At 38.5% G+C, this 122051-nt stretch overlaps 2 protein-coding genes and 1 pseudogene across 7 annotated transcripts; 1 reads left to right on the top strand and 2 right to left on the bottom strand.

Annotated features, from left to right (window-relative positions):
* Positions 1 to 56486: 56486 nt before the first annotated feature.
* Positions 56487 to 77834, top strand: RNF146 (ring finger protein 146). 3 transcript variants are annotated; one of them, XM_020878919.2, is made up of 3 exons: positions 56487 to 56575; positions 67059 to 67166; positions 76757 to 77834. In XM_020878919.2, coding segments are annotated over exons 2-3 (1059 nt in total). In that variant the 5' UTR covers positions 56487 to 56575; positions 67059 to 67164; the 3' UTR covers positions 77814 to 77834. The 3 variants fall into 3 exon arrangements, with proteins under 3 accessions (XP_020734578.2, XP_020734580.2, XP_070305948.1); XM_020878921.2 differs by having other exon boundaries at positions 56560 to 56575; positions 67064 to 67166; XM_070449847.1 differs by lacking the exon at positions 56487 to 56575 and adding an exon at positions 56661 to 56677.
* LOC110128234 (spindlin-1-like) lies at positions 63913 to 65183 on the bottom strand (annotated as a pseudogene).
* A 136-nt stretch (positions 77835 to 77970) lies between the features above and the next one.
* Positions 77971 to 121033, bottom strand: ECHDC1 (ethylmalonyl-CoA decarboxylase 1). 4 transcript variants are annotated; one of them, XM_020878918.2, is made up of 7 exons: positions 120688 to 120765; positions 113102 to 113139; positions 112453 to 112674; positions 105437 to 105579; positions 97852 to 97904; positions 93016 to 93096; positions 77971 to 80559 (listed from the first exon to the last, which is right to left on the bottom strand). In XM_020878918.2, the coding sequence occupies exons 3-7, from the start codon at positions 112670 to 112672 to the stop codon at positions 80151 to 80153; spliced, it is 906 nt and encodes a 301-aa protein (XP_020734577.1). In that variant the 5' UTR covers positions 112673 to 112674; positions 113102 to 113139; positions 120688 to 120765; the 3' UTR covers positions 77971 to 80150. The 4 variants fall into 4 exon arrangements, with proteins under 4 accessions (XP_020734577.1, XP_020734574.2, XP_020734576.1 ...); XM_020878915.2 differs by lacking the exon at positions 113102 to 113139 and having other exon boundaries at positions 120688 to 121029; XM_020878917.2 differs by lacking the exons at positions 113102 to 113139; positions 120688 to 120765 and adding an exon at positions 115919 to 115928.
* Positions 121034 to 122051: the final 1018 nt, after the last annotated feature.

Genomic DNA, 122051 nt, shown 5'->3' with positions numbered 1-122051 from the left:
GCTTCCCTGGTAGCTCAGCTGGTAAAGAATCTGCCCGCAATGCAGGAAACCCCAATTCGATTCCTGGGTCAGAAAGATCCACTGGAAAAGCCATTGGCTCCCCACTCCAGTATTCTTGGGCTCCCCTGGTGGCTCAGCTGGTAAAGAATCTGCCACAGTGCAGAAGACCTGTGTTCGATCCCTGGATTGGGAAGATCCCTTGGAGAAGGGAACGGCTACTCATTCCAGTATTCTGGCCTGGAGAATTCCAGAGACTGTATGTATAGTCCATGGGGTTGCAAAGAGTCAAGCATGACTGAGCGACTTTCACCTCACCTTTGAGGGCCCACTTTCTGGTTAATAGATGGCACCTTCTTGTTGGGTCCTCTTGTGGTAGAACAGGCTAAGGATCTCTCTGGAGCCTCTTTTACAAGGGCACCAATTCCAATCATGAGGGCTACACCCACATGACATAATAACCCTATCTCCTAATACCATTACAACAGGCATTAGAATTTCAAGATACGAATTTGTAAGGGGACACATTCAGACCATAGCACCATCCACTTATGAGTCATCATTTAAATGAATAAATAATCAAAAGATAGATTCTGCCATCCTTATTATAAAGCTAATAGCAACAGTACTTTGAGGGACCAATAGGGCTAGCCAATTAGATTTAGCATTTCCATGTGTATAAGTTACATATTCTCTTAAAATTTTTTATCATCTCTAGATACAAGTTAAAGCTTTATATTATTTTGCAATAATTGCTCTACCATCTCTGGCATCTGTTGTAAATATTAATGTTTTCCAGCCTGTAAAAATGAAAAGAAAACATTATTGCCTTTGTAGTTATATAACTTTATAAGTTTTGATACCAAAAAAACAAGAAAATTTGAAAATACAGAAGTCTAACTTTGCAAAGAATCAGAGTTATTTAAGTTCTGAAGGAAAATTCTTTATCTATAAAAATCACAACTGAACTACTGAACTAACTAACGTAACTAAGTACTATTTAAGCAGTGCTTCAAAGGGTTGAAAAAAATAAAATATACCTTTGAGTACCATTTGAAATGGGGAGGTAACCTTGTGTAAGATTATTTTAGACCCTCGAAGAAAAGTAGCATATTGTCTTGCTTTTCCCTGTGTCACTGGAAACACTGTACAACACTCACATATTAAGTTAAAAGTGAATTGAGATAACAAATTCATTGCTAAGTTGCTTCTTAAAGCTTGGAAAGAAACAAAAGGCTAGAGGAAAATAATTAAAAGTGAAATTCCCTATACAGTCTAATTTGCAAGACAAAGCTTCAGTCTTACTACAAAGCGCTGCATTGTGGTTCTAAAGACACCACACCAGCCCTAATCCATAACTGTCCTCAGCGCATCCCCAGACTTCATTGGGTACCAAGCTCCCAGCTTGGGACTTGGCACTGCCCTCAGCTTGCACTCCCACAAACTCAGTCAGTAGATGTATTTCCTATCTAGACTTTCCAAAGGAAAGTCTAAGGAACTCAGGAAAGAAGTGGTATGGAGAGGCAATCTTTGGGGAAAACATTGCTGTTTTGTATCCAAAAAAATTATTTTAATGTCATTCAATATTGTCAAAGTGTCAGTGAAGTAATCACAATGAGAAAAATGAGAACTTTGTTGAACTTTCTCACCCCAGTTTTGCAATTTAATATAGTTTTATTTTGCAACACATAAAGGGAAAGGATTATAGCATAGTTGAGCACAGGAAGCTTCCCAACCTTGATCCAGCCCTACTGCACGCTCATAACCAGCTACTGAGGCCCCAGTCCTGAGCCTGCTTCAAGAAGCACCAGTGATGCTATCCAAACATGATGAACTGCCCTCCACCCGGGTGCCTTGGGAAAATCTCCAGCTCTTCCAGTTTCACCCTGGACTGGAGCCAGATTGTAAGCAAATGTGTGAAGGCCCAGTCACCCCTTCTGCCTTGTGTTTCTTTCATTTCCTGTGCAGGATAACAGCTCCAGGAACTCAGCTTTTCCTCCCAGGGTAAATCACGTAAAACCTACAGGACCGGAAAAAAAAATAAGAAGAAGAAAAAGAAAAGAAAACTCCAGAACCCTCATAATGAAAGAAATGACAGAGAACATACTGGAGGAAACAGCCGTCTCCATTCTTTCTAGCACTGGGTAGCTTTAACCCACACCCACATGGATTGTCTTGACTTCAAGAAGCTGTCTCTCTATAAATAAACTGACCAATGTATCCTTAAAACATAAACGGCTTGGACTGTCATAATAAACACTGCAAAATAAATACCAAATAACATCTGGAGGCAAAGCTTTGGAGGGAACGGGGTGAGAGAGAGTGCTAACTTTCCTTAGTTCTGTTACTAAAGTATGGACTTCATTTTTAAAATTTAGGGCACGTTTTCCATTATTAACCAAACACAAACCCAAGATGTACTGATTTTACTTTAAAATTTAGATAAGGCAATACTGTCTGTAATTGTGTCTTTGAGCTAATCTTAGTGACATTTTAGCTCTCTTGTTTTCTACTATTTGAAACAGTGTTCAGTAATTAAGCCACTTCATTTAGATATGAAGATGGCTGGTATTTAGCTCTAATTATTATTGGTACTGTTAGACAAGGAAAGTATCCCCTTTTGCCTTAGGAAACTAAAATCTGCACATACTATACTAGGAAAATGCAACATTTTCATCCTAAAGTGTTATTACATTAAATTATTTCTCCTTGCAATGACAAGCAAAAAGACCATGTTCCATCTGCTTCTCATCTGCATCCAACTTGTGGGTAGTGATTCAATTCGGTTATTATTTATAGAGACAGCAACTGGTCAGACACTCTTCCTATGCAAAATCATTACAAAGAATGCTTGAGTCTCTCCTAGTGAATTTAAGGATTACTATGTGCACACTTGCCCCAGAGTCACCTTGCTTATTTAGTGTAATGTTTGCATAAAATTTCTGTAGGTGACATAGAAAGCATGGTACATCCAATGCCAAAGAAAGAAAAGCACTAGAAATATGTAATTTGTAAGTAAAATTTTATACCTCAAAAAAATCATCATGCCTATTTTATAGTAAATAATAATAATCAGTTCAATTATTCCAAGCTTAATACTCTCAATTATTTTTTCTTCCTAGTTCATAAATCTTGATTTTTCAAGGTTTTTCATTATTAATAGGATGATAAATATTTCTCAAATAAATATGTAAGGATGTTTAATCTCATGTAAGTGTTTTTCAAAAGTACATTTGCTTCTCCTTTCATAGGGAGTAATGTTTGGCAAAGGATGTTGCTGAGATACAGTCTAAGGTATCATCTCATCTGCTAACAGTCTGCTCCTGGTGACACATATTTATTCCATTTTTCACATGTGGCTGAAACTACACCAGCAAAATGGGGAACTTAGTTTTCCTATTTAAAAAAAATATATACCATTTGGCTGCATCATGAAACAATCCAAATGTACTTCAGAAGAAACGGCCAAGATGGATTGTTACATGGAATCGCTGGAGAACACTGAGAAATAAGTCATCAGACATTTCATTGCTTTTTTTCTTTCTTTCTTTTTCTGATTAACCAAAATGCCAGTTTTAGCCAGGCTGCATGAAGGATATTTTATATTCCAGTTTCTTCTATCAGAAACTGTTAAATGTGGGCAGTAGGTCAAACTTACCGAGGCTACAAGTTGTAATATATTTAAGAGACTCTTCCTCAATTTTGATGATTAACCATTCCCTCTCTTTCAACAAACAAAAATACAGCAAACAAAATAAAGATGCATTCATATTGCAAGTTTCAAAAAGAGCATTTGTTTCCATTCTACAAGATTTTGAGTGTCACAAAGTCAAGCATATTTAAGCAAAAAAAAAAAAAAAAAAATATCCCGTAGCTCAACAGAAAGGAAGAGGACATCCAAACATGGCTGCAGGGGTGGGGCGGTGCGGGCACAGTGTTCGCCATTTTCCCATCTCCCTTCCTCCAGTTCCCTTGACTGACCTGCTCCGTAACTCCTCAGTCCTGTTTCTCTCCCAGTCAGTAGACCCCCATTTGGCAGCATCATGAAGCACAAAATCCAAATGTGCTACAGAAGAAAAAGCCAAGATGAACAGTTAGATGGAATCACTGGAGGACACTGGGAAATAAGTCTGAGGTTGCCTTATGGAGTGAAATTTCGTGGAAAGGGCACAGTCTTTGGAGACTCAAAGAGCTGCAACTAAATCCCTTTCTGGCAGACTGTGCAATCTTGGAAAAATAATTGAAGTTCTTTGATTCTCAGTATCCTCTTGTATAAAATGAGTATATTATTCCAGACTATGCAGAATTGTTGTCAGGATTAAAAGAAACATAGTATATGGATTGCAGAATAAATTAATTAAAATTTTTAAGAAGTATATGACTTGCCGGGCACATGGTGGGTACTCTGTAAGTTGTTGCTGTCATCATCAGATTTTTTATGTGTTTTGTTTAAAACACTTAGAATCTCCAAATCACTCTGAAATGTAAGTTCTTATATACAAGCATATTTTCTTGCACTTTACTTCATGGCACTTCACAGATAAAGTGAAGTGACAAGCAAGGTTTGGGACCACCTTGCTTTGTCAGGTGATGATTAGCATTTTTTAGTAATAACGTTTTTTGTTTTGCTTTGTAGAGATCAGCAATGTGTTTCTAAATATTCTTTTTTAATTTTTTTTTATTGAAGGATAGTTGATTTACAATGTTGTAGTTTCAGATGTACAGTAAAGTTATATGATTCAGTTATATGTGTATATATATATATATGTATATATATATTCTTTTTTAGATATTTTTCCCTTATGGATTATTACAAAATACTGAGTATGTTTCGCTCTACTATACAGTAGGTACTTGCTGGTCATCTATTTCATATATATTATTATGTATACGTTCATCCCAAACAATTAATCCCTCCTTCACTTTCCTCTTTGGCAAACATGTTTGTTTTCTGTGTCTGAGGTCCATTTCTGTTTTGTATGTAAGCTTATTTATATAATTTTTTTCAGATTCCACACGTAAGTGATACCATATGATATTTGTGCTTGTATTCAAGTCACTCTCATTTTATTAATAACAGCCACACAACACAAGAGGAGTGATGCTGGCCATTCAGATACACCAAAGAGAAGCTGAAAGATGCTTCCTTTAAGTGAAAAGGTGAAAGTTCTAGATAAGGAAAGAAAAAACAAATGTATGCTGAGGTTGCTAAATTCTATGGTAAGAACAAGTTTTCTATCTGTGAAATTGTGAAGAAGGAAAAAGAAATTCATGCTACTTTTGCTGTCACACCTCAAACTGCAAAAGTTACAGGCACAGTGAGTGATAAGTACTTAGATAAGATTGAAAAAGGCATTAAGTTTGTACAATATGACATTCAGAAAGAAAGAAAGAGAAAGATCATATTCATTTAATTTTTATTACAGTATATTATAATTATTTGATTTTATTATGTTATCAAAGTTAAGCTCTTACTGTGCCTAATGTATAAACTAAACTTTATCATAGGTATGTATATGTAGGAAAAAATATATAGTATATATGGGATTTGATACTATCTGCGGTTTCAGGCATCCACTGGAGGTCTTGAGATGCACCCTCTATGAATAAGGGGAGACTACTGTAGTTCTTTGACAGTGAAACAAGATAGGAAGGAAGTGATAGAGTCATAGGCCATGAGAAGACTCTGGCATAAAAGAGCATACATATGCTGTTTGCGGAACTCCAAGTTGCTGTTATGTTCTCTGGCAAGAGATTGGTGGGTGTGTGGGCAGGGAACAGATGACAAATGGCCTTATTATATGTTATGTGAAAGACTTGGAACTGTATCTTGACAAGTGATGAGTCTGGGAAGGGCAATGGAATGATTCTATTTGGCTTACAAAGATGCCTTTGGTGACAAAGGATAGAATTTTTAAAAAGAACAAAAGAAACCTCAGATGAGCAGTTCAATCTCTGAGTCAGGAAGCTCCCCTGGAGTAGAAATGGCAGACCACTCCAGTATTCTTGCCTAGAAAATTCCATGGACAGAGGAGCCTGGTGGACTACAGTCCATAAAGTCACAGAGTCACATATTACTGAGTGGCTGATTACGTGCAATAAAGTTGTATTACTGAACTCAAAAATACACAGAGCCTGAATTAATGCAGAAAGAAGGTGAAGGAGAGGAGAGAACAGACATCAGACATCATTTGAAAGGAAGAGCCACAAGAGAAAGCTGGCAAGGGAAGTGAATTCATGTGTCTCTTGGTGTGTCTGAGGTTATTGGTATCACTACACAGAGAACTGACCACAGGCACAAGTGGATTGCCTGCTTGCCTTGTTGATGTTGAAATGTGTGAGGCGTTCAATGGGGATGAACTCAAGGGAGTCTGAAATACAAGTCAGTCCCTTTTAGAGTGTGTAAAATGAAACATCAGATTAGAAGTAATCATCTAATAAATAAATCAGAGGGCATAGGTGAGTGGATCTGAGCAGAATACACTAAAAGAAAAGGAAAAAGACTGAACACACTTAGCAATATTTGAAGCGATCCCCTAGAGGAGGAAATGGCAACCCACTCCAGTATTCTTGTCTAGAGAATCCCATGGACAGAGGAGCCTGACAGGCTGTGGTCCATAGGGTTGCAAAGAGTTGGACATGACTGAAGGGACTTAGCACACATGCACAGAGAAAAAGAAAGTCAGACTGAGAGGTAAATAAAGAACAAAGAAAGTGACAGCACAGAGAACTTCCAGGTGGGAATCAAAAGAAGGTGTGATGATATCAAATACTACAACAAAATCAATTAATCTAAAGACCCTGTGTTGCCAGGATTTGCCAGAACTTGTTTCCTCAAAATTATACAAACAGAATTCAAACCTCAGTGTGTTTTTAAAATTTTTATTTTATTTATTTATTTATTTTGCCACAGGGCATGGCATAGGGGAGCTTAGCTCCCCAACCAAGGATAGAACCCATGCACCTGTAGTGGGAGCCAGGAGTCTTAACCACAGGACCACCAGGGAAGCCCCAGACCTCAGTGTGTTGAGAGCAGAATGGGAGTTAGGGAACTGCAGATGGAAAAGGGACAGAGGCAAAGCAGTGGAAAAGCTCGCCTCTAGCAGATGAGAAAGGGAACTCGGACCAGGACCCACACACAGGCAAGTTATCCTTTCCTTGGATCTGCTTTCCAAGAAAGAAATCAGGCTAGAGCATGTTCACCTGCTAAAGCAAAGGAGAAAAAGGCCTTTCCTGACAACAGACAAAAAGTAGAATTATTAACTAACCTGTAATAAAAGTAAAAGTGCAACTTTAAATATTGTAATAAAGCATGGTAGACAAATGGGAATGTAAACAGTGTTTCCAATTTAACATTCTTCTCCCAACACATCTTCCAACTCTCTCTCAAATCCCCATATCACTTCATAATTCTAAGCAAGATTTCTTTTTTTGGTCTTCTCCTTTGTCTCTTTCCCCGTAAAAGAATGTATTTGGTAATGCTATTTCACCTTAACTGCTTTTGCTATCCAAAAATCAATCTGTATTACTGCCCTCCTTAACACTTGGGTCAAGCTTCTCAACTTTTAGGCAATATTGCCTACTCAACATTTTGCCCAAAACTTGCATATACTATATTAACTTCTACGTTTTTGTATGCTACTTTATAAATGAATTACAAGTAAAATCAAAACCGGATGTGAGTCTTTTTAAAGATATTAAAGACTGCAAAATATGAAGTTTAATAGTAAAGTGTGAAAATATAAAGTATAATGTATTATTAACATCACTTTAAGGTTGACTTATCTCCTCTTTAACCATAAGTCAGTGTTTGAATCATGAAGACAAGTGGTTGGCAAGAAAACAAACTGTTCAAATCAACTTATCACTACTTAGGAGAAAATTTTTACAAGGAAATATTTAGTAGGTATACTTTCTATGAAGCATAAATTTTTGGTTACATAACTGTTTTCCTATTTTCAGATATAGTCAATAGCAGTAGGATGCATACAGTCCTGTTTAATGAAACCAGTTTTATTTTGTTGCAGTTTGTAACTCTTCCACATATTGGCACAGTTTCATCTATTCAATTAAAAATTAGATGTTTTATTCATGTGTTTATTTGCCGATAGGAAGCATCTTGTGCTCAGTATATTCAGCAAAAAATCAGGCTAAATTGTATCCATTAACTTATTTGATGTCTAAAAACAGAAACATAATGTAATGTTTACTGTATAGATCCAGTGATAAATATAGAATTCTAGTTTTCTGCCTGATAGAAACTCAGCTAGCCAGTAAAAATCACATATCTTCACAGTTCCTCCTAAATCAAAAAAGAGAAAAACTTGCTTTCAAGTCTGATTTAAAATTTTTTCTTAAATGTTGTATATGCTTTTGAAAAACAACATCAATTATGTTTTATCACATCTTCAAAACCACTCACTTTTAAAAATGTTATTTTCAAAACATATTTTCTGCCATGAGGAAAAAAATGAAGAATCTGAAGACTACCCTAAAGTCATGCATTTATATCCAAGTGAATTCTAAAACTAATGTTAAGCTACTGACACAGAAGCAAGAAGACCAGACGTCACACTCAGGGGAGACTGTGCAGGACACCATGGAGTCACCACTGCTCTCAGACCTCAGGCTCGCCTTCCAAAACACACTTTCCCTTTCCTGTGCTGTTTCATGCTTTAGGAGATTTTTTGCTTTCTGTCTGTTTGCTGTTTGCTTTGCCTTTTAGAGTTTTAAAAATCATAGATTGGGGAAATTTCATACACTGTATCTTGAATTTCAAGAGTTTCTCTGGATATTTTCCTGAATAAACTTACAGCTGTCCTGTGAGCTCTGCTCAGTCATGTCCAACCTTCTGTGACCCCTTGGACTCTGGCCCCTCTGTCCATGGAATTTTCCAAGCAAGAATACTGGGGTGGGTAGCCATTTGCTACTTCGGGGGATCTTCCCAACCCAGGGATCGAACCTGGGTCTCTTGGGTCTCTGGCATTGGTAGGTGAATTCTTTACCACTGTGCCACCTGGGAAGCCCATACATTTACACAAGTGGCTACAATGAGATGGATCCCTATCTAGCTGAGCAGCTTCGTGGAAGGAATGTTGATAAAATTTTCTGTGTCAGCCTGCAGGTTCTATGATAGAGCATTGTCCTTCATCCTTTACTGTTACTTCATCTCAATAGCTTGGATGAAGCTAAAGAAAGCATGCTTCTCTAAATCTAAAAGAGAGAGAGAGAACGCTGAGAGATATAAATGATGATTCAGATGAGAAAATAAACACTGTAAAACAGTCAAACTGAAATGACAGGCTGGGACCAAAAAGATAAAATCGAGAAGAAAAGAAAGCCTAGGCCTACATTAAAGTAAACCACAAAGGAACAAGGGAATTAATAGCCACTGGCATGGAAAAAAGTCAACCCATAGAGGTTTTAGTTGACCACAAGCTTCAAAGGGATTGAGAGTCTGATATGGTACAGAAGGGAGCTAATGAAGGACGGTGCTGTGGACCAACCACCCTCGGGGCTGCTGCTATTTTTACCTAAAGGGCAGGTCCTGGGAATTAGCTAACCTGAGTGTCTGCATACCTGGGCTGGAATGTCTTCAGAGACCTGCAGTTAAATTCCATTATCAGTTAGCTAGGAATCTTGAAAAGTGACAGATCACTTGTGCTCTCAAGTCACTGCCTGCTCAAGTTCACCCCTAACCTCAATGGGGAAACAGGAAGCCAGTGAACCCCAGAACACAGGTGGGATTTTTCTCAGAAGGGATCGAATCTGTACACTCTCCATTGGGAGGCAAAGTCTTAACCCCTGGACTGCCTGGTGCGTCCCTCCTGTTCCTGTTTTTAAGCTTTAGTTGTTACCAGTCCAAGCTCACCCTGCTCACTGCATGACAGGCCAGTGAATCTGAGAGACAGCGTGTTGAGGCAAGGAAAAGGACTTTATTCGGAAAGCAGCTGACTGAGAGGATGGCAGGCTAGCACCTCAAAAGAGCCATCTTATTGGGGTCTGAATGCCAGGTTCTTTTGTAGAGTCAGAGAAAAGCAAGGAGGAACTAAAGTCAAAAGGCAAAAAAGAGAGGGAGAGGCAGTGGGGGGTAAAGTGCTAAAAGATCTTCAGTCTTGCAAAACATCTCCAAGGGAATGGCCAGCCTTTGAAAGGGGTATATTAATCTCTTCTATTCACAGGTGGGTAGGGACAAATTATGCCTCTGTGAGCTGAACAAAGACACTTTACAGTCAAGCAGATGGCCAGGGTCCTCTGAGGCAGGCTATTAAGTATGATTATACAAAAGCATAATCATAGTAAGTATGACTATACAAAAGTCAGTGATAGTATCACCAACTTGATGGACATGAGTTTGAGCAAGCTCCAGGAGTTGGTGATGAACAGGGAACCCTGGAGTTCTGCAGTCCATGGGGTCCCAAAGAAACAGACACGACTGAGTGACTGAACTGAACTGAACTGATACAAAAGCAAGGAAAAGTAAGTCAAATAAACAAGTTCCCAACATGGAGTCAGTACTGGCTTCCTCCCTGCAACATAACTTCTCCTTAAAACTCAGGAACTTGAGCATAATCATGCTTCCCACAAGCAATTACCATTTTCTGATTCCAACTTCTCTCCACATGCTTAACAAAGGCTTGAGCTTGCAATTATAAGGTCAGATTTTTGCCCCCATTTCTACTGCATCTTGGATGACTGCCAATTCTGTGTAGACAGTATACCTAACACTCCAAACCCACTGTCTATATAGCTCTGTATGGACATCCTGGACCATATACCATCTAGAATTCTTTACACTCTATGGTGATCTATAGTTTCTGCTCCCTCAGCTTGTTGGTCCACAGAAAGTATTATTCTCAATAAGAACTCTAATCCTTGGTCCATCAAGTTATCTTAATCTTTAATCCTCCTGGCTTCATTAAATTATTCAACTGAGCTTTATTTTCCTCATTTGTAAATGAGAGTAGTAATACCTATATCATGTATTTGATGGGAAGATTAGCAATAAATTATGTGAAACACAGAACATTACTCCATGCTAAGTGTAGGCATTAAATAATCATTATCAACTTCAATCTATCTGTCGGGGTGAGTTTGTAATTTCCTTGGTTCTGTCTCACTACAGGAAAAATTTGAAGCAATGGATGAATTGATGTTACAGCTCAGTTTTATTAGGAAAAACAAAGGATAGTACACCCTTGAGGAGTGAGGGTGGGCCGACCCAAAAAAACAGAGAAAAGAGAGGCCCCTGGCTCAGTTTTGTCTCCTCTTTTTATATGTTTTTCCCCCCTCCCTGAGCCTGCCCTGTGTAAACTGGGCTGGCCAGGAGGGCTGTTGGTTTTACCTGAGGTCCTCACTCCAGTCCTCGGACCTTCCTTTGTTCTGTTTTCACAGGCTTTTCCCTTCTTTGTCTTTTAACCACCATCACTCTGTACTCCTTGTTCCTATTTTAAGTACCTAACATATCTAAACTTCATAATTTATTACTTAAAAACTTTCCTGCCAAAACTATCAGTGCCCTTGCCCTTTATCCTTCTTCTGCACCTAATTAGCAAAATTCTAGCCCAGGATTAACCAGTCACTCCTTTTCTAGTCTCTGGCTGCTGAATACTGCTAATAACAAATGCCACAACCACATGGATCGATGCCATTACAAATTCATGGTCTCCCACATCAGTCTAGCTATTAACACTACACAGTAAAGTCTCCACCTCTAGACCACTTCCTCTCTCATTCCCACAACAGTATTTTCAAACCTTCACCACTCTGATCTTTCCCATCACTCTAAGTAAATGAACTCTCCTTTAAAGAGAAAAATAGAGACCACTACATAAGACCATTCTCCACTCCCTGTGTCTCCCCACAACACAACCAAATATAAATATATGTAAATATAGTTAACACAACCCTTACCCTTTTCTTTACATTTTAGCTAAGTGGTTGCCTTTCTGCCTTTCAAATCCTTCCATCTGTTCTTTGAATCACATCTTTCCATTTTTGGGGGAACCTTACTTAAATAAGTGTACTTCATTTTTTCTGTACTTTTGACTTCTTTTTTTCTTCCAACATGTCCTATCTCTTTATCTCCTTCTAGTGATCACTTTACTTTTTGTGGCTCAACTGGTAAAGAATCCACCTGCCATGCAGGAGACCTGGGTTCAATCCCTGGGTTGGGAAGATCCCCTGGAGAAAATAAAGGCTACCCACTCCAGTATTCTGGCCTGGAGAATTCCACAGACTGTATAGTCCATGGGGTCACAAAGAGTCTGACACGACTGAGTGACTTTCACTTTTCCTCTTAGAGCCAAGTTTTGCCAAAGAGCGATATATATTTACCACCACTTTCCCACTTCCTAGGACTGTCTAAATCACTGTATAGATGCTTATTCATCTTCACTAAGTACAGTCTTACAAATAGCTTGCTAAAAACAAAAGACATTCCAATCCTTAATTTACAGGACTTCTATACTACTCTTGATGCTATTTATCATCTTTCTCCTCCAAATTCTTTCCTCATCTGATTGTTATGACATCATTGTCTCTTGATTTTCCTCCTTTATCTCCTGCCTGACTAAAAAAATGCACAACTTGAGAGTTGTGAATTAAGTTTTATTTGAGGCAAAATGAGGAATGCAGCCCAGGAAGCAACACCTCAAATAGCTCTGAGAGATTGCTCCAAAGCTTCAACGGGAATGATACTGTTAAGTCGCTTCAGTCGTGTCCGACTCTGTGCGATCCCACAGACAGCAGCCCACCAGGCTCTGCCGTCCCTGGGATTCTCCAGGCAAGAACACTGGAGTGGGTTGCCATTTCCTTCCCCAATGGTAATACGTAAACATATAAGGTTTTGGTGAAGGAGGAATTCAGTACCATTAACCACTCATTTTACAGAAGGTTTTTTGCTGGTCTTGAGGAGCTGATGTCACCATGAAGGGATTTACTGCTTCTCTAGATAGGAGATGCAAGGATTGAGATCATAAAATCTGTTCCTAAAAACATCCAACTAACTAAAGACCTGTCCCACCAGATTCCCTGGAGCACAGAGTGGCTCATTCCACCCTGAACTCCCTCATCGGGTGTTGAAGGTCAGCAGCTATAGCAGCTTCTGGGTTCAATCTCCCAAGAGGCAGATGGCAAATGCCTTTGTTGTTCAGTACTTGGCAATGCTCTTGGCAAGTGCCAGTTTGTAATTGACACTCCCTTAGAGAAAATCTCCTTTATTTACAGGGTTTTAACTACCATTTAACACCGATACTCCAACATCTAAATCTCCAACCCTGATTCCCTCCAGATCCATGTAGCTAATGAATAATTCAAGAAAAACAAACAAGCAAGCAAACCAAATGTCTTGACTTGGATGTCCTATAGCACCTCAAACTTATTATGTCCCAAATGAACTCACTTTCTTCCTCTCTCCTTTAAATTTCTTCACATTTCTTTTTTTCCTATTTTAGCAAACTGTCAACCCATTTTCTCAAGTCAGAAAGTGCATTCAACCTTCACATTTATCTGAGGATTAAATCCTCTCAAGGTTTTTCCTTAATATTCCTTAAATCCATAACTTTGTTATTATTTTATTCCATGATCACTATCAAACATTCAGGCTTCTATGTGGTTTTCTGCAAGATGTTCCTCATTGTGTCTGCCAAAAGTCACTGGGGCCACATTCAAATAAATATGCTGTCATCTAAAAAAAGATGCACAATGTGAGTGCAAGTTAAGGTTTATTTGGGGCACAATGAGGACTGCAACCTGGGAGATAGCACCTCAGATAGCTTGGAGAAACTGCACCAAAAAGACAGTGGGGGGAGGTCAATATATATGATTTTTGGTGAAGAGGGAGTTCAATGCAATCAAGCACTTATCTTACAAAAGATTTTCTGCTAGTCATGAGGAGTTGATGTCACCGTGAAGGGATTAGCATTTTTCTAGATATGAGGAGATGCAAGGATTGGGATCATAAATCAGTTCCTGAGACTATCCAACCGTCTAAAGACCTGTTCCACCAGTTTTTTTGGAGCACAAAGTCCCCCACTCTCCACCCTGAACTCCCTTCAGAGCATGTCAAAGGTCAGCACAGGATTCAATCTTCACAGAGGCAGATGGCAAATGCCCTTGGCAAGAGCCCATTTGTAGTTGATGCTGCTATTCATTCTTTCTTACTTTCATATGTAAGTACATATGGGTCCCTTTGCCTCTGAACAGTCTAGAGAGACTTCCCTGTTATGCAACTCTACCCAGGCATGGCCCAGAGAAGCTTGCTCTGTGTTACTGTCTCTCCTGGGCATATTTTTTCCTTGATGAGCCCCAGATCATCTAACCTGGACAGTGACCATACTATACTTTTTCTAGGATAAAACCCAATCTTTTTATCAGAGCATGTCACAGAATTCATCATCTGGTTTGTTTCTCCAGCCTCACTTCTTGGCAGATTCTTTTCTTAGTACCTGCTACAATCCAACAGTAACTTACTAATTGCATTTCTTCAAATGGCCATATTCTGTCTCATGTTGGTCCTATGATAGCTTCTTTATTGGGGTAATAAAATAATACCCAAATATGAGTAGAAAAACTTAAATCAACTGAGGTTAATAACAGATTAGTTAACTGTTAATACACTTGATCTTAGCCAAAAGGCAGGAAATGGCAACCCACTGCAGTATTCTTGCCTGGAGAATCCCATGGACAGAGAAGCCTGGTGAACTACAGTCCATGGGGTTGCCAGGGGTCGGATCTGACAGAGCAACTGACAGTACCTGTTTATGCTGTATTCCTCAGAGGTTCAAGTCAACAAGTTATTTCTTCCACAAATGGTTAGCACATATATACTGTGCTTTTGGCATTATTCTAGATACTCTGGGTAGATCAGTGAATAAAGTGGACATGCATACCGGTACCTGTGAAGCTTCATTCCAGAGGGGTTATGATGGCAGTTGGTGCTTTTAAATAGATTTCAGAGAAGATTTGAGGGAAGTGATCCTTGAGTGAGTTTGAGATTTTACTCTGGGATGAATGGGGAGCCACTGGAGGGTTTGAGCAGAGAAGTGCCTTGATCTGACCAATATTTCAATGGAATCACTCTAACTTCTAGGTTGAGAATAGATTTGGACAAAAAGCAAGGGAAGCAGCTGATAAACAGTGGTGTCTTAGAACAGGGTGATAGCTGTGGAGCTGGTGATAGTGTTTTGAAAACAGAGCTAGGAGATTTGGCCATAGGGTTATAAGCGGGATATGAAAGAAACCGAGCAATTCAAATGACTCCAATATGTTTTGGTCTCAGTATGTAAAAAGATGGAGTGGTTGCTAACTGTTATAGGAAATACTGCAGGTAGAGTCTTAGCATTTATCCTTTCTTTTCAAGTTTAACCTTTCTCCTCAATGAAGTAATTGTTACTGTATACAAAAGCTTTGAAAACATACTTTGTTCCCTGAACAAAAAAGTAATCCTAACAAAGCAATCCCATCTCAAATTGTACAGTGAGATAATGACAAGTTGTGTGGATCATTGTGTTCTAGATACTCTGATATTCCATATGGTCTCAAGTACACTACAATCCAAACTGCATCCATAATAAATGAGTCACAAACAGGAACTATTTAAGACTTGGAAAAAATACAATATAAATACCAGAGTGGATTTTAAGATTTATTATGAAAAACTGATTTTTCTTTAGCTCTGTTTTATAACATTTTTCCTCTTCATCCTCTCTTCCTCTCTTCTATTACCTTCTATTTTCTTTGCTATTCTTTTCTCCTTTCTAAAATTGCATTTTTTTTTTCTTGGTTTCTCTTTGATCTGTTAAATTTTCAAGACATCAGTTTTACCCTTAAGTTAAAATGTGATTTTGAAGCATGTGTGGATGAAACTCATCCAAATTCATCATGTCTTATTTTCATCAGCCTGTTTCTATTAGCAATACAAAAGACCCAAATCTACTACAAAACCTAACTGGTAACAGAGAGGCTCTGATAATTCTTTTCATTGAGAGTAGGTGAAATAGGTATTTGCCTCATTTGCTCAAGCAAAGTACACACACTCTTTTAAAAATAGAAAGTCCCAGGACAAGGATAATCAAATATTTATGTCAGCCTGAAAAAAAAAAAGAAAGCATATATTTTAAAGCCAGAAGACTTGGGAACTACACATTACAGCTTGTAAACTGAATTCGGGCAAGTCATTTAATCTGAGTCCTATGAGTTGTAAGGCATCATTCTGTAGTTTTTGTCTTTCTTTTCTTCCTGTTTATCTTATTTTTCTCCTCCCTTTCATCTTTACTTTCTTCCACTTCCTCTTTCTACCTCTTCTTCTCTCTCTTTCCCTTCCTTCCTACCTTCTTTCTTCCTTTCCTTCTTCTTCCTATTATACTTCATGCCTTGTAGAATTTAAGGCAGATTTCAAAACAAATATACTGAATAGAAAAGTGAAAATAGGAGTAAGAAGCCAGGAGTACAAATAAGTAACCTTAAAAGCACTGACAGAGCTGTAAGAGTTTGCGACCCCACGGACTGCAGCACGCCAGGCTTCCCTGTCCTTCATTATCTCCTGGAGATTGCTCAAACTCATATCCATTGAATCAGTGATGCCATCCAACCATCTCATCCTCTGTCATCCCTTTCTCCTCCCACCCTCAATCTTTACCAGTATCAGGGTCTTTTTCAATGAGTTGGCTCTTTGCATCAGGTAACCAAAGTATTAGAGTTTCAGCATCAGTTTTCCCAATAAAAGTTGAAAAGATTTGGCTTAGTTTACTATGCTATAATTAGAATAAAGATATAAAATATATCTTTTTATAAAGATATAAATCAACACTGTCATCTGCATAGAAGCAATTATACCACTTTATGGAGGTGTTTGCAACCTTAGTTCTCAGTCTACTCCATCACTTGCATACATGCATACATGATGTGGGTATTCCCACCTCTAATATGATCTTTCTATTAAACTCTCCTCAGCCTTCCATACACTTACTAGGTTGGCAAACACTGACCAGTTGTTTAACCTCTCTGAGGTCAGTTTCACTATCTGTAAACACTAAAGTAAAAACATAAATCTGTTCATCTCCCAGAGAATGAAGTAATATATGTAAAAGTGTTTGTCATAGTTCTCTATTACTATATAACAGTATTGTCGTATACCTAGAGGCTTAAAATAACACAAATGTATTATTTCAAATTCCCCAGGATGAATTGTCTGGGCATAGCTTAACTGGAGCCACTGCTCAGGGTGTCATAAAACTGCAATCAAGGTGCCGGTCATGATGCTATTCTCCTTTGGAGCTCAGGTTTCTCTTCCAAACTTCGTCATTTATGGGAGATCTCAGTTCCTTGCAGCTGTAGGACTGAGGTGCCCATTTTCTTTCTAGCTATTGACTGTGATCAAAAGCCATTCAAAGTTCCTTGTCACGTGTCTCCCATAATAAGTCCACAATACCAAAGTTTGCTTTCTTCTAGTATATCTTCTGATGTTCCTTACATCTTTTAAGAGCTCACTCAATTAGGTCAAGCTCACTGAGGATGTCAACTAAAAAATACAGTCACAACCTGAAAGTAGAGAGTTATTTTATTTGGTGGGAATGTTAAGGACCCTGAGGCAAGCAGATAGCATCTCAGTAGCCCTGAGAAAACTACTCCAAGGAGACAGGAGGGGGAATCAGGCTATATCCAAGTTTGCAACAAAGGGAGCAGAGTCTGAACATCAAAAATTATTGTGAGGTAAGAAAACTCAGATATCAAGTTAAGCAATTTAGCATTCTACGTATGAGAAGTTGCAAGCTTCTGGGTTCATTGAATTCATTCCTTCCCTGTGTATCTCAGCTGTGTGCTGTGCCATGCTAAGTTGCTTCAGTCGTGTCCGACTCTGTTGGACCTTATGGTTTGTAGACTTCCAGGCTCCTCTATACACGGGTTCTCCAGGCAAGAATACTGAAAGGGTTGCCATTTCTTCCTCAAGAGGATCTTCTGGACCCCGAAAAGGAACCCGCTTCTCTTATGTCTCCTGCATTGTCAGGCAGGTTCTTTACCACTAGCACCACCTGGGAAGCCCCATGCACCTCAGTTGTCTGGGGCCAAATCCTGTTTCCTTTTTCACCTTGAGGAGTGGCAGATGTCTGCTTCTTGGATTCCCCCAGCTCCTCAGCAATCACCGTGGGGGTGGCAGCATCTGCTGGATCACAATTTGGGGAGCCCTCATTTACATTTGGAGGCCAGAAATCACTGAAAGTAATTTCTGAAAGTGGCTGTGATAATTCTTATTTATTGATATGGCAGGAGCTATTTTCATTTCACAAAGATAATCTCCATCTTGAGATTGGTCAGTCAACTAGTTAGTAACCTAGTCATAAGAGTGATACCCCACCATATTCACAGTTTTACCCACACTCAAATGGTGGGGGCCATACAAGGTCATGGATCCTTGGGTATTAGTCTGGAATCCTGCCTATTTATGCAGCATATCATTACACCCACTCCTCACATATAAACAATTAGAGCAGAGTTTTATAAAAAGTACAACTTGGTTTAATCTTTTGGCACACCAGATCTTGACTGGTTCACTCTGCATAATGATAGAATAATGTTACCTAAAGGATTTCTCATATTCATGAATTTTTGCTTTCTTCATTCATCTGTCATTCATTTAGCAAATATTTATTGACTATTTACTATATACTAGGCACAATGCTAGGCATTGGTGACATATGCTAGGCATTGGTGACATAATAACATAGGCATAGCTCAGCCTTCACTGAGCTTATAGTTAGTTCTGAGATAATAAAACAAACAAAAACCCCAAACAAATAAGGAAACAAATAGATACAATCTTTGCTAATTAAGTTAAGAGCTTTCAGTCATTAAAGGGCTTTTAGTAGAATGGTGATATTACTCAGATGACATTTTTGAAAGTAACACTGAACATTATGAAGAGATTAATGTTTGTTGAGATTGATTCGACTTTTTCATGAAAAGTGAATTTGGGACTTTTTACCACACATAAACATAAATGCATTGCCTTTGGGAGGACTCAGGTGTCTCTCATAAGCCTACCTTAAATTCTACTCACAATGCAGAACAACTGTAGTCTAATTTAATTCAAGCCTCAGAGCACCGAGCTTGTGCCACAGTCCTAGGTGTCTGCTCCAGTCTAGTCACTCAAGTCTCTTCTTTAATTTCTGGATATTTTTGCATGTGACCTTAATTAGAATTTTCTCCAACTGGAATGACTCATCATTTAGGACTAGCTTGGCTGCATATAACAAAGTAATATTGACTTAAACAAAAAATAAGTTTATTTCTCTCTCATGTTTAAAAAAATGCCTGAAGATATGTATGCCAGCACTGATACGGAGCTCCATGATATCATAGACTCAGGTTTCATCAATGAAAGCTCATGCCTTCCACCTCATGGTGCAAGGGAACCAGTCAAGTTCCCTGGAAACTGGTAAGAGGGAAAAGCCAGTCGAAAAAAAGGAGGCTTGAAGAACGGGGGCAAAGGACACATACCACCTGATCAGTGAAGAAGGGATTTGAGAAACTGTAAAAACAAAAACAAAACAAAAAAAACCTTCTCCTTACATATCATTCACTTCTATCGCATGCCATACCTAGCTGCAGGGAAGATTACAAAGTAGAGCTTTTTTCTTCCCCAGGCAATCATGTTTCCATCTAAAAGCCACAGTTTTCATCACAAGGAAGAAAGGGGGAATGAAAAGTTGAGTAGGCAACTAGCAGTCTCTGCCACGAGGTCTAAGCCAAGGCATGAGTTTGGTTGGAATAGGCAAAGTCCTCCCCTTTGGGCCAGTTTTGTTTTGGGTCACTCAGGCTAACTTGGTCTAGACAATAGGGGTGCTCTACCTGGGCCAGCACCATCAACTTGCGTTCTCAGCGCAGAATCTAAAGGTTGAAGCCAATGAGGACTCATAGAGCAATTTGGGGGGTAACTGGGTCAGTTACCGCATGCAGGCTTTCTCTAGTTGCAGTGCATGGGCTTCTCATTGCAGGGCCTTCACAGACTTTAGGGCATGTCAGCTTCTTTAATTATGGTGCAGGGGCTTAGCAGCCCTGAAGCATGTGGAATTTTCCTGGACCAAGAATCAAACCCATGTCTTCTGCATTGGCAGGTGGATTCTTAACCACTGAGCCACCAGGGCAATTCAGCCACTTTTATGTTAGAAAAAATAGAACAACTGAAAGTCTTGATGTATTAGTCAGGATTCTATCACATATAAGTGACAGAAACCCACCTTGAACTAGCTGAAGCAAAAGGGGAAGTTTTAATGGAAGGATATTTGTTGAATGTTCAGAACTTAGAAAACAATCAAGACTTTGGAACAATGGGTGTCGAGCTAGCCTCAAGAATAAACCAATACTGAAGGACTCCTCTGTAGATGGTAATATTCTCAAGACATTCTCCCTACTTCTCCCCTCTGTATTGAGGGGAAGGAATTAGCTTTGTTTTCCTGGATTTCTCATTCTGCTCAATATGTAGAATGCTTTCTGACTATTTACTTACATTCTATAGTTTCTGACCAGAGAGAAGATAGAAAGAGATTAATTTGCCTAGAAAGAGACTGATTTGCCCATTCTGGGAAATATTACCATCCATGGACTAATCACTGTCAGCCCCCAAGTGAACCAAACAGACAAAAACAGGAGTAAATGGGAGCTGTATACGAAGAAGCAGGAAAACAACCAAGCAAATAAACTCAGCCAAAGTTGCTAGACTTGGAGCTGATATACTTCAGCTTTGAAAGTCCTGTACATTGGTTTTGACAGCAGAGTGAGAGGCTGAAAGAGTATAGATGGTTCTGTATATGTTTTAGAGTTTTAATATTTCTTCAGGAATAATTTGAGAGTAAGACCCCTTTGGGCTTCCCTTGTGTCTCAGCTGGTAAAGAATCTGCCTGCAATGTGGGAGACCTGGGTTCGATTCCTAGGTTGGGAAGATCCCCTGGAGAAGGGAAAGCCTACACACTTCAGTATTCTGGCCTGGAGAATTACTTGGGCTGTATAGTCCATAGAGTCACAAAGAGTCATTCTCCTGTGATAACAAAGAGTATTCTTGATTAAGAGAACAGGTTCATTTAGCTTAGTTTTATAGAAAGCAAACTATTTTCAGACACTTCATATTTCTGGCCTCATATAACTGAACGAGGCTTTCATCTGGTATATGTTGCATAACGCTGAATAGTTCTTCCACCCAGCTGCATAAGAAAAGCCAAGGGATCTTCACTGAGTTCCTCTCCCAGACAACCCAAAAAAATGGAGAAGGAGGGAATCCAACCAGCTTTGCCCTATGCCTTGAGCCAAATACTTTCTTGATTTTTGTGCTTTCTTCCTGTTTGTTGCTAGATGATATGCTTTCCTTGAGTGCTGATATTCAGAATTCAGATTTAGACCTTGGACCTAGAAGTAAAGAAAGTCTTCCTCTGGACTTGGTCCTAGGCCACTTAGGACCAATCAGCCAAGTCAAAAGTATCAGTGTATGGTCTAGGCTAGCCCAGCCACTGAAATCCCCATGGGACTTTGGAACCAACACCTGATAACAAGAGTGTTCCTCTGCTTATTTTTTCTGTCTGTGGCTTGGGAGTTTTTGTTTTTTTTTTATGGGTAAGTTGCTCAGCTAGTAAAGAATCTGCCTGCAATGCAGGAGACTCTGGTTCGATTCCTGGGTAGGGAAGATCCACTGGAGAAGGGAACGGCTACCTATGCCAGTATTCTGGCTGGAGAATTCCACGGACAGAGGAGCCTGGCAGGCTACACAGTCCATGGGGTCACAAAGAATCGTACACGACTGAGTCACTTTCACTTTCACCTGTTAAGAGTAGAATTAAAGTGCTCTGTCTCGGCCAACCATGTCTCTTTCCATGAAAGTCAGTTGCAGTTCACACATATGTATATATGCACATTCACACACTCATATACTTTTATACAGCTGTGCCTGGTGGCTCAGTGGTAAAGCATCTGCCTGCAATGTAGGAGATCATTTACAACATAAGAGACAGAGGAGATGCAGGTTCCATCCACAGGTCAGGATGATCCCCTGGAGAAGGAAACATCTACCCCCTGTAGTATCCTTGCCTGGGAAATTCCAAGGACAGTAGAGCCTGGTGGGCTATAGCACATGGGGTCACAAGAGTCAGACATGACTGATATACTCCTAAACTAGATGTTTAGTTCCTTTTTACTGAGGAGCTTATGAGAGCATTTTAGTCAGTGTAGATGAGAATATTTAGTACATATACTGCTTCAATCTGGAATTCCCTTATATTCTCCTCTATGGCTGTGATAGTTTTATCAGGCCACCTACATTGGGATTTGTGTATTTCTTATTTGAAAGCCCTCGTTACTATTTTCAGAGTATCTTCATTTTTTCTATCTACATGCTCAGATTTCACTACCAGTTGATTTCTATGGAGAGTTGATTCCTCTAATTTGTTCCATAAAATGCTTTCAGCCTGCTTTACTTCTTAACCTTGAAATGCACCTTCTCTCTCTCCCTACCCCTCTCCCTCTCCCTCCCTCCCTCCCTCTCTCTCTCTCTCTCCCCTATCTGTTCCTTCCCTGGGTGAACGGATGGATGGATGGATGGATGGATGGATGGATAGTGGATGGATAGGAAAGGAGGGAGGGAAGAAAACAGAAAGAAAGGAAGGAACAAAAAAAAGAAAGTTCTCAGAGAGAAATGTTCTGTAGACATTGGCAAGACAGGTTATCTCCAGATGGGATGATAACAACTTAGGTATTAATTAAAACATGAGTATTATATATGACATGTCCTATGTCAACACAGGCTATAGCAGTTGAAGATGTGTCTATTTAACAGCTTCACACACAGTACCAAAGAGGTTAAACATGGTTAAAATTCAGTTTACTTCTCTATTGGTTCAGGATAAATCCACAGGAGCCTCAGCTGAGGCAAAAAAAAAAAAAAAAGGCTCATAAAAAAGAGACTGAGGCTGCCAAGTATAAACTTTACTACCTCATTGCTTGGCCTTTTCTGGGCCTTTGGAATGAGGTGGGGAAAGATTTTGCAGGGCCTAGGAGTGAATTGAATGATCCATTTGGTACATTTGAAATCAAAGAATCAGTAAGAGATGGCATCTCCCTTAACTTCCATTATTTCATGGTGGCCTGGCTCCTGTCAGAGAGCCCAGCACAGTCATTAGAAGTTACCTCTTGCCCCCTCATTTGGGTTTCCCTTGTAGCTCAGTGGGTAAACAATCTGCCTGCAATGCGGGAGACCTGGGTTTGGTCCCTAGGTTGGGAAGATTCCCCCGGGGAAGGAAATGACAACCCACTCCAGTATTCTTGCCTGGAGAATTTCAAGGACAGAGGAGCCTGGCAGGCTACAATCCATGGGGTCACAAGAGTCGGACACAACTTAGTGACTAAACTACCACCATACCCTTATTTAGAAGACTTCTTAACCTGAAAATGTTAATGAGCCTATGATATGTACTAACCTTGGAAAACCTCTTCTCTTTCCTACATCATTATCACTTGTGCCAACTTGTAAGTATAATTATAAGAAAAGTGAGTCTGAATTAAGTTTCAGACAGACTATAGTTACTATTCTGAAAAAAACAGAGCTAGTGTCTAATCTAACTAGGTGTGTGTTGTCACGGCTCAAGAAGTAGAACAACCAGGTGTGGAAAATGCCACCTGTGTTAAAGCACCAACACTTGTGAAGGACTAAAATTTTGAAGTAAATTTGAACCTATTCAAATTTTATTCCTAAAATGTTGTCAATTCATCCTGCATTTTGACATGTGTAGGCCTGGGGACATTCTCAGTGTTCTGCCTAGAGCTCCTTGGGTCCCCATTACCTTCCCTGAGTGGCCCTCTGCCCATTTCTAGCCTGTGCCTGAGTCTCCTCAGAAAACTGCCTACGGCCACCTGAAGCTGTTAGCCTGTAGACTTGGAGCAAAGAAGCGAAGGCTCCTGAGAGCTTATGTACCTCCCACGGTCCCAGCCCTTGTAACTACTGACATAGAAATACGAAAACCCAGTTCTTTCCCCCTCCAGTCAGGACAGGTGTTGAGGCGAAATATGCATTCTGGGAAACCGGAAATTCCCTCAAATCCGGCTGAGGCTCCTCCCTGGTTTCTTTCGCTTCCCTGTCCTGCTAACATGGCTCCCTTCCTGTGGTCGCTGAGCACTTCCTTTTCAAATCATGAACCTGGGGGCTCCTGTGCTTCTCAGAAACTTGGCCTAAGACAACATGTTATCTTGAATAGAAGAGAAGCCGATAAACTTTTTTCCTCTTCCAAGGTACAAAGACTGAATATGTTAAAAAGATTCTCCATCCAAGTTTAATTGTGGAGGGATTGTAAGCTTTCTTTTGGAGTGACACCTCTGACAGATGGCATTCCAGGAGGGACGATTTTGTGGGTGAACTTGGAGTCCTGAACAGTTTTTGACAGACCATCTCGAAGTTTGTCTACGACTATGATTGGGCTCTGTTATCATCAGCATACTTCAAATGGGAAAACTGCAACTCTGAGATGTGAAGATATTTGTCCAAGGTCATCTCACAGCATGTGGCAGAGCTGAGGTCTGGTCTGGCAATCTGACTTCAGTGTATGTCTTCTAACCCACTCTGCTGTACTACCTGCCCTGGGAGAGGGTGAGAGAAGTAAGTAGAAAGTGGCAGAGACAGAAAAGGAAAAAAAGAGAAAGTGAATTCAACATGTAAACACGGACCCATACATAAAGATAAAGGATTGGGCAGGAAGGTATGAACAGAGAGAAGCACAAACACATCCCAGAGAGGCAAAGGGAAATTGATATTAAAAAATTCATATGGTAACATAATCACAAAGAGAGATCCACACATATGAGAGAGGCATGTACTTTATAAAATACATTTTATAGACAGATCAATATACAAACCAAGACAGGAAGGGGCATACATACAAATAAACAAGCAGAACTCAGCAAAATGTGATGATGGGCCACTAAAGGAGACTGGGAACTGGAATTCAGGCAGAGACCTTTATCTAGTGCAGGGCTGGCTTTGTTGGTGTGATTTGAAGGGAACCATTGGGGCTTCCCTGTTGGCTTAGACAGTAAAGAATTTGCCTGCAATGCAGGAGACCCAGTTTCGATCCCCGAGTCAGGAAGATCCCCTGGAGAAGGGCATGGCTACCCACCCCAGTATTCTTGCTTGGAGAACCCCATGGACAGAGGAGCCTGGCTGGCTACAGTCCATAGCGTTGCAAAGAGTCAGACACAACTGAAGAGACTTAGCATGCATGCACACACACACATATAGCACCATCAAGATAACTCTTCTGCTTGATTTGGTCCTGAGGTATCTGAGGAGAGACACATACTCCATGTCCACCGATTCCTCCATCATCTTATTCCCCCTGTCCATGCTTGATTTGTTAATCAGAAGACACAAACAAGGACTTCCTTGGTGGTTGGTCCAGTGGTTGGGGGCTGAGACTCCTTGCCCCCAATGCGGGGGCTGGAGTTCGGTCCCTGCTTGGGAACTAGATCCTGCATGCCTCAGCTAAGACCTGGTGCAGCCAAACAAATAAAGACTTTTTTTTCTAAGTCACACACAAAGTGGATACATGCCTGATAACAGTACTGTTGCTCAGTCATGTCCAACTCTTTGCAACACCATGAACTGTAGTTGTAAACTGCCAGGTTCCTCTGTCGATGGAATTTTCCAGGCAATAATTCTGGAGTGGGCTGCCATTTCCTACTCAGGGGATCTTCATGACTCAGGGATCAAACCTGCATCTCTCTTGTGTCCTGCATTGGCAGGTGGAGTCGTTACCACTGAGCCACCAGGGAAGCTGATAGGACCAATTAGTAATTAAATCAGCAAGATTTTCTTCTTCCAAGGTGAAAATAGAATAATTCGAAACAAACTAAATGGTGTGGGCAAAGTACTCACTCTGGAGTCAAGTATAAATCTACCATGCCATTTGAAAGGTAACTTTTTAATTTTATACTTAATATAAAGTTAGTAATATTTATTTTCTAAGATTGTTGGAATTATTCAAGAAAATGCACGTTATGTGGATAGCACATAATAGTCATTCAACATATTGTACTGATCATTATGAATATTGTAACAACTCAATATCACAATGCAAGTAGGGAACTAAAATAAAAGAATAAAACCTACAGGTGTAGCCCTTGGATCCAGTTAAACCTCTTTGCCTCTGGAAATTTAATTTCTAATATTTTACTTATTTTATAGTTCAATTCATATAATTACATGAATATTATGCAGATAGTTTATATGTATAACTAATGAGTATGTACTCTCCTTAAATCAGAAAACACACATTACATTGAAGTTTTCACCAAAATTTATTTTTAGAAATACAGTTCATTCTATTGCAAATTTGATTTGACTAGTGTCTGATTTCACTGATTATCTATTTGCTTATCCATTCTTCATTAACATGAAAGTGTAGAAGATATTACTGTTAATGAGAAGCAATAGATTTAAAAGTGACTTTTTAAGATCATAATGACTGCTTGATGGATTATTTCTAGATCACCCCCAGTATATTTAAAAGGAATACACTTGAAAAATGTGTGTAGCACTACAAAAGAAAGACCCCCAAAAGTGAGTCTTCTAATATAGAAGAGAATTTAAAACAGGTCCCTATAGGGGCTTCTCTGGTGGTCCAGTGGTTAAAAATCTGCCTTGCAATGCAGGAGATGAAGGTTCAATCCCTGGTTGGGGGTCATGCAATAGAGCAACTACCGAGCCCCTGCTCTGCAATGAAAGATCCTGTGTGACATAACACATATCCCATGTGCCACAACTAAGATCTGATACAGTCAAGTAAGTAAATATTAAGAAATAAAGTAGGCCTCCCCATATCTATTTTATAGGTTCCCTTACACTAGCATTTTCTACTTTCTCTATGACCAGGATCTGGTCACCAGGTTGTAACATATTATTTGTTACCTCGTCTCTGTACACTCCAGTTAGAATTAATCTCTCCTTCATCCTCCTCTGTTTATATTGTGTTTTTTAAAGAACTATTTTAACATTTTTATTTGATGCTTTATATAAAGCTGTTTGTTTTTTGCCTGTCTCCCCCACTTACTAATGAGTTCATGAAAGATTAAAGACGTTAACCTATGCTCAAAATACAGCCCAAAATACAAGTCAAGAATCTTTGTACATTAAAGTTATTCAATAATAGGGATTAAATTTGCTAAAGCATACACATAAACTAAGCATGTACTTCATTAACCAACCAAAACCAGATAATAATATAAAACAGTAAATACTGGCTTTTTATAGCAACAGAAATATTTTTATGATGAACTATTCAAAACACTGTCCTTACTGGAGTATTTCTGACTAGTTTTAATCCAAAAATATATCATCTAGTGTCTTGAAAAAGAATTGCAACTATGATTTCTAGAGTTTAGACCAGTGTTACTCCAAGTATAGCCTGAAGACCACAATAGCATCTTGACCTCAGAATTTGTCAGAAATGCAAAGTATCTGGCTTCACCACAGATCCACTGAATCAGAAATTCTCAATGCAGAAATCGGGAATCTATGTTTTAACAAATTCACTGGGTTATTTTGTTGCCTGTTAAAGCATGGAAGATACTGTTAAATACTTATTTTTTTTTTTTAGAAAAAGAAAAACTCTATGCTGGAAGAGAGTTAGAGGATCTTTTGAATCTAGCCTTTTACTTATTTATTTGATGAGAAATTAAGGCTAAGAAAGGATAAGGTAATTGCCTGAATGGCAGAACCAAGATCACAATCAAAGCTTTTGTTTCCAGACCAGTGTTTTATTTAATTATTTTTTTCAGTGTAACCTTCCTAAAAAAAAAATCATCTCCTCTTAAGCAAAACAAAAAGACTTTGGGCTAATACTATGTAGAATTTGAATTGAACTGAATTCAAATTGAATCAGTGTCAGGCAGAATTTGGGACCCAAAATAAAATCATCCTTTGTTAAAAATTGTCAGGTTAACCAAAAGTTCTTAAAAAGCATGGGAAGGTTGCATTCTTTTGGCTTCTGAGAGGGAATCCTCCTATATGTGACCTCCCTATTCATTCTATCACTGAGCAATAAACAGTTAGGCACTTGCATGTATTCTCACAGATATAAACAAGGGAAATTTCACTTCAGATATGCAACTCTGTCAGATGTAGCCCTTCCTCCCAATGATGAATTTAGGAAGAGCCAACATTTATGTCTTGTTCCTGCCCTTAGAGGAAAAACATTTGTTCTTTTACCATTAAGTATTATATCAGCTGTAGGTTTTGTTTGGTTGTTGTTTTTTTTTCTATTTACAGATTTCCTTTTTCAGGTTGTGGGAATATTCTTCTGTTATTTCTTTGCTAGTATTTTTACCAGAAATAGATGTAATTTTGTCAAGCATTCTTTCCATTTGTTGAGATGTTTTCGATATGATTTTTCTTTTTTAACTTTTAATTTAGTGAATACACTGATTTATTTTCTGTAAAACCAGCTTTCTATTCCTAGGATAAAATCCATTTCATGATGATATATTATCCATTCAATATATTTAGGGGCTCAATTTGCTAAAATTTTGTTTGGAGTTTTTTATAGATGCTTATGAGGCATGTTGATCCATTGTTTTCTTGTTTTCTTTTGTTTCTTGGCACAACTTTGTTTGGTTTTGGTATCACTTTAGTGGTAGCTTTACTATCTTTGTGGGAAGTTATATAATTGTTATATAATTATATAAGCTAGATAATTATAAGTTATATAATTGTTATCTCATTAACAGATGTAGGAGCATTCAAATTATCTGTTCCTGCTTGAGTGAGCTTTGGTGATTGACGTCTTTCAATTTAACAATTTCCTCCCTCTCCACAGCCTGGAAACTGCTTCCCATGGCCCTTTGGGATTACTTTGCCCCCACATGAACCCCCCTCCCCATGTATCCCTATATGGCATAAGGAGACTTGGGTTCAATCCCTGGATTAGGAAGATCCCCTTGAGGAGAGCAACCCATTCCAGTATTCTTGCCTAGAGAAACCCATAGACAGAGGGGCCTGGTGGGCTACACATCCACAGCATTGCAAAGAGTCAGATACAACTGAAGCGACTTAGCGTGCACACATGTCCACTCCCAAGCTGTGAGTGTATGTGGCCAATAAACCTCTGCCAATCTCCTCTGTCCATTGTTGAGTGTCATGTGTTTGGCCACTTCCTACCATTTAAGGTGAAGTCACCCTCCTTCATCAACAGGCTAAATAGGAGGTCATCAGAACAAAGTCCAAAGTAGCCTTCAGTCTAGAGCTAAAGTAGTCCCACTAACGTGATGCTCTTCAGAGAATGTCATCTGATGAACTTTGTATTGTATGATATTTACACATTTGTTGGTAAGAACATGAACAATTTCCAACCATGAGTGATCTCTAGGAAATATTCTTCTTACTTCTTCATGACATTTTTCTATGATCCTCAAATAGTTTTTCTTATTTATGTGTAGGTTGCTTCTCAGCTAAAAACTCAAGAGATCCCTCTGAAAAATCTCTGGGACTCTTTTTGTGCAGCTTTTTATCTCTTCAGAAATTTTAGCAGCAAATTCTAGTCAATTCAGGCTCCCAAATTCTTGCTTTTTTTCTCTTCAATTTAGTAAGACCCAGGTTATTCAGTTTCCTCTAATTGTATTGCAGCATGAAAAGTATCTGTGAGAATAAACTGGTAAAAACATAAGTCTTGCACTGTTTATTTCCCTTCTCTCAGGAGTCATAGTCCTGTGCTATTTGCTGTCCCATGTCCAAAACCTTATATGTCTCATGGGTCTCTTTTTCTGGTTGTTTAAGGCAAGGGGTGTGGGTTTCTGGTCATGAAGGCAATCTGGTCTCTATTAGTTCATTGTGACTGGAAGAGAAAGTTCTAGTTAAACAGTTTAAATTGTATTTTTAAAAAATTACATGCTCACAAAATTTTTAAAATATAAATAAAAGCTAATTTTCCCTTTTAAATTCTGAGAATTTATAAATGTATGAAGTACAAATTTTAAAGATTTACTTTGAAACTGTGGAAACTTGATTTTCATCAAGATTTATGTGATATTTCATTTATAAATGAGGCAACTGACAAGGGATTAAGCTCCAAAACATGCAAACAGCTTATGCAGCTCAATATAAAAAAAAAATCAATCAAAAAATTAGAAGATCTAAATAAACATTTCTCCAAAGAAGACATAAAGATGGACAAAAAGACACATGAAAAGATGCTCAACATCACTAATTATTGGAGAAATGCAAATCAAAACTACAGTGATGTATCACCTTACACAGGTCAGAACGGCCATCATCAAAAAATCTACAAACAATAGTGCTGGAGAGGGTTGGAAGAAAAGGGAACCCTCCTACACTGTTAGTAGGAATGTAAACTGGTACAATCACTAGGGAGAAAAGTATGGAGGTTCCTTTAAAAACTAAAGATAGAACTACCATATGATCCAGCAATCTCCCTTCTCGGCATATATCCAAAGAAACCCATAATTTGAAAAGATGCATCCCAATTTGCAGCATTATTTACAATAACCAAGACATAGAAGAAACCTAAATGTTCATCAACATTTATCCACTCTTCTATGTCCATCAACATGGAGGAATGGATAAAGAAGATGTGGTATATATAAACAATGGAAAATTTCCTCAGCCATAGAAAGGACACAATAATGCCATTTGCAGCAACATGAATGGATGTAGAGATTGTCATACCGAGTGAAGTAAGTCAGACAGAGAAAGACAAATATCATATGATATCACTTACACATGGTATCTTTAAAAAAAAAAAAAGGCTACAAATACAAAACAGACACAGAATTACAGATGTAGGAAATAAACTTATGGTTACCGGGAGTAACAGGAAGTAAGGATAATTTAGAAGGCTGGGATTGATATATACACAGTACTATATGTAAGATAGATAACTAATTACGGCCTGCTGTGTAGCACAAGGAACTCTTCTCAGCAGTATGCAATAGCCTACATGGGATAGGAAGCTAAAAAAGAGTGGATATATGTATATGTTTAACAGGTTAAATCTGCTGTACATCTGAAACTAACAACATTGTAAATCAACTATACTCCAATAAAAGGTTTTTTTTTAAAATAGATATATGTGATATTGCTTGGCAGTGTTTCCTATTTTTTTCTCAATTTTGCCTTGCAGCTTCATCATACATCTTTCGATTAAAATAAACTCAGATCTCTTGTTCAACAGGGCCAAATAGATTGTTCTCTTCCACTATCTTCACCATAGTATCCTGCTCAAAACTGAAAGATAGCTTTCTAATGCTTACATAATTAAATCCAGACTTTAAAAATTTGAACTATCTTATAAACTATCTGTAGTTTGCCCAGCTCCTCTGTCCAAGAAATTCTCCAAGCAAGAATACTAGAGTGGGTAGCCATTCCCTTCTCCAAGGAATCTTCCCAACCCAGGGATCAAACCTGCGTCTCCTGCATTGCAGGCGAATTCCTTACCATCCAAGCCTCCAGAGAAGCCCCTTTTAAATTATACCACAAAACAAAAGTTTTTGTTAATAGGATTATATTCTGCCTAATTTTTAAAGGGCTTCCCTGGTGGCTCAGCTGGTAAAGAATCTGCCTGCAATGTGGGAGACCTGGGTTCGATCCCTGAGTTGGGAAGATCCCCTGGAGAAGGGAACAGCTACCCACTCCAGTATTCTGGCCTGGAGAATACTATGGACTATGGGGTCACAAAGAGTCAGACTCCCAACTGAGCAATTTTCACTTTCACTTGCAATTTTTAAAAGCCCAGAGATATTAAAGTGGGATATACTTAGGTTGCTGTTTTAAGTTGTCAATATTTGTTTTAGGGATATTTTTCTCATTTTTTGATCTGACAGTTATTGAATGTTCACTGTTTTTCAAGTGTTAATTTGCATATGTTGGACACATAGGTAGATGCTAGGTATTATAGGGTTATAAATAATACAGTGGCTAAGCACTTTACACGTAATATAGTCTTTAAATTTCTAAAGTAGATTCTACACCTATCTTCATTTTACAGTTGAGGACATAGAGATACACAGTGAGTGTCTCACAGATCTAAGATGTATATATGGTTTCTTTGTCTTCAAAACTGATCTTATATAAATATATATCATCATAAATAAACCATATGTATAAATGAAAATGTAGGAAATAAGAGAATTAAATTTTTATTTATTTGTGGAATCCTCAAAAAACAAATTACGATTCAAGCCAAAAAATTTTAAATAGGAAAACTGATGGTGGTGGTGGTGGTTTAGTCACTAAATCATGTCCGACTCTTGTTACCCTTGGATTGTAGCCTGCCAAGTTCCTCTGTCCATGGGATCCTCCAGACAAGAATACTGAAGTGGGCTGCCATTTCCTTCTCCAAGGAAAATTGATATGTAGTGATAAAAAGTAAAGTCATATGACTTTATATATCATTGCATCTTTACATATCACTTTTTAAACTAATTTATTTAACTTCCATTTGAATAAATACCACATACTTAAATACCATTAGAAATATAACACAAAATTGTTAAAGAAAAAAATTTTGTAAGCACAAAAGGTATAGATTAAATGCACCATATCATTCTCAGTTGTGAATGGTCAACTAGATTAAAAATTATAAAGTATAACTGAATAATCTCATTAGTAAGAGTTATATAATAGCTATGTATTGACTAAATTCTGCAGACATTACATAGCTTTTTTAAGCACCCTTGTAATAGGAAAAAATTTTTGATTGAGTAATTTTACACAAGCAAAACCTACTTAAATTTAAAAAAACTAATACAGAGGGACAAAGAGCAATGCTGCAAATAAAAACTAAGAAAATGATATTCAAGGCATATACCTCTCCTTAAAAAATTCTTCATGGAGAAATCAAAATTCTTGAGTGCTTTTACAAAATTAGTACAAAATAATGACAAGAAAATAAGGAGTCCAATCCAAGAGATTAGAAAAAAGAATGCAGTAAGTGAAAATAAGGGAGACACAGGTGAAAGGAATTAATAAAGATAAACTTTGGAATTTTTATCTTAGTTAAAGGAAATCCAAGGCAGAATTGGAAAGCAGAAGAAAAGCAGGAACAAACACAGCAAACCTAGCTAGTAGACTGCTTCCCTCTGACAATAAAGACAATTCTGAATGAAGTATTTTTTAAATGGCTTAGTACAACTTTCAGCTTGAAAGGAAGACAGGAAAACTCCAGGAGCCATAAAAATAAAAATAAAGCAATAGTAGAGAACAAAGGTGAAGCTAGGTCTCAGCCCATGGAGTATTCAACCAGATATATCAGTAGGGGCTGGGATTCGTAGACAGACAGGAAACTTGAAGTGTGACAAATTATCTGCCCAATGGAAAATTTTAACACCTGTCTCCAAGAAACCGACAGCTATGCATAGTTACTGATGGTTAGGGCTTCACTGGTAGCTCGGACAATAAAGAATCTGCCTTCAATGCAGGAGACCCAGATTGAATTCTTGGGTCAGGAAGATCCCCTGGAGAAGGGCATGGCAACCTACTCCAGTAATCTTGCTGGAGAATCAGGTGGACAGAGGAGCCTGGCAGGCTACAGTCCAAGGGACCACAAAGAGTCAGAGAATACTGAACAACTTAACACTACTACTACTGATAGTTAATGTTAAAACATTTTTTAAAAGATGTGAGCAACAAAATTAATAACTTAGTGAAGGTACTAAATTAGTGTACTGGTGGATGCACATTCTTTTCAAGCTCAAATGAGACATTTTCAAATGCTGACTAGGTTCCAGGCAACAAAGTAGTCTCAATAAATGCCCCAAAATGAATAACATACACTGTGTTCCATAACTACCCTGCTACAAAATGAAAAACCAATAATATATAGCCTAAAAAATAAACAAATCAAAATCATAGTGACAAATATCTGGGCATTTGAATGAGCAGGAGTCTAGATAAGTCAAGAGTGAAAGAAGAAATCATAATGGACAGTGTTTATTATCAAATAGTAGGTCATGAATTACAACTAAAGCAAAACTTGTGGAATTCAATCTGAACAATTTTCAAAGGAAAATTATTATGTTACAAGACAAGAAAAACTAAAAATGAATGAGTCAATCATCCATCTAAGAACTTAAAAAAATAAGATAAATCCTAAAAATAGATAAGGAGAATTAAAACTAAGATCAAATATCTATTACTCTAAGAAACAAAGATACAAACCAGAGAATTAATAAAAACTTATTTTCTGACTAATAAAACAGAAAAATATATAACAAGTTTGATGGAAAAGAGAGAAGATGAGAGGGAAAAGGGGAGAAAAGGAGTGGGCAGAGAGAGAAGGAGTTATGCTGGTTAATCAGCTTTCTCTGGGGTGGAGGTAGACTCTAAGTTGTAGACTCTAAGGTTTCTGATTCCTGTAGTGTAAATATTTGCACTTTCGCTGATTTCAATCTACCAACATGATGTCACTGTACACATTAGGAAGAGACCATGTAAGTAGCTCTGGGCAGCTGGCACAAACCAGCTCCAGCACACCACCGGAGAGAAGTCACAAACAGATATTATTAGAATTGAAAACTAGAGCACAATGCTCCAAGACTTAAGACATTATAAGAGAATATCCTGAATAATTCTATTGACATAAGTGAAATTGTGGGCAATTTCTTAGGGAGCTTAACTCCAAATAGACCCAAAAATATCAAAGAGGACACAAACAGATGGAGAAATATACCGTGTTCATGGATTGGAAGAATCAATATTGGCAAAATGGCTATGCAACCCAAAGCAATCTCTAGATTCCATGCAATCCCTATCAAACTACCAACGGTATTTTTCACAGAACTAGAACAAATAATTTAACAATTTGTATGGAAATACAAAAAACCTGGAATAGCCAAAGTAACCTTGAGAAAGAAGAATGGAACTGGAGGAATTAACCTGCCTGACTTCAGACTATACTACAAAGCCACAGTCATCAAGACATTATGGTACTGGCACAAAGACAAAAATATAGATCAATGGAACAGAATAGAAAGTCCAGAGATAAATCCACGAACCTATGGTCACCTTATCTTTGACAAAGGAGGCAAGGATATACAATGGAAAAAAGACAACCTCTTTAACAAGTGGTTCTGGGAAAACTGGTCAACCACCTGTAAAAGAATGAAACTAGATCACTTTCTAACACCATATACAAAAATAAACTCAAAATGGATTAAGATCTAAATGTAAGACCAGAAACTATCAAACTCCTAGAGGAGAACATAGGCAAAACACTCTCTGACATAAATCACAGCAGGATCCTCTATGACCCACATCCCAGAATTTTAGAAACAAAAGCAAAAATAAACAAATGGGACCTAATGAAACTTAAAAGCTTTTGCACAACAAAGGAAACTATAAGCAAGGTGAAAAGACAGCCCTCAGATTGGGAGAAAATAATAGCAAATGAAGCAACAGACAAAGGATTAATCTCAAAAATATACAAGCAACTCCTGCAGCTCAACTCCAGAAAAATAAATGACCCAATCAAAAAATGGGCCAAAGAACTAGACAGACATTTCTCCAAGGAAGACATACAGGTGGCTAACAAACACATGAAAAGATGCTCAACATCACTCATTATCAGAGAAATGCAAATCAAAACCACAATGAGGTACCATTATACACCAGTCAGGATGGCTGCTATCCAAAAGTCTACAAGCAATAAATGCTGGAGAGGGTGTGGAGAAAAGGGAACCCTCTTACACTGTTGGTGGGAATGCAAACTAGTACAGCCACTATGGAAAACAGTGTGGAGATTTCTTAAAAAGCTGGAAATAGAACTGCCATATGATCCAGCAATCCCACTTCTGGGCATACACACCAAGGAAACCAGATCTGAAAGAGACATGTGCACCCCAATGTTCATCACAGCACTGTTTATGATAGCCAGGACATGGAAGCAACCTAGATGCCCATCAGCAGACAAATGGATGAGGAAGCTGTGGTACATATACACCATGGAATATTACTCAGCCATTAAAAAGAACTCATTTGAATCAGTTCTAATGAGATGGATGAAACTGGAGCCCATTATACAGAGCAAAGTAAGCCAGAAAGATAAAGACCATTACAGTATACTAACACATATATATGGAATTTAGAAAGATGATAACGATAACCCTATACGCAAAACAGAAAAAGAGACTCAGATGTATAGAACAGACTTGTGGACTCTGTGGGAGAAGGCGAGAGTGGGATGTTTCAAGAGAACAGCATCGAAACATGTGTATTATCTAGGGTGAAACAGTTCACCAGCCCAAGATGGATGCATGAGACAAGTGCTCGGGCCTGGTGCACTGGGAAGACCCAGAGGGATCGGGTGGAGAGGGAGGTGGGAGGGGGGACCGGGATGGGGAATACATGTAAATCCATGGCTAATTCATTTCAATGTATGACAAAAACCACTGCAATGTTGTAAAGTAATTAGCCTCCAACTAATAAATGGGGAAAAAAAAACCAAATAGACCCAAAAGTAAACTAGACTAAAGTTAGATCTATAATGAATAATCAAATACACTCATTACTTAAGAAAACAAAACTAAACAACTTGGCCTATCAGACTTTATAAATAAATTTTACCAAATACTCAAAGCAGTAGTTTTTAAAGTTGAATCCTTACAACATGAGCATGAGCATCAACCTGAGAACTTGTTAGACCCACAAATTCTCAAGTTCCACTTCACACCCACTAAATTAGCAATCCTACGTGAGAGCTGATGAGTCTGTACACAAGCCAGGCTGAAGTTTGAGAATTTTGTTTCAAGGAAAAGATCAATCTAAAATTATACAAACTATTTTAAAGGACAGTAAAAACAGAAACTCCTCTCTAATGACTTCATTTTATAAAGCCAAGAAAGCCTTCACTCCAAAGTCAGATACAAATACTATAAAGAAAGAAAAATTATAAGCTGACGTCACATGGGATAAAACCCCTCTAAACAAACTATTAACGAATGGAATCCACCAGTGTTTCTGTGTGTTTGTTTCTGTGTATGCCATTACTAAGTTGAGAATATCTGGAAATCTGTTACTATATTTACCACATTGAGAAATTAAAGGGGAAAACTACCATATGATGATCTCTATAGATACAGAAAGTATTTTTGATGTTTAAATACCCATCCAGTGTAATAATGATTAACTCTTAGCAAACTAGAAATAGAAAAATCTTAGCCTGATAGGAATTATTTATTAAAGACCTTCAATAAACATAAAAATTTGATAAAATTATAGACATTTCTTTTTTAATTGAAACAAGACAAAGATACCTGCTATTACCACTTCTTCTTCCCAGCATTATACTGGAGATCCTGTCTGTGAAGTTAAAGAAAAAACAAAAATGATATGGATTAGGGACTTACATAGTGGTCCAGTGGCTAAAACTTAGAGCTTCCAATGCAGGGGGCCTGGGTTCAATACCCCGTCAGGGAACTAGATCACATATGCTGAACTAAGAGTTCACAAACTGCAACTAAAGATCCTGTGTGCCACAATTAAGATCCAGCATAGCCAAATTTAAATATATATATGTATATATATATATATATATATATATATATATTTAAAACATAATAAAAAAGATATGGATTAGAAAGAAGTTATTTACTCCTTTATTTAAGCTCATTCTTTTTAAGTGATGTTATTGTAAATACAAAAATTCAGGATAGTTTAGACACAAATGTATCAATAAAGTTCAACAAGACTGCTAAATATGAGATCACTAAACAAAAATTAATAGAATTTCTGGGCAGTAACAAATTTTCTCATTTAAAATAACTTGAAAAATTTTAAGTCACCTAGGAATAACAAAATGAGACAGATATACAATGACAATGATTTAGTGATACAAACACTAAATAGGTGGAAAGGATATAGTATTTGTGAAAATGATGACAGTATTTTAAAGATGTCATTTCTTCCCAGATTACATTGCCAGAGTTATCAAATTAGAATAGAAAATAGTTAAACTTCAATTTCAAATGAATAATAAAAAGGCTCTTTTGTATAAATATGTCCCAACTATTATACTCTTTATGATCCGATGGACTGTAGCCTGCCAGGCTCCTCTGCCCATGGAATTTTCCAGGCAAGAGTACTGGAGTGGGTAGCCATTCCCTTCTCCAAGGAATTTTCCTGACCCAGGGATCAAACCTGGGTGTCCTGCATTGTGGGTAGGTTCTTTGCCATCTGAGTCAACATGGAAGCCCTATATGGGCTTACTTATACTACAAAATTATATACATACAACAATTATACAAATATATACATATATTTTGATTATCTGAACTTCAAATTTAACTGAACATCTCGGATTTTACTGGGTAACTCTATAATATATTCATCCGTTGATCCAGTATGATCCAAAATAATCCCAACAGGTTTTTAATGAAATTTAGAAATAATCCTAAAAATCATATGGAGGAGTAAAACATGCAATATATTAAATATGAACCTGGCTTTTCTAAGAATAATGGATAATGTAAAGAAAATCTATACTATTCCTGTTTCTCCTTTACTCTCATATTACTATCAGACTCATAGTATTTCACATTTTTTAATTTTTATTACAGTATAGTTGATTTACAATGGTCTGTAGTTTCTGCTCTAGTGAATCAGTTATGCACATATATAAATCAACCCTTCTTTAGGTTCTTTTCCCATATAGGTCATTACAGAGTACTGAGTTGGATTCCCTATGTTACAATGTAGGTCCTTCCTTGTTAGTCATCTATTTTATATATAGTAGTGTGTCTGTGACAATCCCAATCTCCCAATTTATCCCTCCCCTGCAACCACACATTTATTTTTTACATCAGTGACTCCATTTCTGTTTTGCAAACAAGTTCATTTGTACCATTTTTTTTTAGATTCCACATGTAAGTGATACCATACACTTGTCTTTTCGCTCAGTATATTTCTTGTCCATTTCCCTCAGTACAACAATCTCTAGATCCATCCAAGTTGCTGCAAATGGTATCATTTCATTCTTTCTATGGCTCAGTATTATTCCATTGTGTATCTGCACCACATCTTCTTTATCCATTCTTTTACCAAGTCCAAGCTTGCTCTGCTCACCACAGGACAGGCCAATGAATCCAAGAGACAGAGGTGTTGAGGCAAAGAATACGACATTATTTGGAAAGCTGGCTGACCAAGCAAACGGCAGACTAATGTCTCAAAGTAATCATCTTGTCTGGGTCTGGATGCAGGTCCTTTCGTAGAACTAGAGATTTGAGAAGCAAGGAGGCACTAAAGTCAAAAGGCAGATTAGAGGGGAGAAGGCAGTGAGGAGCTAAAGTAAAAGGGTCTGCAGTCTTGCAAAACAGCTTTGGGAAGGGCCAGCCTTTAGAAACAGTGGAATCCCTTTAGATCCCTTCTATTCACAGGTGGACAGGGTCAGATTATCTCTCTATGAGCTGAACAAATGCACTTTAACAGTCAGGCAGAGGGCAGGATCCTTTGAGGCAGTCCATTATGTATGATTATAATAACAATAGCAACAAAAAGCAAATCAAAGAAATGGTTCCAGCATGGAATCAGAATCAGTTCTTCTCTGTAACAAACAATTCCTCTGTGGATGGATATTTAGTTGCCTTCATGTCCTGGCTACTGTAAATAGTGCCGCAGTGAATATTGGGAAGTATGTATGAGACTCACAATACTTGTGACATCAGATGTGTGGGGGTTTTCCAAACACCGAGCAATTCTGTGACACCATCTGTGTGTCCTACAACTGAATTCAATTCTGACACTATCTACTAAGAGCATCTTATGCCTCAAGGTAAGGGCTCAGTCTCACAAAGCTGCCCACATCCTCAGAAGCTAACATCATGTCCAGAGTCCAGGCTGTTACCTGCACTTCTGACTTATCAGCTGTAAATCAGAGTTTCTGTAACCACCTCCTCAGGTTCAATTCATTTTCTATAGATGTTAACAGAATTCAGGAAAAGAGTTTAATTACTATTTACCAGTTTATTTTAAAAGAATATGACAAAGAATACAGAACAGCCAGATGGAAGAGATACAAAAGGAAAGGTATGTGGGAAGTAGTGTGGGGAATCTAAGCTCTCTCAAGCACACCAATCTCCCAGCACCTCCATGTTGTTTAGAACCCAGAAGATCCCTGAACCTAGTATCTTCGGGACTTTCATGAAGACTTCATCATGTAGACACGATCATCACTAACACATTGAGGAGCCCATCAGAAGTCACCACATTAGAGTGAAGGACACTGTTATCACCCATGAGATTCCAAGGGATTTAGGAACTCTGAGTTAGGAATAAGGTCAAACACCAAATATTAGAAAAAAAGGATACTCCTAGTTCATTATCCCTTAGGAAGTTACAAGAATTTTAGGAGCTTTGTGCCAGGAACCCAAGGCAGACCCACAAACACACTTAATTTTTTTCTATCATCTCACAGACAGATTTTTGCTTTATAGCTGTGATTAAGGCAATTAGAGCTTCCCTGGCAGCTCAACGGTGAAGAATCTGTCTGCAATGCAGGAGCCCACCTGTGATGCAAGAGACATGGGTTCAATCTCTGGATCAGGAAGATCCCCTGGGGTACAAAATGGCAACCCACTCCAGTATTATTGCCTGGGAAATCCTATGGACAGAGGAGCCTGGTGGTCTACAGTCATTGGCGTCTCAAAGAGTCAGATATGACTTAGCCATTAGATCACCCTCGGGGCTTCCCTGGTGACTAAGGTGGTAAAGAATCTGCCTCCAATGCAGGAGACCCAGGTTTGACCCCTGGGTTAAAAAGATGCCCTGGAGAAGGAAATGGAAACCCACTCCAGTATTCTTGCCTGGAGAATCCCATGGACAGAGGAGCCTGGCGGGCTACAGCCCATGGGATAGCAAAGAGTTGGACACGACTGAGCTACTAACACTTTCACTTCAAATTTAGACCACCACCACCAAAGAGATTAAAGAAATACTTAAAGAGACATTTCTAAGAAGTCTGATACAAAACAAGGGATTGTCTTGCCCAAAGATGAACTCAATTTTTCACCCAGAACTCATAAGCCTCAGTTCTGATTACACTTGCACTGACCTATTCATTCCTGCTGGGTAGCAAGGACAGGGGAAAGACCTTCCACATCTCTGGTCATTATTGCCATTCTTTTCTTCTCTTTCAGTCAGGGACTCAAAGAGTGCTTTTGATTTGAAGCAATAAAAAAGCAAAAATGAAAGTATTGTTACTGGAAAATGAGTCCTGAGAGTTATTTTACCTTACCAACCACATTCCAGGCATGATCTGATCTTGGCCTCATGCTGGGATAGATCCAGCATCTCAAGAGAAAAGTAGACCAGATGGGTGAATGGAGTTGGTAAGATCAATGTAGAATTCCATCCTGGTAGATGCAGCTGAGTAACAGGATGTTGGGCTTCTCTAGGGGCTCAGACAGTAAAGAATCCCCCGGCAATGCAGGAGATCTGGGTTCAATCACTGGGTCCAGAAGATCCCTAGAGGAGGGAATGGTAACCCACTCCAATATTCTTGTCTGGAGAATTCTATGAACAGAGTTGCCTCTCGGGCTACAGTCCACGGCATTGCAAAGTGTCGGACATGAATGGGAGACTAACACACACACACACACACACACACAACAGGAAGTTTAGAGAGAAAGCACATTTGCATAAAAATTAATCATGAGTAGAACTTGTATTACTTAGAATTTCAGATGCAAGAAGCTACCATAGAGGAATATATTGGAGGATTGAGGAACATGGGGCATCTTTACACAACTTCAGAGTCAATCCTGGAAAAGTCAGAAGCCAAAGTTTCTTCGGCAAAAATGAAAAGGAATGAAAAGTCACAGCCAGATGGAGTTGATCCACTCCAACTGCTTTTTCCACCTTTCCCCACATTCCACATGAGCTTCAAATTCCAAGGAGAGAAAGGATCTGGTTGGTATAGCTTGAGTCACGTGTCCATCCCTTGGCCAGGGGAAATGGGGACATCTTGATTGATCGTTCCAGCGTTGCAACTAATAGTGAAGGAGTAGTTTTCCCAATGTTAAGTTCAGGGCACCATTTCAAAAGAAGGGGAAGTGGATTTTTGGCAGCCTTAAACAACAGATGTCCAGTGCATGACTGAATAACACAGGTTTTGGGAATTGTACCAATATAGAACAACATTGTGATGCAAGTTGAACCTTGGTGTGCAACCATGATATTTTTTAATAAGAGAAAGGGTTTTTCAAGATCAGTCATTCTAGGAAGTGATTAATACTAGAGTAGGAAATGAGATGAGCCTCTATCTGGGAGAAGAAGGGTCTTTCTTCACTCTCTGGAGTTGAAGGCATCATGATGACACCAAGATGCTATCCTAGAACTACTTCTGCCTAGGGTGGCTTCTGGGAATCTCTGTGTGCTGTGTGAGGTGCAACAGCAACAATGAAGAAAGATAAGCTACTTTCTGGAGCTTTCTATATCTGTGATAGTGGTTGTAGAATTCCTCTGTGTCATGGAAGGCACCTCTGAGTAATAACTCAGTTCAGTTGCAGTCATGTCCAACTCTTTGCAACCCCATGGACTGCAGCACACCAGGCTTCCCTGTCCATCACGAACTTCTGGATCTTGCTCAAACTCATGCCCATCAGGTTGGTGATAACTGGTGCATGGCAAAAAAAAAAAAAAAAACAGAAAACATAAAATAAACACATCCCCCCCAAACTGCTCTCTCCAACAAAACAAAAACTGCAGTCATTTGGACTGCAGGAGTTTTTTCTTTGCTTAAGATCAGGAAGGGGTTTCCTCAACAGTGACCAATAGAGGGTTTGTGGCCAGCAGAGTAACACTCAAGAGAATCAGCAGCAGCAACACAGCATAGAAGCCAGATGAGAATGCTGGCGTGAAGGAAACTGCTGAGTACGAAGCAAGCATTTAGTGAAAATTCATGTAACCATTTCTTGTTCAATGAGATTCATATAAAAAGACAAAGAGGAAACTAGAAACACACACATGTGTGTAACATGTAAATGTGTATTTCACTTAAGAAATAACTGCTCCTAATAATCCCAGCAGTTTTTCATTCACCTTTCAATTTAAGGTATTTTTGATGTACAGAACTTGTCATTTTTGTAGCATCAAATATTGTCCTTTCCTCTTGGAATTGCACCACGTTTTCAGTGGTGGTGTTTATACTTCACTTTGAAGAACCTGAGCACAGACAGGGTGCTACGAGGTACATGCTCCTTGGCTTAAGCTATTCCTTATGTGTAGCTATTTGTCCTAATTAGAATTTCCCATCCGAATGGTGATTAACTAACACTCAGTCAGAAAGGCCTCACTCCAAAGAATTCTTCAGTGAGTTTGTCTCTAATACTGCTAGAACTTTGGCTAATCAATATACAAATTGTGGAAAAGGGTATTTATTGGTGAGATGAGTTCTTATTGGTGAACTCATCTTATTGGTGAAATTAATGGCACTTGAGATATGCACATTGGATAAAAAATTTCAGGGACACTTCCTACTCTTATTTAAATAGGATATAAAAGTTTGCTTGTTCAGTTGCTGAGTCATATCTGACTCTGCAACCCCATGACGAGCCTGACTGGCTATAGTCCATGGGATTCTCTAGGCAAGAATGGAGTAGGTTGCCATTTCCTTCTCCAGGGGATCTTCTAGACCGAGGGATCGAATCCATGTCTCCTGCATTGGTAGGTAGATTCTTTAGCACTGAGCCACCGGGGAAGCACATATGTAAGAATTTAGGGAGCCCTATATATCTTAATGCCCTGGAGGAGGACATGGCAACCCACTCCAGCATTCCGCCTGGAGAATCCTCATGGACAGAGGAGCCTGGCAGGCTGCAGTCCATGGGGTCGCAAAGAGTCAGACACGACTGAGCAACTAAGCACAGCACAGCATTTATCCTAATGAGATGTTTTGCCAACTTTCTCATAAAAACTGCTGGATAAATGGCTGCTTGTGGGGAAGAATTTGGTGGGAGGATTGCTTTCTTAGAATCTGATAGAGAGGTGTGAGGAAGTACTTAATCCTCACTCACCCCCTAACCCTTGGAGCCTACCACTCATCAACAAGAATAATCGAAGAGTTAGTCCAGCTCTTGAGAACCAGTTAAATATCCACCTGTGTTTTCTTCTAATTTATTTCATGGTTTCATCTTTCACATCTAACTCTTGATCCATCTCAAATGGCTACAGGACTGGAGCCACTCATATAAACACGTGAGGCAAGCTGGCATAGCCCAGGCGGCAGGAAGCGCTGTGCCAAATTGCTGGGCACCAGGAGGCCTGCTGCTCCTCTCTTCCTGCCAATTACTGCCATCTGGAAATGTGGGTCCAGCCTTGCTCCACCTTCCAATTTACTTTTTCTTCCCAAGCTGTTTTTTTTTTTTTAAACTTTTATATTTTGATGTAAAATTTTCTGATTTTTAAAATACAATGCAATAAACATATACATTTGTGGCCCAGTTATGGTAAAAGGGTGGCCAGTTTGTAATCTTGGCTTTACAGTACAAGGGGTGGAGAGAAAATATTTTTTCCTTCAAGTATGCAATTTTCCCCCCAAACTGGTTGCTGAAAACACAGACTTTCTTAAGATCTTTTTCTTGCTTCATCACACACTGTGCACTTGTTTACTAGCCACTGTCTATTATTTACTGCCTGCATGCATGCTTAGTTGCTCAGTCATACCTCACTCTTTGTGAACCCACGGACTGCAGCCTGCCAGGCTCCTCTGTCCATAGGGATTCTCTAGAGGAGAATACTGGAGTAGGTTGCCATGCCCTCCTCCAGGGGAATCTTCCCAACCTAGGGAGAGAAACCCAGGTCTCCTGCATTGCAGGCAGATTCTTTACCAGCTGAGCTACCAACATATTTGGGTAAATTTAAGACTAACTTGTCTATCTCCAACAACATCTTTTCAGATTTTGATTTGAAATTTTAATTTCAAAGTAAACCATTATTAATTCAAACAATATTTATAAAATAAATAATATTTCTTTTTGCTACTTTAATAAAACTTCAATTTTTTATAATCTATTCTATATCTAAATATTTGACTTATATTTTTTCTAGTTCTAAGTATTTTGAAATTTATTTTTTTGGGTTTTTTAAATGTATAACTGAATAAATAGTCATCATTTTCTGGGCTATCAAACATATTATATAACACAGAGAGTTTCTATTTATTGAAGATTTAAAGGGTTCAATATTAACACTGTCATACCTTGAAACTATTTTTTAAAGTAATCATGATTATTGTATGTATATTTTGTGATTCTTATGATTTTTTACTTTTCTAAAAATGATTTTAATTATTTAAGACTTTTATTGATCCCAGCTCTCTGCCTCTGTTCTATGAGCTTTGGGCAATAAAGGTTTACAAGTTTCCTAATCTCAAAAGACTTACATTCTCAGAAGAAAAAGCATAATAAATTAAGAAAAAAAAAATTTTAAATATCAAGTTAACAAAAATATTTTGGTGAAATTAGGGATGTGATATGATAGGGAATGACAGGCTGAGGGATGCTGAAGAATTTTGAAGAGTCAGAAGAAAGCTTCTATGAGCAAGTGACAGTTAAGGCTAAGACATAATTGACAAGAAAGAACCAACAAAGATCAAGGGAAAGACATTTGTCTTAGTCCATTTGGGCTGCAAGGGGATCAAACCAATCAATCCTAAGGGAAATCAACCCTGAACATTCATTGGAAGGACTGATGCTGAAGCTGAAGCTCTAATACTTTGGACACTGGATGTGAAGAGCCGGCTAATTGAAAAAGACCCTGATGCTGGGAAAGATTGAAGGCAAAAGAAGAAGAGGACGGCAGAAAATGAGATGGTTAGATAGCATCAGCAACTCGATGGGCATGAATTTGAGCAATCCCTGGGAGACAGTGAAGAACAGAGAAGCTTGGAATGCTGCAGTCCATGGGGTCACAAAGAGTAGGACACAACTTCGCAACTGAACAGCATCTGGGCTGCTAACCAAAATACCGCAGACTGGGTAGCTTATAAACAACAGAAACCTACACCCACAGTTCTGGAGGCTGTAAGTCCAAGATTAAGGTGCCAGCATGGCTGGGTGAGAGCCTTCTAACAGGCTGCAAACCTCTCCCTTGTGGCCCCCCGGGTGGAAGGGCTAAGGAGCTCTGTTGTTGTTCAGTCATTCAGTCATGTCTGAGTCTTTGCAACCCCATGGACTGCAGCACGCCAGGCTTCCCTGTCCTTTACCATCTCCAGAAGCTTGCTCAAACTCATGTGCATTGAGTCAGTAAGGCATCCAACCATCTCCTCCTCTGTCATCCACTTCTCCTTCTGCCTTCAGTCTTTCCCAGCATCAGGGCCTTTTCCAATTAGTCACTTTCTTCACATCAGGTGGCCAAAGTATTGGAGTTTCAGCTTCAGCATCTGTCCTTCCAGTGAATATTCAGGACTGATTTCCTTTAGGATTGACTAATCTGATCTCCTTGCAGTCCAAGGGACTCTCAAGAGTCTTCTCCAACACCACAGTTCAAAAGCATCAATTCTTTGGTGCTCAACTTTCTTTATGGTCCAACTCTCACATCCATACATGACCACTGGAGAAACAATAGCTTTGACTACGTGGACATTTATCAGCAAAGTAATGTCTCTGCTTTTTAATATGCTGTGTAAATTGGTCATAGCCTTTCTTCCAAGGAGCAAGCGTCTTTTAATTTCATGGCTGCAGTCACCATCTGCACTGATTTTGGAGCCCAAGAAAATTAAGTCTTTCACTATTTTTATTGCTTTCCCATCTATTTGCCATCAAGTGATGGGACTAGATGCCATGATCTTCAGTTTTTGAATGCTGAGTTTTTTAAGTCAGCTTTTTCACTTTTCTCTTTCACCTTCATCAAGAGGCTTTTTTGTTGCTCTTTGCTTTCTGCCATAAGGGTGGTGTCATCTGCATATCTGAGGTTATTGAAATTTCTCCCGGCAATCTTGATTCCAGCTTGTGCTTCCTCCAGCCCAGCATTTCTTATGATGTACTCTGTATATGTTAAATAAACAGGGTGAAAATATACAGTCTTGATGTACTCCTTTTCCTATTTGGAACCAGTCTGTTGTTCCATGTCCAGTTCTAACTGTTGCTTCCTGACCTGCATACAGGTTTCTCAAGAGGCCGTTCAGGTGGTCTGGTATTCCCATCTCTTGCAGAATTTTCCACAGTTTGCTGTGATCCACACAGTCAAAGGCTTTGGCATAGTCAATAAAGCAGAAATAGATGTTTTTCTGGAACTTTCTTGCTTTCTCGATGATACAGCGGATGTTGGCAAGTTCCTCTGCCTTTTCTAAAGTGAGTTTGAACACTAGCATGTAAAATGAGTGCAATTGTGCGGTAGTTTGAACATTCGTTGGCATTGCCTTTCTTTGGAATTGGAGTGAAAGCTGACCTTTTCCAGTCCTATGGCCACTGCTGAGTTTTCCAAATTTGATGGCATACTGAGTGCAGCACTTTAACAGCATTGTGTTTTAGGATTTGAAATAGCTCAGCTGGAATTCCATCACTTCCACTAGCTTTGTTAGTCTGATGCTTCCTGGGCCCCCTTAACATTGCACTCCAGGATGTCTGGCTGTAGGGGGCTCTGTAAAATCTCTTACAAGAGCACTAATCCCATTCAAGAGAGCGCTACCCTCAAGAACTTAAAGTCCCCACCTACTAATATCATTGCCTTTGTGAATTTAGGATTTCAATCTGAATTTTGGCTATGCACAAATATTCACACCATAGCAAGATTTTACGTAGAAGACACAGTTCAAAATGTAGGAAAAATTTCTTTGCACACAGAGATTGATATGTTCCAAGTTACTCAAGTCACTAGAAGTTTTAGATTTATTAGTATACTGTTGTCTAATGATGCTAACTTCTCCCATTATATGTGGCTCTTTTTCTTATTCTACATAATAATGCTTATTTGTACTTTACATCTCTTCTTAATAAAATTTGTCTAAATTTATCTGTTATATTGTGCATTTATTTCTAAATCAAAGAAAACTTTTGGATTATTGATCCTTCTTGGATTTTTATACCTACAATTTTATTTCTTTATTCTTGTGTCCTTTTAAAACTTCCTAGTTTTATTCTTTATTTTTAGCAATAAAACATTTTAAGTCTATGAAATTTTCTCTGAGTTTAGTTTTTCCCACGTTCAAGAAGTGCTAATACATTATGTTCTTGTTATTCTTGTTTTAAGATTGTCTCAAATTACAATACTAATTTTATTATTGGTCCAAGATTTAGAGACTTGGAATTTTGAAATGATACCAAATTTTTTCCCATTTAATAGCTTCTTATTAATATCCAGTTTTACATTGCTATCAGAAAAAAACATAGCCCAATAAAACATTGAGAAATTTATTGAAACATTCTTTGTAGTTTAAGTTCATGAGTCTTTTTCTTCTTTCTCTGTTTAGTAATTATTACATGGCCATCTGAATATAAGGTATATCTTCTCATAGACATAAAGTTTATCATATATCCATTGATTCAGACTTAAATGATCATGCAATTTCTCCTTATCATTATCTTCTTTTTTCCTATGTACACTGTGGAAGGTTGAAAGATGAATCAGTTGTGCAAAACAGTTTTTTTTTCCACACTTATCTTACACTTCTAACAGTTTAGAAGGATTATGAAAGTGTGAGAGCCAGAAATATGAAAGTTTATAGCTCAAGTATGCGACCATTTTTTGCTAGATCCAGGAACTGAATCATGTATTAGATTGTTTTTTGTTGCAAATACTACATGAACAACTAACTCAAACTGACAAATAACATAAGGGCTATATAAGAACTCTGAAAATTGAGAAGTTCGGAGAAAGGACAGCTTTTCTGTGTGCTTCGGTGAGGCCTTTGCCGTTCTGTCAGCCTTTCTGTCCTCTATCAGGATGGTTTTCCTCAGGATATCAACATGGATGAGGCAGGTCGCGTGTCACACCTGCTCTTGATGCCATCTGAAGAAGCAGAGGCTCCCTACCCCCAAACTCTCTGTAAATGACCTCAAACTTCAGATGATAGCACCATCTTGGGTCAAATGTCAAATCTTACAGTCTTTAGCCAGGGGTTGGTGTGTCCTCAATGACTTCATCTAGTTTACATTCTCTATTTACAAGAATGAAGTAATATTACCCAGAATCTCACGGACTGATATGGATATCAGAGGACGAAAAGGAGAACTCAGTCTACTCAGAGTAGCAGCAAATTCCTTGTCTGTTGATGCCCAGCCTCTCACTGGCCCTTGTATATTCTGTTTTCTATCAAAGGGAGCTGGAAAAGTTATTTCCCAGAAGCCACTGACCACTGGTTTCCTGTGTGGTTCTAGAAATGGAAGGAACATATATGAAATAGAAGGAGGGGTAGGGAGAATGTGATTCTTTTCTTGTTCCTGGCTCTGGCAGTGGTGGGGTCAGTCAGTTCAGTTCAGTCTCTCAGTTGTGTCCGACTCTTTGTGACCCCATGAATCACAGCACGCCAGACCTCCCTGTCCATCACCAACTCCCAGAATTTACTCAAACTCATGTCCATCAAGTCGGTGATGCCATCCAGCCATCTCATCCTTTGTCGTCCCCTTCTCCTCCTGCGCCCAATCCCTCCCAGCAGCAGGGTCTTTTCCAATGAGTCAACTCTTGACATGAGATGGCCAAAGTACTGGAGTTTCAGCTTCAGCATCAGTCCTTCCAATGAACACCCAGGACCGATCTCCTTTAGGATGGACTGGTTGGATCTCCTTGCAGTCCAAGGGATGCTCAAGAGTCTTCTCCAACACCACAGTCCAAAAAGCATCAATTCTTCGGTACTCAGCTTTCTTCACAGACCAAATCTCACATCCATACATGACCGCTGGAAAAACCATAGCCTTGACTAGATGGACCTTTGTTGGCAAAGTAATGTCTCTGCTTTTTAATATGCTATCTAGGTTGGTCATAACTTTTCTTCCAAGGAGTAAGCGTCTTTTAATTTCATGGCTTCAATCACAATCTGCAGTGATAGTGAAGTGAAATGAAGTTGCTCAGTCCTGTCCGACTCTTTGCAACCCCACGGACTGTAGCCCACCAGGCTTCTCCGTCCATGGGATTTTCCAGGCAAGAATACTAGACTGTGTGCCATTTCCTTCTCCAGGGGAATCTTCCCAACCCAGGGATCGAACCCAGGTCTCCTGCATTGCAGGCAGATGCTTTAACCCTCTGAGCCACCAAGGAAGCCTGTGATAGTAGGCGACTGCTAATCACCATGAGTTCCTATAGGCTCAGTGAGCTTATGAGTCCTGGCTTCCTCCTGCAGCAGTTCATACAGAGGTGCTTGAGCAGCCTATGGGAGGATATGAATAGGCTCCTGGAAACATCAGTGAAAACTTTGCTCCTCCATCCTTAGGGGAGCTTGTGAATGTCCACAGTTACTGATTTCAGGGTATCCTCATCTTTCTTTTTTGGGGTCCTCCAGTTTCATAATATATTGCAGCCAATTCATTGCATTAAAGTCCCTTTGTTCAAAATACTTATGGTGGTGTCAAACAGGACCCTAATGGATATACCACTATGAAAAATATTTCAAGCTTCTAGGTTATAAATGTATTAAACTGATCATTGATATTGCGCTCATCTCACATGCTAGTAAAGTAATGATCAAAATTCTCCAAGCCAGGCTTCAGCAATATGTGAACCGTGAACTTCCAGATGTTCAAGCTGGTTTTAGAAAATGCAGAGGAACCACAGATCAAATTGCCAACATCCACTGGATCATCGAAAAAGCAAGAGAGTTCCAGAAAAACATCTATTTCTGCTTTATTGACTATGCCCAAGCCTTTGACTGGGTGGATCACAATAAACTGTGGAAAATTCTGAAAGAGATGGGCATACCAGACCACCTGACCTGCCTCTTGAGAAACCTGTATGCAGGTCAGGAAGCAACAGTTAGAACTGGACATGGAACAACAGACTGGTTCCAAATAGGAAAAGGAGTCTGTCAAAGCTGTTTATTGTCACCCTGCTTATTTAACTTACATGCAGAGTACATCATGAGAAACACTGGGCTGGAAGAAGCACAAGCTGGAATCAAGATTGCTGGGAGAAATATCAGTAACCTCAGATATGCAGATGACACCACCCTTATGGCAGAAAGTGAAGAGGAACTAAAAAGCCTCTTGATGAAAGTGAAAGAGGAGAGTGAAAAAGTTGGCTTAAAGCTCAACATTCAGAAAACTAAGATCATGGCGTCTGGTCCTATCACTTCATGGGACATAGACGGGGAAACAGTGGAAACAGTGTCAGACTTTATTTTTGGGGGCTCTAAAATCACTGCAAATGGTGACTGCAGCCATGAAATTAAAAGACATTTACTCCTTGGAAGGAAAGTTATGACCAAATTGATAGCATGTTAAAAAGCAGAGACATTACTTTGCCAACAAAAGTCAGTCTAGTCAAGGCTATGGTTTTTCCAGTGGTCATGTATGGATGTGAGAGTTGGACTGTGAAGAAAGCTGAGTGCCGAAAATTTGATGCTTTTTGAACTGTGGTGTTGGAGAAGACTCTTGAGCATCCCTTGGACTGCAAGGAGATTCAACCAGTCCATCCTAAAGGAGATCAGTCCTGTGTTTTCATTGGAAGGACTGATGCTGAAGCTGAAACTCCAGTACTTTGGCCACCTCATGTCAAGAGTTGACTCATTGGAAAAGACCCTGCTGCTGGGAGGGATTGGGCGCAGGAGGAGAAGGGGACAACAAAGGATGAGATGGCTGGATGGCATCAGCAACTTGATGGACATGAGTTTGAATAAACTCCCGGAGTTGGTGATGGACAGGGAGGCTTGGCGTGCTGCGATTCATGGGGTCGTAAAGAGTAAGACATGACTGAGCGACTGAACTAAACTGAACTGAACTGATCATTGATATGTATATAATTCCTACATAAATAAAAATTCAAATATGCATGATTATAAAACTACTCTACATTGCTTTCCTAAATCCTAACCATTTGGAGGAAAATGTGGCATTGCAGAACATATTTGTTGCCCTGTAAGCTATGTCCTTTATGCAACAGAGTGTACTGTGTCAGTTTTATTAAAATAATGATCTAGCTTTAAAATAGTAAGAAATTCTGCAAATAAATAAAATAGAGTAGTTATTCAACATAATGCTCAATGAGGTCATGTCCAATGAAGCAAATATGAACTTTGGAGATAATAGCTAATGTTGTCAACATAAGACATCTAAAAACTAATACATATATAATGTACACATACAGTCAAGGTTAGGAAAGGCGTGCTTGCCTTTACAGTCAAACTATAACATCTTACTCAGGGACTGTTTTGTGTTGGGCTATTTCCCAGGCATAAAATTGTCAGTACTCAGCTGTGGCTTCCAGGGCTGCTCTAGAAACACTAAGAATGAGCCAAGGAAGAGCACTGGTAATCATGCTAGGTAAACGATGAGCACAAGCAAAACTGTCCAGGCTGCTACTATTTACAAAGGAATTCTACTCAAAAAGTAGATATTTTTGATTACTGAACAACATGTCGAATAGTAGGACAGAGACCAAGCTATATACCAACTCTTGAAGCAAAATCTTCAACTGGAAATGGAAGAGTTTGCTTTCCAAAAATTCCTCTTGGCTTTATTTCTATTCATCTGCTAGCTATAATGACTGGGTGCATTCCTGAAACTGGTTTGTTCTGTTTCCAAACACATGAGAAAGTTGTGTCCACAGTTATCAGATGTTTGCTGGCATGTGGGAAGAAATCTAGCTTAGGGCTGGTGCACAAAATGGTCCCAGACTATTCTAGACTATACTAGTGCTAGAGTTCTCAAAGTTCTTGGTCTTGGGAACTTTTTTTAAAAAGATTTATTTATTTATTTTTATTTTTTGGCTGTAGTGAGTCTTCACTGCTGCACGTGGCTTTCTCTAGTTGCAACGAAAGGGGGCTACTCCTCACTGCAGTATGTGGGCTTCTCATTGTGGTGGCTTCTCTTATTTCAGAGCAGGGACTCTAGCTGTGGGTTTCAGTAACTGCTGCATGTGGGTTCAACAATTGCTGCTCAGGGGTGCTAAAGGACAGGCTCAACTAAGCACAGGGGCTTAGTTGCTCCAAGGTATGTGGAATCTTCCCAGACCAGGGATTGAACCAGTGTCCCTTGAATTGCAAGGCAGACTCTTTAACCACTGGACCACCAGGGAAGCCCCAGGAACTTTCCATACTCCTAAAAATTATAGAAGCCTCAAAAGAACTGTTTTATATATGTTAACCTATCAATAGTTAACAAACTAAAACTGAGAATGGTTTAAAATATTCATGAATACTTCACAGTCATTAAAATTAATTCAATTAAAATTAAGTCATTTAAAATAATAATCCCATTAATGTTAAAGTACATAAATATTTCCTGAAAAATAACTATTTTTCAAAGCAAAGTTAACAGTGAGAAAGAACAGTATTAGCTTACGTTTTACCAAATTTATTTAGTGCCTGGCCTAATTAATATAGGCAAATTCTAGAATCTGCTTCTATATTCAATCTGTCGGCCACACAGATGGTCACACATCATGTGACCTCTGGAAAACTCCACTGTGGTAAAGTGAAAGGAGAGGGGTGGGAGAAAGAGAGGGAAGGAGAAACAAGGCACTTAGAGTTTTTGTATGTATTATTATCCAGATAATTTTTTACCTCTAGGACCCTCTGAAAGGATCTCAACAACCCCCAGGGAACACTAGGAAACACTCTGAAAACCACTGCCCTAAACTAGTTACAGCAATGGTTTTCAACACATTTTCCACTGAAACACATATAATCTTTTCATATATAATATATATGATTATAATATATAATCATATCACATTTTCATGGATATCTTCAGAATTAACCAAACAGACTATTTTGATCATTAAACTAACAACATCAAACATTTTGTAAATGTTGGGGGGATAGTATGGGGAAGAAGGGGTGCCTGAGATATGTGGTATTTATGAACACATTTTATATGTTTATGGGAAAGAGTTGTGAATAGTGAGCAGGTCCTAGCAGTCCGTTTCCACTCCTTTCTCTCTGATTCGATGAAGCAAAATAGAATGCCAATGATAGTAACATTATTACAGAAATGATTCGAATCTGTTGGACTCTGATTTAACCTCTTTCAGTAAACCATTTGAAAGACATAAGTTAGGTTGTAGGAGAGGAGGTCAGGAGTCCAACTCTTGTGTTTTGAAGGAAGAGCAAACAGATTATTTGCGAAGTGGATATGGGGCATAAGAGAGAAATTAAAGAGAGGCTTTGATCTCGGAAGGCCTCAGCCTGCAATGACTTGAAGTGGGGCTTGGGTTCCCAAGTAGAGATAGAGGCTGGGTCGCGGCAGTGAGAGCAGCAAATCCTAACCACTGGACCAGTGGTCAGTGACAAGGGCCCTGGCTTTTTGGCTCTGTAGAAAAGAATTCCCACAAAGACAGAATGTAATGAAGCAGGTATTTTGGGAGACGAAAAAGAGTATAGTATGTGTGGATAGACACACAGGCAGACTCAAGAGTTTCTGAGTGGAACCCAACGGCAATCTGAATTTCTTTTATGGGCCATTTCTTCTGATTTTCCTTTGGTCAGTCATTTTGATTTGCCTTGGTTCAGAGTCCATATTTGGTATATCTCAGGCTCCTAGCATGTGTGCACTCAAATCTCTTCACTAAAAAGGATTCTATTAAAGAGGCCTCTGGGTATAGCATCTCTTCACACCACAGCCCTTTGACCTCCAAGGAGCCTTTCTGCCTGTGGTCAGGGAGGTTTCCTGACTTAACGAATAAGCAACATTAATACGGGGTCTGGGCAGGCCCCAGCCTCCTCTCTCAGTTGTCCTGCCATTCTCGTCTTGGCCAAAGTAATGTCTCAGGAAAGCAACACTGAATATTCATTAGCAGGACTGATGCTGAAGCTGAAGCTCCAATACTTTGACCACCTGATGGGAAGAGCTGACTCATTGGAAAAGACCCTGATGCTGGGAAGGATTGAAGGCAGGAGGAGAAGGGGACAACAGAGGATGAGATGGATGGCATCACCAACTCAATGGATGTGACCTTGAGCAAGCTCCTGGAGATGGTGAAGGACATGGAAGCCTGGCATGCTGCAGTCCATGGGGTCACAAAGATTCGGACATGATTGAGGAACTGAACCACCACCAAATTTTCCTCTTGGAGTTTCAACCACAGGGATGAATGGCCAATCCCTTTACCTTAGGAGGGGCCGTGGGGCAGCTACATCCTGCCTCAGTTTGAACAAGGGAAGATGGAGCTACTGAAATGACGAACACTGCGAGTGCAGCTGAGACAGAGCTTGAAGCCCATAAGGGCATTTTAGTGAGATTCCTGTCGACTAATTCCGTCTCTGCATGCAGATGGATGGACCAGCAGACAGATAAACAGAATAAAAGAAAATGCACTTATTTCTCTACATATAAGAAATGAAAAATTTCCAACCGTGACTAAACAGTTAATGAGAGTTGGAATTTCAACAGCATTGCAAGTAAGAAGATACTGGCAAAGAATGTTGAAATACATAGTGTTCTTTTAAAGGTAAGAAACCATGCTCTTCCGCCTTCATTTTACTAAGAATTAAGAAAGTACAATCAGTTCCAAAAAAGACAACGTACAGGCCCAAATGAAATGCAGGATACAGCCAGGAGTTTGTTTAAAACCACACACGTCCAACAAATTAAGCCATTTCTGTAGTTTTTAGATTTGTATACTGATTAATCTCTTTTTCCAGCTCCTGCGTTTCTCTGCTGGCTCAGACTTTAAAGAATCCCCCTGCAACGCGGGACACCTGGGTCGGATCCTTGTGTTGGGAAGATCCCCTGAAAGAGGAACTCGCAACCCACTCCAGTATTCTTGGCGGGAGAATTCCATGGACAGAGGAGCCTAGCGGGCTACAGTCCATTGGATCGCAAAGAATCGGACACGACTGAACGACTTTCACACATGTGATCCAGTATAAGAAAAATGGGCCCAAAAGGAAAGTAATTCTTTTTTGCCGATTAGATTGCTCAATGGTTCAAAAGAGGGAAAAACTGGACTTCCTTTGAATGAGAACGCGCTGTGTTGCCACAGACTCTTCAACCCCAAATCCAGCTAGGCGCCCAAGGGGTTCTCCTGGGTATGGAAGCTGGGTTTCTAAGCAGCACCACCTGCTGGCCCTACACGCGTTTTACTTCCTCGGCCCCCAATCTCTCTGGTGGTGGACTTGCAGTCTCTCAGAATTCCTCGGCACCTAATCACAAGCACAGCAAAATATAAAGCAGTTAGAAAGACCCAAGCCGCTAAACTGCACCTCTGGAAACATCCCAGAAGACTAGCAGCCCACGGCGGGCTTCGGGGGCGGGGCGTGGGGGGGGGGAAATAAGGCGGGGGCGGGGCCTGCGCGAGCTCCCGTGGCGCGGCGCTGCTTCCGCCTCGCGCGGCCCCGCCCCCGCGCCGCGACCGGCGGTCACGTGACGACCGCGCGCGCGCGCGCGCGCTCGTGCCCGGCCGCTGCGGGCTCGGAGGCCGAAGAGAAAAGACGGCGAGGTGGCTTCGGCTGTGTCCACAGAGGTGGGAGTCGGGGCGAAGCCCACTCGAGGGGCAGGGTGAAAGTCAAGCCACTCCTGGGTCCTACTCGGGGAGAGGAGTGATGGCCCGCGGCATCACCTCCAAGTGCGGCACTCCCCGGGTCGGCCCTGCTCTCCGGGCCTGAGAGGGGCGGCGGCGGGGTCAGGGGCTGGGACGTGGGTGGACGCCCTTGGGCCGGCGCTGCCGCGGCCCTGCAGCCGAGCCGGCGTGGCACAGCTCAGCCCTTTCCGCCGCCCCCAGCTTGGTTGCTGTCAGAGGCAGGAAGACTGTGACGGACGCCGCGTTGCCCGTGGCCGCCGCAGCCGCTGCCCTGGGCGAGAGCCCGGAGCTGGTCACGGTCGGGGTGCGAGAGGCGGAGCAGCGGCCATTACTGCGCAGCCTCTTCCGCCGGGGTCCTCGTCGCTGCCTTCGGTGGCAGCCAGGTCCCTTTCCTGTCCTCTCAGCGCGGGTGTCAGGCCTCTACTCGGGGACTTTATGGGCCTCAAGATGTAGGGGCGGCGATGGTTAGAGGGGTAACCCCCCCCCCCCCAATATCCCGTGCGGAGGCGTCCACCCGGGCCTTGGCTCCGGACGTACAGTTCCTGCATTTTGTTTTTCCGGAGTGTGTTTGGCATCTTTCTCTCTCCTCTCTCCCTCCTCCTCCTGCTCAGTTCTTGGGTCTTGCCTAATCCGACGAGCAGTCCCGTCCCTCGTCTTGTCTGGGTTAAAGCCCAGCACTGTTGTTAAAGCATCAGAACCACTGAGAGGTGTCTCAGTACCCGCTGAGCCTCCAAAACCTAAGTGTATTTTAAAAGACGAGGCTGTTGCTTTGTTCTGGTTGCTGGGTGCGGAGTTCTCTCCCTACCACCCCCCCCCCCCCCCAATCCCGTCTGAAAGGGTAAATGGATGTTCCGTTGTGGCCGCTATTTTTTGTTTTCTGTGGGCCCCTAGAGAAAGGCAGAAAAATTGTTTTGCGTTTACACACACTTGTGGCAACTAGATCTTTTTCTCTTGATATCAAATTTAGTACGACTTGCTTTCTGTTCCCTAAATGCCATTTTACGAGCACTAATTTCTCAAGTTCCTAAAGTAGGTACATTTTGTTAAGTAATAGTGAAACTGGAATTGAGAGAAGAAAGTCAAGAAATGGTAGAAAATCGCATTGTCTTTGTGATTGACATTTTCAGGTGCCCCTGCAATGTGTGTATTTTTTTTTTTCTGATTAAGTTCACGGGTTTTTTTTTCACTTAACATATTTTATTGAAGTATAGTTGACTTAGGCTGTTTCAGGTGCGCAGCAAGGTGATTCAGTTATACATACATTATTTTTGAAGTTATTTCCCATTATAGGTTATTACAAGATATTGACTGTAGTTTCCTGTGCTATACAGTCAGTTTTTGTTGCTTGTTGCGTACTTATTTTTTTAAATTAGAAATCCACATTCTATGCATAGTGAGTCAAGCAAGTGGAATCAAAATGTCTTAAAATTTTTAGTCAAAAATTCACATTTTCTAAAATATGCATATTGTATATATGTATACAAAAGCTTTTCTACTACGCTTGATAAAGATTTGAGAAAGAACATCAAAAAGAAAATATGGAGAAATTGGAAAATATAAATGAAGTGGAAGCACTGAATATGAAATAGAAAAAGTGAAACAAACTAGATAAAAGTAAAAGATGGTCATATAGTCCAGTTGTTTTTAAACATGACTGCTCATTAGAAACATATCTGGAGCTTTGGAGAAAAAAAGCAATACCTGGGCATTTATGTTTTTCAAAAAATTTCAAGATAATTTGGATATGCATCTGGATATTAAAAAGTGGTACAGTTTTTTCTATTAAATCATAGTTTTGGTGATTCAGAGTTCTATTATTTTTCTGTTGATCAATCATAAATAATAAGTGAGTAATAATTACATAATCACAATAGTGAAAGATGTTATCAGTTTTCACAATCAATGGCAAGGTAAAAGATAATTACAATTGCAAGCCATAATGGGAACATGATTAACTTAACTTATAAAATAATTATATACAATTTGGGTGGTCAAGCAGAGTGATGTGGTAAGTGGAAGTGCTTACAATGGGTGTACTTTTAAAATAGGGTTTGAAAATATGATATGTCGTTGAAAGCAGTATACATTTCCAGAAATTGGAAGACTTGAGGCTATTTTGTTTTTTAATAAGTGATTCTATATTCATACTTTTAAAAGACTTGTTATATAGGACACAGGAAGAAAATCACCTGCTCAAGTAACGGGATTTATGATGTTAGCTTTGTTGTTTTTGTGACCAGCAAATATTGTTTGTGTTGAGTGTCTGGGAGTCTGTGGAGTGCGCTAACAAAACATGAAAATATGTCCAGTAAATCTAATTTTAAAGAGCAAACTGGAAGAGGGAAAAACCACTCTAAAAATAGATTTTGGCTGTTTGCTTTTGCTTGTACGTCTTAAATTGTAGCGTTTGTTAAGCTCGGTCTTTGATTTAGAATTTTGTTTCAAATGGGCCAATGTAAATTGTGGGCAAAATGAAAATCTGCAAATGTTTACCTGGTAGTAAACATTTGTAGAATTTTGTTATTTACTCATTGTTAAAAACTTGATAGAATTATAATCATCAGGAATACTGTTCTTCTAAATAGCTGGTCATTAGACAAGAGGAGGGAAAAAAAGATTTTTTTTTTTTAAAGGAAACCTGTATCAACTGGTAAAGTATTTTGTTTTTGAATTGTCTGAAGGATAGGGCAGATGTTTTTTTTTTGGACATGATCTAAAAATGATTTCTCCATAGAAGAAGAGAAGAGTACTGAATCTTTTCACGATATTGGTCTGCTTAGAGAATGTTCTCTCGTGTGTTATACGTTTACTAGCGTGACACACCTGCCACTCAGTTGGAGAGTATCTTCTCCGTCAGTGTCAGTGTTAGAAAGGCTGGGACTGAACCTTTTCCATTCTGTTGCCTGGTTTTTGATTGTGTCCAAGGAACCTGATTTTGTATGACCAACTGGATTAGAAACCGTCTTTGCGTGGTATGCAGACCATCTTATTTACATTCTCCTACAACCACCTGTGCTTATTTATGCAGTGTTGAGTGTTCAGGGCTTACTACCTTTTGGGTTAATTAAAACAGAACCTGTTGTTAAATGCCTGCTGATTTAAGTATTTAGAATTATGCAAGTGTAGAATAGAGTGAAATAACTAAGACATGGGAGTTGTGACTTGACCAAGGTCACACAGATAATTAGCAGAACCTTTCTTCTTTACAAAATGGTTTCAGACTATGCAACTTCTGTTTGATGTGATTAAAAGACATTATTCATTCACTTTCACATTTAATGTTAAAATGCAAAGCCCACATTTTGGGGTGAGAAGTGTAAAGGTTTAATGCTTGGATATGAAGATTGTGAAGCCCAGAGATTGTCATACAGTATTTTTATGGGAAATATTAAATGAAGTGGTGGAAATAATTCTTTAACACAGAGTAGTGTAAAATATTGGACCCCATTTAGTAGAAGTGAGTTTTGACTGTAGACTTTTGGTTCCTAGTATGACTTGTGCTTTCTGTAAGCTGTTTTAACAGGAGATGAGAAGGAAAGTTAAAAATGGAAAAACGTTAGGGCATTTAGTTACATCTCTCAATTTGGGACTCTCTCCTAAGAAGTAGTAAGATGTATTCGCTAAATTACACCCACTCTCTCTCTGTTCCTTTTACTGGCCCTTAATTTTTTTTTATTCCTTTTTCTTTTTTTACTGTATAACAAAAGTTGTAAGATGTGTAGTATTTTTCTTTTCTGTCACTGATAACTTTTATGTAGAACATTTCCTGTTTTGTATATTTTGAATAAAGAGTAATAACTTTTATTAAACATTAGCTGTTAATAATTGGAAAAATACAGGAAATCTTCAGATCTTTATAATTGATATTTTAACTTACATGCTTACCTTTTCTTTGATTTTATTTTAAAAAAGATAATCATTTATTTGAATCTATTGTCTAAAAAAACTTGGCCCATGACTGATTTGAAAAGTAGAATCGTAATTAATCCTAAATATTTTCAAAGAAAATAACAGTGGGTGCAAATAATAGGCGCATGAATTTGTTGAGTGGTCACAAAATTAGAAATAATACAATATTCATTTTCAGTTAAACTTGATTGGTTGAATGAGTAAATGATTTAAGTTCACTGATAATCTCTAAATTTTATATATTTAAAAAAAATAGTCTGCCACTTTTTTTCCTTTAGAATTGTTAAGGTGCAGAAATAACTAGTTTCAAATCTTTTCTCTTTTTATGTTACCTTCTAATAGTTTGTTTCTGTATAAAATTTCACCTTAAGAAGGAAACTTAACCCATTAACTAATTGATAGATGCATGCCAAAATATAATGGTAAATTTTACTGAATAATTCATATTTAGTTTGGTGATAATTTACAAATCATTCATTGCAGAATGAATTATTTGTTTGAGTTATTTATGTTTACCAAGTTAATTGTGGTCTGCAGTTAGAATTACACTATTCTTTTATCTTTGGTTAAAAGTAAAAGACTCCCCCTCCCTCCCTTAAAAAAATTCTTTGATTTCAAATGTATAAGTTTTTTGAGAGCCACTCGACTGTTCTGAATATTACACCTGGCTATTCTGAATATTACACACCATACCATATGTTGTGCCCAGTTGGCATTACAGTTCTCAGAGGCTAGAGCTGATGGATCTAATTGGTATACCTAAACCAGTCAGTTTTGATCACAGTAGACTATATGATTATTTTTTTAATCTATGCATGCAAAGTTGTGAGTAAAGTAGCATGGAGTTCGTTTTCTTTGTTCAACAATTCTTGCACTAAATTTCAGGTTCTTTTTTTTTTTTTTTAAAGACTGTTGGTATGCAAGACATTCTAAACCTGCATTGTGATTTTGCTAGCCACTAGCCACATGGAGCTATTGAGCAAGCTATGTGGCTAGTCTGAACTGAGTTGTGTTATAAAGTAAAACATGCATCAGCTTTCAAGGAGTGTATACATGTACACACACACAAGTATAACATACCACGTTAATAATTTATATAAAGTACATGTGGAAATGGTAATGGTTTGAATATATTGGGTTAAATGAAATATACTCTCTAAATTTGCTTGTTTCTTATTGTTGTCATTAATAGAAAATGTGAAATTACCTATGTGACTTGCATGGTATTTCTATTAGATGATGATATTCTTTGAGATACAGCACATTGAGGAAAAAAATTTTTTTTAAAGATACACTTGAGTTTGATATATTCTTTGAGATACAGCACATTGAGGAAAAAAAAATTTTTAAGATATACTTGAGTTTGAATCTCATCTCCCAGTATTGATAGCTTTGTGAATTGGGGCTAAATCCTTGTGGGCTTGCATTTCCTCATTTATAAAATTTCTCACAGAGTCATTCTGAGGATTCAGTGATATAATGCGTCTGCTTAGTGACCTTCAATATGCATATGAACTACCTGGAGATCTGATTCTCTTGGTAGAGAGTGGGGCTTTGGATATTTGTAAAGAACTTTGAGGTAATACTGATAATGCTGGTTGAGGACCACAGTTGTCATGTATGGAAGTCTAGATTACTATATAGGTTTTAGTTCACTTTTCTCCCCTCAGCTATTATCCATTTACAGCCAGCTTTGAAATTTTAGCCATGGGAGATAGTGATTGGAAAGGTCCCTGTAGCTGACAAGATTTACTAAAATCTGTTTTATTCCTGGATTTTTGTCTGCATTCTGGAGAATTCACTGCCAGTGAATAATAGCTGGGTAAATTATATACTTGTCAAAAGATATAAAGATGGCATCAATTTTATATTTGTAAATGTGGTAACTCCCTCTGTTGGATTTTAAGTTGTTTAAAGAAAAAATTGAAAGTTGTATACCTTTATAGCTTTTGTGGCTGGGTGCCTGTTCACAGAATGTAAATATTGTGTTAGGTGATTAAATGAATTTAGTTTTTCATTCATCCAAGAAATACCAGCTCAAGACAGCAACAACTGATTGGCAGTTGACTAGTCACTTAGAAATATAAGTAATCCTTATCTCAGGGGTCTCATGGTTTACTGGAAGAGTCAGAAGCAAACAGATAATTGCAATGCATATGATAAATTCAGCAGTAGAAGAATTACAAACCATAGGGGAAGGAACAGCTTTTCCAAAGGCAGTCAGAGAAAGGCAGTAGCATTCATAAACCTTAAAAGAAAGACTATACAGGTAGGAGGAAATACAGAATTACAAAGGAAAGTTTGGAGAACTGAGTAATTTGCTGTAACTAGAGTGTTCATCTATGAGAGTGGTTGTGGGAGATAAATAAGACTTGAGACTTACTTAGGTTTCAGGTCTTTAAAGCTGTTGAATATTGTCTGAGGAGCTTTACTTTATTGTATAGGCTGGAGAGCCCATATAGGGCTTCACGTATGGAGGGTTCATTTTTCTTTTTTAGTGTATCACATTCGGAGACTTAATTTAAGGGATGATACTGAAGCAGAATAATCAGATGGAGCAGTAGTCCAGTGATGGTAAAAGTCTGAACTAGGGCACTAGCAATGGCAAGAGAATGGAGGATAGATTCCAAAGGTGTTAGGGCTAAAAGTTGGCAACTTGATGTAACATGTTGAAAGGGGAGTGAGAAAAATAATTTTGTATTTCTCCATTGGCACTCATTGGTTAAGGCACAGAAGCTGAGCTGTCACGTTGTAAGATACATGCAGAGGTGGGGGTGTGTAGAGTATGTGTAGAGACAGATGTGAGAGAGCCAAGCATTCTCTCAAGAAGTTAAAATGGTTGGACTCCAGATTGGGCAGAAAAGGAAATGGGGTCAGCTATTGGAGAAAGGAAAGGAGGTGGGCAAGAGACTGAAGAGGCACTTGGAATTAAAGAGCAGGTGTGAGAATGAAGGAGTAAGTGAGCTGGAAGAACCAGAGCTTGTGGTCTGAGAGTGAGTTTAAGATTTTAGAGAGGCAGCAGTTTTAGGTGGCATCTAGTTCCAAACGTGGCCATCATATTTTGTTGGAGCAGAGGGTGAAGTTTATTGTATTTAGGAATTGAAAAATAAGGACAGTGTTTCTCACATTGTATGTGATGTACTGCCTGCATCAGCATCACTTGAGGTGAGATTCCTGGGCTGAAACCCATGTCTACTGGCCTTACAGTATCTTGGGTTAGAGTCTGAGGATGTGTGTTTCTAACAAGCAGTCTCTGTGGGGATGTTTGAGAACCTCTGAGTTAGGTGTTGAATGGTTTATTCTTTTTTTTTTTTTCCCCCTACAAATTATACATTTAATAGTTCCACAATTGGTAAAGTTCGTGATGACATCTAGGATGTTTTCACCAAATCGTAGACATAAATATGGAAATCATCATCAAACTTGATGAAATAGACGGTTTGGCTTCTACTTGATGAATGACCATGCCAGTCCTTTTAGAGCCATCTTCTTCGGCATATTCCACTTGTTTGCCCACCAGGCTGTCCACAACTTCTCCCGGTTCCCTTTCTGCTGGAGGTGAATCATCTGACACAATCTCGGCTGACTTCTTTGCAGAAACCAACAAGCTGATTCTAAAATTTGTATGAAATTGCAAAGAACAGCCAAAACAATTTAGAATCGGGCATAATGCGAAAGTCGCCTTCTTTATAACCATCTAAGAGCTGGTACATGTATAAGACAGGATCTTTCCCGTAGGAGATGTAAAACCATGTGTTCATGATAGGGGCGCGTGCTAAGACCATTCCCCTCCACTCGTCTTTAGAGCCGTCCTCTGTCTCAAACATGTGCTCCACTGCTTTGCCAATCATTGTGTCGGCTAGGTGTGCATCACTGATTCGAGATGTTGCAACTCTATCAGGGAGGACTTCAAGCGCAGAAACTCTTTCATCTTTATTAAGTTCTAGTCCATAAACACAGTCAAATCCATCGTATTTTATAAGATACAAAAAAGGGTTTACAGGCACCTGGTCCAGAACGGTTCCTTTCCACTGGGTGACAGGGCCATTCCCCTCTTTCCACCTATACTGAATCCTGCAGCCTACGATGTTCTGCCGAGGCTGGGAAACAGGCTTGCTTGGTCCCACACTGCTCCGATGTTTTTTGTGGGATGTCCTTTTCTTCATCATGCTTGCAGATACACCAGCATGGCCTGCATCAGCTCTGGACCGCTGGCCAGGTGTCCTTCCGAATGGGGTCTTCATTCATCTGTATTTAAGTGAGCAGCACAGCTGCTGGACTAGGGTGAAAATTCAATATGCTCCAATTTGAAACTTTTCACAGAATTTCAATGTTCCTGTTAATCCATCATCCCAAGCACTTTTTTTTTTTAACAAGTTCAGCAAAAATACGTGAAATCTTAAGTACTATGATAGGTTTCATCCCAGTTTACAGTTGAGGAATAGCGCTTAGAAGGGCTATGTGATGAACCAGGTATGTGGCTTTGGACCAGTAAGGAGTGGGGTTGGATTTCAACCGAAACTCTTCAGAGTTGAAGGCCATTCGATCTCCACGTCCAACTCCAGAGCTCACATCTTTTTCACAATGGATTCCCCATTTCCAATTTCTGCTGGCCTCCTAGGCCGCCGTCCGCAGCCCTTGGGCCCTGAATGGTTTATTCTTAAGGATAGTTAATAAGTTCACAGTCAGGTGTCAGGAATTATAATGAATTGGATGACCAGTAGTGAGTAGACTGTCAGTATCTTAAGGGTTAAGAGAATAGCTTTAGGGGATTACAGCCAATGGTTAGAGACTTAGAAGAATTAAGTGGGGTTTTGTTTGTGTTTAAGAGTAATGATGTTAGAATAGTAGAATGTTTCCTATTGTCCTATGTGTGAAAGTGGGCGGTTTCTAATATTTTGAGTAGACTATAGGAGGGAAGTGAATGATGGAGTCCTTTTTGGTGCCATTGAAGTTGTAGGCACTTAGAGAGTAAAGTGAACAGGTTGTGGAGGGAAGTCAGGACAGTGGAGTCCTTGTCATGGAAAAACTAAGTTCTAAAGTCAGAGTAAAATAGAAAGTCAGGTTGTTTACAAACCCTTTCTAGTCACTTATTTTGAAAAGTCTTCAGCTTTGAGACAGGTTACATATTGTTTGGTCTGTTCTGTTAAATATTTGGTGAGATATGCTGGCTTATCTTAAAAGGGCATATATCTAAAAAATCTTAAACACTAAAATTCCAAGTTTTTTAGGGAGATAGATTCCCACACTATAAGAGGTGCATGGAACTGAAAGAATAATTGTCTCTTCTGTCTTGTTACTGTAAAGCCTGTCTCTGTCATCATCATGTATGTTCTTTGCAGTAAGTGAGCCTCCTGTAGTGGGCGTGAAGTGGATGGAGGCAACACTAACTGTGAAGAAAGAGGACTAATGACTGAGATGATGTTTTGGTTGGTGCCTCTGGATTTCCTGGACAGCAGGCATCTTCAGAAGGTTGACTTAATGGTTTGTAAACTGGGACATTCATATAGGAGGACCTCATTACCTAGAGGTCCTAGGTAATGTGATGACCTTGCCTTCCCACACATTACCTTATAGAGGAAGGCAGAGGCTGTGAAATACATATCATGTCCATATAGAACTTGTTTCACTTAAAAAAATTCTTTTTTTTTTTTTTTTGTAAAATATAATCAGTTGGCCATAGAGATGGTTATTTCTGCACTCTCTCTTTTGTTGGTGTATTTGTCTATTCTTATGCCAAAACCACAGTTATATTACTGTAGTTTTGTAATAAGTTTTGAAATCTATAAGTGTGAATTCACCATCTTTGTTCCTTTTCAAAATTGTGTTGGCTATTTGGGGCCCCTTTCAATTCCATATGAATTGGAGGAAGAGTTTCTTCATTTCTGGGGGGAAAAAAAAACTGAGGATTTTGCTAAGAATTATGTTGACTCTCTGGATCACTTTGGATAGCTCTGTCATCTTCATGGTCTTCCAGGCTGTGAACGCCAGTTGTGTTTCCGTTATTTACTCTTAATCTCTTTAAGCAGTGCTTGTTTTTCAGTGTGTAAGTCTTTCATCTCCTTGGTTAAGGTATTTAATTCCTTCAGACGCTATTATAAGTGAGAATGCTTTCTTGATTTCTTGTTTGAATTGTTGATACAGAAACAGAACTGACTTTTTGTGCATTGAACTTACAAAGTGCACCTATGCTAAATTTGTTTTACGGTTAACAGCTTTTTTGGGGATTCTCTGGAATTTTCTGTATAGAGAACAGAGAAAATTTTACTGTCTCTGCAAATAGATATGGTTTTACTTTTTCTTCACCAATTTGTATGCCTTTCATATCTTTTCTAATCTGATTTCTCTGGCTAAAACTTCCAGTAAAGTGTTGAATAGCAGTGGGGAAAGCAGGCATCCTTGTCTTGAAATTTTTCCAGTTTTGAGATAAAATTTGCCACTGAATTTTGTTAAATGAGAGTCATACATAATTGACTAATTTTGTTGAGAAGTTGATTTTGAAATTTTTCTTTTGCAGCACAGGATGATACAGCAATGGAGGAGAAAATAATGCAAACTGGCTGATTACTCATGAAGATGAGATTTTATTTTTGTGGCAGGCATCTGTGGGGTCTGTAATAGAAATGTAAGTATGGCATCATGGTTTTTACAAAGCTGCAACAAGTTAAATGACTGGTATAAAATGTAATAAATCAAGTATCAGTTAGTTTTAATAAAAAAAAATGAATGTTTATATTGACTTTTAGATATTTAATTGAATTGACAAGTTTATTCACATTTAATTACTATTAATATAGGCTTCCAAAAAAAAAAATCTCTTCATAGGGAATAATCCCTATAAAAGTGAAACTGAAGACAGAGAAATTTGCACATAGAAGGCTATAAAACTGAAAAGATCTCCAGGTCTTCTAGGTTCTACTTATTCTTTACATAGTAATTTATTTAAATAACCAAAGTTAATTTATTTTTTTAAAAAGTACATCATTGCATTTTAATTCTTATTGGACCCACTCTAGTCCCCAGTTTTACTAGTTCTATTTTCCTATCAGTTTCTCTTTCTGAAATATGCTTTAAAATGTTAACACTACGTCTGTCTTGGCCATATTGAACTTTAGTCTGTTATTGATGAAACTTTTTTACACAATGAACATCATATTTCCATCTTCCAAGTTGACAGTTTTGGTGATTACAGTAGTTAAAATACTGGACCAAAGAGTAACTCTTATAGATACTATTTCATATGTTCTCCCCGTTTGACATGTAACTATTGTTACCTACTTTTCCAGTATGATGCTTTGATTATATACTCTGATTAAAAGTATTACGATATTTTCAGTGTTGAGAATTTTAATAAAAGACAAATGAAACCAGTAAGCATTTTTCTTTAAAATTGGGACAAATATAATTTTAATTTAACCCTGTTTACATGTTATCTGTCTGTCTGTATACTTCAGTATATTTTTTAATCCTGTAGGTCAGATAGTCTGACCATCAGACTATCTCTGCCATCAAGGAATTAGACTGTAGTCTAGTAAGTAAGACACATATATAATTAATACAGTGGAAGAAATACTATATTGAGACACCAGTAAAACACTTTCAGAACTGAGAGAATTTATTCCATCTGAAGAGTTCAGAGTGAACAGGGGAACTCTTGGTTTGGTCTTAAAGAATGAATAGAATTTTAACAATCTGAGAAAATTAGGAATTATTTTTCAAGCCAAGGAAATGGGGAAGGGCACAGCTGCCTAAATAGTCAAGCATCTTGGAGTCAGGGAACAATCCTATGTGTGAAGGTCAATGGGAAATAGAGACTTCACAGTTAGTAAAGGGAATGAGTATGTTTATTTATACTTACTTGTTGCCTGATGCTTACTTGATGTTTTACTTGGATTATTGAACTCAATCACAAGATTATAGTAGCCTTATTTACTGATGAGGAAACAGAATTAGATAAAACTCATTTTCCCTGTGTCATTGTTTACCAGATTTCTCAGAATTATCTGCTAGGGCACTTACTAAAAACAGATTTTTAGACTCTAACACAGATGAGTCCAAATTTCCAAGAGATAGCAGACCAGCTAATTCTTATCTTCGGAGAAGTTTGGGAAAACACTGTTCTAGGTCAACATAGTAAGAATACATGATGGATTTTTAACTAAGTCTTGATTTACTCTGAAGTCTGTGTCAGTGTACTTGAAAGTCAGTGCTTAGCAATTTTGATGACATTATGTAGGCAATAGAAAACTACTGAAGACTGAGTGGAGGAAAGACTAATTAGACATAATTAAACTGAGGAAAGATGAGAGGAAGAAAAGACTTGAGGTCAGGAAGGCCACTTGAGAGGTCAGTATTTTGTATAAGAGTGTGCCCAGGAGGCCAAAATTAAGGTCACAGGCTTTAGTAACAAAGGGGACACATTCTATAAAGGTTTTTGTTGCAGAAAAGCCAAGTGGCCAAGGAATAGGGGAGCACTGAGGATGACTCCCAAGTTTTATCCAAGATAGAGACCATAAGAAGAGGATGTGGGTTTAAGGGAGTAGATAATTTTGGTTTTAGTCATGTTTGATTTCAGGTGACTATTGAGGTAGACCTTTTGAATACAGAATTGGAAATAATAGCTCTTAGAAATCCAGAACAGTTCTGGATATTACATTTGGGGATACGAGATTTACATTCATACATATAAATTTGGAATATTCTGTAGGTTGTCTATGCATAAAATGTAATATTGAAAATTTGGTCACTTTAGAGCCTCTGTGAGGAATACTGGTATTTCAGGGAAACTAAAGAAGGTTGGGGGGGTGGGGCGTGGTAACTGGGAGAGAGTACCATCATGGAAATGAATAATAAAAATTTTTAGATAGAGTCTGTGGTTAATAATATCATTTAGTGCAGTGGAATCAAATAGATAAGACTGAAAGAGATCATTAGACTTAGCATGTTAGTTGATTTTGAAATTTATGAATAGAATATTAATTGAAATCTTGGAGGAATTGGGATGGTTTAGCTTGGAAAGCTACCAGTACTCCATCCTGAGCCAAGAGGAATAAGATAAATGAAGATAAAGATAAATGCTGAGGAGTCACTCATACCTAATTTCTTAATATGAGGGTTCAGGATATCTCTTAACTAAGAGGTTGGCAAAGTTTTATAACAGTCTTTGGGACAATAGGGAAAGAAAAAGGTGTCTTGGCTAAGTAAAAAGTAATTGATACCAGGCACAATGGGTTCTGGGTACTCAAAATAGCTAATCAGTGTGTGGTGTTCACATATTTTGCACCATATATTTCACTACAATTGTGGAAATTTTCATAAGTTGAAGAGTAACTTGTAACTTTGCTCCTTGCTTGATCCATTTTTTTTTTTTTGCAAATGTCTCCCCTTGTGGCTTTTGAGGGTGTAGTTTCACTTTATTCCCCATTCTTCTCTGCCATTCTTCTTGTCCACTGCCTCACTTAAAAATGTTGGAGTAATCCAGGGTTCTGTAATTAGCCCTTTTGTATGCTGTCTGTGCAGATTTAATTTGGGCATTCATCCATTTTCATGTCTCGTTTTGGTGACTCAAGACACTTCTTTCTGCTTAGATTTCTTGAGCATACCTGTCCAGTAAACTCAGCTGTCATCTGCCTGTCTTCATCTGAAGACTTTATAAATATCTCAAAATTATAATGTCAGAACTCACCTCAGATTCTGAATCTTGATCATCCATCAGTAACTAAATGCTTTCATTTCTATTTCCTTACTATTTCTTATGTTCTACTGTTAGAACCTTAACATCTGTCCCTTCCTTCCCATTATCTTTTACCTGGATTATTATAAATTCTAGTTTCCTTTTGGCCTCATGCTGCCAAGTCTTCCTCCAAACTTCTGTCCAGCTGGTCTTGATAAACTAGTAAACCAACTTGTCACTTCCTAACATAACCTTTCAGTGAATTCCTGTTGACTCCTTAGGAGTTAGTATAAGGACCAGCTTCAAAGAGATCCTTGAACTCCTTAAATTATATGTAAAATTTCACTAAGTTTTTAATAAGGCTGTGACCAGAAGTGTTTACGAACCGTTTGCATTTAAAATGTTTATTTTAACTTTATTTAAACTTTATTTAAAGATACCATAATATAGAAGGTCTCTGTTGTACTACTTCGCACAGTACTTTTCATCTGTTCAAAATGTATATATCCCCTCCTTGCTAGTTAGTATTTCTTCCTTTGTACTCCCTGGTATCTGTTACACTTAGCAAAAAATCATTAGGTGATGCAGTGTTCTTTAACTTTGATGGCAGACTTTATTATGCATTTCCCTTCCTAGTGCCATGGGCATGGTAGAACACGTTCTCTGTTCAAAAGTGAAAAGGAATAAGGAGAAATACGTGACAGCTCTTGCAGCAGGTGATAAGATGTCATTCTTCTGTCTGTGAAATTTCTTGTAACTTCCTGAAGCCTTACCTTTCCTAAAATTACTGATGGTGGTTCTTATATTTCGATAGACATGGTTGTTTTAGAAACAGTATGTAGCAGTTAAGAGTAAAGACTCTGAAGTCAGATCAGCTGGATTATGGAACCTAGATTTGAGGCTGGCTCAATCACTTAATGAACTATGACTTTGGGTATATCATCTGAGCTTTTTGTACCTCAGTTTCCTCATCTGTAAAAAGGAAAATAACAGACCCAGTTCGTAGGGTGATACGAGGATTAAAGTATTGCACAAAATATCTGCCACATATTATGCAATCGGTAATTGTTAGTTGTTAAATAGTTTACTATAATAAAACATGCATCAGTAGACATCCAACAGAAATTAAACACCTACCAATTACAAGACACTGTACAACAGGAAAAGTTAGGAATTTTGTCTTAAGGACTTAGGAATGGTCATTGTTAAAATTTTAATATTAAATTTTTAACTTGTATTAAAGTTCAAACTCTTTATATTCCAACAGAAGTAAAGATTTGAGGAATTAAAAAAAAAACAGTCAAAGTTTTGGGAAGGAAGATGACATTCTTTTTTGATAGGTCTCCACAAAAGATGATGTAGTATGTTGTTCTGTTTCATGTTTTTAATTGGGTTCTGAGCCCATACTTTTAAAAAATCCGTTTTTCAGTATTTGTAGTTTCTGTTGGTGGCAGAAAGTTCTTCAATACTATGTAAGCTAAAGATCTTTCTCATTTATAGTAATTTTACATTTCTTTTGATTAAATGTCTTTAAGAAGATTAAACAAAATCTGAATACTTATAGATTTGCACTGAATGTGCCTATATCCCTCTATATTTGGTCTTGTTGCAGAGAAGTCTTAAGTAGCATTAATAGACATTTTTTCGTCTTCCAGAAGTATTTTACATCATTTAGAAGAATGGAATTTATGCATAAAAGTAATAATAGCACATTAAGGGTTCAGTTGGTAAAAAAAAAAGTCTTGGGAAATGAGTGATACATTTATGTTCTTCAGTAGAGTTGGACTAACTTCATTCCAAATTTCTACATATTAATTTAGTAACCAGGAAATAAATTCCCTTTTTTAAAATGGTCTCTAAAGTTTCCTTAGACATTTACTACTTGGGGAATATTTCTCTTTAATTAGCACTCTCTTTGTCAAATCCTTGTTCTACAAAAAGGAAAGAAAAAAAAACACTTCTTACTTACATACTCGTATGATCCTCTGCACAAATTTAGCCCCCAGCCTATTTGAAGATCATCGAAGGCTTCCCAGGTTGCGTTGGTGGTAAAGAACCTGCCCGCCAATGTGTCGCAGAGTTGGCCACGACTGAAGCGACAGCACATATGCATGGAGTGTGTCTTACAGATGGGCAGACTGGTGGTTTGGGTTGCTTTGTCTTCATCATGTTACATATCTTAATGGTATCTTGTCTACTGCACGTACTTAATACAGAATTATGTAAAAAGTACTTAAAGTTTTTCCTCCCCGTGTCTTCCTTGGGATACACTAGGAGTATACTTGGGGGCTACACAGAATCAGAATTTGGTATTTGCCATGGCAGATTGATAGTTGAAAGGTGTTGTTATTCAGTTCCTAAATAATATCTGACTCTTTGTGACCCGTGGACTGCAGCATGCCAGGCTTTCCCGTCCTCTACTTGCTCCCAGAGTTTGCTCAAATTCATGTCCATTGAGTCGGTGTTGCTGTCTGACCATCTCATCCTCTGCTCCCTTCTCCTTTTGCCTTCCTCTTTCCCAGCATCAGGGTCTTTTGCAGTGAGTCAGCTATTCACATCAGGTGGCCAAAGTATTGGAGCTTCAGCAGCAGTTCTTTCGAAGGGTATTCAGTGTTGATTTCCTTTAAGATTGACTGGTTTGATCTCCTTGCTGTCCAAGAGACTCTCAAGTCTTCCCCAGCACTACAGTTTGAAAGCATCAATTCTTCAGTGCTCAGCCTTCTTCATGGTCCAATGCTCATATCCATACATGACTACTGGAAAAACCATAGCTTTAACTATACAGACTTTGTTGACAAAGTGATGTCTCTGCTTTTTAATACACTATCTGGCTTTGTTACAGCTTTCCTTCCAAGCAAGCGTCTTTTAATTTCATGGCTGCAGTCACCGTCCACAGTGATTTTTGGAGTCCCAAGAAAATAAAATCTGTCACTGTTTTCATTGTTTCCCCTTCTATTTACCATGAAGTAATGGGACTGGATGCCATGATCTGTTTTTTTGAATGTAGATTTTTTTTTTTAATGTAGACTTTCAAGCCAGCTTTTTCACTGTCTTTCACCCTCATCAGCAGGCTTTTTAGTTCCTCTTCACTTTCTGCCTTTAGATCGGTATCATCTGCATATCATCTGCATATTGATCTTTCTCTTGGCAATCTTGATTCCATCTTGTGATTCATCAAGCCTGGTATTTCACATGATGTACTCTGCATAGAGTTAAATAAGCAAGGTGACAATGTACAGCCTTGGCATAATCCTTTCCCAATTTTGAACCAGTCTGTTGTTCCATGTCCAGTTCTAACCTGCATACAGGTTTCCTAGGAGGCAGGTAAGATGGTCTGGAATTTCCATCTCTTTCAGAATTTCCACAATTTGTTGTGATCCACACAGCCAAAGGCTTTAGCATAGTCTATGAAGCAGATTTTTTTTCTGGAATTCCCTTGCTTTTTCCATGATCCATCACATATTGGCAATTTGATTTCTGGTTCCTCTGCCTCTTTGAAACCCAGCTTATACATCTGAAAGTTCTCGGTTCACTTATTATTGAAGTCTGGCTTGAAGGATTTTGAGCAAAATTTTGCTAGCATATGAAATGAGCAGAATTGTATAGCAGTTTGAACAGTCTTTGGCATTTCCCTTCTTTGGGATTGGAATGAAAACTGACCTTTTCCAAATTTGCTGACATACTGAGTGCAGCACTTTTAACAGCATCAGCTTTAGGATTTGAAATAGCTCAGCTGGAATTCCATCACCTTCACTAGTTTTGTTCGTAGTAATGCTTTCTATGTATGACCTACTTGACTTCACACTCCAGGTTGTCCAGCTCTAGGTGAGTGACCACACCATTGTGGTTATCTGGGTCATTAAGACTTTTTTTGTCTAGCTCTGTGTATTCTTGCCGCCTCTTTCTGATCTGTTCTCCTTAGTGTTTCTGCCCTTCATGCCTGTCCTTGCATGAAAAGTTCCCTTGATATCTTCAACTTTTTTGAAGAGATCTTGATAATTGAAAGTTCTTTAGGTAAAATAATGAAGCTTTAACTATCTTCTACCTGTTTTCTGATGATGTTTATCCAGTTTTATCTCATTCTAATAAGGGAACCAGAATATCTGCCCGAAAAGAATTGTTTTGCGTTTCCAAGTATGTTACTTTCACAGTTCATGTCTTCCTCTGGGATGGCTATCTTTTTTTTTTTTTTTACTTTGTTAATTATACGTTTACATTTATTTATGCATACAAGAGTATTGGTCAGGATGGAGAGTAATGCTTTTAGGTTGAAAACTTTCTTTTTCATAGATAAGGTAACTGCATCTAATGGAAAATTGATATTTGGGGTTAATTTTACTTATAATACAACAGGGTTTGAGACTATGTTTTAAAAGTATGGCATTCATCCAGGTTGTACTATTCGATACTTTATTTACATTTTACTAGACTTCTATTTTTCTTTAAAAAATTTTTAAATCTATTGGCCTTTCTTTTGTCCGGAAGCTACCTAGGTCGTTTAGGATATGGACTTATTGTATATGAGATGTTGCTGTTGTTTTTCCAAAGTAGTGATGAGCAGTAGCTCATTTAAACATTTTGTCTTACAATCAAACATCTTACTCAGTTAAATTATTATTACTTGTGGATGAAGGACTTCCTTATTTTTAATTGGGCCTTAAATGTGGAAAGACTCTTGAGAGTCCTTTGAACTGCAAGGAGATCCAACCAGTTCACCCTAAAGGAGATGAGTCCTGGGTGTTCACTGAAGGACTGATGGTGAAGCTGAAACTCCAGTACTTTGGCCACCTCATGCAAAGACTTGACTCATTGGAAAAGACTCTGATGCTGGGACGGATTGGGGGCAGGAGGAGAAGGGGACGACAGAGGATGAGATGTCTGGATGGCATCACTGACTCGATGGACATGAGTTTGAATAAACTCCGGGAGTTGGTGATGGACAGGGAGGCCTGGAGTGCTGATTCATGGAGTCACAAAGAGTCAGACACGACTGAGCGACTGAACTGAACTGAAATGTGGGAATTTAAAAAAGATTTTTCAGAATTTCTTTGACAGTGACTTTTTTTTAATTGAAAGGGACAAAACAATACATTGTATACCCTTTCTCTAGCTAATTTTAGTTCTTTTTGTTAATAGAATGTTTCAAGTTATTCTGTGGTTTAAATGTAGCAGTAGGACCTGATGAATGAAACCTAGTTAGTCAGTGCCTTACAACTGTTTTCAGAGTTTTTTTCTGAGAACAATATGTGTATAGCTTTTGCCAATAAACAGAAACGAGAGGCGCTAAATTCAGTTTAGCAAGTATTTATTATGTAGTGTGTGGCAAGCGTGTATTAGATCTTAGAAAAGGGAATTGAGTCAAAACATTTTACTGATAAGAAAACTGAAGTCCAGGAAGCATGGTGTGAGATGAAGCTGGCATGGGAGCTGGCGTCCAGACAGACTGTGCAGGGAATATAGATCCTGGTCTCTAACCTGAAACCAACTTTTTAACAAGACATAAGGCCGGACCCATTAATAGTGTTTACTTGATGACTTGGGAAGGGCAGAGATGGTCTGTAGTTGGATTTAGGGGATATTTAGGAGATAAAATCTAAGACTTGCTGATGTTTTGAATGGGGAGGGGTTAGGAGGACAGCTTCAGTGATGGATTTCTGTCTTGAAAAGCAAATGAATAGAGGTGTCTCCAGAGGGGCATTTAGGGAGTAAGTAAATAAGGAGGAAACATCACAAATTCAGTTTTTGTCCCTTTAAGACAGCCAAGAAGAGCACTAAAGTAGGCAATTAAAAGATAGTTCTAGGGCTAAAACGAAAGACCTGGGCTGGTGATTATCAGTTTAGGAGTTGGTAATAATTGAAGCCATGAATGTAGATGAGATCATCTTGAAAGAGTACAGCAAGAGGAACGTATGTGTGGTTTAGAAAAAGCCAGCAACAATAAAAAAGGTCACTAAAAGGTGTTTCACAGAGGGGGAATGAGATGACTGGTTTTAACCAGTGTATTTAAGATTACACAGCAGAGAAAGGGAGTTTCTCTGGTGTCTAGGATTTCAGCTCTAGTCATTTTATATGGTCTACTTGTCAACTGCCAGAAGTACATTAATACATGGAAGTATTGCACAATTGCACTTAGTGGTGTCCTAAAAGGCTACAAAATTTACTTTCTGTGATTGTAATCTGAATTATTTTTAACCATTTTTTTGTTTTTCTCTACTTTCCAGACTGATTTTAAAAGTCTAAGTGGGTTGTACATTTTAAAATCTTTGCATTTAGTTCTATTCTGTGAATAAAAATGGCATATTTATTTCAAATCTGTACTTTGGTTGTACCTTTTTATTTGTGCCTCACTGCCCCCCCCCAAATAAGAATAAATTCAAATCAAAAATATTTTTTTTCTCTTTCAGTTTCGTGTTCCCATTGTCTAGGACATGACTTGCATATAATTGGTGCTTAATAAGTGTTTTCTGAATGTTGAATTAAGATTTTGAAAGAGTTAAAACAAGATTTTAATATTATGCCTTATTTTCTCTCATTTTTCTCAGGATGGCTGGCTGTGGAGAAATTGATCACTCTATAAACATGCTTCCTACGAACAGGAAAGCAAATGAGTCCTGTTCTAATACTGCACCTTCTCTAACTGTCCCTGAGTGTGCCATTTGTCTGCAGACATGTGTTCACCCAGTCAGTCTGCCTTGTAAGCATGTTTTCTGCTATCTATGTGTGAAGGGAGCTTCGTGGCTTGGAAAGCGATGTGCCCTCTGTCGACAAGAAATTCCCGAAGATTTCCTTGATAAGCCAACCTTGTTGTCACCGGAAGAACTCAAAGCAGCAAGCAGAGGAAATGGTGAATATGCCTGGTATTACGAAGGGAGAAATGGGTGGTGGCAGTATGATGAGCGCACTAGCAGAGAGCTGGAAGATGCCTTTTCCAAAGGTAAAAAGAGCACTGAAATGTTAATTGCCGGGTTTCTGTATGTTGCCGATCTTGAAAATATGGTACAGTATAGGAGAAACGAACATGGACGTCGCAGGAAGATCAAGCGGGATATAATAGATATACCAAAGAAGGGAGTAGCCGGACTTAGGCTGGACTGTGATGCTAATACCGTAAACCTAGCAAGAGAGAGCTCTGCTGATGGAGCGGACAGTGTACCGGCTCAGAGCGGAGCTTCTGTTCAGTCTTCTTCTGTGAGGCCCCTGACGTCAGTAGATGGTCAGCTAACAAGCCCCGCCACGCCATCCCCTGATGCAAGCACTTCTCTGGAAGACTCTTTTGCACATTTACAACTCAGTGGAGACAGCATAGCGGAAAGGAGTCATAGAGGGGAAGGAGAAGAAGAGCACGAATCGCCATCTTCGGGCAGGGTACCAGCACCAGACACTTCGATTGAAGAAACCGAATCCGATGCCAGTAGTGATAGTGAGGATGTATCTGCGCTTGTTGCACAACACTCCTTGACCCAACAGAGACTTCTGGTTCCTAATCCAAATCAGACAGTATCTGATCGATCAGGAACTGATCGATCAGTGGCAGCGGGTGGAACAGTGAGTGTCAGATCTCGAAGGCCTGATGGACAGTGCACAGTAACCGAAGTTTAAATAAAAAAGTTTTCAGATCCATGCTCAAGATGAAAATGGTTATCTGTAAATTTCTGCCCACGTTAACATTATACTCATCCCTAGTAGTGCATTTTGGGAGTTGGGGTGGGAAAGGGTATGGGAAGGATAGACCTGTAATTAAAATGTCTAACACATCTCTGTTGAGAAATTTATTTAATATAAGGAACTTGGGTGTTAATAGTTGAGAGCTATTTAGTAATAACCCAGTTTTCTTGAGGTCTGTTTATTTTATAGTTTTTTAAAATACCTTCAGTTCTTTTGGCCAGCGTGTGTGTATTATCTGTGCGTTAATGATCCTTATCTGACTACTGCATTTGTTCCTATTTTTCTGCATGGACTGACATAAAACCATTACTAAAATTTGGCACCTACAAGAAGTCTGGTATCAGTATGAACAGAAAGCTTAACGTGAGAACAAATGTGAATTTGGGGTTTTAAAATAGAACAACAACTATTTAATAGTAAGGTTACTGAAATGGAAATGTAAAGAAAACAGCTTATAACTTATGTTTCAGAATCTTGTCTGTAACACACTTCATGGCGTTCCCATAGGCTTTGCCATCTAGTCCTTGTAGTTAGAGGTTTCTCTTGATCCACATTTTTTTTTGATTACAGACTTTATAATTTAATAAATACTAGAATTTATCAGTGTGTTTCTTGTTTGAATCTGGAAGGGGATGGAAACATTTTTGTGGCCAAAAGGTCACTAAAAAGGTGGTGGTTTGAATTGGTGGTTGTATTCAGCTCACATGGTTACTTGCTCAGAAAAGTATGATTTCTTCATAGAGAATATTTAAACAGTCTCCAGGGGATTTTCATGGAATAATTATGTGTGGAAATAAACCTAAAGCCTGTCTTAAATAACTTGATAGTAGAGGCTATGTATATACTGGGTTTTCCTTGCCAGTCTTCATTAATGGCTAGCACCAATATGATTTAAATGGTAGGTTTATTTCTAAACAGCATTAGTAGACACAAACTGACTCAACACAGAATGTTGTAGAATCTACAGCAAGGTTGGAAATACTGGGTTAATTTGGTAATCCAGAATTTGATTCTGCAGAAAAGTAACATGAGTTTATCTTCTATATTTTCCTAAATCAAAACAGCAAGATTATGTTGATGAAGCATGTGCAAGTTGTCTTTAGTACAGTTTATCAAATGTGAATTGAATATTACAATAGTAAATATAAACTGTCACTACTTTAATAAAATTACCTTTTACCTCTTGTGATAAGATTAGGACTTAATTCTTTGACTTAGATTTTTTTTTTAAGTCTGTATTACTAAGATCATAAAAGTCTGTCATCCATTATTATTAAATTTACTTTTAAATACACCTAGAAGATAGCTACTTCTCAGAAAAAAAAAAATCTGATTCATGTGTAACACGATGCTTCATGAGCCTCTGATCAAAGAAAAGTGATTACTACATAAACTATAGTAACTGCTAGCTTGGAAATTCTGGTGCATACAAATCAACTGGCCAATTGTGTAGAGTCAGACTTTTTGTATGGTGGCCATTGTTTCGTAGATAACCAAAAATAAAAATCTAGCAATTATTTAAAAGATCAAATAAGGTCCAAATTTGTAGAAGGGTGGGGTGAGGAGCATCCTTAAAAGAAGTCCATGACTTCTTTAATGCAGCTGCATGGAACAGAAGAAAGGACTAATCATAACTACATATCTTCCTGTCCCCCTACCCCTTTCCACTTTTGTTCTCTAAGCTTCATTATATTATTTTTGTAAATTACTTCCAGGTTAAGACAAGACAAATACTTCATGAGAAAGAACACCAGGAATAGGTTTTGTGTAGTTTTTCCTAAAAACTAGCCTTTGGTTATAGCCTAATAACTATCATGGGAATCTGGGAATTAATGATTATGTTTAAGCCAAAAGTGTTGTGTATTTTAGTTAAGAGATTCAAAATCACTTAGCAACTACCTGAATAAACTGAAAATTAGACCAACTGAGTTCAGTCGAACAGTTGTTACACTAATATGACAAACACAACCACCACCTTCTGAGCAGCTCTGACGCCACTCGGCTTTTACACATACTAATCGCTGGGGTCTTAACTTGCAGTGTGTGTTTTTAAGACTTCCTGGTGGCTCAGACGGTAAAGCGTCTGTCTGCAATGCGGGAGACCTGGGTTCCATCCCTGGGTGCGGAAGATCCCCTGGAGAAGGAAATGGCAACCCACTCCAGTACTCTTGCCTGGAAAATCCTGTGGGAGAAGCCTGGTAGGATATAGTCCATGGGGTCGCAGAGTCAGAGACGACTGAGCGACTTTACTTACTTACGTATTTTTAAAAATTATTTATTAAACTTTCCCTTCCTAGCAACAGCCTCTAAATTTGCTGGTCCCCCCCAAAGTGTTCCTAGAAGATCTCTCTCGCTCTGTAATGCGTCCTCTAAACAAAGCTCTTTGCATGAAGAAACAGATTTTTTCAAAGCTCTGATTACTTCTGGTGGCCCTTTGATAAACTGCTGTAGCCACTCTTGCGCTTCTTGGAGACATTCAGTTTCGTCTGAAGATTGCAGGATGTCCTCCACCATTCCTATGCGTAATGCTTTTTCTGAATCCAGCTTAAGGGCCCCACTTAATACTTTGAGAGCTTCTCTACTGCCGATGATCTCAACCAGCCGGGTGGCACCGCCCCAGCTTGGTATTATGCCCATCTCCTTGTGGACAAATCTGATCTCACTGTCTGTAGTCATTAACCTGCAAAAAAGAAAAGAAAAAACTAATTGAAAGTATGTATGCTTTAGTCACAAAGTACTACCTATTCATAATCTGACCTGAAATCTTCATAGGTCTTTATAGGTAGCTGTGTCATTAAAAATAATGTTCAAAAAACCTGGCTAAGTATAGACTTCAGTTTACTACACAGCATTTAGTGTTTCTGTCTGAAAACAAGGTCACCAATCTTGTGTTTGTTTACCTTTTGCTTTGCATATAGGAATCTAATCTTCATGTTTATCCTGAAAACCCAATCTAAAGTGAGTGGCAGCCTGGTGAGACAGCCTGGATTAAAGTGAAGGTATGGGAGTAGGGAATGTTAGGTGCACAGTACAAAAAAAATATATAATAAGTTAAAGTCAGTCCTCAGGGTAAAAATACTGTTCTCTAACTTGGGATTTGTTTTTTAACTCCACTCTTCCCACAAGTATTTACTAAGCTCTACCAATGCCAAGTGGTCTAGATGCAGGACTACAGGAATGACCAAAATAAAATCTCTCTGCTCAGTTTACACTCCTGTTAGGAAAGAAAGACACTGAACAACAATATAATGTCAGTGGTGATAAATGCTACAAAGAAAACGGGGCAAGGGACTAGAGAATGAGGATACATGTGTTGGGTGTGTGCACGGAAAAGGCCTCTGAATTTTTGAGCAACTACCCAAGTGAGGGAGCAATGCAAAATTCTGGAAGGGAATTCCAGGAAGAGGGAATTACAAGTGCAAAGGCCTTGAAGCAGAACTGCTTAGTGTCTCTGGGGACAGGCTTATGTAGCAGGAATAGAGCCAACAGAGAAATGGGGGATGAGATCAGAGCAAGCTTATAGGCACTTGGATAGGAGGTCAGATTTTATTTTTCAAGTGTGAGGATCTTTAGGAGGAAGCTGTCCAAAGGAGCAGTATCTGATTTATTTTGTGAGAGTTGCCTATTTAGCATTTAACAGCACACCAACTATTTTAAGGAACTTTATGTTAACTAATCCTTGGAACAACCCTGGAGGTATAGTAATGCTCGTTTTGCAGACAGAAACAGAGGCAACAGATTAAACAAATAGCACAGTCAAGGCCATGCAGCTATAGCAGGGCCAGAATTTTAAATCCAAGTAAGTTAGCTTCCCCATGCGTGCTCTTAACCTCCCACTACATACAATAGGTAACCAGAGGAGAATGGAAGCGGGCAAGCCAGTGAGAAAGTTGACAGGACTTGGACTTGCGAGGGATGATTTCCTACAGCAGGGATACATTTTCCCCAAATATTGGGACTTTTATGTACAGGGTGATTAATCAAGTGGAACAATAAAGGGGAATAAACGAGACTAGTAGGCACGGCAATCACATTTGCCAGTTAAATATGTGTATGCTGTTATTAATAGGCTGCATAAAGCTACACTGTTTAGGGAATGCAGCCTATCAGTATTTTGACTGCATGCCTCAATGCATTCACTATTAAAATCTAATTTGGTCTAAAGGTCATGTCTGAATTTAGTTTTTTAAGAAAAATTGTTGCTTTCAAGCTACTCATTACAAAAATGAAGACTAAGTTCTGCATTTCCAAAGTGTTCAATGCCCAGCTGCAGGTGGTTGGTTCTTTTAGCACCAAGAACAACAGACTCTCAGTCTTTGACCCTTTAATCAAGAGAAATATTCCAATAGAGAATTCTCACAAAAGCCTATTTACTAACCCACTGGGAAAGAGGACGTTCTTGCAGCTGTGAATTTCTATGAGGGGAAATCTGCCTCAATTATGAACCACTGCTTTTAGAAGAAAACAGCCATGAAAGTAGTAGTTTTCAATGTATAATTTTCAAATGGGAGGGAAGAAGGAACCAAGTGTCCTAAGAATCTGAACTAGCCCCAAATTGTGAGGGAAGAACAGCTTCGTTAAACAGAAATCAAGGTCAAAAGAAAGTAGAAATTACAGTAATGTCTAATAAACCTGGAAATAATATTATTAATATTGAAAATTCTATAAAGCTTTTCACAGATAAAATTGTCACAGTTCCTAATTATACCCTGGAACTGACATTGATGGCTCAGAGCTATATGTCTACAATACAAAGAAGGACTATGTCAGGAAAAACTTCACTTAAAATCAGCTGAACATAAAAGCTGGTTAAAGTCCTAGATGTTGGGCTAATGCAGATGAATTTATGACAACAAAAGTTATTATGTATAAAGCATATATATATATATATATATTTGGAATTGCTTCTAAAGAATAATGTTTATTATCATCTTTATACCATGTGTGTTGTTTTCCTTTTGCCACATTTTATAAGGTGAGGTATCACTTGTAAATGACTCTAACAAATCCTGAGGTTGTCCTTGTACAAATACCTCTTGTCATCAAACTCTGACATCCATTCTTTATACATCATGCCTAGGGTGTACTTGTGAACTGAAGTGCGTATTACATTAGTAAATATGACCAAAAATTTTATTAGTGACAAAAGAACACAACGTAGTCTAACAATGAGAGAAATATGGGACATTCGGATGATAACCTTTCACAAGACTCTTTATTAATCTAAAAGTTCAAATGTAAAATTTTCAATAGTGATAATCAGATTTTATGAAGAAAATGTCAAATCAATAAGATATATCCAAAAATAGAAACTTCTTCCTAAGAGCCCTTATAGGATTATACACTAATTCCTGCTAGTTTAGATGCAGTTATCTGGTATAATGTAGTTTATTGCAAGTGATAATCTATTAATCTATGTAGAAAACTGGAAAACCCAAATCTTAAAATTCTGAAGCCTTACAGCAGACTCACTAAACCATATTAACTCTTATTTTGATGAGTAAAAGAACTGTAAGTATCCTCTGGCTGTCTCTTAGTGTCATTATCATCGGCAAGGTTGAAAATTTCCTGTGACACCCACTGAGAGGGGTGATGAGGAAATTAATCTAACTTGGATATACCTGGTGTTGTGGTATGGATATATCAGGAAAAACTAACCATAACTTGCGAAAGAGTATCTTTTGACAGGTGTTGCGAAGTCAATGTTGATACCTGAAAGGGCTGTTCATTTTGCTACTAATTTCTGATGAATTTAGCTATAAGTTTCAGGACTCTGAACAAACATATTCAAGAAAAACAATTACCAAACTGTACTAAAATAGGAAACTTTTTAATAGAAGTTATTTTTTTAAAGTGTTAAAAATGTTTATTATTAAAGAAAGGTACTTTTCATGGCAAAGAAAGTACTCCATGCAAAGAAACAAGAAACACATAGATAATTGCAGTGGGAAAGAGTATAGCATAAGCCAGACTGCCAGGCCTGACCACTAGACCGGCTGTGTTTTACACCTTGTTAAAGAGGATGAGGAAGGGCACACTATTTAACATCCCTGGGCCTCTGTATGCTTGTTCAGCAAATAAAGGCAGTATTTATGCCTTAGAATTTCCATGAGTACTACAAAAAGTGAGTTAATATATGAAAATTGCTTAGGACATATATATGCCACAATTCTGTTAATCCTAGAGCAACTTGTTTATATATTTTTAAAAAATCAGTGTGGGACTTCCCTGGCAGTTCAGTGGTTAAGACTTCACCTTCCTGTGCAGGGTATGTGGCTTTGACCCCGGATTAGTGAGCTAAGATCCCACATGCCTCCTGGCCAAGAAATCAAACTATAAAACAAAAGCAATATTGTAACCAATTCAATAAAGACTTTAAAAATAGTCCACATCAAAAAAAAAAAAATCAGTGTGAAATTTTCTGCCTCTGTCACATCTATAGAACACAGTATTATTTATACTTTTATTTGCTATACAAAAATTATGTATTTTATAGCCTCACAGTACACATACTACATTCTCTATGTACTAGCTTTCATTATTATCAATTTGGTTGCCTTAATAGGTAAGTCACTACAAATAATAGCAGTGTTTCTGCTAGGATGGCATAAAGTGTTTTACTGGACTAAAGTCAGGTTCCCTAAAGTATTGAAATGTAAAAGAGCTACACTTGCACTGGAAGCCCAGCAAATAATGATACACTACCTTTCCTCAATATCTGTTAATGGAGACTACAAAATATATGCAATTCTTAATTTTCAAATAAAGGTAGAAATAATACTGTGTTCTGTTATAGATATGGCTGAAGTGGAAGATTCCAAGTTGACTTTTTTTAAAAAAACATAGATACCTAAGACTAACTTAAGGAATATTGTGCAATATAAGTAAAAGCATAAATATTTAAAATTTTAAAGACAGCAGTCCTGTTACAAAATTAAATCAATCACATGATATCATAAATTCAAAGTCTGGAATCATTGATTTAAATAAAGTTTTAGGGTCAGAAATTGCTGGTCATTTACATGGCATTAAGAACAAACCAAATAAAATAAAGCAAACTGTAGTGACATGGGGAAATATGGTTCATAAGCAGCAACATCTCTGACCTCAAACAATACTTTTTAGAATCATGCCTTGAACACAGAACACTTATCTGTTTGTGCATGTACTTTCCTGGCATTTTCTTCCTCCTGTTGTCTACCTGCCATCACAAGACAAATTATAGAAAATAGAGGGAAAGATCTTAAAGATCCTCCCCTTACCTCACCTTTCTGATTTCCTGCTCTTGGCTGGATTGGTCTCATGAGGCTGCATGTACTTTATGTAAAGAGACTGCTTGAGTAAGAAAGTATGTGGGTGAATGAAGTTTTTTTTCTATTTGTGCATGTGTGCATTTGTGTGTGATGGTGGTGGTACAGTGAAAGAGAAACAAACAGGAGAATGTTTGGGGAATATAAAGTCTGATCTTAATGTTCAGTTGTAATCCTAGCATGCTCAGAGAAGGGGATGTTCTTGACGTTACAAGCTCTGAAGTAAGACTTTTCACATAATACAGTGATAACTACATAACAAAGCAACACACACAGGAAATGTGACTGCTTCCTGCGGTGGACATCTCATATTCAGAGTACAGGCACTGCCACAGTAAAAATGGAATTTGCTTTTTAATGACTCTGGGATGTGTTGGTTGGTGTGTGTGTGCATGTTTGTGTGCACATTTGTGCAAGTATGAGTATTATGTTGTATTTCGTGTTTGACTTATTAGGTTAGTATTTTAAGAAAAGGGCTACATACAGTAGCTCCCTTGGGACAAGCCTGTTTCCAGCTCCCTTTCTTTGTAATAGACTTTGAACTAATAGGTAGCAGCTGGAAATGCTGTAATACCTTTGGCTGAGAGCTATTTATATTCATGAAATCAATGTTCAAGATTGAAAACAAATTAAATAGCAGGCTCTAAATTGCATAATTGAGAATTTTATTCCTCTAGGGAGAGGATGGACTAAAAATGTGTTTTTCATCCAGTGTATAAACAGCAAAATCTTAAGATACTCCAAAGAAAACAAAAAAAATGCAGACAATTCACACAGATACACATCAATGAACATATGAAAATTTATGCCTCACCAAAACCTTAAAAAGCACAAAATAAAATTTAATTTTTGATTATCAAAGTTAGAAGAGAGCTTTTAAAAGAGTAATACTTATTGTAAAAAAGGATGCCCTCAAATAGACACTCATATACTGCCAGTGGCAGCATAAACTGGCAGAATCTTTCCTGGAAGGTAACTTGGCACTATATATCAAAACTCTTAAACATGTTCACATTCTTTGACTAAGTACCTGAACTACTTAGTAAGTGTTAGGATTTATAGAATAAATCAAAGAAAAGAATCCAAAATGACAAAGTCTTACATATAAAGCAGTTATCACAGCATTAATCGTAATAGAGGAAAATTAGAAACAGTCAAAAGAGGATATTTTAGTACATCCAAACTGATGGAATATTTTTAAAAATTTTAAATTCATATTTTTCAAATACACAAGTGATATGGGAACACTTTCGTTAAATATAAACTATAGGTCATATGATCCTAATTTTCAAAAAATAGAAAATTATATGTCTTTTAAAAAGACATGAAGAAAGCACACTGCATTGCTAACGCTAATTATCTTTGGCTGTAACTTTAATTTTTATGCTATAGCTAACTCTATATTCTTAAAATTTTTAAAAATACAGTAAGGTATATTTTATTATTATAATACTTACAATATGTTCAAAATAAGTATTTTCAAAATAATCTTCCCTGGTGGCTCATATGGTAAAGAATAGCCTGCAGTGTGAGAGACTCAGGTTCGATCCCTGGGTCGGAAAGATCTCCTGGAGAAGGGAATGGCAACCCACTCCAGTATTCTTGCCTGGAGAATTCCAGGGACTGAGGAGCCTGGCGGGCTGCAGTCCCTGGGACATGACTGAATGACCAACACACAAAATAACCTAGAACGTAGCTATTCAATGTGTGGTCTGTGAACCAGTAATATCAGCATCAACTCAGGCTTCACTGAGATGAAGTCAGAACTGCATTTCAATAAAATCCTCAGGCGATTCATATTCACCAGAATGCACACAATATCCTTTTACAATTAGAAAGCACAATAAACATTTTTAAAGTATCATCATCTGTATTACTTACTATTGATGTTATCACACAAACTTAGTGGCTTAAAAAACATTATCTCAGCTCTGAACATGAAGAGTTCTGAAAACTAAGTGTAGTACATGATCCTGCAGTAGAGGAAATGTCTAGGAGTGCTATAAAGGACATTATTGCCAAACTGACACAATTAGAACATGGAAAGTATATTAGATGAAAGTATGGCATCAATGGTAAACTTCTTGCATTTGACGACTGTGTGCTATGGTTATATAAAGAACACTCTAGTTCTTCATTAGAGTATCGTAAGTTACTATATGGACTCTTGCTGACAAAGGTCCATCTGGTCAAAGCTATGGTTTTTCCACTAGTCATGTATGGATGTGAGAGTTGGACCATAAAAAAGGCTGAGCGCTGAAGAATTGATGCTTTTGAACTGTGGTGCTGGAGAAGACTCTTGAGAGTCCTTTAGACTGCAAGGAGACAACCAGTCAGTCCTAAAGGAAATCAGTCCTGAATATTCTTTGGAAGGACTGATGCTGAAGCTGAAGTTCCAATCCTTTGGCCACTTGATGTGAAGAGCTGACTCACTGGAAAAGGCCCTGATGCTAAGAAAGATTGGCAGCAGAAGGAGAAGGGGATGACAGAGGATGAGATGGTTGGATGGCATCACTGACTCAATGGACATGAGTTTGAGCAAACTCCAGGAGTTGGTGATGGACAGGGAAGCCTGGGGTGCTGCAGTCCATGGGGTCAAAAAGAGTCAGACACAACTGAGCGACTAAACAACTAGTTCTTGAAAAAAGAATATATATATGTGTGTGTGTGTGTATAAAGGAGTAAAAGGGTAAGATGTTTGCAACCTACTCTCAAATTTCTCATAAAAAACTATTTTACATATATGTGTATGTATATACATATATAAAACATACATAAACACACACATAAGAGGTGAAAAACAGAAGAGCAAAATGTTAAAAATTGGCGAAGTTACATTATAAAATGGTACAGAGAGTCTTTGTCCATTCCACAACTGGTTCCAGGATCCCTCACAGATATCAAAATCTTCAGATGCTTAATTTCCTTATACAAAATGGTACAGTATTTTTATATAAACTGTACATGTTCTCCCATATAGTTTAAACATCTCTAGATTACTTATACCTAATTCAGTTAGTTGCAAGCACATGACAAATTCAAGTTTTGCTTTTTGAAATTTTCTGGAATTTTTTTTCCAGAGTATTTTCAATCCTTGGTTGAAATCTTGAATTTGAAACCCACAGATACAGAGGGCTGACCGTAATTTCAAACCAAAAACACAATTCCAATTTCTCTCTTATACCGAACTAAGTAGCAAAAATTGGATAACAGACAAGATATTAAACTGTTCACATGTTTCTGACTGCCAAAAGTTGATGGTGAAAACTCAAGCAGTCTGAGTTTGTCATTTTCTATTTTCGAGGATATTTCTGAGAGATTTTCTTTCCTTTCCCCTTGCCTCTCCCACCCCCTTCTTTTTGTTGAACGAAAGGGAATAAGACAAGGGGAATCAAGGAATGAATGTTCTAAGTACCTCCTAAAGCACACTCTAGGATCTTGAGCTTGAAACCAATCTAAGAAACTATAATATAATAACACATTAAGTAATTTTTGGAACAATGAACCTTTATCAATTTGGTGTATCTAAACAAGTTTAAAAAGATGCAGTTCACAAAGGTAACTTAGGGTAACAAAGTTACCAATTTTAATCGGTGATCAAATAGGAATATAAAAGTTAGCAAAAAAAAAAAAAAACTTGACAACTATATTCTCTATGACAAGCCCTTGCGATGGAGGTAGAATGGTCCCACAAAGACGTCCAGGCCCTAATCCCAGGAAGCTGTGTATACGTTACTTTACATGATAAAAGGGACTGTGCAGATCTAATTAAGGTTATATATATATATACACACACACACACACATATATATATAAATAAAAATAGAGGCATTATCCCAGGCATTATCTGAGTGGGCTCATTCTAACCAGAGAGCTCTTAAAAGCAGAAAACTTTCTCCAGTTGGAGTCGGAGAGATGCAGCAGAGGGAAAAGTGAGAAAGATTTAAAGTGTGAAAGGAACTTAATCCCCCCACTGCTGAAGGGGGTCACATGGAAAACATGAGAAGGAATACAGGCATCCTCCAAGAGTGAAGACTGACCCCTGGCTGGCATGCTGACAGAAAAACAGAGACCTCAGTCTTATAAGTGCCAGCTGTGGATTCTGCCAGCTGTGACCAGGATGAGCCTGGACGTGCACGCTCCCCCGAGTCCTTAAAGCTCAGTCCGGTCAACCTACTGACTTGGGCCTTGCGTGACCAGGTTTAGAGAAGCCAGTTCGGCCCAGCCAGACTTCCAACTTATGCATCTGTGAGATAAATGGGTGCTGTTATAAGCCACTAAATTTGTGGTGATTTGTTATGGCTGCAATAGAAAACTAATATTCAAATACATATTTTCTTAATTTGTGTTTCATTTAATCAAGACAAATTTAAAAGTCAGAAGCAGATGATTTTATCACGGTTCTAGCTTTTCATTTCCTCATCAATATTGTCACTAAAGAGAAACATAATGTTTGAATGACGAGTTTTTGAGCACTGCGGAATGCCAATTTTTAAGTTACCAGCTTTAGAAAATGTTTTTTCAAAGCCATTTTCTCTAAGCAAGTTTTACATGAAAATTGTGACTCAACTGGAGGCAATTCAGTCTAAGAGTCTATATATGTCATGTAGATCTGAGTGCTTCTAACGTATTAATTTATTACATGTATTATCAGCTGGTGCTTAAAGGGTTTTGGGGCAAGGAGGGGGGTAATGCTGGAATGCTGTATAAGCTCATTTATTAGGAATATTCATATTAAAAGTATTTCTCAAAAAAAAAGTATTTCTCATCTCCTGAAATAGTTTACAGTTTGTTATAGAAAATAATCAACAGAGCAATGATAAAGTTAGGTGGAAGATCAGCTAGAGTAATTTATACTGATTCATCACTAACTTATAACTAGTGGTTAGGAATGTACTTCAGTTATACAAGACTCTCCACTACCCTTTACTTTTAAGAACTCTTGTATTGAGTGTGTACATTTAAAAGAGCTGAATAGTCTAAGAGAGTGTTTTCACACTTCTATTGTGAAGGATCAGTTTCTATGTTTTTTTAAACTTCTTGTAAGTTGTGAACCAACAATTTTATAAAATGTAATAAAACTGTATTACTAAAAATACTAAACAAAAAATCAAAACGCACAACTTTCTTGAATGGCAGCGCCAAGCTAGCATAAATGTGTGATAAACATATGTTTAATGAATGACTCTACTGAATGCAGCTTAATATGAGGATCTATACAAGCCAAGTAGTTGATCCACAAATGAATATGTCTTCATGGAAAAGTGACTGTATCTTGTTTATGATACTGAATATATCTGATGAGGGTAGTACCCTCAGATTTCTCATAATCAAAAAAAACTCAGAATTTTATGAGGTTGTAGGACATAAGACACTTCATTTATAGAAAAACATAGCAAACATAGTATTAAAGGACTAAGTAATCTTTAATTATTTTTTCTGTGATTTTGCCTTTTGTCCTGAACTCTAACTCCACCGAAACACAGGTCAGGAATGAGTATAAAGGATGAAACAAAAGTCTAGCAAATGCTTAAAGATAAGCACACGACTCTGTTAGAGAGTACATCTATAAAGTTTTAATTTTCACTTACTTTCATGTAGAGGATTTTTAAGTGTAATAATGTATACTTACATATAGCTTAGGATTCTTTAAATATATTATATCTAAATATATACTTTATATTTATATATTATATAATTATATATTTAAATGATATATTTCATAAGTACCTTTATTTCAGGGTAAAGCGAGAAAAGCATTTAATCCTTTCACACACATTTTCAATTTAGTCTCATATTGTCCATAAAGCCAATATAACTCCTTCCTCCTCACAGAATGAAATGTAGCTTCCTGATAGAATCTGGAATTAGGTCCGTATAATAAAAGCTATGGTTTTTCCAGTAGAAATGTATGGATGTGAGAGTTGGACCATAAAGAAACCTGAGCACTGAAGAATTGATGCTTTTGAACTGTGGTGTTGGAGAAGACACGTGCGAGTCCCTTGCACTGCAAGGAGATCAAAACAGTCCATCCTAAAGGAGATCAGTCCTGAATGTTCACTGGAAGGACTGAGGCTGAAGCTGAAACTCCAATACTTTGGCCACCTGATGCAAAGAACTGACTCCTTGGAAAAGACCCTGATGCTGGGAAAGACTGAAGGTGGGAGGAGAAGGGGACAACAGAGGATGAGATGGTTGGATGGCATCACTGACTCAATGGACATGAGTCTGAGTAAGCTCCAGGAGTTGGTGATGGACAGGGAGGCCTGGTGTGCTGCGTGCAGTCCACGGGGTCTCAAAGAATCAAACACAACTGAGTGATTGAACTGAGCTGAATGCAATCTGCACTGATGACAGCAGAGGGCAGTGTCATGTGAAATGACCAGCTTTTGTTGCATACAAGAATCCTCCCCAATTAGCAAGTACTAGTTTTCAAACGGGCTTCTCCAGGTGGCGGTGGCTCAAAGGTAAAGCATCTGCGTGTAATACAGGAGCTGCAGGTTCAATCCCTGGTCGGGAAGACCCCCTGGAGTACAGCATAGCACCCCACTCCAGTGTTCCTGCCTGGAGAATCCCATGGACAGAGGAGCCTGGCAGGCTACAGTCCATATGGTCACAGAGAGTCAGACACAACTAAAGGAACTTCAGCACAGTTTTCAAAGAGACTGGAATCTTTGTAATTTGTCTTATACACCCAAACTATTTTAAAATCTCAATTTATTTGACTACAAAGTGACATGTTTCAACTTATAAACTGAAACCTGAATCATAAATTGAAAAAAGTTACCTCTTTTGCATAAATTAGCTAACTGAATCTTTCCTCATAGTATTTCTATTAGTATGCTATTTATATTTAGTTCAAAAGGAAAATAAATAGAATATATTGGTTATAGAATAGTTAACTTATAAAACTATAAAGGAAAATGAGAAAGCAATTATAAAATTTAGGGTAATACTTTCTTACAGATGGAAATGAAGGGGTTATGCCTTAGGGAGTTCAGGAATGCTGATAATGTTTTAATTCTTGACCTATAAGATGGTTACATAGCTTCCTATTTTGTAGCAAGTCATTAAACTGACATTTATGTTTTATACACACAAAACCAAAATATAGAAAGCCTTACAAAAACTGTATCATTCCTATAAAGTACAGCTGCGTGTGTCAGTCACTCAGTCGTATCAGACTCTACGACCCCACAAACTGTAGCCCGCCAGGCTTCTCCATCCATGGAATTCTCCAGGCAAGAAAACTGGAGTGGATTGCCATTCCCTTCTCCTAAAGTACAGCTATCCAATACTAAAAAGAATCCTAGGATTAAAGGGTTAATTGGTACCAAATAATTTTCTCTAAATGAATTCTCTAATCAGCCCAAATTCCCCACAAAGTTTCTACAAATCACAGTAGAGACAGGGTCTGAGAAAACCTCTTGTATTAGTAAGAGGAATATTTAGGCAGACCCTTTCCCCGTTCTCTTTATTTCTTTGGTTTTATTTTTTAGTTCTTTTCTTGTATAATTCCTGTGACTCTTAAAGTTTCATGTATTTCCTCGGCTTCATTCCCCAGGGACTTTGTTAATATGGATTTGTTTCTTTCAAAATCATTTTGTTTTGTTAACTTTCTGAAATGCACAGCAATGAAGTAATTATGGAGTTACATTAGACTGATTAAGATTATCTACTTTAATGATATGATTGGCAGAAAGAAAATATTTGCTCATCGATCATCCTATTTAAAAATATATAAAATACCTATAATTCGGGCAAAGAAATAAATTTCACACATGTTAATTATATTTGTGCAAGGAGCAATACAATGTTTACCCTACCTGAAATCACACGCAGTAGTAACTTCTGCTCCTCCACCCAATGCCCGACCTTGAACCAGTGCAACACTTATTAAAGGAAGTCTGTATATTGAAGGAAGAAGGAAAAATGGATGTTAATATTTTAAATTTTGATATTAATCTACAAGTATTTTAAAAACTTGAGATATAGTAGAAACAAAATTACTGATCTGTTTATAAAAACAAGCCCACCTCAAAGTACAGTAGAACCATTAGCCTGTAACCATGAGAAGCAAAAGTCTAATAATGAAGATATAATAATTCATACTAAATGATATGCAAACTTGTCAAAGTGAAGGTGTTAGTAGCTAAGTCGTGCAACTCTGTGCCACCCCATGGACTGTAGCCTGCCAACTTCCTCTATCCATGGAATTCTCCAGGCAAGAATGCTGGAGTGGGTAGCCATTCCCTTCTTCAGGGGATCTTCCTGACCCAGGGATCAAACCTGGGTCTCCTGCACTGCCATCTTTACTGTTCTGAGCCACCAGGGAAGCCCCAAACTGATCAACATACCTCTCCAAATCATTATTTATTTTAAACTATAGACATATTAACTTTCTTCCAAATAAACAGTTGTTTCTGTGTAATGCAAGCACACCTCATTTTATTGCACTTCACTTTACTGGGCTTCCCTGGTGGCTCAGCTGGTAAAGAATCCACCTGCAATGTGGGAAACTTGGGTTCAATCCCTGGGTTGGGAAGATCCCCTGGAGAAGGAAAAGGCTACCCTCTCCAGTATTCTGACGTGGAGAAATCCATGGACTGTATATAGTCCATGGGGTTGCAAAGAGTCGGACACAACTGAGCAACTTTCACTTTCACTTATTGTGCTAGATTAGGCTTTGGCTAACAGTTAGCCAAGTTGTGAATGCAAAGTAAAAGTTCTTGAAGGAAATTAACAGTGCTCCTCCAGTGAACACAGGAAAGATTAAGAAAGCAAAACAACTTTATTGCTAATAGGAAGAAAGTCTTATTGGTTCAGATATTAGATCAAATTACCCACATTTCCTTAAGCCAAAGCCTAATCCAGAGCAAGGTCCTAACTCTCTTCAGTTCTATGAAGGCTGAGAGAGATGTGGAAGACACAGAAGAAAAGTCTGAAGCTAGCAGAGGTTGAAGCCGTCTCCATAACATAAATGTGCTAGGTGAGGCAGCAGGTGCTGACGCAGACCAGATGCCAGCTACAGCAAGTTATCCTGAAGATCTAACGAAGATAATTCACGAAGGTGAGGACACAGACAAAACAACCTTATATTAGAAGATGCCATCTAGGACTGAAATTCACGGCTAGAGAGAGACGTCAATGCCTGGCTTCAAAGCTTCAAAGGACAGGCTGACTCTCTTTTTAGGGGCAGCTCGTTACTAGTTGAAATTAAATGCTCATTTACCACTATGAAAATCCGAGGGCTCTTAAGAATTATGCTCAGTCTACTCAGTGTTATGTAAATGAAACAACAAAGGCTGGGTGAGCACATCAGTTTACAATGTGGTTTACAACGTGGTTTATTGAATATTTTAAGTCCACTGCTGATTTACTGCTCAGAAAAAACAGATTTCTTGCAAACTATTACTGCCCATTGACAATGAAATGCACTGGTCACCCAAGAGCTCTGATGAAGGTGTACAGTGAAATAAAAGCTGTTTTCCATGCCTGCTAATATAATATCCATTCTGCAGCCTGTGGATCAAGTAGTAATTTTAACTTTCAAGTCTCATTATTTAAGAAATAAAATTCATTAGTCTTTTAGCTTCCACAGAGAGTGATTCTTCTGATGGATCTGGAGAAAGTAAACTGAAAACCTTCTGGAAAGGATTCACTATTCAAGATGCTGTTGGGGCCTTCCCAATGGCTCAGCAGGTAAATAATCTGTCTGTGATGCAGGAGACCCAGGAGACTGGAGTTGGATTCCTGGGTCGGGAAGATTCCCTGGAGGAAGAAATGGCAACCAATGCCAGTATTCTTGCCTGGAAAATTTCATGGGCAGAGGAGCCTGGTGACATTATTAAAAACATCTGTGATTTGTGGGAAGAACTCAAAACATCATCATTAACAGGAGTTTGGAAGAAGCTGATTCCAAACCTCTTGGATGACTTTGAGGCGTTCAAGACATCATTAGAGGAAATAACTGCAGATGTGGTGGAAACAGCAAGAGAACAAGAAGTGGAGCCTGAAAATGTGACTAATTTTGCTGTAATCTCATGATAAACAGACAAGGAGTTGCTTCTCATGGATGAGCAAAGAGAGTGTTTTCTTGAGATGGAATCTACTCCTGGTGAAGATGTTGTGACTATTGAAATGACAACAAAAGATTTTAAATATTAAGAAAACGTATTTGATAAAGCTGCCACAGGGTTTGAGAGGATTGACTCCAATTTTGAAAGAAGTTCCTCTGAGTAAAATGCTGTCAAACAGCACTGGATGTTACAGAGAAATCAAAGGAAGAGTCAAGTGAAGTTAAAAACTTCACTGTTGTCTTATTTCAAGAAATTTCCACAGCTACCCCAACCTTAAGCAACTACCACCTTGATCAGTTAGCAGCCATTAATACTGACCCTACACCATCAAAGAGATTAAGATTCACTGAAGGCTCAGATGATGATTGGCATTTTTTAGCAATAAAGTGTTTCTAAATTAATATGTACATTTTTTAAGACATAATGCTATCACATACTTAATAGACTACAGTAGAGTATAAATACAACATTCACAAGCACTGGAAAACCAAAAAATTCTGTGACTTGCTTTATTCTGATACCACTTTGTTGTGGCGGTGTGAAACCCAAACTGCAATGTCTCCTGAGGTAAGCCTGTATACAGACCCCCCTGGGGGCTCACAAGGTAAAGAGTCTGCCTGCAGTGCAGAAGACCCAGGTTTGATCCCTGCATAGGGACAATTCCCTGGAGAAGGCAATGGCAACCCGCTGCAATATTCTTGCCTGGAGAATTCTATGGACAAAGGAGCCTGGCAGGCTACAGTTCATGGGGTCCAAAGAGTTGGATATGACTGAGTGACTAACAAACAAGCTTGTAGAGAGCTCCTGGAACTTCTAAGCGCCTGACAATTGGGAATTATTCAGTCTTAGTCCATTTTTGTTGATATCAAATTACAGATGGGAAAATTAAGGCTGTATCAAAAAGGAAGAAATGTGGTATGGAAGGTTCCTATCAAAAATCTTTTCATTCCTCATCAAATGATCCAGAGACTGATTCTACATAAAAGAATGGTTCTGAAGTAAAAAGTCTTTTCCTTTCATGTTTGCAAAGACCCACTTTGCAGAACTGTGTACTAAAAGGTGAATTTAAAATGTTTCAAAAATATATAATTTTTTGTGGGTCTAACCAAAATGAAAAGATGCAGGTCTAAAGAAATTGCACATTTCTTAACACACACTGCTTCCAAATAAAAAGAATTATCTAAAGAAAAAAACTTCTAAGATTTACTTAAGAAAACGTCAAATGTGGTAAGAAGCAGGTGAACGGGAAGTAAGACAATGAAGACAGTATTCACTCTCCCCAGACTCTCATATATAAAGAGCAACAAAAATACATTGATGTCCAATTAATAAGTGTGCTAAACAAGTATGTATTTCCTTAGTTTCCCTGAATTTTAACTTTTTTTACATTCAGAATATGGAAGTAGAAAGCTAATCACCTCAATCATGTCATAGTTTGTAACCCCAAATGCATAATGGCAGGACCCAAATTTTTTTTTCCCTTTTCTTCCTCTTTTAGGTGCAAAGTGAATCCATCTTTCTCAGAAATATGTAAAAGCTTTCTCCAACTGGTAACTCTTTTTCTCTCTCCTTGTGGATACAGATCACTTCACTATACATTCTACTAATTTTGAATATTAGGTTATCTTTATGTGTCTTTTCTGCTCTAGTATCAGTATTTAACTTTCACATGTTTATACTTAAATATAGCCAGCTTAGAATGAAATACAAACTCTTCAGGGAAAAGAGCTAAGTCTTAAACTCTTTTTACATCTCAAGGCTCTTATTTTTAAAATATTTGTATGTACTTCACCAACAACTAATTATATGACTGTCCTTGATGGCAAAAATAAATCGTCCGTCATTAGAATAAACACGAACCAGAATATATGAATATTGAATTCATATATTCTAAATATGAATAGACTATCAGTGACTATTTTTTAACTAGTGGAAAGCATAGAAAATAGTTATTTTGGGTTTTTTAGAAATTGTGTTCTTTTTTTAATTATTGCCTTTTTTATTTTTTAAGTTATGAAAATGTAACACATTTATAGGAGACTTGGAAAATACAGAACAAAGTGTACATACAGTTCCACTATATATTACAATTATTTTTTAATAGATAAAGATTTTTAGTTGGAGTTTCAATATCAAACTCTCAAAAATTAATGGACTGAATATACAGAAAAGTAGAAGGATACAGTAGACCTGAAAGGCACCATGAACCAATTCAACATAATTAAGATTAATACAATTTTCACACAACAGGAGGATACAAATTCTATTCAAGTTCTCATAAACTATAAACTAGGAGACCCTGGAACATATCCAGGGACATAAAACAAGGTGCAAAAATTTCATGGTCTAAAGGTATCAAAATCAAAGTCTGTTCTCTTACCACTGTGAAATGATGCTAAAAATCACTATCAAAAGATATTTGAAAACAACCCATATACTTTCAAGTACCATGTGACATTTACCAAGAGAGATCTTTGACTTAGCCACTGAAAGCCTCAGTCAAGTTAGAAGACTGAAAAAACAAAGAGGTGGTTACAGAGAAGAAAGCAAAGAAATCATGTTTTAAAAACAAAGAAACATTACCTCATAAATCGTGTTAAGGTGTTTTGCATGAACATGCATAAGGCCACTCCATCCTTTAAATAAGAATAAACACAAAGATACAATGTCAACGTTTCACACAAGAAATTAAAAAAAAACACTTTTAGGATTTAGAAAGTAATAGAGCCAAAAATAATGAAATTTTTAAAATGAGATTTTCATTTAAAAACTCTTTGAAGCTGTCTGAAATGCAAATGATACTGTATTTATTGTGTTGCTCTTCAAGGGTTCTTTGAACTCAGCTTTGTATGAGGTATTACCATGAACTCAGGTGGAAGAGTCAGGTCTCAGAAAAGTGTCGAGTTCTACCCAGGGTACTCTGGAAGGACAAGGCATAAGACATACCCACCTATTATCCCAAACTCTGATCCCCTAAGAATATAAACATATAAAAAACAAATTTCTTAATAGTAGTATAAATTCATTGCCTCTTCTTTTTACCCTTATACTTTCTTAAACCAAGTATAATGTGGTCTTCAGCCTTCTCTCAAAAGACTTTCCTCAAAGGTTTCTAACAATCTCCTATTTGTTAAATTAAATGGCTTTTCCTTATTCTCATCTCCTTCTGTATCACCATAACATATGTAGCATCTTCCTTTGATCAGTATTTTCATTTTGATAGTCTCAGTTTCTAGCAACACTTCAACTCCCGATCCTCTTCCTATTTCTTTGATTACTATATTCTAAGTTTTCTTCTTTGTCTCTTTTTAATTCAGCTAAATACATGTTACCAAAAATCCAATCCATGATTCTCTTTCTCTCCCTTATCTACAATTTCTTCCTTGGAAGTCTCATCCATTCCCATTGCTTCAACTACTGTTTCCTTTAGAGTCCCAAAACCTGCTAAGAAATTTCACATTCTGCCAATATTTCAAATTTGGCATGGCAAAACCAACTGGTTATGAAAAAGCTGACTTTTAACCCAAGTATTACCACATAATAACCCAAGTATTACCACATAATAAAAACATAAACCTGAGTAAGTCAAAACTGTGAGCTTCAGTTTTCTTACACAATAAGGAAGCAATGGAAAAATTTAAAAACTTGTTCTATTTGATTTAGAAAATGGTTGGAAAGATGAAAATGTACCTAGATGCTCTGTAATAGATCACAGTGAGTTCTGAATTAACAGGAATGGTTTTTCTAGTTCAAAAGGTTCAGAATTCCTGGTATTATCTTTAACTCTTCCATTTCACAGTTTTCCTGTGCTTGCTGAGTTACCAAGCATGTCCCCTCAAACCTTCTTTTGAAATATTTCCAATTTAAATCCCTTCTTCTATTTTCACAAGTTTGAACTTGTTACTCATGCTTAGATTATCACAACAGCCTTGTTTCCTAACTGGCCTCTCTGTATTTAATTTCTTTTTCCTCTGAAATATATCTTGCATCCTGCCTGAAAAACCTTCTTATAGGATGATAATTTCATATCACCAATAAAATAAGGTCAGAATTCCTTGGGAAGAATTGATCCCAAACTATTTTACCAACTTTATTGACTACAGTACCCTTCAGTCAAGCATCCCAACTTCTTCTGCAACAACCTATTTGCCATTCCTTTAACACCTTACATTTACTGTTGTTCTATGTCTTGGCTCATGTCATTCCCAGTATTTGGAACAGCTGGTCCTTTTCTCTACCTATTTCAAGGAATGCCTCAATCAAAGATTTTTCCAACAAGATTTTCTAAATCCCACAGTAACAGCTTTCTCCTTTGTGTTTCTGTAGTATTTTCATTTTTCTAACTTAACTAGAGAATTTATAGATTGTATACATTGTGGTTAGATTTATAATTAGTTACATCATCTATACAAGATAAAGATAGGGAACGTGATCAGTAGAATGTGGCCCTGGTTCCCAGTCTTCAAAAATCTTGTGAGAAAAAAGAAATGCATCATGCATCAAGGTATAGTACATTAAGTATTCTGAGAAATGCTAAACAAGCTGAGAATAGTGGCAAATAAGAAATAATGCACTGGGTTGGAGTAGTTAAGGAGGCTTTATGGAGGAGAGAGGAGATGGCCTTTGCTATATAATTTGCGGCTGACAAAACGCCTTCTTTATCCTCAGAAGCTAGCAGTGAAATCAACATTCTGCATATAGTATGTGCTTGTTGAAGTTAACTGACTCGGATGAATTTGAGGTGGAGAACTACGTTGATTCATAAAACAAAGGCAATCAATGAGTAGTAAAAACCAGTATGGCAGCCCATAATATGTTCTGCCAACCTCCCGGAAATCCTTTTGCCGGACACCATCGAGCCTGAGAGATGTATGTGCTGCCAGGAATTGGACCAAATATGGATACAAGCAAGATGACTGGCCAGAGATAACCTGGAAAGCTAACTTTCAGTTCCAATAAAACCTGAGACAAAGCATGTGGCGGAGCAGTCCTCCCGGGTCCCTTTACCCTGCTGTTCTCTGCCCGGGCATCCCTTCCCAATAAAGCATTCTGCTTTGTCAGCATGCATGTCTCCTTGGACAATTCATTTCCAAGTGTTAGACAGGAGCTCACTCTTGGGCCCTGGAAGTGGTCCCCCTTCCAGTAAGAGAACCATAAATGAGCCTTCCTTTTTTTCCCTAAAGTGCCTATTGTATGAATTTACTAATTTCTTCAAAATACACAGAAGGGTTTTGAGAAATTTATAACAGCTTGTCTACAAAGCAATAAGGCTACAATGGAACTGTACAATAATCACAGCAAAAGCAAAGAAGTTAGACAAGAACTTTGAGGTTGCTGCAAAAATTCAGGCAACAGAGAAATAGAGGGCAACAGACTGGCAGAAACTTAACAAGGGAAGTCATTCAACAAAGAAGTATACTATCTTCAAGGCAGACAGAGAATATACAGGTTTCTAAAAGGCCAAACTTTTCCTCAAGATATTAAACCCATTCACTGCAGAGTAAGAAGGTTTTTTTCCCCACCCCACCCCCCCACCTTAAAGCTTCAGCTGGATTTTTATTATTTCTGTCCTCTGAAAAAAGACTTCTCAGAGTCTGCAGAACATCTGCAGCATCAACTCACATCTTAGAAATGGGTTAATACTGCACTAGATTTTTTTCCTCTTTTATTCCTTTTTTCTATTCCATAACTTTTCAGGGCTAAAGCTTGTGTTATGCTAATTCATCTCTCTGCTTGGACCATCTTAATGAAGGATTAACTGTCTAATAGGAACAATTACGGGCTTCCCTGGTGGCCCAGACAGTAAAGAATCCACCTGCAATGCGAGAGACCTGGGTTCAATCCCTGGCTTGGGAAGATCTCCTGGAGTAGGGAACGGCTACCCACTCCAGTATTATGACCTACAGAATTCCATGGACTATATAGAACATAGGGGTGGCAAAGAGTTGGACATGAATGAGTGAGTTTCACTTTCTTTCACTAGGAACAATGAGAGCTTTTTTCCCTGCTCATTAAACAAAGGGTATCAAAATGAAATCAACCTCTTGAGACCAGGTCCTAAAGGAAAAAAAAAACTAACGATAGATAAGCAAATACAATGTTGATGATCGTTCATTCTAAGTACAGGAGGGTTTCAACATATTAGTCTGAAAAATAAAATACTGCCTATCCTATAGGTAAATAAAGGATGGAGCAGTCATCAGCGATCACAGTCAACCCTGATGGTGAGCGCCTAAGGGAGCTTAGAATGGAAACAAAGAATGCACCCCCATCAAGTAGTCATCGGACTGCAGCCACTCCCATCAGGGCAGCTTGAGGGAACTCAGGATGAGAAAACAGGACACTGGCCCCTAGAGCTGAGGTACATACCAAAGGAGATGATTTCAGTGAGCCCAGACTCTTGAACCTTCCTGGACACAGAAAAGAGCTGAATTCCTTAACTTCAGACATCTGGCTTTCTTTAGTTAACAATAATCTCCTGACTACTTGCCCTTTGTTGCAAACACACCCATATATCTTGGCTCCCCTTCAGAGCATCAGAGCAATTTCTCAGGGTTATGATATACTGTCTCCCCTTAGGTTTGAAGTCCTAAGAATGTTCGCAGAATAAAACGTTAACTCGCAACTTCTAGGTTGCCCATCTTCTTTCAGTCAACAAGTCTACTTTTGTTAGTATCTGGTAATTTTCATTAACAAAATGTTTTTCAAAGCTTTGAAAAAACACAGTGGCAAAAACATCAACATAATTATCTTTTTCAAAAAAAGGCATCTAATAATCACTTTCGAGTACCTTATTAATAATCTGAAGGAAAAACAATCCAATTACTAAAATCACCATCTATTTTACTTATCCATCCTCAGAAGAGTGAATTAACCAAACAAGCAGATGCAGTGACACATGTCTGAGAACAAAGAGTAAGTATGCTAGATAAAAAAGAGCTTTGTTCAGAGAAAGGCTGTGTATAACTTCAAGTCATGCTAAGCATCTCAGAATTTCTTAGCTGTGAGGGACAGGTGTGTTCATATGTGCAGCTGCAATTAATTCATAAACATGTATGAGCCTCAAAAATCCCAAGGCTATTTAAAATTTCAGTTTTACACATTTCTAGTTACTTTTCAGGCATATAGAAATAACCTCTATATGAGAAATGGAAAAAGTCATCAGGAATTTTATTTAAACTGTTTCTAGTTCTTGTTAATTTTAAAGTCATCATGCAACAAATACACCACGCACACATGTACATTACACACGTGTGTGCTAAGTCATGTCCGACTCTTTTACGACCCCCATGGACTGTAGTCTGCCAGGCTCCTCTGTCCATGGAATTTTTCAGGCAAGAATACTTCAGTGGGTTGCCCTTTCCTCTTCCAGGGGATCTTCCCAACCCAAGGATCAAACCCATGTCTCCTACATCTCCTGCATCGGCAGGTGGATGCTCTATCACCATGCCACCTGGGAAGCCCAATATTATCCATAAAGAGAATTTATTCAAATTGTCTATTTCTATGCTATATATTTCCTATAACCATGACTAATGATATTTCATAGAAGTACAATAAAGGATCCACCTACACAAGAAAATATTTTGAAATAAGGTATTTTAAAACCACTCTGGGCCTGAAAATAACACACTGTAAAACAGAATCATGATTTCAGTTTGTTTTTTTTTAATCGATATTGGCAGATGTGCGTGACTACAAGGGATGGACACCTGCAGTGCTATTTAAGCACTGGGGTCACATCACCCGAGTTGTCAGCCGTAGATCAAAATCCGCACTCACTCTACTGCTAACATTCAAGACAGCAAGTTATCTGGAGAAGGTCCTCACTGGAAGGAATAAACTTTATTAAGTGATATCTTATTTAAAGTCTGATATTTTCCTACCTGATTTACATCAGGCCTACTATATATATGTGTGTGAACAATTAGCACGTTTCCACTTGTAGTTTTTACATATATAGCAGAAAAAAAATGCTGGCCACATGATCTAAAGAGACAGAAACAACCTTCTAACTAGAAGAAAGCAAAATAACCTTTCGCATTTTTAGGGATGATTTCTTATCTAACTGTAAGGTCAGACCACTCAAGGTGGCTCTTCCCTGGCTCTCTATACATCCCTTCCTCGACCAGTGCTTGCTTCGTTTACACCCTACTCACATGGCTGACCTTTCTACATACCTGCAAGTCACTGTTCTCCTCAAAGGTGCAGTGAGGGGCAATCTGCTAGTTTCCCTGGTAACTAATGAGCCAACGTGAAGCTAATTCCCCTCATAAGTGGCTCCCCTCTTCCATGAAGCAAAGACTGTCCAGCCCTGCCTGCTGCAGCTGGTGGGGTGTTGCCTCAGGACTTTGCTTCAGACATGTAAGCTCCCTCTTTCCTCTGGCCCACTGATAGCTGTCACTGACTCCAGGCTCTTTCTTTGGTCTTGAAGCTGGGCAAGTGCAGGCTTTCCAGGCCTGAGAGTAGAGCCCAACACTGACTTATACCAGACCCACAATAATCTATCATTAGTATCTCATTCTATCTTTACAGTGTCTTTCATGAACAGAATAAGATGTCTAGAAACAGAATCATTCTAGAGGTGAAAAATTATAATCAAATGACTTGCAGGCCCCATAGTAAAATTACTAGTAAAGCCTGGATAAGACTCCATATATTCAGATTGCCGGCTTAGTATTCTTGATAGGGATAAAGTAAAGGGACAAAGCAAGTGGTTAAATAATTAATCCCAGGAGGGGATTGCAAATAAAACCAAAGTGTGGGAGAGCCAGTAAATTAATGATCACTTAAGACAGCAGTTTCGCTTCACCATGAAACCAAACAGGCTTCCTTAGCAGCAAAAGCATGCAACAGAAGCATAAGACGTGCCCCTAAATTATAAAGTAAAGGTGGAATGAGACCCACATCCTGCCCAGTAAGCATAGTAAGTTAATGATTTCTATGATGTGGTTCTCTATACACAGTAAAAACAAAAATATAAGAAAACATGATATACTGAAACCTGAGATGATTTACCATATTTTAGCATATGTTAGCTCCTTTTGCTCATTTCCACTACACCATGACAGTGCCAGTTTGACCACATAGGGACAAGAAAAATCCCCCACCCAACACAGAGGAGGAACTGATGAAGGAATCCTCAAGAATAAGGAAGATGGTGGTCTTCTCCCTGTCTCCACTTTCTCTTAGATTATAAAACTGCAGCTCACTCAGTTCTTAGGCTGGCACCCTCCTGCCTGCCAGAAAATGTTGAAACCAACTTTCAAATATAAATCTATCAAAATTAGGAAAAGAGAGATCTTTCCTCATAGATATATATATATATATATATATATATATATATATTTTTTTTTTTTTTTTAGTTCTACCAGTTTATTGATACCAACCCATCTCCCTCCACCCTCGTGCACACAAGCTCAGTCATGTAATCCCATGGACTTCAGCCCACCAGACTCCTCTGTCCATGGATTTTTCCAGGCAAGAATACTGGAGTGGGTTGCCATTTCCTTCTCCATCCTCATAGATATTATGCAAACAGAAATCCTTATACTACATAGAGTGGTGCAAGAGCTGTCCAATAACATTAAAACATTATTAACTACATACAGTTCACATCTGTCATTAAATGGTAACAGATAGATTTTTCTCCCTTTTTCCTCTCTCTCTTTCATCTGCTTTTTTTTTTTCCCTGCCTAGGGAATGTTAGTGGAGGGCTGAATTCACGAAAAACAGCTTCCTTAGAGGACAAATACTGAGAGATGATTCCAATTGCTTTTCTGTCACCATAATTCAAAAGCAAATGTTTCAACTCCCAGCATTTGTTGGAGCCTACCAATTGCCAAAGCCATGCTAGATATTTCATATATGTACCACAGGCAAAACTCTGTATCATGAGATGCTAAGGGGCTTCCACTTAAAAAATTCACATCCTTGCTGGTTTTAATAGAGGACGTTTTACTGCTAACCTTCCTGTCCTTCATTTTTCTCCCATTACTTCACACCATTACAAGCTAATCTTTTAGATACAAAACAAAAACTCTTATCCTTGGAAAGCTATTAGAGAATAGCTGTCATCATAATAACCATATAAGTAAAATATAAATATCTTAGCCATAGATGGCTGACAAACACATAGAATCTACTGCATAATTCATACAATACTTGCCTCTGGAGTTCCTAGTGCTTTCACAGCATGCAGATCAGATCCTGAAGAAAAAGTATTTTTTGCCCCACGGACAATGAGACCTTTCCCCTCTGTCCAGTTTTCCAACTCAATCACTTTTTCCAGAAGTTGTAGCATCATAACGCCTGCCAAAGAGGGGAGGGGGAATCACAGACACATAAAATATTGGACAAATAGAAATAATTTAGAAACTGTAAGGTATCAAAAAAGACTCTTAGATCACAAATTTTACAAATACTGAATGTCTATCAAATGCCTATAATGTTGGCACTGAGTATACAAAGAAAATAAGCATGACAGTCTCTCTGCTTTAAAAATTTACAATTTGTTAGTGATCTCTCTTTCCTCCTTAATTAAAAGCCACATAAATATGTGGTTAGGTAGGAAAAAAAGCTGGCCCTGAGTATGAGAAACCAACACCAGTAGTTAAACTAATCTTACTGACTCTGTGAAATAAACGTAAGAGATGAAATGGACCATGGGGTATCTGCTTGGGTGATCTTCAGGCAAGGACCTGAGAGTTGTGAGTGTAGGGCTCATTCATCATCTCTCAACTCAACCCAACCCCATCACTCTAATCAAAGTAGCTCTGCTTGTATTAGTTTTAAACACTAGGCATCAAATTAATACTTGTTTCCATTTGAATAAAAAGCTTTACTAAAACAAATCATAAAGTATAGCTATTCAGTAGTTAGTTAAAATTAGTAGCTATCTAGTCTAAAATCTCTAGAAGCCTTACCTTTCTATTTTTTTATAGGCTCATATAAAAGTTGCCTTTTATTCTCTGAACCTAATGAAGGTATGGAGCTGCACTGTCCAATGAGGTAGCCACCACCCACATGAAGTCACTGAGCACCTGAAATATCACTAGTCTAAACTGAGATGTGCAGTAGTGTAAACAGATTTTGGCAGGAAAGAGCTCTCTACAGGAAGTCTCTTCTGTCTTGTCACTAACCTTAAGCCAGGCAACCCCATCCTCTACTCATCTCTGGCCTTAGGCACAACTATCAGATCTCTGGATGACACAGTACACTGCCTAACCTGTTGGTTCTTTCCATAGATCAGATAAGTAGAGGTGAAGAATAAGTAACAGAGGACTAGATCTCTTCCCTAGCTTCTTCTTCAGAAATCGCAGGAACAAATCCATGCAAACAAACTATACGAACGAGAGCATCTAAAGAAAAATCACAAAAATTCAACAAGCCAGCACACAGTGGGGGATGGCAATGACTCAGAGACTTTATCTCAGTTGACTGAGATTATGTCCCCTTTTTCCTTTAAAACTTTCATGGCTAAGCAGAATCTTCAGAGGTGGTTTTTGTAGGACACTGAGTCCACCATCTTCCCAGACTGCCAGCATTCTGACTAAAAAGCAACTTTCTTTCCTAACAACACTTGTCTTGAATTCTGATTTTTGAGTAGCAAGCAGCCAGACCCAACTCACTAACAGTAGTGTAAAATACATAGCAGATTTCAAAGACCTGGTATGAAAAAAAGAGGAAAATATCTCACTGATACTTTTTATATTAATCACAAGTTGCAATATTCTGAATACACTGATTAAAAACAATATTATTAAAGTTAATTTAACCCTTCTTTTTCCTTTTAAAACTAAGGCTACCAGAAAATTTTAAATGATATATATAGTTGACACTTGTGTCCTGCATTATATTTCTATTTGTTAACATTTATAGCAAGAGATATCTCTGGATTCTGCTGAGTGTAAAGAAAAGTCATCTTGTGTTTAAAGACTCATCATTGATAATTTACAAAGTTTACAGTCTATCAAATTACATCTATAGTTACGATTATATAAAGACACAAAACTATTGGGATATTTTTGAACCCAATATTTCAAATGCTACTACAAAATATAATTCACAACGCCCTCCCTCCATGAAGCATGTAACTGATAAACAGAGACTGCCAAAATCACCCTGAAACATGAGTGCTGGGTAGTCAGCAAGGTTATTCATTGGCTTCTGTATTACATCATGGTAGAATAGCTCAAATTTGAGCTTTGGCAAAAAATTACAAATTATCCAGGTCCTAGACCTTGAAGTCTCTTAAATGTAAAATTCTTATATGCCAAGAGTGTTGCCTAGCAATAGAAGGTATTTACCTCTATCTCAGAGTTTGAAAAGGGGCAACAAATAGGCAAGTACAGTGCTTTTACTGATTATTAGAATTACATGGTTAAAATGACAGTCTTATTTTAGTTCACAAAAAAATTAAACTAAATTTTTTTTTCATTTTAGGGTTTTCTCTTTAGTTTTCAATCTCTGAAATATCCTTCCTTCTGTTTCCAAGTGATATTAGCTGAACACAAATGAAGTTATTAAGCACTTAAAATTTCCATGGAAAAAATAATCAAGCTCAATTTGATTTTATCAACATCTGTATTCATACATATATATATAAAAAACATTAAAATATACACAATTAGTAAAAAGTGTTCCTAGTTCAAACAAGACAATGGTGCCCACTATCGCCACTATTATTCAACATAGTTCTAGAAGTACTGCCACAGCAATCACAGAAGAAAAAGAAATAAAAGGATCCAGATTGGAAAAGAAGTAGTAAAACTCTTACTGCTTACAGACAACATGATACTATACATAGAAAATCCCAAAGATATTATCAGAAAATTACTAGAGTCAATCAGTGAATTTAGTGAAGTCACAGGATACAAAATCAATCAATACACAGAAATTATTTGCATTCCTATATACTAACAATGAAAAATCAGAAAGAGAAATTAAGGAATCAATCCCATTTACCACTGCAACAAAAAGAATAAAATACCAAGGAATAAACCTACCTAGGGAGACAAAATAGCTGTATACAGAAAACTGTAAGATGCTGATGAAAAAATCAAAGACAACATAAACAGATGGAGAGATATACCATGTTTTCGGATTGGAAGAATCAATATTGTGAAAATGACTATACTACCCAAAGCAATCGACAGATTCAATGCATCCCTATCAAATTACCAATGGCTTTTTTCACACAACTAGAACAACAACAACAAAAAATCTCACAATTTGTATGGAAACACAAAAGACCCTGAGTAGCCAAAAAATTCTTGAGAAAGAAGAATGGAGCTGGAGGAATCAACCTTCCTGACTTCAGACTATACTACAAAGCTACAGTCATCAAGACAGTATGGTACTGGCACAAAAACAGAAATATAGACCAGTGGAGCAAGACACAAAGCTCAGAGATGAACCCACATACCTATGGGCACCTTATCTTTGACAAAAGAGGCAAGAATATACAATGGAGAAGAGACAGTCTCTTCAATAAGTGGTGGTGGGAAAACTGGACAGCCACATGTGAAAGAATGAAATTAGAACACTTCCTCACACCATACACAAAGATAAACTCAAAATGGATTAAAGAACTAAATGTAAAACAAGAAACTGTAAAACTCTTAAGAGGAAAGCATAGGCAGAATACACTTTGGCATAAATCACAGCAAGATCCTCTATGACCCACCTTCTAGATTAAGGGAAATAAAAACAAAAACAAACAAGGGAGACCTTACAAAACTTGAAAGTTTTTGAACAGCAAAGGAAACTATAAACAAGGTAAAAGACAACAAAAGACAACTGTCAGAATGGGAGAAAACAACAGCTAATGAAACAACTAACAAAGGATTAATCTCCAAAATAGATAAGCAGCTCATGCAGCTCAATACCAGAAAAACAAACAACTCAACCAAAAAGTGAGCAGAATACCTAAACAGACATTTCTCCAAAGAAGATATACAGATAGCTAAAGGCTAATAGAATTTTGCCAAGAGAGCGCACTGGTCATAGCAAACACCCTCTTCCAACAACACAAGAGAAGACTCTACACATGGACATCACCAGATGGTCAACACCAAAATCAGATTGATTATATTCTTTGCAGCCAAAGATGCAGAAGCTCTATACAGTCACCAAAAACAAGACCAGGAGCAGACTGTGGCTCAGATCATGAATTCCTTATTGCCAAATTCAGACTTAAACTGAAGAAAGTAGGGAAAACCACTAGACCATTCAGATATGACCTAAATCAAATCCTTTATGACTATACAGTGGAAGTGAGAAATAGATTCAAGGGACTAGATCTGATAGACAGAGTGCCTGATGAACTATGGACGGAGGTTCGTGACACTGTACAGGAGACAGGGATCAAGACCATCCCCATGGAAAAGAAATGCAAAAAGGCAAAATGGCTGTCTGAGGAGGCCTTACAAATAGCTGTGAAATGAAGAGAAGCGAAAAGTAAAGGAGAAAAGGAAAGATATTTCCATTTGAATGCAGAGTTCCAAAGAATAGCCAGGAGAGATGAGAAAGCCTTCCTCAGCAATCAATGCAAAGAAATAGAGGAAAACAACAGAACGGGAAAGACTAGAGATTGCTTCAAGAAAATTAGAGATACCAAGGGAACATTTCATGCAAAAATGGGCTCAATAAAGGACAGAAATGGTATGGACCTAAAAGAATCAGAAGATATTAAGGAGAGGTGGCAAGAATACACGAAGAACTGTACAAAAAAGATCTTCATGACCCAGATAATCACAATGGTGTGATCCCTCACCTAGAGCCAGACATCCTGGAATGTGAAGTCAAGTGGGCCTTAGAAAGCATCACTACGAACAAAGCTAGTGGATGTGATGGAATTCCAGTTGAGCTATTTCAAATCCTGAAAGATGATGCTGTGAAAGTGCTGCACTCAATATGCCAGCAAATTTGGAAAACTCAGCAGTGGCCACAGGACTGGAAAAAGTCAGTTTTCATTCAAATCCCTAAGAAAGGCAATCCCAGAGAATGCTCAAACTACCGCACAATTGCACTCATCTCACACGCTAGTAAGGTAATGCTCAAAATTCTCCAAGCCAGGCTTCAGCAATACGTGAACCAAGAACCAATACGTGAATCAAGCTGGTTTTAGAAAATGCAGAGGAACCACAGATCAAATTGCCAATATCCACTGGATCATTGAAAAAAGCAAGAGAGTTCCAGAAAAACATCTATTTCTGCTTTATTGACTATGCCAAAGCCTTCGACTGTGTGGATCACAATAAACTGTGGAAAATTCTTAAGGAGATGGGAATACCAGACCACCTGAACTGCCTCTTGAGAAACCTGTATGCAGGTCAGGAAGCAACAGTTAGAACTGGACATGGAACAACAGACTGGTTCCAAATAGGAAAAGGAGTATGTCAAGGCTGCATATTGTCACCCTGCTTATTTAACTTATATGCAGAGTACATCATGAGAAATGCTGGGCTGGAAGAAGCACAAACTGGAATCAAGATTGCCAGGAGAAATATCAATAACCTCAGAATGCAGATGACACCACCCTTATGGCAGAAAGTGAAGAGGAACTAAAAAGCTTTTTGATGAAAGTGAAAGAGGAGAGTGAAAAAGTTGGCTTAAAGCTTAACATTCAGAAAACTAAGATCATGGCATCTAGTCCCATCACTTCATGGGAAATAGATGGGGAGACAGTGGAAACAGTGTCAGACTTTATTTTTTTGGGCTCCAAAATCACTGCAGATGGTGATTGCAGCCATGAAATTAAAAGACATGTATTCCTTGGAAGGAAAGTTATGACCAACCTAGATAGCATATTAGAAAGCAGAGACATTACTTTGCCAATAAAGGTCCATCTGGTCAAGGCTATGGTTTTTCCAGTGGTCATGTATGGATGTGAGAGTTGGACTGCGAAGAAGGCTGAGTGCCAAAGAATTGATGCTTTTGAGCTGTGGTGTTGGAGAAGACTCTTGAGAGTCCCTTGGACTGCAAGGAGATTCAACCAGTCCATCCTAAAGGAGATCAGTCCTGGGTGTTCATTGGAAGGACTGATGCTGAAGCTGAAACTCCAGTACTTTGGCCACCTCATGTCAAGAGCTGACTCATTGGAAAAGACCCTGATGCTGGGAGGGATTGGGGGCAGGAGGAGAAGGGGATGACAGAGGATGAGATAGCTGGATGGCATCACCGATTCGATGGGCATGGGTTTGAGTAAACTCTGGGAGTTTGTGATGGACAGGGAGGCCTGGCGTGCTGCAATTCATGGGGTCGCATAGAGTCAGACACGACTGAGAAACTGAACTGAATAAATACATGAAAAGATGCTCAATGTCACTCATAATTCAGTTCAGTTTTCTCATCTCATCAAAACTACATATGACCCAGCAATCGTACTACTGGGCACATACCCTGAGAAAACCAAAACTGAGACATATGTACCCCAATATCCACTGCAGCACCATTTACAATAGCTAAGATAGGGAAGCAACCTAGATGCCCATCAATAGATGAACATATAAAAAAGATGTGGTACATATATACAATGAAATATTACTGTCATAAAAAGGAATGCATTTGAGTCAGTTCTAATGAGATGGATGAACCTAGAGCCTAATATACAGAGTGAAGTAAGTCAGAAGGAGAAAAACAAGTATCATATATTAATAATACATATACATGGAACCTAGAAAAATGGTACTGATGAATCTATTTGCAGGGCAGCAATGTAGACACAGACATAGCGAACAAACTTGTGGACACAGTAGGGGAAGGAGAAGCTGGGAGAAATTTAGAGAGTAGCATGGAATCATATACATTACCATACATAAAACAGATAGCCAGTGGGAATTTTCTGTTTGATGCAGGGAGCTCAAACTAATGCTCTGTGGCAACATAGAGGGGATCAGGTGGGAGGTGAGAGGGGGGTTCAGGAGGAAGGAGACGTATGTATAACTATGACTGATTGATGTATGGTGGAAACCAACACAATATTATAACCTAGTTATCCTCCAATTAAAAATAAATAAAATTTAAAATATTACTGGTTCATGTGACAACTTTTTGATTTTTCATGTTCTACAAAGAGTACCATGACTTTCAAGAATTCTGTCTACAGAGTTTAAGGATAAAGATCACAAGATAGCAGGTTAGATTTGGTATCATTCTTTAACATAAGAAAGATCTCTATACCTGAGAAGGCATTCATTTTACTTGGATTGTTCAGCGTAAGAATGCCAATGCCATTGTTTTCCTTCTGAAGGTCAACGGATCCACCAGGAAACTGTTCAAGTTTTTTTTTCACTTCTTCTTCATGGAAGCCATGAGAAGTATTATAAAGTGACAATCCTATCTGATGCAGCAATTTTGTCTTTACAGGGTTAGGCGATGTCTTCAAAAGACTTCTTGCCATTTCTGGAAAAAAGAGAGAAGTATGCAGTAGTCTAGCTAAACAGACACTTTTCTAATATAATACATTAACAGGCTTTAGCGAGAGACCTTTCTGTTTACTGGAAGGACTTCCCTACTTCTCAAAGCACTCTTAAGTACAAGATTGCTTCCCTTCTCCCAGTTTCTCAAACCAAAAAATTTACAAAGTACATTATTTCAGTATATCAGTGGGAGATGATGACAGGGCATTTACTGAGATCCAACGCACTAGGAGGGTTTAGAAAACTGTTGCTATTCTGTAGTGAGCACCATCTCCTGCCTTCAGGGAGTCTTCTTCATGATGGCAGTTCTTCTAACTCTAAATCTAAGAAAAAATTCAGTCCAAAAGTCCCTTTGGGAACAACCTCTAGGCAGAAATGCAACAGAGCAGTATTCTTGGTATTAACCTTACCTTATGTAATGCTTTCACAGAAAAAGCTGGAAGGAGTCCTGAGGAAAATGGGGAAAGAAATAGGAACACATGTGTAAGGTTTCTGCATCCCCCGAAGTTCTGTCAACTCTTCTCATTTTATATATCTCATCTCCAGATAACTGCCTATTTGTTGCAACAACATGAAACTATTTCCACTGGTACTGCTGCCACTTTGGATTTTCTCTCTTCTGATTTCCCTTCTTTCCTCCTTTTCGTCTCTACTGCCTTCTCTCTCACGCACCCCTCTCTGCCTCTCAGCTTATGTGGGACATGGAACCAGGGGCTGCCTTTATCTTGGGAAAGCATTTGAAGAAGATTAAAGCTGTAGGGCTCAGGGTTCCTTAGGCCTGCTTCTAGTCTAGGAAAAATAAGCTCTCAAGGTCACTGGCCAGATCAGTTCACAAAACTGAGAGGCCTACACAGAGAGAGCCAAACACAACATGACCAAGCTGGCTTTTGCCTACAATGCTCTCTCTGCATGTTTCGCCCCTAATGGTAAGTCATATACACAAGAGACCATTAAACGGAAAATTCATTTCAGGGTGAGGTCTTTTCCATGTTCACCATGACTTTAATGTAAGAGAACTACGCCGAAGAAACTTGATGAGAACTTAGATGGCTATTTAAAAAAAGAAAAAAGTTGCCTATGTTTTCCATAGTATTCTGTTTAGGGAAAATAGTTAAACTAGAAAATAAGAACGAGTAAGACTTGTAAAACATTGGCATTTTTAATTATTATAAAGGGATTATAGAATCAATAAACAACATATCTTTTCTCATTGTAAGGAGTCTGTCTGTTTTGTCTTCACAAACATCCCCCACCACCACCACCTCCAATGAGGCTTCCCAGGTGGCGCCAGTGGTAAAGGAATCCACCTGCCAATGCAGGAGATTAAGAGATGCAGGGTTGGGAAGATCCCTTGGAGAAGGAATGGCAACCCACTCCAGTATTCTTGTCTGGAGAATCCCATGGACAGAGGAGCCTGCTGGGATACAGTCCATAGTGTTGTAAAGAGTCAGACACGACTGAAGTGACTTAGCATGGCACCCCGCTCCAATATCCAAAACAAGGGCAATCAGTATAGACATCATCAGATCTGTACCTCTTTACACTTAAATCATTACCAAATTTAAACATTAGGTCACTAATATTTTTGCTTCATTGGACATCTTTGATATGCTGATTTTTCCATGGAAACCTCATAATAAAAACCTCATGGATCCTTTTCTCTATTGATTCCATTTTTTTTTTTTTGCCTCCCAAACTCCTGTCCTCCCTCCACTAACTCTCCCTTCTTTCCTCTCCTCATATCTCCTTGTCTGTGGCAGTAGTACCTGAGAAACTCAAGGACATTGCTAAGCCTCTCAAGTTTGCTGACCCCAAGATTAGGGGTCCAATCCTTGACACTGGATAAGAGCCTATTATGAATACTTTCTGAAGAATGGCAAGGCAACCCACTCCAGTATCTTGCCTGGAGAATCCCCATGGACAAAGGAGTCTGACAGGCTACAGTCCTTGGGGTTGCAGAGAATTGGACACGACTGAACAACTTACCACTTATCACATGGATCAGTTCAGTTCAGTCGCTCAGTCATGTCTGACTCTTCACAACCCCATGGACTGTAGCCTGTCAGGGTTGCTAACCCGTCCTGCTGGTGCTTTACTGCCCTACCACAGCAGATTCAGCCCAGCTGAACGAGCTTACAACCACGCCATCGGAAAGTGGAGAGAGAAGAGAGCAGACATCAAAGGTTTCACTCTCTCCATGTTTTCTAACTTTTTCAAAGGCAAACAAGCTCCCCTCCCCACACACAGACTAAGCTCTCAGTTCTCTTAGAAGCTGTAACCTGTTTCGTCAGGTGCTGGAAATATCCAGAAAGTAAACACAAACACATACTGAGCAAGCAAACAATAAGCACAAGGCAGGGAGTAAACAACAAAAAATCAGAACTATTCCACTTCAGACTGTCAGCATATGACCTGTTTTCCGCATCTGAATTTGGTTTTAGGCTGTCATTAATTAACACTTCACTTCCCTGGTGGCTCAGACGGTAAAGGTCTGCCTACAATGCAGGAGACCCAGGTTTGACCCCTGGGTTGGGAAGATCCTCTGGAGAAGGAAATGGCAACCCACTCCAGTATTCTTCCTGGAAAATCCCACGGACGGAGAAGCGTGGAAGGCTACAGTCCATGGGGTCGCAAAGAGTCAGACACAACTGAGCGACTTCACTTGATCACGTCTCTCTCTCACCGACGCCGTTCATCCTGAGGGTACCCCTGGATCCTGCTGAGGCTGGACCCCGGCAACTTTCCTTCTTTCTTAATTAATCTACCTTTCAAGTTTTCACTACTTGAGTCGTACACTACCATGTATGTGGTGAGTATGCCACACATACCTTTTTTCCTCCCGGCCAAAATGAAATTAATATTTTAATTTCATATCCTTCAGGTGTTCTATTCATTCCAACCCTCTGGGTATGTGATTCCCCATTACACTTTTTTCTTCCTCAAAGCAACTCCAAATCAACTCCTCTAATACTCTCAACTACTGTCTGCTCTCACAATGCTTAGATCCTTCCTTAACCCTCACTCACACTTTGCTGTAACTACTCCTTATCTTCCCACTAGATTTGGCTGCAAGAGGACATTTGCAATGCCAGGTACAGTACTTGACAAATAATAACTGCCAATAACAATTTGGTACACAAGGCTTGAGAATCCACAACACGAGACAAGGCTAAAGAATCTGTCCACAAGTCAATTCTACCCACCCTGTTCTTAATCTCACCACTCACCCTGTTTCAGTTCCACTCTTCTCTGCAAGCTGGTCTCTCTTCTTGGAGTGCTGATCACTGCCAACTCATCAGTTACCTAAGATCTACTTATCTTTAAATAAGGTCAGACCAATAAAATATCAAGAAAAGATCGGCTGTTTTATTACTATGCTCCTCCCTCCCCCAGCTGATTTCACAATTATATGTATGTGTGCAGCATTAAAAGAATTGTGGAGGCTCAAAAAGAATACTAAAATGAAAGAACATTTACCAAAAACGAGCTATTCATTTTTGTTGTTGAAAAGCTGCCTGCATGAAATGAATGATGCAAATTTTACTTAAGCAAGATAACTAATATGGACAGTGAGGACAATTATAGAGTTCCCAGAGAACATTACCAACTGTTGAAATCAATTTCTAGGCACAAAATTAATTTATAAAGAGTTCCATTTAATTGGTCTAAAAATGTTACTTATATAAATTATCAGAAATATAAGAGCAATTCACACGAATGCTTTTGTGGTTCATGTGATAGTTTAAATTTGTTAGTCTAATTGAAACAGGTATGTCTTGAGTCATCAGCACTGAATATACTTTTATTCCACATGAGTTTACTAGTTAGATATTCACATTATCTCTGCTGCAAATCTGTCAGAAAAAAAATTGCTTGAGATGATGGCTGACTTTGTCTAATGAATCATTAAGTTTCTGTGAGTAACTTAAACATAAATATTGGGAACAAATAATTCAGATAGATGAAAATGGGATAAGAGTTTTTAGGTGCAACAATTATATTTTACAATACATGTACTTAAAAATGGCATACTGAAATCTTTTGGGGTTACTTAAAATGTCAGAGTTTCACTAAGATAAATTACATGATTGACTAGAATTGTTTTTATCATACACACTAATTTCTCACCTACATATGTCTTTTTTAAATGCTTCTGTTTCATCCTTTGTCTCTGCTTTTAATAGGCTGTCTAGACTGGTCATAGATTTTCTTCCAAGGAGCAATCATCTTTTAATTTCATGGCTGCAGTCACCATCTACAGTGACTTTGGAGCCCAAAAAAATAAAGTCTCTCACTGTTTCCATTGTTTCCCCATCTATTTGCCATGAAGTGATGGGACTGGATGCTATGATCTTAGTTTTTTGAATGCTGAGTTTTAAGCCAGCCTTTTCACTCTCCTCTTTCACTTTCATCAAGAGGCTCTTTAGTTCTTCCTTGCTTTCTGCCATAAGTGTGGTGTCATCTGCATAAATGAGGTTACTGATATTCCTCCCAAAAATCTTGATTCTAGCTTGTGCTTCATCCAGCGCAGCATTTCTCATGATGTACTCTGCAAATAAGTTAAATAAGCAGGCTGACAATATACAGCCATGGTTTTAAAGATGTGGTCACAGAAATGACCAAATAGACTTGTCGATTACATTAAATTGAACCTTCATCTTTAATTAGTACTATTTTTAAGTCTTCTGTCATTTATAGACAGTTATTGTTTATTCTCCGAGGCTTCGGCAAATGTGTTTATCTTCAAAGAAATTCATGTAAAAGATCCTGACAAATATTCTAGGATGAAATTGTTAGATAATTTTAAAATACTGCACAGAACTGGATGTAAAGGACCCTTTTTCCCCCCTCTCCTTTAAGAAAATGTATCTTTACAACAAGGGTTAAAACATTTATTTTTTTTTCCTCCCTTCCTGATCCCTCCAGAATTTAAAAACCCAAGTATTTTTTTTCATGACAATATGTATATTTGCATAAATTCACTGGGAATCTGTTCTTGTCATAACAAGACACCACTGGAAATACTGGCTATATCACCATGGCTTTGGCTGTATTATCATATTCAAGAAAGGTGTACATAGACTCAGATATGACCAGACAGCTTTGTGGACCTACTCAAGAAAAATAAATAAATTGGCTGGGTACCTTGTTTACAAGGTTCAAGCAAAACAATTTTGAAAAAGAACTTACATGATCAGTCACTATTCTCATTTCATTTATGTAAATAATCAAACCAAGTTCAATACCAACAAGTTAGTTTTACTATGATTATCTATAATAAAAGGATAATCATGGAGAAGGAAATCATGTTTTCACTTACACAGATATTAAATTCCAGTCCTACCAGTGATCTTCAAGGTTTTGTTACATACCTATATGCTGGACTGGATCCCAAATTCTTCTGCTGTTGTTGTTCAGACGTGTCTGACTCTTTGCGACCCCATGTACTGCAGCACGCCAGGCTTCTCTGTCCTTCACTATCTCCCAGAGTTTGCTTAAACTCATGTCCATTGAGTCAGTGATGGAACCCAACCATCTCAACCTCTGTTGCCCCATTCTCATCCTGTCCTCAGTCTTTCCTAGAATCAGTGTCTTTTCCAATGAGCCAGCTCTTGGGATCAGGTGGCTAAAGTAATTTTGGTCAAATATTTTTACTATCTTTAAATGTCTGACTACTCCTCTTCAAACTAATGTTTTCAATTTTCTTCCACTTTTCTGGTTTGAAATCAGTAAGAAAAAAGACTGCTCTTGAATTTCCTTGGAACGGTCTATAGCAGGTCCTCCTCACGACCAAACTTCAGGGACTTGAAACTTGAGTACACATCTCACAGCTAAAGAAGACTTCACCTGACACGTGGTGCTATAAAAACACTGGAAACATCCAAATCAAACTGACTAGAAAGAGAAGCAGCTAATAACTTAGGCAGACAGCTTTCCAAAGATGACCTGACCAGACTTGTATACCCTTTTGGTCACTGTTGCTTTTCTCTTTCTCTCTTTCACGGAAAGACAATACCCTTATTGGTACTTCTCAAATTATTGCAAAAGGGGACAACCTCTTCTTTTGATTATGGTCTTTCAGAATCTCCATGACAAATTAAAAAAAAAAAAAAAAGGCAAGTGAAAAGATTAAAGAGTTAGAAGGTTCAGAATTCACTTAAGTTTTTCCTTGTCTGGACTATTAACTATTTCTGGATTCTTATCTAGAGTCATGGTTTCTGAATTTGCAACCTTATAGCCTGTATTACTGGGTAATATATTTGGTTCTGAACAGTTCTTTCAAAATAACAATACTATTTTAATGGCCTTCCCAGGTGGTGTTAGTAGTAAAGAACCTGCCAGTGAAGGAGATGTAAGAGATGTGGGTTAGATCCCTGGGTCGGGAAGACCCCCCCGGAGGAGGGCATGGCAACCCACTCCAGTGTTCTTGTCAGGAGAATCCTATAGACAGAAGAACCTGCCAGGCTACAGTCCATAGAGTCACAAAGAGTCAAAGACAACTCAAACGAATTAGTACGCATGCATGGTCACCCTGAGTGGGAACTTTCAGGAAGCACACCTGACACCAGATTTGCCTCAGTGGGAAGAGCCTTTTTTCCCTTGGGTTCAAGTAAATGTCAGAGAAAACATGATTAGAGAAGCAGAAACTCAAGTGCATAGAAGAATCAGAGAGAAAGACCACTTGCAACAGGGTCACCTGACACTCCCCCTTCTCCAACATGATTTCTTTTACTGGCTACTCTCAGGCTTAAGGTCCTAGTTTAGAACCATCATACAATTTGGTTCTAAACTTTTATTTATAATTCTGCTTTGTGTAACTATTTTAAGTTCTGTATTTTGCTGCCTGTTAAATCTTTGTAAAACCAGTCTGTCCAACAAGTTGATACTTGCTCCACATTTCAAAATGATCAGAACAATCTCTAGTGCTTAAGCTCTCAAGAAGATTAGACCCCAATTTCTCCCTTCTACTCCTCCTTAGGTTTCCTCAGTAGGTTTCCAATCGGTGCACTTTCCTCTCCAAGGTGGGGCGCAAAGTGGACCAAGAAGTCCTTCTTGGCACCAAGGAATAAAGGCCACTGAAACTGGGAAACCTGCCTCTTCATCAGCGATGCTTTCAGAGAAAAGTACAAAACGTCAAACTGAATAAAGAAAACATCATTTTAAATAGTAGGAAGGACACATTGCCAAAGGAGGCATCAATTACTCCTTGTTAATTACATACTCCAACAAGAGAGCATCATTTACAGACCCACTAGAAGGGGACATTTCCTGTGTACCTAGCTACTTAGCCTATGAGAAACCATCACCACCTGAATTCTCACCTCAACCCAGGACTTTCTTCAAAGCTACTCCTGCCAACTTCCTCCTTCTTCTCTTTAACATAATGGGCGTTTTCTTTGTTGAACTTATCTATGGCCTTTGCTACAGTTCGCTCGTCCCAAATCCAAATCCTTGGCTACTCCCAAGTAAGTCCACTTTGCTGGTGAAAGAACTGGCTGTTTTATTTTTTATCGTGAAAGCTTCATGCCTTCCACTTTATTTTGCATTTCTCCAAAAGGAGGCTGCCCACTTCATGGCAGTGTGAACTTAAATGTATCACCTAAATTATCTTCTTCCGTCTTCATTATTTTTTTTTTAAACACTACTGAGAAAGATTGAGGGCAAGAAGAGAAGGCGGCGACAGAGGATGAGATAGTTAGATAGCATCACAAACTCAAATGGACATGAAATTGTGCAAACGCAGAGAGATACTGAAGGACCGGGAAGCCCGGTGTGCTGCAGTTCACGGGGTCCCAGAGAGTCCAACACGACTTAGCCACTGAACAACAACAACTGAGTACAGGAATTGGAAAGTGTTCGGCATTTAAATGAAAATTAAATAAATAAATTCAGCACTGAAATCACGCGTCTCTATCCTTTTGAAAATGTCAACATCAGCTATTTCTTCACCTTCACAGGAAAGTGACACTGACCTTTCCCCACCACCTTCGCTCACCTGACAAAAGGCTCTGCGTCGCTCTGCACAGCGTCCCTCTGCCCAGCACAGGGAAGTGGGCCTGCGGCCCGGCCTCACACGGACAGCGCCGAACCCCGCGGGTCGCCGTCTGGAATTCCAGTGAAGAAGCGCTAAAGTCCATCACACAGCGACTGCTAGGGTTCGCCAAGACATGCTCCTTAAAGTGCAGCCCCGGCAGCCAGACCGCAGCCACACGGTCCTGAAGGCCACACGGTCCTGAAGTCCACACGGTCCTGATGGCCACAGGGTCCTGAAGGCCGCACTGGAGACGACATCGCCTTCCGCCCCGTCGCGCCCCTCTTCCGCCCCAACGTGCCCTTCTTCCGCTCCGCCCGGCTCCCCTTCCGCTTTCCCGCCCCGCCCCCACCGCGCTGGCCCCCATTCCTCTGGCCAGTGGCGAACCGGTTCGTGTCTTAACGTGTCTGCCCCTTGTCTGGGCGCCTGGATTTTCCGCTCCTGGGAGGGCACCCCAGACCTAGGAGCCCCGCTCTCTACCAGGGGCCCGCAGGTGCTCGTGTAGTAAGCGAGCTCGGAAAGCCGGTCCCTGGTCCCGAGCTTCGCTACGCAGCGTCTCGAAGCTCTGAAATCCTGCAGTCCTGCTTTTTTTCAGGCTTCCATGTAAACGTGGAGGAGAAGGAACACAGTTCAGAATTTCCAAAGGGGAGGGGAGAGAAGTTACCAAGGCTGTACCTTCTTAAACATCTCTTCTGCGTTCTTGAGCAGAAAGAGGTTTTTTGTTGATTTGTTAAAGACTGTCTAGGTTGGTCATAGTTTTTCTTCCAAGGAGCAAGCGTCTTTTCATTTCATGGCTGCAGTCACCACCTGCAGTGATTTTGGAGCCCCCAAAAATAGTCTCTCACTGTTTCCATTGTTTCCCCATCTATTTGCCATGAAATGATGGGATCAGATGCCATGATCTTAGTGTTCTGAATGTTGAGCTTTAAGCCAACTTTTTTACTCTCCTCTTCTACTTTCATCAAGAGGCCCTTTAGTTCTTCACTTTCTGCCATAAGTGTGGTGTCATCTATGTATATAAGGTTATTGATATTCCTCCTGGCAATCTTGATTCCAGCTTGTGCTTCATCCAGCCCAGCATTTCACATGATATATTCTGCATATAAGTTAAATAAGCAGGGTGACAATATACAACCTTGACAAACCTTTTTCCCAATTTGGATCCAGTCTGTTGTTTGTTCCATACCCAGTTCTAACTGTTGCTTCTTGACCTGCTTACAGATTTCTGAGGAGGCAAGTCAGGTGGTCTGGTATTCCCATATCTTTCAGAATTTTCCAGTTTTTTGTGATCCCATAGTCAAAGGATTTGGCATAATCAATAAAGCAGA

Source organism: Odocoileus virginianus, chromosome 19 (genome assembly GCF_023699985.2).
Source record: "Odocoileus virginianus isolate 20LAN1187 ecotype Illinois chromosome 19, Ovbor_1.2, whole genome shotgun sequence".
NCBI lineage: Eukaryota > Metazoa > Chordata > Mammalia > Artiodactyla > Cervidae > Odocoileus > Odocoileus virginianus.
This window is presented reverse-complemented; position numbering and strand designations above follow the sequence as displayed.

What these genes read in the sequence shown, in the direction of transcription:
- ECHDC1 (XM_020878915.2), bottom strand. Translation starts at nt 120,829, where the DNA reads ATGGACTTTAGCGCTTCTTCACTGGAATTCCAGACGGCGACCCGCGGG. An exon ending in ACCTTAACACGATTTATGAG is followed by an intron (nt 93,097 to 97,851) that starts GTAATGTTTCTT and finishes TTCAATATACAG; the next exon opens with ACTTCCTTTAATAAGTGTTG. An exon ending in ACTACTGCGTGTGATTTCAG is followed by an intron (nt 80,560 to 93,015) that starts GTAGGGTAAACA and finishes TCTTTTTTGCAG; the next exon opens with GTTAATGACTACAGACAGTG.